General features: G+C 35.6%; 2 protein-coding genes and 1 long non-coding RNA gene across 3 annotated transcripts; all 3 read right to left on the minus strand.

Annotated features, from left to right (window-relative positions):
- Positions 1–13,253: 13,253 nt before the first annotated feature.
- On the minus strand, positions 13,254–28,123 carry LOC149788857 (uncharacterized). Its single transcript, XM_089973555.1, has 4 exons — positions 27,487–28,123; positions 20,255–26,219; positions 19,997–20,170; positions 13,254–18,355 (listed from the first exon to the last, which is right to left on the minus strand). Exons 1-2 carry the CDS (start codon positions 28,121–28,123, stop codon positions 26,143–26,145), a joined length of 714 nt encoding a protein of 237 aa, XP_089829681.1. The 3' UTR covers positions 13,254–18,355; positions 19,997–20,170; positions 20,255–26,142.
- Positions 28,124–29,721: 1,598 nt separating this feature from the next.
- On the minus strand, positions 29,722–35,193 carry LOC149788858 (uncharacterized). The gene is made up of 3 exons (XR_016424453.1): positions 35,043–35,193; positions 34,268–34,395; positions 29,722–30,145 (listed from the first exon to the last, which is right to left on the minus strand). It is a non-coding gene; the product is annotated as an uncharacterized LOC149788858 (long non-coding RNA).
- A 1,080-nt stretch (positions 35,194–36,273) lies between these two features.
- On the minus strand, positions 36,274–71,762 carry LOC149788859 (uncharacterized). The gene is made up of 8 exons (XM_089975797.1): positions 71,504–71,762; positions 67,442–67,945; positions 66,422–66,528; positions 64,040–64,294; positions 62,163–62,284; positions 51,338–51,507; positions 45,991–46,118; positions 36,274–36,415 (listed from the first exon to the last, which is right to left on the minus strand). The coding sequence occupies exons 1-8, from the start codon at positions 71,739–71,741 to the stop codon at positions 36,293–36,295; spliced, it is 1,647 nt and encodes a 548-aa protein (XP_089831923.1). The 5' UTR covers positions 71,742–71,762; the 3' UTR covers positions 36,274–36,292.
- Between the last annotated feature and the right edge of the window lie 66,983 nt (positions 71,763–138,745).

Consider the following 138,745-nt stretch of genomic DNA (forward strand, 5'->3'; position numbering starts at 1 on the left):
GGTATAAAGACTTGCGTGAACATTCTTGTCCACCATTAACCACTCAAGAGATCCATCGTATCGAAGCTCTCCTGAATCAAAGTGAGGAAACAGAACGAATAACCGTTTATTCGTCAGACATTTTCAAGCAAAAAGTCAGGATCGAATTGACAACTTATTATTACCTGTGAAGAAGAAAACACAAAACAATGGATACCTGGGAACTTTATTACCTTTTGAACCACAGTTCGTATACGTCTTCTTGGAATCCTGTCGTCTGTGCTAAAGATGAACTCCCTCATCGCAAACCTCAAGACCATCAAGCTTACGTGATCAACACGGACGACAGTCATCTCCCAGGAACCCACTGGGTAGCCGTCTACTTTCCTCAAGAAGGATGTGTGGAATATTTCGATTCGTACGGATTGCCCCCTTTGGAAGACGATATCATCGACTTTATGAGAAGAAATGCTCAAACCACCCGATTCAATAATGTGAAATTACAAGGCACAGATTCCTTGGTGTGTGGACAGTACTGTGTGTATTTTCTGCATCATCGCAGCCTGGGCTATTCCTTAGAACATTTAGTGACTCATTTCGATCCTCGTTCTTCTGCTAGAAACGATGTGAAAGTAGATCGATGGTTTTGTGACCATTATGTTTATCTTTTGTCTCAAGCTAGGAAACGTAGTGTCCATCAATGGCCTAATGATTTCCAACAGTGGAAATCACAATTTCATTCACAACGTTGTCAGCCCTGTTTAAAGTAGATTGTGAATTGAGAAAAAAATGTTTGTGATTTGAAAAAAAAAATTGTTTGATGTTATAGTGTTGGATTATTATTAAAAATGTTAGAGTTGTTGTTTAGTGTTAAGTGATTTTTGAATAAAAAATGTTGTGTTTTGAAAAAATGCTTTTGTCTTTTGTTTAGCTATAAGAATGTTGGATTGATGCTCTTTCATTTCTTACTATCCCTCTCATGAACGTTGCGGCTCGAAAACCGTGTGGGGGATGTTTTCCTTCACGTCCGCGCTTTCACTTTAAGAACCGGGTTGTTCCCAGTCTAGCCATCCATTGTCGACTCATCCTCCTAAGAAGATGTGCTCCAAACTAGCTAAGCTCAACGAAGCCTACGTGAATCTGCATAGGGTCAGACACAGTCTGATACCGAAACCAGAAGAAATAGAGAATGTGAGAATGTTAAAAATCACTGAAGACCTGATAGAAGAGCTCTTCAGAGAAGAAATGAACAGGGAGAAAGAAGAATGGACAGAGAAGTACAGACTTCAGAGACAGCAGCAACAGCAGCAACAACAGCAACAGCAGCAACCTGAAGCTGACAGAGGCTTTGTCGATTGTCGTATCGACACCAAAGAATTCTTCTTCTCTTTCCGAAGAAGCAGACCTATCGCCAGAAAGTCTATCCTCAGAGGACATCGCATTCTTAGAAACTAAAAAAGAATGCCATAGCAAAAAAAACAAAAAAAACAGCCCTTTTCAGGGCTACCCAATACTCTAGAAAAGAAATAACGATCCATTTGCCAATGTGTGTAGGTAGAGTAGTGTGAAAATAAACACTAACTCTTTCTTAAAAAATGTGAGGGTATGTGTTGGTGTGTTTGTGTTTGTAAGTGATAAAGTAGGTTGGTGTGGATAGTAGATTAAAATGATATCTTTTCTTAGTGTTTGAGGTGTATATTTGGAGTTAGATTGGATTGCTTTGCATATGTAAATAGTCTATTGAAGTGATGGGTAGCATAAAAAAGTGAGCGAGTGTTTCTTTTAGGTCCGCGCGTTGTTGATGTTTTTTGGTCATGATCTAGGTAAGATGAATTTTATGTTTTTTAGGGTATGTTTTCCTTCACGTACGCGCTTTCAGTATAAATTGAAACTCGTTCGGCAGTCCAGCTACCCTTGTTGATTGATCAACACAGCCAGAAGAATGAACACGAGACTTGAGAAACTGTTGGAGCTTCATGTGCATCTGGAATATGCCAGGCGCATATTAAATGAACTGGCCGCGGAAGCCATTGTAGAGGAGGGAAGGGTAAGAGAGGAGGAAAGAAGAAAGAAAGAAGAGGAGGAGAGAAGATATAAAGAAGAAGAAAGAAGATATAAAGAGGAAAGAAGAAACAAAGAAGAGGAGGAGGAAAAGGAAAGAAGAAATTTCAAAATCCCAGAGAGCGAAAATTGGGATTCTGAAGCGACATATCCTGCCTCTGCTCTCTGCCCCCAAAAGGTAAAAAGTAACTGGGGGATAAGATGTGTATGTGGCGCAAGGCCTGGAAGGTGCCACCATTAACCAGGTGTCCATGAAGTTCCAAACAAAAACAGCCCTTTTCAGGGCTACCCAATATTCTAGAAAAGAAATAACTATTAATTTGCCAATGTGTAGGTAGAGTAGTGTGAATATAAACACTAACTCTTATTTTAGATAGTGTGAGGGTATGAGTTTGTGTGTTTGTGTGTTTGTGTTTGTAAGAGCTCAGGTATGTTAGTGTGAATAGTAGATTATGGGTTTCTTAGCGTATGTGAAGAGTATAGTTAGGGTTTCATTATATGAAATGAGAAAGTAGGGGGATGTTTTCCTTCACGTACGCGCGATGTTGGGTCATGATCTAGGTAAGATCCATTTTATGTTTTAGAGGGATGTTTTCCTTCACGTTCGCGCTTTTCGTATAAGAACCCACAGTGCTCGTTGTTCAAACCATTCTGCAAAGAATACAAAGAAGATGGCTTCTAACCAAATGGACAAAATGGAAAAATTGCAAAACGTCCTCGACAATTTAGGAATGATAGAGCAAATGTTGGTTAACCTAAACGAGGATCACTATTCATATAGTCCCCATCGAGTGAAGATGGAGATAAACAATTTACGAAAAATGAAGGTAATCATCAGTGATCTGTTGAAAGAAATAAAGGAGGAGAAGGAGGATGAAGAGGAAAAGATAAGAATAAGAACATGGAACGAAAAAATTGAAAAAGAAGAGGAAAATGAGAAGAGGAAGAAAGAAGAAGAGGAGGAAGAGAAGAAAGAAGAGAAGGAGAAAAAAAAGAAGAGAAAGAGTGTTGGAGATAAAATAAGAAGTTGGTGGAGGAAAAGAAGAAATTAGAAGAAGAAAACCCAAAGGCCCTTTTCAGGGCCAGCCATATATCTCGAAAAGAGATAGTCTTTGAATTGCCTAAATTTAAATTTAAATTTTAAAAATTTTTTTAAAATTTTTTTAAAAAATTCCATGTTAAATTCCCCTTGTCCGTAAAGTGACCCACGATTTATTCCCATGTTAAATTCCCTTGTCCGTAAAGTGACCCACGATTTTTCTCCATGTTAAATTCCCTTGTCCGTAAAGTGCCCCACGATTTTTCTCCATGTTAATTTTCCATTGTCCGTAAAGTGCCCCAAGGGTGTTTTTAATGCTAATTCCCATTGTCCGTAAAGTGCCCCCCTTCACTACTCCCACTTCACATTTCAATACCCAGGTATTAAAATTTTCTTCCAATTCGAACCAATAGCATTTATTCAGTTTTCCCTCTGGTTTTCTTCATATTCATATGGCCGATGAATTAATCTGCATCAGAACTTCTCCTCATGGGCATCTAAGTACAATACGCTGAAAAATAGTACCTGTGTCATTTCCCTTTATATCTATCCACTACGAAACACGGAATATTTCAATTAAAGTCAGTAATGTTTTGCTGATAGATCTTTACTCACTATTTCAGTTTGGGTGGTATCCTTCCTTTCACTAAGAACATGCAGGTTATTCATTATATATATATATATATATATATATATATATATATATATATATATATATATATATATATATATATATATATATATATAGATATATATATATATATGTGTGTGTGTGTGTGTGTGTGTGTGTGTGTGTACTACTTGTAACTTCTTAAACGTGGGTTCAGTGAATCGGCCTTTAATAATCTCTTCTTGGAGAATCACTAAACTTCCTAACCCAGTTTTCATCGTTCGTAACATTGCTACCATCTTCTTTGTCCAGATTATGTAAGACAATGACTTTTAATCACCACTCGTAATAGTTTGGCACCCTCGCGTAGTGGGGCACAAAAATCACCAATATTTACCCTTCCATATTATCCATCTTTGTACTGCAATTATTTATATTTTGATCCTATACCTACACTTCGAACTTTCTTGATTGAATAGGATTTACCAGATGATGGTTTTGTCCATTTATCTCAACATCAACGGTCTTATCCTCTAGACAGACCCTTACAGTGCAACTATCACAGCTATGCAAATACACCTCATTGATTGAATAGTATTTACCAGACCAAAGTTTAGAAAACTTATATGGTATAAATAGACGTATGGTATTACATAGACGTACGGTATAGATAGACGTATGGTATACATAGACTTAAACTAAAAACTTACATATCTTGGAAACAATAGCTAATCAGTTGTTTTAATTGTCATATTTGAATGTAGCGTATGAAAACCTATAATAAAAAGTACATTTTGTCTCTGAAGCAGACGCTTTCTGAAAAAGTGTAGACCAGTGTAATAGGTTTTTTTAAACGATCATTTAATAGAGATATTATTAAATAATGAGTTTTGTACATTGTGAGTTTGTACTTTGGGATGAGGTAAGTTCGTTAAAATAACACGTTATTAAGGCGTTAATGACCTTGGAAGGTAGAATATACTTTGCTGACAAATTTTGGTTCAGATGAAGGGTCCCCCTTTCATGAAATGCAGGGGACCTAATTTCTGATTGACTGGCTGTTACAGTACCCTACCTTGTTGACAGGTAGAGTGATTTCGTTATGGGTAGTTTAACTTCGTTCTGGGTATAAAACTGCATCTTAGTTATTTTTTTATTATATAAGACATGTGTATCCGAATATTAGTTATTCTTTGCCTGACATCTAAAGAGGAATATGTTATTTTCGTTGTATTCAATTATTATTTGAGAGAATATATTTATTATAACTATTCATAAAAGGAATAAGCAAAGAAAATCATCAAACCTACGTCGGTGCATAATACATGAATGCATGTATCAATATATATACTTGTACCAGTCTAATTATAAAGAAGGTACATGTCTAAAACAGACACATTATTCATACGTACACATCCATCAATCAAGGCCAGGAACTAAGTAAAAAATATAAACAGTTTTTCTATTACTATATATTAATGAAAAGATTCAGGTCAAACCAAATTTTCTGGAAAATATCAAATTTGTAGTAAACAAAATCATACTACTTTGACATGCAAAGAAAATATAAAGATTCCAAAACCCACAAACAATCAAATCAAATCAAACACAAATTAAATTAAATATAAATTCAATCAAATATACGTAAGACACCGAAAATTTTGCTCTGTTCACTCCGAGAAAAATATATATTCATTGGAATAAAATGAGATGGCTTACCAACAAATGAAATATGTTGATTATAAAAATAATAATTGCTGGTGATTTGAATACTTATCCGTGTACTGAGCTGGATTTTATAGAATAAAGGTGTTATAGATCTGCTTCAAGAAGTTTTTTATACGGACGACTAAGACATGTACGGTCGGGATAATCACGCCGTAATACAGATAAATTACTATGGAGAAGTACTTCAACAACTATCTCAGATGACTTGATTAAGGATCGCCTATATCAATGTGTACCAGATAAAAGCATAGGGAAAATTATATATATATATATATATATATATATATCCAGTACGACTTGACCTCAGCAATAGATGATGTTTTAATTCATGTGTGTGTCTTAGAAATATATCATCCTTTGACATGGATGATATACTCAAATCTATATATATGATCATTGTATTTCCTTTGACTATATGAGAAAATTAAAAATAAACTTACATGACTATGGGGGTAATGAAGTAGATATATGCATATGGAATACACAAAAAGGTCTGTCTCTTATCAAAATTGAAAGGATCTGTTATTTTAAAATAATGACGCGATTTTTAGATATCTAAGACTTCAAAAGCACAACATAAGCAGCTGGAGATTATACTTTATATAGGAATATGTATATATTTCGTACAAGAAACAAGGAAAAGGAATATGAATTTACAAAAATAGCCTTTTATCTGCATTATACTCTAAAAATATATGAAGTTGTTGTTGTTGTTGTTCTAGGGTTTAACGCCATTTTTCAGCACAAAATAGGCTATACATGGCGGCCAGTATGACTAGTGGAGGAAGAACCCTGGAAAACCCAGGGAAGAACCACCGACCCACGAGAAGCTACTGGCAGGCTTTCCCACGTACCCACGCCAGCCGAGCCTTAGACTCAAACCCACGCAGACAGAGGTGAGATGGCAGTGATCCGGAACGGTGAGCGCTTTAGACCACTCGGCCACGCTGGCCCCAAAAATACATGTAAGGAATCCTAGTGATGATGTACAATCCAATATCACGTCTGCAGTTTGGCATGACTACTGTTTTTCAAAATTATTTAAATGGTCAAGTTCTGTGGATGTAGTACAGGAAAACGGATACATTTAAATAATAAGACCCTACATCGATTGTTAATAATAGGATAAATGAATGGTTGGTCCAAAATGAATTACTTGGTAAAAGACAACCCGGATTTAGGGCTGGTTATCTTATGATAGATATTATGTAGATATTATATACATGAATTAGTAAATATTTAAGAAACTTTAGGGCGTATTCTCTGCAGTATTTATAGACTATGAAAAAGTAAAAATAAACTTTCAAAGGGCAGACAGAAGTTTTTTGAACCAGATCCAGTTTACTGAAAAATTTAGTTGAGAATATTAACAATCATTACGGCAATGAATAATGATGTAAAATCATGTGTTAAATACAATTTTTTTATTACCGATGTATTTAACTGTCCTATTTGTTTCTATTACCGATGTATTTAACTGTCCTATTTGTTTCTATTACCGATGTATTTAACTGTCTTTTTTGATTTTGTTACCGATGTATTTATCTGTCCTACCGCTATATGGCTAGGATGTGTTTTATCATTTTTAACTCTTTTCTTTATTTTCTATAGATTTGAAACCCGTTTTAACTGAAGGCAGCTTGAGCGTTTCGGTAAAAACCGAGAACTAGTTTTATTGTTGTAGGCAGACAATTTTTCCGCGTTCAAAAATATGATCAATAGGCCGCATGCATATTGCCTAAAGTGGAACTTAAAATTGAATATTGAAAGCAAAACAAAGTGATTGTTATTCACAGAGATGGCTATCTTGGACGTTACGAAAGGTGATACTATGGCCCCTGCAGAGATAAAGATTGAATCATAGTATGGGTTTCTAAGATGCATATTTTTTTCAAACAATGACTAGTATATGTGCCAGAAAACTCGTAAGGTTATGCTATTTTGCGATCACAGCCTTTCAACATTTGGCGGATTACATTGAGCTGGATTGTTTCGTATGTTTGACTGAAAGATATTTCCCATTGCTAACAATAGGATTTAAGTTATAGGGTTTATGAAGCCAATGTCATTGAAAAAGTTCATTAGTCACTTCGTATATAAATTACTGGTACGTCTATGTCTACCCCAAATGCATTCGTATATAACGAATTAAGAAGAATTAGTGTACAGAGGAAAATAAATAAATGTATTTTGAAATGTTGGCTTCAAATTCTAAAAATGGCAGAAGACGTATATCCTAAATAATTTACATATTACAGCTGTGATGGAGCAAATCATGAAGGTTGAACTTACAATGTTAATAACGTATACCTACTTATGGATTTGGCAATATTTGGTGTACTGGGGGCTTCAATTATAAAAATGACATTGATTAAATTGTTTAGTTAGAGATTTGAAACATTTTAGCCAAAAGCTGCAGGATGAGATTAAGGCAATGGAAAGACTGCATTTCTATAGGTCATTGGTAACAGAATTCACTTCTCAAAGGTATCTAGAATTATTAGAAGATAGCGATATTTGTTATATAATCCCTACGCTTAAGGTGGGGAATTTACCAATCAGAGGTAACACATGAAGATATGAAAATATTTATTATGAACAAGGACTGTGTCAGATTTGTAATGTTCTTGTCCAAATTGAATTCCATTTTATTAATTGTTGATAAAATCATTCTTTTATATAAAATGAACATAGAAAAGCTATAAAAGTATTGACGATTAAAGAATCTATATATACACTAGATCAATATCACAAAATGTCTATTTAATCCATGCAGGAGTTAGGGTTCTCTTTAATTGGTACTATGTGATCACTGCCTAGTATGCATTTGTATTTCACCCAAATATAAGCAATATATAAAAAGTGATTATTTACATCTGTAGCATTTCCTAGTGATACTACGTTTTTCTTCTGTCATATATTTAAGCACTTATTTGTACCGTACGATGTATGTATACATATCCTAGGTCAGTGGCCTGTATTACAATAAACAGTGTTATTATTATTATTATGATTGTTGTTGTTATTATTATTATTATTATTATTATTATTCTCGTTGTTGTTCCCTAGTAATATAATATAGTCAGTCACATTCAAAAACATTTACGAGCTAACCTGATATGAAAATATGTTTCACTTTTCGGTGTGAAATTTAACCGTAAAAGGAAAGTCGATCTAAAATACGACTGAAACAAACAGTGGTACTTTTGTTAATGTGACATTAGACATTTTTAAGGATGTTCTTTTTGGAACCTCTAACCCATCATAATATCAAGACTATTAATGACAAGAGAAAAACGTATACGTTTTTAGAATTTAAACAAGTTAAACATGAATAATTTATACAATGATAAGAAGTTGAAACTTCTAAAAGTTATAGGAGGGAATCATATTCCCGTTCAACGGTTAACAGTTTGGGTCACCAATCATTATAGGACAAATTATAGATATAGCTAATAAAACTATACGATCAAATATCTTTAAGATCGTCCAAAGGACGCTCATGTAGTTCCGATTTTCAAAAAGAACACTCCTCTTGATAAAAGTAATTACAGACCTGACATTGTTTTACCAATCATATCTAAACTGTTTGAGAAATCAATTTAGACTCAGTTAGCATCATTTCTGAGAACATTTATAAGAAACAATCAGGTGTTTTTTGTAAAGGCAATGGATGCTGGACTACTATGTTACGCTTGAGAGTGGAGGACGGCTATTTAGGAATCCAAATATGTAGATGCAGTCCTGATGGACTTATCCAACGCTATTAATTGTGTCCCTTGTGATATTCTGATTTTCAAGTTATGGGCTTATGGTTTTTCAAATGACTCAGTAGTGCTTTTACTGAGGTATCTGTCAAATTGTAAGTAGCAAATTAAGTTGCAGGTTGTGCTAGGTTGTTAGTCTGAAATTCACAAGGTGGTTCCTCAGGGATCGATCCTCGGACCATACCTTTTTAGTGTTTTTATCAAAGATATCTTCTATTTTATTAGATACGGCTCTTCTTATAACTATGCTGATGATACCAGTTTATATTTGTTCTCACCTGATTTTAACACTGATTAACACACTTGAAGCAGAGTTGAATATTCTGACCGACTGGTTCGCTACTAACATAATGCAAGCCAACCCAAAAATGTTACAAGCAATAGCTGCGGGTTAAAAGACATTCAACCTAAAACCTGAATTTAACATACGCAGTGCAATATTGAATTCAATGTGATATTAATTCTACATTATTGTATTTAATGTGATATTCATTCCACATTATTGTATTTAATGTGATATTAATTCTACATTATTGTATTTAATGTCATATTCATTCTACATTATTGTATTTAATGTGATATTCATTCTACATTTTTGTATTTAATGTCATATTCATTCTACATTATTGTATTTAATGTCATATTCATTCTACATTATTGTATTTAATGTGATATTATTTCTACATTATTGTATTCAATGTGATATTCATTCTACATTTTTGTATTCAATGTGATATTATTTCTACATTATTGTATTTAATGTGATATTCATTCTACATTATTGTATTTAATCTGATATTCATTCTATATTATTGTATTTAATGTCATATTCATTATACATCATTGTATTTAATTTGATATTAATTGTACAATATTGTATTCAATGCGATGTTCAATTTACATGATTGTATTCAATGTGATATTCCTCCTACATTTTTGCATTCAATATGATATCAATTCTACATTATTTTATTCAATGAGATATTTATTTTACATTATTGTATTCAATGTATATCTTTGAACCCTTAGTGCGAATGATATTGTTTGCGTAAAATGTGAATTAACCAAAGAGAAATGTCAATTGTTCCAGTTTGGAAAGAACTAATGAGGTTATACTCCGAGTATTCAGGAAAAAAAAGAAATGTAATTATTACTCCAGTCTGATAGAATAATTGTAATTGTAATCAACAGCTACAATAATTGACAGTAATTGTAATTCTAATTCATTACCCTTGTAAAAGCAATATACACAATATTGGATATTGCTAACACTACTAGGCTTAGTTAAACATCAGGTACAGAACCAGTTCAAAGTAATTACGTTACAAATCTATCATTTAAATATTGTAAGATAATCCGTTTTAAAGAAAATATATTTATATGAGGTAATATAGGCACTTTGATAATATATTTACGCATCACGGCATAGATAGTATTGATCAGAAGCAATTGTAATTATGGTTCGATATGGATAATACCAATACTCTGCTGCCAATCACGACCTGTAGCTATTAGAATTACGATCTGATATTGATAGCGTCAATACTGTGCTGTCATTGACTACGTGTAATAATTTATAATTACATTCCGATTTTATAGTGTCAATACTTTGCTGCCAATGACGACCTGTAATAATTATAATTACATTCCAATTTTATACTGTCAATACTTTGCTGCCAACGACGATCTGTAGCGATTAGAAATTAGGTTCTGATATTGAAAGTGGCAATACTGTACTGCCAATGACAACCTGTAACAATTAGAATTACGGCCCGATATTGATAGTGTCAATATTCTATTGCAAATGACGACCTGTAATAATTATCAATTCGGTCCGATATTGATAGTGTAATTACTGTGCTGCCAATGACGACCTGTAATAATTAGAATTAAGGTCCGATATAGATAACACCAATACTCTGCTGCCAATGACTACCTGTAGCAATTAGAATTTCGGTCCGTTAAATATTTTGTCAGGGTTCTGTGCTATTGGGACAGATCCATGTGCTTAGCATTGCCAATCTCACGTCAACAAAGTGTTAAATATTATTTACATTATATGCATGTCTGCTGTGTACATGTATGTGAGTGTATGTATGTATATATGTCTGAATGCATGCATGTGTGTGTGTGCATGTATGTATGTATGTATATGTGTGTGTGTATGTATATATGTGTGTATATGTATGTATGTAAGCATGCATGTATGTGTATGTATGAATGGATGCATGCAGTATGTATGTATGTATGCATATGTGTGTGTATGTATATGTGTGTGTATGTATATGTGTGTATGTATGTATGCATGCATGTATGTGTATGTATGAATGGATGCATGCAGTATGTATGTATGTATGTATGTATGTATGTGTGTATGTATGTATGCATGAATTATTTTTATTGTATGCATGCATGTGTATGTATGAATGGATGCATGCAGTGTGTATGTATGTATGCGTAAATGTATGTTTTATATTTTTTGTAGGTGTATAGGAGATGAATGTACATTGATTACAAATTTGTTAATTAGTTTTTGGACTTGTGGTGATGTATGTATGTATGTATGTATGTATGTATGTATGTATGAATGGATGCATGCAGTATGTATGTATGTATTATTTATGTATGTATGTATATGTGTGTATGCATGTATGTATGAATTATTTTTATTGTATGCATGCATGTGTATGTATGAATGGATGCATGCAGTGTGTATGTATTTATGCATGCATGCATGTATGCATGTTTCATATTTTTTGTAGGTGTACAGAAGATGAATGTATGTTGATTACAAATGTGTTCATTAGTTTTTGGACTTGTGGCAATTACCATCCTGCTTATCATTTAATTATTACTTTACAATTATTTTTAGTGGCATCAAAAAGTGTTGTGGTTTGTCCCTCATGGCTGTCAGATTATGATTTTATGAGCTGTACTAATTTATGAGTAGGAAATTGAAGAATAATTAAAACTTTCTAACGGAATAACCTTTATTGATCATTTCTATTACACTGATAAAAATCCTTTCTTGAAAAATTCATAATTAAATATTGTGTCTTTTCAGGAACAGTTACGGGCATAAAGACATATTAAGACATTATGGGCTTAACTTTAAATCCCATACATCTTTTTATGTAAATCCCATACATCTTTTTATGTAAATCCCATACATCTTTTTATGTAGATAGGAAGTATATAAATCACACTTAAATTGAATTTGTTCCTCTTTGTTGCCTTATAAAGAAGCTCATGCAGGTGCATTTTGTCATGGCAATAAATGGATGGAAATTTATACATAAGTATATGTTTGTGGAAATAAATGAACGGATAATTTAGCAGTTATTCAAAGAGATAAAACCTTTTTATCTGCCAGTTAGTAATTCAATAACACAAAGGAAACTTATCTCTATAATGTACAGTTTAAAAGGAAACAATTATCTCGCCCATATTGGGCATGATTGCATGTTCCCTCATGACAACTCAGATGGCACTGTGACTATCTCCATTGGTTATGAATGTATGCTCAAACATGTTACCAAGATTGTAATTTTTCCATCAATATATTTCATTATGGCACCTTGGTTTTCTTAATTGCATATGATTATCAATTTAAATATGATATCTGAAATAAATTAGAATAGTTCCTTCTATCCCTATCAATATGTCATCGTGGCTTTCTCCATTCGGTATCAATATATTATAATAAAATTAGGGCAAGTGATATTCGTACTAATGACTCCCTTTATGGCTTTGTTCGAGTTTAGTCAGTTTTGTTTATTATGACAAGTCTATGTTCAAAACAAACATTCTAACTGAGTAATTAGACAGTTTCTCTGAGATGACGTCACTAGGTGCCGTATTCATTATTCACGAGGGTTTATGGTAGCTAATTTCTTAATATAAGAAGTTCTCTGAATATTTTTAGGTATGCCTGTTTGGTAATTTGAGATGGGAATACTTTTTTGCATGAGGTGTTTGGGTCCTGTTAGTGGTGCATGGGGCAATGTACCATGCTTCAGCTAGAAAATGCTTAGTGACGAGTCATAGAAATGAGAATAAAAAACGTCTATTATCTTAACTCAACTTTTTATTGTTATATCTCATGAAGTACATTATCACTGCTGACTCAAACTTGGGCCATACTCTTTCATTGACACAAAATAGGTCAACTTGGGTCATGATGTTTCATTGGGAAAATGTCAGCATTTGTTTCAATTGTAAAACAAAAGCTTATGATGAAAATACACACTGGTCCAAAAACATACAAATAAAATGCATTCTCAGATATACTAACTACTTTAAAACTAAATTAATGCTACAGAAGTAATAATGTTTTACAGAAAATTAAAATTAACTAAATCAATGATATATAAGTAATAATATTATACATAAAACGAACTCAACAAATGCAAGAAAGTTTTAAGAAAAACTCACTATCGCTGCCTTGGTAACTGCAGGCTACCTAGAAACTAAACAACACATAACAAAGATACCATGACAGGAAACAGAGGTACTGGCTACCAGAAAATAAGCAACAAACACCAAAGATACCAGGCAGCCAAGGCAACTGCTGACTACTTGGAACATGAATAATACCAATCATAGCCACTATGGCAGCCAAGAAAGATAGAGAGCCTGCTAAAGATACTATGGCAGTCATGGTAACTCCAGGCTACCTGGAAAGTAACAAATAAATCCTAAAAATGTTAAGGCAACCAAGGTAAGCCTTGGCTGCCTGGCATCTAAATAATACATGTTAAACTCACTATGGTAGCCCAGGTTATTGCAGACTACCTGGCATCTAAATAATACATGTTAAACTCACTATGGTAGCCCAGGTTATTGCAGACTATCTATAAACTAAACAAAACATTCAAATATTACTATGGTAACTTAAGGCTAACTTAAATATGTTATGTTAAATACACTATGGCAGTCATGTTAACTGCGTTCTACATGTAATGAAATGAATCCGTACATAAGACAATATGGCAGGCAATGTAACTACAGGCTACCTGCAAAGTAAACAACTGATGTCATTGATACTCTGACAGCCAAGGTAAATGCTGGCTACCTGTATTGTAAATAGTACATGCTAAAGGTACTACACAAGACACGATAATTGCAGTCTACCTGTAGAGAAAATAATACACGTCAAATATACTGTGGAAGCCAAAAGAACTGCAGTCTACCTGGAAATTAAACAATACATGTTAAAGACACTGCTGATTACCTTGAAAGTATATAAATACATTTGAAATATACTATGAAAACTAAACTAACTGCATGCTGCTTGGAAAATAAGCAATGCATGTTAAAGTTATATGACAGCTAAACTAATTACAGGCTGCCTGGAAAGTAAACAATACATATGAAATATACTATGACAACTAAACTAATTACAGGCTGCCTGGAAAGTAAACAATACATATGAAATATACTGTGACAGTTAAACTAACTGCAAGCTGCCTGGAATGAAAACAATGTCATTTCTAAGGTTCATGACAACCTATACACAATCTAGATGGCTACAATCAGAATAAAAACACATTGTCAGTACAAAGCGGTTACTAAGTCAAGATTTACCTTTGATTAATGAAACAATATCTTACATATATAAGTACGGTTATCCAGGGCAAAATTGTACTTATTTCACAATAATGACTTCCAATCTAATAAATATGTATATAGGTCACTAGGTCAAGGTTTATCTTTACTGATCAAAGGAAACATAATATAAGAGGTCACTGTGTCAACCTTTACAATAAAGGTATATTGTGAAATTGGTATATCATTACAAATATACACAGTTGTCTGAGACTAACATTTATAGTCAAATATGCAAATTAAATGTATGTTACGCATTCTGTACATCTTTACACACATACAAATTAAGTCAATGTTATGGATATATCTTTGCAGGTCAGTATGTTATGCTTAACAGTAACATGTGTACATGAAACTGGTTTAAAAAAGGAAAATATACGGCGATATAAAGTTTGATTGCTTATTTCACAGGTGAAGTAAAAAGCAAAACTACTGTATATTAGATGATGCTTAAACATTAAAAACGCAAATAAAAAATCTAGCACAATCAATTTTGGCAAAGGAAAACAGATCCTATTTGTCAAAAGTAAAGAGTGAATAATTTCTGCACAACGAAACATTTGTAGCATGTCCAACACATTATATACCTGCCCAGTTTGTCAAAGTCCTCTATGTTGGCAATATGGTTGACTCTTGATATTACTGACCAATGTCTATCAATGACCAAGATCTATGGTCAAGGTATGCAGTTCTGTACTAAAGTTATTGTGTATAAACACTTATTTTTTTATCATACTTATTAATGACCTCTGACCTCTAAGCCTCAGAATTTGCAGGTCTCTTTCTTATTATAAAGTGCAGAAGTTAATCTGCAAAACCCATTTTTCTTTAATCCACAACAACTTGACCCGTTGACCTTTTGATTCATAATGACTCAGCCCATGGACAATTTGATCCATTATGACTCTGCCCGTTGACATTTTGATCCATAATGACTCTGCCCACTGACCTTTTGATCCACAAAGACTTGGCCTATTAACATTTTGACCTCCAAATTTCATGCATTACTTCATAGTCATTCAGTCAGTAATCTAAACCTTTAAACTTCTGACCCAAATATAAATAAGTTTCTTTCAAAACACATGTGTCCACTTCACACTACACTGGGTCCAGGTCTGTGATGTTGAAATAATGTCATAGTGCAGAAACCGTTTTATTTTAGTCACTAACTTTGACTAGTTTCCTTCTGCTCCAAATTGACAAGCTTCTTCCTTACCCCAAATGAAACCTATCCATAAAACTTGGTCCAAGTATATGACATAAAACTAATGTTATTGTTCAGAAACTACCTTTCTTCTTTTAGTAAGATACCTTGAGTTTTTAATCCAAATCGATAGACTTCTCCATTATTCTGAATGCAAGTTGTGAATAGGGTTTACTAAAACTACTTGCTATAGGGCTTTAAGTATAATATGAATCATTAATTTTCACGGTAGATGATTCTCGAGGAGTGCTTACAAATGCGTGAGGGTCATCATAAAGATTTACAAAAAAAATATTTGTTGTTGTTGTGGGGTTTAATGCCATTTTTCAGCACACAATAGTCTATACATGGCAGCCAGTATTAATGGTGGAGGAAAACAAACATTGCAAAGAGAAAATTACTCGAGTGTTTACAATAATATTAGTAGCCCATCCAAGATATCTCCCTACTGATTTGACGTTCTTCCTATGGAATGTTACAAGCATTAAATTTGGCCAAGCACAGAGGATATCAAACATTTACAATATTTTATGAATGAATTAGGCACGGCAAAGAAAGGCAGAGGTACAAATTTGATGCTAAAAATTACATGCATAACAATTTGAAATGTTTTATTTGTCACTGTGCTTATTTTGTTAAAAAGATAATATCTATTCAACTCGATTAGCATAGCTGCCTTACAAGGAAGAAATGTTTTAAACCATGAATGCTGGGAAATATATACTGCTGATATAAAATTTATATTCTACAGATAGAAGTGCACTATAACTAGAGTACACATGTCAATACATGTTTACAATCATAAGTAGTGGAGTAGATACGTGGTACATTTAACTCAATTAACTATTAACAATGGCAGAAAAGGGCATTTTCAAAATGCTGATTATGCAGTATATTATTTAATTAGACTAGGATTTATGATTTGTTCCGCTATACTGCGAAATAAATGACTGTTAAAAGAAATGTACAAATAATAAAAAATGAAATGACAATTGAACAAAGAACGTTACATCAAAGTTACTCTTATACAAATTGTGGACCAAAAGGCTGAGTATACAATGTGCCAAGTATATTATATGGACCGAGTATGTTATGGCCAACTTGGGTAGGCCGAGTTTGTTATGAGTTGAGAACATTAATTGGTTGGCAGGTCTGAAGTGCTTTGTGTCCTTGAGCATCATCCAAGTCAATACTGTGTGTGTAAAAGAGTTTCCTAACTTGTATAAACTGTATAATCAGTCTCTAGTTTAAAAATGGACTCGGTCATGTGACTAAGCCTGTTATGCCATCAATGTCCTAAATTTGGATGTTTTCAAATATATACAGCACATTTTTATGACGTGGGTGCACTTCTTTCAGGACTTTTCAATCAACCCGCACACATATGTAAGAACATACAATAAATTACGGCTTAACGGAGTTCACAGCAATGGGAGATTTGCTGCAGAATAATCTTTTTAGAAGAGATTATTATACTTCACCAAGGGGCATTTTACAAGTGTGAAATAGGCATGGGAGGTTCTTACCATTGAGCAACAGACCTGTAGTTAAATTTGTCTTCATCAAAATTTCTTTTGAAAAATCACACAAGCTCACGTCATCAGAATGCATACTAAATTCTATTTAAAATTAAAACACATGACATAAAAATGTGCAAACATTTCTACAAGAACAAATGAACACATGGCATACAAATGAGCACAAAATTTATATCAAAAGTACAACAAATGACATTTTATGCATGCACACTTCTATATAAAGTAAATTATTTCATATCAACATACACACACAATCATATATCGAAACATAAATGCACACAAATTATATGTAAGAAGTAAAGCACATGACAGCTGGTTATTTAAGTGGTAAAAGCTTAGTGATTCATCTGTCTCAAAGTGAAATCATGAAAATAAATAAAACTTTGTTTTTAATTGCAATAAATGTGACTAATTTTAACATCACTTAATCCAACTTAAAAATAAGATACAACAGTCCCCATTGAATTGTGTCACTTTATAAAACTAAAAAATAAGATACAACAGTCCCCATTTAGTTATATCACTTTATAAAACTAAGAAATAAGATACAGCAACCCCAGCTCTGTTTCATCATTTTATCAACCTTAAAAGTAGGACACAACAGCCACAATTCTGTTTGCTGAGAATTCTTAATTGTCACAGTACACAGCATACATGGTGAAAATAACTCAAGGAGAGCTGCCAATGCATTCTTCCTTCCTTGACAGAACTGATAATCATTTCATGTTCAAGTTTCTTCTTTGGCTGAATTGACAACCATGCCATGGTAAAGTTCCTTCCTTTACAGATTCCGTGTATGAAACTGCATAATTGACATCTTATCTGAAATGGATATTTTTATCAAGTTTAAAGCTATATTTAAATGTAAGTCAAACAATATTTCATGTATTCAATAATGCTGAAAAACACAAGTCCCTCAAAGAAAATTATACTCTACCGACCTAAAATAAATTTCCAGGAATTCAAGAGAATTTCTCTCTTAACTACTGAGTGTTGAAACCAACTTAAATATTCTTGAGCAATATAAATGTTAAATTATCTACTGTTGCATACACATTAGATATAACATCAAACACTGTATTCATGTAGGACAACCTAGCTACCATTAGAAGAATTTTGGTGAGAACCCTTTGTTTACAAGATCAGGAAATTTTAACTATGTTTATTGTGACATCCATAGTTCAGCACTACTTCATTTAGGACCAACTAGACACGATTGTTATTATGATGGAAATGACATGTTGACATGACTTTCCTTTTGGTAGGAATAGCACGATTTTCAAGATGGTTGCCACGGCCGTCGCACTGGATGTCATATGCTACGAAATTCGACACCATTAGAAGTCTTCTGATGAAAAACCTATGCTGATATGACTTTCCATTCAGAAGGAGTAGGAATAACAAGATGTTCAAGATGGGTGATGTGGTGGCCATATTGGATGTCAGATCTCAACCATTTTCATTTCAGACCATCTAGACATCATATAAAGTACTTTTCTGAAATCCCATGCTGATAAAATAATCCACAAAGGAGAAATACAATATTTTCAAAGTGGCAATCATATTGGATATCTCAGCATAATCATTTCCATTTAGGATCAACTAGACATCATATAAAGTACTTTTCTGAAATGCCATGCTGATAAGATAATCCACAAAGGAGAAATAACAAAATTTTCAAGGTTGCAATGTAGCAGCCATATTGGATGTCTCAGCATAATCATTTCCATTTAGGACCATCTAGACATCATGAGAAGTGTTCAGGTTAAATACCCTGTTAATATATTAATGTTACAGATCTGGGATCTCTCACGCTTGGATATGATAGATAGGGTAGGTGGTTTTTCAATGTTATAAATTAAATATTTTGGTAATGTTAGTATTCATATACATCTGAAAACGTGCATTCGAAAGTTTAGCAAAGTTTGAGAATGTGACTTACCATGGTTTTATGCACTTGTTCAGGTTATGTTGTGATTATCGTTCATGTGGGTAGCAACTGCAGTGTCATCAAGTTTGGTCTTGCATATTAAATTCTGATAAAATCGTTTAGCATCTTACTTCATATGAATTTCTCACACAAAGAAATATATGTATCACATGTAATTTCCCACTCAAAGCGGCATTTAAATAACACTACTGCACAATATATCTGCAGCCATTATGGCTGATGCTATATCACATGACCTGTTCCACACATAAAATTCATCCAATTACACATTTTAAAATATAAAAATGTTGCCCGTTCATTTGTAGATGATGGCCTTCTTTTAAACAAGTATTAGTAGGTTTTGGACTTTTAATATTGTATTCTCAAGCAGTATGTCAGTTATTGCATTTCAAATGCTGCTCACTGATATAGGTTTGCTCTTCAGTGACCCTGGATATGACTTAAAATGTGTCCCCTGTGAGGCCTCATGGTCAAAAACGCTCTCTCTCATTTAGCGATCACTAACATCTCACCATTGTTTTTGTGGTTTCCAGTCTCGTGCTTGGCCCTTGTGAATGTTTGAGCAATCATGCTAGTAGCTTCCTGTGGGTTGCATATTCTTTCTGGGGTCTACCATGTTACTTCCACCACAAAACATCCTGGCCATCAAGTATTGCCTATCTTGCGCTGAGACATGGTGCTGAACCCTAAAAGAACATCGATAACAACTTACAAGTATTTGCTACTGACTTATTCGAAGTCGAGTAATGCTAAATAAAATGTATGATTACCTTCAGTTGATGTCACTGGCTGTAGAGTATCAGTCACAATCCGAAATGTTCAGCATGCTGGACAAGCAATGACTGGTCAGAATGACATCGCAAGACTATTTTCCTAAAAGTATAAATATCAGCAAAATCTGAAGATCAGCAAACAGCTGTTAACACAGTCACTACATACTTAAAGATCTCCATTAAATAAAAATATTACTGTCCTGAGGTCAGAGGTACTTGAAATTACAAATTTACTAGATCATGTTAAGAAGCCGATGGATAATTATACAATTATTATTACAATTTTATAAAATAGCACATACTTCCTAACATCTGTGACAATATTTTCCATTCTGCAGAAGTAACAACAATATTTTCAATATAGCTGATTGGTGGTCATATTGGAATTCAGATTTAAACACTTTTCATCCAGCAGTTATAACAAGAATTTTCAAGGTGGCCATCATGGTGGATATACTGGATGTGAGAGCAGCTGCTTATTCATTTAGGACCAGCTACACCATGGAATAAATGTGTATACAGTTTCATGGCAATCCTCCAAGAAAGTTTGGAAAAGTAGCAAGAAACTTGTGCTAATAGATGGACAGATGAAGGACAATACGCCGTCCCATAAGCACTCCTGAGTCATGACAAATAGAGTAGAATTAGCTATAACGTGTCAGGTATAGACCGACATCATGGTATTATACAAACAGAATAATCATGCAGACAAGATACCATTCCATAAGCTGTCCTGATGTATGAACCATAATTTGCCAGGTTTAGACAGGCATACTAGTATTAAACAAGAAAAATAATAAACTATCCTGATCTACGAGTCCTAATGTGACAATATCATAAAAGTTATACTGGTGTCATACAAACATAAAAATAAGCTGTCCTCATCTACGAGTCCTACTATGACAAGTATATAAAGGTTATACTAGTGTCATGCAAACATAAAAATAAGCTGTCCTGATCTACTTATCTTAATGTGTCAAGTATACTTGAAGTCTTAATTCTTTTCAAAATGTTGAGATAAGCCTGTTGTAAACTGACATAAAATTTGTATCAATGATTTTCGAAATGTTTAAGATCTAAAACTGAGAATAGCTCTTAAAATAAGTATTACTTTCCTTTTCTAATGGAATAGTACAAACCTTAGTTTCTAGGGGGATACTTACCATCAAAGCCTTATTCATAGTACGAGAAAAAATACATAATATATCCCAAATTGTATATTTTCTTGAATATACCTCACCCACATATGAAACATGCTCATGCCCATACAGGGCAGACATTCAATAAACGTGTAAATAATATTTAATATAAGTCGCCAACAATTATACATTGCAAAAGTCAAACATAGTCAAACAGGAACCAACCAAGTGCGCTAAGAGCTCCATCAAAATGAATGTACATATAAGTGTGCAAATGGGTTGTAACTGCTTGGAGTAAAAATTGTCGGCAACCCTTTGCAAAGAATTAATCAAGGATGGAATAATTCCGCAAAATAGACAACTATATCAGTTGCAGTCTAATTGTGGTTGTTGTGGGGCTTAACGCCATTTTTCAGCACACGATAGGCTATACATGGCGGCCAGTATTAATGGTGGAGGAAGAACCCGGGAAAACCCCAGAAAGAACCACCTACCCACGAGAAGCTACTGGCAAGCTTTCTCACATACCCACATTGGCTGAATCTTAGACTCGAACCGCCGCAGACAGAGGTGAGATGGCAGTGATCCGTAACGAAGAGCGCTTTAGACCACTCGGCCACTCGGGGCCCCTGCAGTCTAATGTTGATGGTGACGATGAAGATAACAATGAAGCAGGAGACAAGGAGATTACTGAAACAAGTCTAGCAACAGTCACATAAATTTTCAATAATGAGAGATTTGATGGAATTGACAGCAATTCTAGTCGTGACTATGAACTCTGTAAATAAACAGTAAGCTTCTTTCAAAATATTTCTGCTAAAATTCCGATAGGCTGGAAACTAGTATAACAATAATGAAAAATATTAGGCACTAGTATTTAATAAAGTACTGACGGTGTGAAAAAGAAATGATGTAGCCCATCCACCAAGATAACCCACGTGGGTGGTGAGGGGTGTGAATATTATATACCATATAACCAACAGCATATAGACATGAAAATATGGTACCTTTGAAATAAAAGTTATATACCAATTACCTATGAAATATTTACTGTATGTTAATTACTTATGAAATACATGTGATATTAAAATTAGATATGAAATACATGTTACATCTTGATTAGCTATGGAATACATGTTTTATCACAATTACCTACCAAATGTTATAGCACAATCATATATACAAATACCACATTTGCCTTTCATCATTTGTTTATTTGTGTCCCACGTGCCAAGCAAGAAGTCACGACTTTGAAACTGTTCATTACGGTTTTTGTTTCTATGTTCAAATTTGTTAAATCCACTCATCTGAATGTTTTTATTTTTTGTTTTATTTTTCTGTTTATGTTTGAACTTTTTCACTCATGTCCTTGGACAGACAATCTGACTACCAAACAACAGGTCCCATGTTTGTAACTTGCACTGGCATCAGCATTTTTCAAAACACTTTTTCTTTATTTTTATGTTCAAACTTTCTTTTCAACTCACTTATCCCAAACTTTTTATTTGTTTAAAACTTTTTTTAAAGTTTAGTCCTAGTCTGGGCAATTAAATTAATTTTTAATTAAATTCATTCATCACTGCAAAGGATATTTTACTGATTTGTTATCAAATGGGATTAATACTATCTGACATTTGCGTAAAAAAGACAGTAAGGATTTTTTACTTACCTTGTGTGTAATTGCATAATATAGCAAGGACTTACTTGTGTGAAATTGTGTAATACAGCAACGACTTAATTTCCTTGTGTGTAACTGCATGATATAACAAGGACTTAATTTCCTTGTGTGTAACTGCATGAGATAACAAGGACTTAATTTCCTTGTGTGTAACTGCATGAGATAACAAGGACTTAATTTCCTTGAGTGTAACTGCATTATATAACAAGGACTTAATTTCCGTGGGTGTAACTGCGTGATATAACAGGGACTTAATTTCCGTGGGTGTAACTGCGTGATATAACAAGGACTTAATTTCCGTGGGTTTAACTACATCGTATAACAAGGACTTAATTTCATTGGGTGTAACTGCATGATATAACAATGACTTAATCATCTATCATCGAAATCAATCTAGAAATCATTCCAGAGATAGCAATATAAAGCATTCTAACTTTATCATCTTTCACTATAAGCTAAATTTTGAGGTTTTCAATGTAACTTGAATGAAAAATCATCAGTATTAACCAAATTGTGCTACCAAAATGAGGTTTTGCATCATAATTCAGAAATAATAACTGGATTGTAGTGTCAAGGACTAAATGAACAGGAGGAAAGAGGAGTGCACCCTTTACATGACAATACACAAATATACCATGGATTGTAGTGTTAATGCTTACCTGAACAGGAAGAAAGAGCTGAAGTCTGGGGATTCCAAATCTTGTTCAGATGCTCTTTCCAATCAACCAAAAAATTCATAACATGGTGAGCAAACCCATAGAAAGTTTGGACTTACATACCTTAAAGGCTTTTTTGGTCCCAAATGTATGAAGGCGTGTTTTACTGTTATCAACTGTTCTCATCAATACCTTCTATCCTGAAATAATAAAGTCACATATCAACAAAGAATTTGTTATGTGTGATGGCATTCCCTTGTATCCCATTGGTTATACAGAAGTCAGAATCTTTAGGTGTGGTGTATCCCCTATACACACACGTCTGAGTCTTTAGGTGTGATGTATCCTCTATTCACTCTGGGCTACACACATGTGTCAGGGTCTTTAGATGTAATTGTATCCCGTTTGCGCCTATACCCATATGGCTATATTGAATCTTTAGGTGTGATGTATCCCCTATACACTCTTGGCTACACAGATGTCAGAGTCTTTAGGTGTGATGTATCCCTTATACACTCTTGACTACAAATATGTCACCGTCTTTAGGTATGATGTATCCTCTATAGACTCATGGCTACAAAGAAGTCAGAGTATTTAGGTGTGATGTATCCCCTATACACTCTTTGCTACACAGATGTCAGAGTCTTTATTTCTGATGTATCCCTTATACACTCTTGGCTACAGAGATGTCAGAGTCATTAGGTGTGATGTATCCTCTATACACTCCTGGCTACACAGATGTCAGAGTCTTTAGGTGTGATGTATCCCTTATACACTCCTGGCTACACATATGTCAGAGTGTTTAGGTGTCATGTATCCCTTATAAACTCTTGCCTATACAGATGTCAGAGTCTTTAGGTGTAATGTATCCCATATACACTCTTTGCTACACAGATGTCAGGGTCTTTAGGTGTGATGTATCCCTTATACACTCTTGGCTATACATATATCAGAGTCTTTAGGTGTAATGTATCCCCTATACACTCTTGGCTACACAGATGTCAGAGTCTTTAGGTGTGATGTATCCCTGGCACACCTGGCTACATCCATATCAGGATATTAGTATGCTTTGGAGCTCCTTATACCTCCTTGGTTACAAATATATCAAGATCTAAAGGCAAAATGTAACCTCCTCTACCTCCTTGTTTACAAATATATTAGGATCTAAAAGTAAAACGAAACCTCCTGTACCTCCTTGGATAAAGTAGATGTCCACTAAAAGTTGTATCAATGTATTTATCATACTGTTTAACCCTTTACCTCATCAGTCTGTTACAGTGTAGGCTGTCAATATACATTTACCAAAGCCACACAGTGCATTGTGTTATAATCAGAACCCTGGTTACCAAGATCAGATTAAGAATAACTATGTTTTAATTTAGAATTTTATATCCAAATTAAAATGTTAAAAAATGTTTCACCATGAAGTCAGTGAAGCCGCTTGAGCAACCAGCTGACTTTTACCAGTCTCTAAATATATTGATTCTTTGTCTACATCAGTTAAATTAAATCAGTAAAATTTGATAAATTACAAGATACCAGCACTGACTACATCAATATTAGACATTTTATCCGTCTAACAAGTCAAATTTGATAAATTACCAAACACCAGCACTGACTGTGACATCAATATTGGACCCTACATCCGACTAATCAAAGCCTTCTTAGTAATAATTGTAATCATCCAAACTTGTGAAAATGCTTATTAAAATCCATGTCATCCATTTATTTAAATATTTATGATCCAGATTTTTTAAATAAATGATTACATGTGTGTTTGAAATAATAATCACATGATGTGATGAAATGGTCATTTACCTCAATGTCTGTAGTTTCTCAACGATTTTTCCACAGTTGGCTCTACGACAATATTTCAAAATGACTGGTTTATTGTTGGCATCGAAACATGCTTTCATATAGAAGATGCACATATATCCAAAATGTGGTTGTATGAGAATCTGATGGAGGCATCCAAGCGTAGTTTAACAATGTCATAAAGGAATCCATAATTGCTTATGCAGTGTATATTTTCACCTCAAAGCAGAGGCATCCAAAAGTACTTAAAAGTGGTATCACAGATGTATTGTTTCACCCTTGGGTACAGGCAGCAAAAAGAGCTTTTAAGAAGTGTATGATTTCACAACTAACCGAATTAAAATATTTCATAAAATAATTTAACACATACACCTATTGCTTGAGGTCCACTTGTAGTTAGTTGAGTCAACGTATTTAACAAAATTACATATATTGCACACGTGTTGTTTGATGTCCACTGGTAGTTAGTTGTATCAATATATTTAACAAAATGATGTATTAGGTACACATAATGTCATGTCACTATCATGTTTCTTGACTACAAACACTTATGTCTGTTTTGATTACCTCGGAGTTTATTGACTACCAACACTTCTGTCAGTCAAGATTACCTCGGAGTTTCTTAACTTCTGACAGAGCTATCTCCAGTGTTGACTGAATATCAGAGGCTGCAGCTGGAAAAGAATAAAGCTTACATCATTTCTGAAGCAAAGCAAAAATGGTTATGGAGACATACCTGAATGGGATGGACACCTATATGGTTATGAATATATATCGGAATGGGATTGATTCGAAAATCGTTATGGATATGTACCTGAATGGGATGGATATCAAAATGGTGATGACAGAATTGATGTCAAAGATAAAAAGGCTGGATTATTGCCGGCAAACATTAATGTTACTATCTGACTGAATTCATGTATCTAACATGTTTCATTAACTGATTTGTTTTACACCACAAAGAACACCAACTAGTGCCAAGTGACTGTCAATAAAGTGCCTTTGCTACATATACACCAGGGCAGTGGTAGAGGACACCACGGAATTGGTAGAAAATGGATTTCAACCAATAGCCCATATTTTTTAATAGTGGCTGCATTCTTATATTTGAAGATTATGACATTAGAATCTTCAATTGATTAATATTGTGCAAGTGTTATCTGTCGGATATGTGGATGTAGCCTGTCAATACAAATGCATGAGTATAAAAGTCAGTTGTGAAAATTATATTCTTCCTCCACAATGTATGTGGTATATAAATATATATAACTCGTAGCCAACTACCAATTATTTTTCTCTCTGATTCAAGACTATATATACAATTCTCATAGATTGCTATCCATTTTTCTCTATGACATTCAATCTTGTCAGCCCAACTAGTATTCACTTTTCAAAAGGTTGCCAACAAACTAGGTAAATATCTGTCATCACCAGGTGTCAATATCAGCAAATGACTTGGCTCCCCAAATTATTGTCTTTTTCTTACAGACTTTGATCATCTCATAGAATTGGGCATGAGAGATGTGATATATTATTTATCTGAGCAAATTACTTATCTGTCCTCTAATTTGTTCTTACTAAAAAATATTAAGTGTAATATTACGTTTTCTCTCCAAAACTACAGCAATGACTTATGAATAATGTTATTATATCCCTTAATGACTTTAAAATTTGATCAATTATAAAAAGAGTAAGGAATGGAATTAGGTACATTAGAATCAATGCTGGTTTTTTTTGTACTATTTTCAGAGCTGGGATTTCATGCTACTGAGGCACTTATACACCAGTGTCATTTTCAAATAATTGTTATTGCTTCCTGTTCATAAATGATTAATAGCTGATAGAAGAAAACTGGTGAAACAATATGGTTATTCGTGTGCTTCAATATTATGGCTCTAGAAAGAATGAGATCAGAAAAGAATGAGATCAGGATTGATTTACCTTCTGTGTGTTTTTTGTACTCCTGAAATGTCTTTTGTAGCTCACGGGCTTCATGTGGTGTAATAGTCTGATTCTTACGTTTCTCTAAATCTTCCAAATAGCCATGGTTACCAATGACAATTTCAATCTCACCAAGGACCTCATCTATCTTGGCCCAGTAATCTTCAAACTCTTGCTGGCTGATCTTTCCATCCACAGAATGACCACTGATGCTATTCCGGTATGAGCGAACCCTCTCCACGCTTGCACCAAGATTTGTATCGCTTGGGTTATCGTCTGGGGGGTTTCCCCAGCCGTTTGATGGAGCAGGAACTGAACTGACATTTCTTATGATTGTATATAATAAGGAAATATAAAATTCTTCTACCTTTCCAGTGGAAAGACCCTGTGGATCTGGGAAGACAATTTGATATTGATCTTTGTTCAGTCTCTTTAAGTTGGCTTTGTTGGCCAGGATTGCCTGGTAGATGTCTGTGTGTGGCGTCGGGAAATTGGTGAGGAGGATTTCTCTCACAGCATTAGCACAAACAGTTGTCAGTGCATTACAGAGACGTGCATGGTTGATGTGCTCCTGGGTAATAGGTGCATCAGAATTGTCTTGACCTTGATTTCTGACCTGTAGAAAAGAGGCAGACATTAAAATATTGGAAGATGGAAAACAATCCAAACAGAAGTTGCAATTCAAGTAGAAGTCACAGCACAAACACTTATATTTTGTTACTAAATCCTAGAATCTAAATAATGATTTGTTTGTCTCTAATTTACTGGGGCTTGGAGAGAGACATACTGTAGCTACAACTATCTGACAGTACCTTTTCTATTTGCATGGTATATTACATTCAGAGTGCCAAGTTTCTATAAATATTATATAAGTATTGATTCATGCATATTGGCTATAACTTAATACAGTTCTTCTATTATGCAAATATATAAGCCTGAAATGTTGAAATTGGCAAAACTACTCAGCAATTTGTTGTAAAAGCATATTTAGTTTAAATAAAGGAATTTCCACGCCAAGGGAAGCAATACAACAGTCGTGAGTGTAACATTCTAAAAAGAAGTTTCATTAAGAGGTTCATAGGGAAATTAGAGACAATATCTGAAGAGGACTTCTGTTTGAAAATCAGCACAAATGGCCAGGCCTTTAACAAAATTGTATTGTTTTTAACAGGGCTGCGTTATAGTCCTTTTCATAGAAACTGATAATTGTCTCCCTCGATTGCGTTCAATAGGGCTGCACGATAGCCCTTATGATAGCATACTTTCAGCACCAAGCTGTTTAAATTTGTTCCTTTTGTTTCAACAACTGCAAATCAGCATCATTTGTGTAGCATATTTTCAGACACATTTGATCAAATTATGTTTAGTCAATTCTGGTAAGTCATTAAAATATTTTTCCTTTGTTTTTAAAAAATATGGTTGCAAATTAGAATCATCTGAACAATAAAACTCCATCATGGTGGGAGGTCACTTGGCTTTATTGCCAGGGGACTTCACTTGACTTTATTGCCAGGGGAGGTCATTTGGCTCTATTGCCAGGGGAGGTCATTTGGCCTTACTGCCAGGGGAGGTCACTTAGTGTTATTGAAAGGGAAGAACAGTTAGCTGTTTTGATACAGCACTTGTGAGTCATTTATGTATATAAAGTATATTATTCACTATAACAAATGTTTGGCTTAATGTTTTATGACAAAGTAACAAAAGTATCTAAAACAGTGACAAGGAAACTGAAGTAAAGTGTATGGCCCAATTAAACACCATGGTCGGCTACATGGGCTGAAGCAGATTATCATCTTATGAACTCTAATTCAGATACACAAAACTATCTGCATACTCTCCCTGTAATGCCACTCTACCAAGTTCTCATTTCAATATATACAGAACACCAAACCAAAAGAGTTAGCTTTAACATTTTAACAGAATATATTTGTTCTACTTTGTCATGTGACTTACTCATCTCTGAGTTAACTGCTTCAGAACCCAATTTATCCCATCAATGTTAAGAGTATATATATGTTAAAGGACATTGTGGGTATTCGCCGCAATCTGAGATGCTACTGTTTTAGGCAGATCTCAGAAAGACATATATATTTTACTCACCTGATCTTCAAACCAAAACTTTAAAACCTTGTTTGACTCGATTATGTTGTCATGGAAGTCACAGCGTACTTCCGCATTCTCTTTCAGCAGGGAAACTTGGATAAGACTGTTGATACTTTCATCATTGAATTCAGGGCACTGTATAAACTGCTCAAACTGCAGGCTATGAGCCAGGTATCCAATGATCTTGTTGAGTACCTTGGCAATAAAATCTCTCACCGTAATGCACAGCTTGGAAGATGGAGTCTTGTCTTTGATTCCCTGTCTTGTGACTCTCGTGGATATGATGTAGTCCCAAAAGTGCAGGGTCAGTTTGTGGTACTGGTCAAGTTGAAAAACACCGCATCTCAAGTGTCGTCTCTGTCTTCTTTGTTGCTAGTGGCCAGTGAGCAACACAGGTAGCGAGAAGTCGGTGGAAAATTGGTGCTGGAAGAAATTTTCCAGTGAAGACATAGCACATGACTGATGAGCTCTCCATCTGAGGATGGGGTTCTGGGCAGATAACTTCTCTGGGTGGTTACGCATGAAGCATACATGGGGCGAATAAGTAATTTACCTCCTGACAAATGAATGGATTAATTAATAATGGGAATATTTGGCGATGATATTAATTTAATCTATGTTGGGGTTTGCACCAAAGCCAAAAAATCCACCTCAAGGGGTTACATTGTCTCCCCACAAAGCTGGAGACAAAAAATGTAACCCCACAAGTTTGATTTCATTGTCTTGGTACAAATACCATCATATTATTTTCCTCACACAAGTTTTTCCAATTAAAACAGCCCTGCATTTCTGCAATATACATAGCAGATTCAACTCATATTAATCTGTATGATTGTTGCCTCTCACTTTATATAAAGGTTATCAGATCTTATAAAGGTTATGAGGTCTTGTAAAGGTCATAAGTTATTGTACTCGTCTATGCAAATCTGAATAATTAACTGTGTAGGATCTAGCTATATATGTCTCTCTTAGAAAATGAAAAATACAATAAAAACTTGAGACCAGTTGGGCATAACCCATTTCTAATTCTTGCTAGATTCGAGGTAGTTCTTGAGAGAGTTTGGATTTTTTTAGCCAGCTATGTTTATTGCTGTGTGTGCGGTGCTCTGTCAAGCTTGACTTGGTGTGCATGTTTATCCCTATCACATTTATCAAAGTTTTTCATGATATATGGTGGTGTTGTTGATTTAATAACAACTCCAGCAGGCACAGCAGAAAACAAGGATTTTATTCTCTCAGAGCGATTCCAAGCATGTGGATACCACAACTGAACGACCAAACTGAGACAATCAGACTGAGATAATAAACGTAAGGTCTGTCACAACAGTAAGAAAACTGCTTCACGTGCCAATATATAGGCTGGTATATGGATACACACATGTTCAATCACATGATGTACCCTCAAACAAATGATGTACCTTCAAGCAAATGATGGACCCTCAAGCAAAGGATGTACCATCAAGCAAACGATGCTCAATATAGCAGGACTTGCAATTAGATGTTTCTAGAAATCTTAAAGGCTCTGCTATACTTAATTCAAAATTCTGGAAGGAAAGAATCTAATTAAATAGCACAAAATATTGACAGAAGAGGCAAGATGGAGGTGAGGAAAAGCAGGTCTTCATATTGATTTAGATTTTTAACGTATCTTTAAGAATTTTTCAGTCATATCGCCACAATGTTTGCAGTGTGGCAGTTTATAGTGATGTCTATCACATAGGCATTATGCAGCAGACATGTAGCATGATGTCCCACCCAATTACATTATCCTGACACCTGGCCGATCAGTCCTAACACTAAATTTTGGTATGACTCGGTCTGGGATCGAACCCATGACCTCATGCATCCCAGGCAGACGCTCTAAACAGTAGGACACCGGAGCTGTGTGGATGAATTGAATCACCACTCAACATGAACATTGCCTAAATTATGAAGTCCTGTTCTAGTCACATATATGTGCTTTATATAAAATGGAACTGCTGCAATGAGGTTCCCTGGTGGCCCGCAAAGATGAATGATGGATAATAGTGTGCATGTTTCTTTCTTATCATGCCACAAAGATGTTTTCAATGTTTCATGCAGTGATATATATTTATATTATTTTATTTTAGCAGTAGCCAAAGCACCTGTTTGGATAGATTTTTGCAAAAGTGTGGTGGTATAAATGGGCACGTCTTGGACTAGGCATGGATTAAGTTTTTATGGTGAACCATTATAAGGGCTTGCAATTTCTTTCAGTATTTTTCGTAAGGAGAACCATTTCAAAAACCTCTAATTCGTTCACAGTATTAAGCAATATGTTTTTTCCTTTAAACTTCTGTCATTGCACAGATTGTATTAAAATATTTAGCTGTGACATTTACTTGGATAGGTTAATAGGTTAGTGCCATTCAAATTTGCCTCCCTTGATGATGGTGCCACAATTTCACATGAAGATCCTAATCATTTAGTTGCATTGAGAAAAAAGAAACAACTGTAATAATGTCTGATTGCAATGTGTATTGACATCACATGGTCTAATGCATGCACTCCTCCAATCCTTATAATGTGACAAGATTACTTGCCAGACCATTTTATAATGTAAAGGAAGGTGTGGATCAAACTATTTCTTATAGAAAATGACCCCCAAATAGACATGTGTTTCTTGAATGTGAATAAAATTGCATTCAACATTGGCAAATGAAATCTTGATATCACTATATTTGTAGTTGAAAACCATGACAATCAGTGACTGGAAATTTGAATCTACACCATTAATTCCACAACTTTTAACAGGAAGTTGTATAGTCTACAAAATATTAATTATACAATTTTTATTACATTAGAAATAATATATGATGAAATATAAATCAATTAAAGCACGAGTACTGTTGGTAACATTTAAGGATACCAAATAAACTGTGTCAGAGTTTTATTTTTGAAGTTTGGTTTCCATGTAATTATTATAAACATGATATGCTGTATTAAAATAAACTGTTAGTCAACTCTCACAACAAATGTCCACGTGGATTTCCACAAGAAAATAAATAAGTTCAAATCGTCAACTTGCGAAATTGTCGGTCAAATTGTCGTAATAAATGTATGGGGATGGGAAAGATGTTTCTCAACTTTCTTCTCCCTTTAGACGCTGCCTTATGAAAAAGTAAAGCCCTAACTGAATGAAAGTTTATCTTGATCATTGCCAGCAGCGAGGAAACTGAGATTAAGGATTTCAATCAGGAATGATGCAATAAATAGCTGCACAGCAGATTGAGAAGACTGTTCAACCAATACTATTGGTGTCACATAAGGTGTATCAACATGACCTAAGAAGGTCCTTACTTTTCACGTACTTGTCACATCATCCTGAAATGTGGGGAGGTGTATTTGAACAGATTACCCCACCCCACTTCTGTTTCTTTTCTAGTCATTCTTATTTAAATATGAAGCATGGTCTGCCATGTTATTGTATTTCTTTTTCATCTACATGGAAATCTGCCATGTTATTGTGTTTCTTTTTCATCTGCATGGAAATCTGCCATGTTATTGTGTTTCTTTTTCATCTACATTGAAATCTGCCATGTTATTGTATTTCTTTTTCATCTATATGGAAATATGCCATGTCATTGTGTTTCTTTTTCATCTGCATTGAAATCTGCCATGTTATTGCGTTTCTTTTTCATCTGAATGGAAATCTGCCATGTACAAAAAGACAATATTCTTATCAACTCGGCTGAATCTGTCTCATTTTACATTGTTTAATCTACCAAGTAAATTTCTCTTAGATGGGTTTACTATATGACAAATTACAGACCCCAAATCCTATAATGGAGTGATGTGCATTTGCTAGTTATTTATGATGGTATGGTCAGGAGATGCCCTTTTGACTGGTACTCATGTTACAGTCAAACAACATATAAGGCTTATTTAAATAAATCTAAGAGTCTTAAACTATGAGTGCATAATACTTGTTTACATTTTCGGCATGCAACATTTTTCGTCTTGTTTTTATTTCTGTTTTGTCGACTGTACTGACAGAAATATGCTGCTTATCTGTAACCCTGTACTATTTCCTGTCATATCATTTACATTCTGTGTGTCACTAACGGTTTCCCCTTTTAATGCTTATATGAGTGAGTCAATAAGAAAATCCATGCATGATTTATATTAGATTTTGTACATTTCATTGTGGACTCATTAAGGGGCCATCCATTTAGTATGTATACAAAAATCTGGCAAAGCTTGACCCCTTCCCCTCCCTGTACACGTGCATACTTTTTTTTACACTTCCCCCTGTGTACATACACTTGATGCCACCACCCTCGCGAATTATATAGAACGGCCCATATTTAATCCAGGCAGAAACAATAAAGGAATAATAATAACATATTTAATAAAAAGGTCAACCGATATTGATTGTCTGGCTGCATTAAAGAAATAAGCTGCGTAACTTTAAAAGGTTTGTCTAGTGTCCTCCAAAATTCAAATGCTGACTGAACCAGTCGAACAGGTTACGTATTAAACAAATTATTATCAAGGTCTCACCCATCCACCCCGTTTCCTATGTGTACATACATTATCAGTATTAAAAACATAGCAAGCATTTGGATTTGGTTTACCCCCCACCCCATGCGTTCCTACTAAATGGATGGCCCCTAACTGGTAGAATATTGAATTTCATCATTTATAATTAACTGACCTTGATTTCTGATGCATCATCGATGTACAGTTTTGGCTTGGCAATGATGTTTAGCTCTTCCATGAGCAGCAAAATGTGCTCCTTGTTGTCATGGAGATCTGCAGTCTTTTCTTTTGTCCAGAGGGCGTCTTGTAATTAAAAGATAATAACCGTTACACATGGAATATAACTAATTGTATCATAACATTCAGAGTATATGATATAACTGTGAAGTATAATAAAGTCTTTCTACAAAACTGGAAATGTAATCTTTCTGATCAGATATGTAATTAAAAGGCAGTATGATCTAGTAATTTCACTTGTCAGTCATATTTCTCTCTATACAAAAATAGTATGATCTTATAATTTCATGTGTCAGTCAAATTCTCTCCGTACAAAGTCAGTATGGTCTTGTAATTTCATGTGTTATATTCCTCTCTATGCAAAAGCAGTATGATCTATTTCTTGTGTCAATCATATTCCTCTCCAAGGAAAGCAGTACGAGATTGTTATTTCATGTGTCTGTCATGTCCTGCTCCACATAAAAGTGATAAGATCTTGTAATTTCATTTGTTTATTCCTCTCAATAAAAAACAGCATATATGCTCAAGGAAAACCAGAATGGCAGGATTATAATTTCAAGTCTGTTCTCTGACATGATGTGGACATGTAAGGAAACATCAGATTTATGAAAGCATGTTTGATACTGCACTAAGTTGCATTAACATGAATATTTAATTTTGAGGAAGTCACATTCTGAAAATGTGCTACAGGGTCAAAATTATTATATTCATACCAATGAGTTCTGGATACAATTTTCCATCCTTGAATTCATACCACTTGGCTGAGACAGATGGAGTATTTCTCAGGACAAACATCTCTGCCGTGATGAGGGACTTGAGGGCGTTAATCATCCATTGTGGTTCCAACACAATCTTCTCTTATAATAATTCTGTGCTGTAAAATATGAGCATTAACAACACTGATTATGAAATTCTACTGTGTATGCTGTACAATTGAATAAAATGCAGTCTCATAACAACACTGATTTCCAAACTGTACCATGATTGCTGTACACTTGTAGAAACTAGTCTCGTAACAACATTATGAAATTGTACTGTGTTTGCTGTACATTTTAATACACTGCAGTCTCAGAACAACACTGATTACCAACCTGTAGTGCTTGCTGTACACTTGTATAACATAGTCCCATAACAACACTGATTACCAAACTGTACTGTGTTTTCTGTACACTTGTAAACAGTACTGATTATCAAATTTAGTCTTCCTATAAACTGTACTCATAACTTGATTTCAGACCTAATCTGCCAAAATGGATATCGTACTAAAACATGATACATAAAGGATCATTGACAGGTCACGGTCTCCACTTTGACTGGGTGTCCAACCTAAAGCATGGTATTTAAAGGACGGTGCCCAACCAAAAGTAAGGTATTTAAATGAGGGTGTCCAACGTAAAGCATGGCATGTAAGTAAGGGTGTCCAACCTAAAGCATGGAATGTAAGTAAGTGTGTCCAACCTAAAGCATGGTATGTAAGTAAGGGTGTAGAATCTAAAGCATGGTATGTAAGTAAGGGTGTCCAACTTAAAGCATAGTATTTAAAGGAGGGTGTCCAACCTAAAGCATGGTTATTTAGCAAATTAGGCTTGGAAAATACTAGTAATTCAAAACATCTGCTCTGAGAGAGTAACGTTTTAACAATAAATATAATATATTATGTATATTTAATGTAATGCTAATACATAACGTTCACCACTGGTAGCAATTACTGACATGAACAGATATGATATATAATGTATATTTAATATATTAAGAGGAAATCGGATACATAGAAACAATATCAATCTCAACTGAAGTAGAGGATTCTACCAATTTCATGTTGGAATCTAAGAAGCAATATTAATCTCACCTGAAGTAAAGGATTGTACCATTTTCGTGTTGGAATCTAAGAAATAATATCAATCTCACCTGAGGAAGAGGATTGTACCAATTTCCTGGTGCAATCTAAGAAACAATATCAATCTCACCTGAAGTAGAGGATTGTACCAATTTCATGTTGGAATCTAAGGAACAAATCCAGTTCATCTGTGGATATCGCAACGCCTCCTGCTTGGTTCATGTTTCCCAACAGACTCCGAGGAATCACCTGTAGACATAAAAATATATTTAGTGCAATGGGATTTTTTTGGTTATTTCAATACTTCCATTTTCGTTGTACAAAGTTCATTTTACTGTTGTGATCAAGATCTGAAATAAAATATACCATAACTCTATCCCATTAAAATTTATTACAGTAAGTACATTATTGCAGTAATTACAGTATTACAAGTGTATCATTTATTTAAAATAAATTGTCCTTGATATGACCAGATTACGCATCTTACAGTATTACAAGTAAATCATTTATTTTAGTGATGGGAATAGGTCAGAAATTCATAGTCGATAATCGGTTCCACTTAAGCAACTGATAATCGATTCATTTTAGTTTGTTATTCAGTTATATGTTTGATCAATAGTTCAAGATGTTAATAAATGTACAGGAGTAATCTCTTTTAATGACATGTATACTTTAACCTGATAATAATATTACATTTCTGTCTATTGAGTTGTGTGTTATTTTTGTTCTACATCTTTGTTAAATGAACGCAACTGTTTTACGGCTGAGAAACCATATGCAACTGAAATACTGCTTCAATCCCCCAAAATTCTTTCATTCATATGTGATGTGTCTATAATTTTAAGTGTAGAAGGAAACGGTTTTCTAGTTTGTCATTGTTTACTAATACTACAAATAATGTTGCATTTAAAACTGAACTAAATCAACAAAATGTGTTTAAATTTATTAACTCAACTATTAACAACTGCATCCTGTAATAATGGCTATATGTTCCTAATTATGAAATTTTGCACCTATGAAATATATGGTTGAATATTGGTAGTTGTTAAGGGAATTAATAAATTTCAGGTCAACTTTAGTGGCTGGGAGTTTTACTAACCTTTGTGCTTTGCATACAACTGTAAAGTAGTCTCCCTTTGCACATAGTCGATTATGGAGTATCACAATCGATTATCTTATTGGTTCGCTCAACCAACTGATGATCGATTACAATCGATAATAGGAACAACACTAATTCATTTAAAACAAATTGTCATTGATATGACAAAATTATGCATCTTACAGTATTACAAGTGTATCATTTATTTAAAGCAAAGTGTCCTTGATATGACCAGATTATGGATCTTACAGTATTAGAAGTGTATCAGTTATTTAAAACAAAATGTCATTGATAGGACCAGATTATGAATCTTACAGTATTAGAAGTGTATCATTTGTTTAAAACAAATTGTCCTTGATGTGACCAGATTATGCATCTTACAGTATTACAAGTGTATCATTTATTAAAAACAAATTGTCTTTGATATGACCAGATTATGCATCTTACAGTATTACAAGTGTATCATTTATTTAAAACAAATTGTCTTTGATATGACCAGATTATGCATCTTACAGTGTTACAAGTATATCATTTATTTAAAACAAATTGTCTTTGATATGACCAGATTTTGCATATTACAGTATTACAAATGTATCATTTATTTAAAACAAATTGTCCTTTATATGACCAGATTATGCATCTTACAGTATTAGAAGTGTATCATTTATTTAAAACAAATTGTCCTTGATATGACCAGATTATGCATATTACAGTATTACAAATGTATCATTCATTTAAAGCAAATTGTCCTTGATATGACCAGATTATGCATATTACAGTATTACAAGTATATCATTTATTTAAAACAAATTGTCATTGATATGACCAGATTATGCATCTTACAGTATTACAAATGTATCATTTATTTAAAACAAATTGTCCTTGATATGACAAGATTATGCATATTACAGTTATACAAGTGTATCATTTATTTAAAACAAATTGTCCTTGATATGACCAGATTATGCATATTACAGTATTACAAGTATATCATTTATTTAAAACAAATTGTCTTTGATATGACCAGATTATGCATATTACAGTTATACAAGTGTATCATTTATTTAAAATAAATTGTCATTGATATGACAAGATTATGCATATTACAGTATTACAAATGTATCATTCATTTAAAGCAAATTGTCTTTGATACGAACAGATTATGCATCTTACAGTATTACAAGTGTATCATTTATTTAAAGCAAATTGTCCTTGATATGACCAGATTATGCATATTACAGTATTACAAGTGTATCATTTATCTAAAACAAATTGTCCTTGATATGACCAGATTATGCATATTACAGTATTACAAGTGTATCATTTATTTAAAGCAAATTGTCTTTGATATGACCAGATTATGCATATTACAGTTATACAAGTGTATCATTTATTTAAAACAAATTGTCCTTGATATGACCAGATTATGCATCTTACAGTATTACAAGTGTATCATTTATTTAAGACAAATTGTCATTGATATGACCAGATTATGCATCTTACAGTATTACAAGTGTATCATTTATTTAAAACAAATTGTCTTTGATATGACCAGGTTATGCATATTACAGTATTACAAGTGTATCAGCTATTACAAACAAAGTTTCTGGTTTCAGTTTTTTTCAAGGGTCTCAGTTTTTAGATCGTTATATTTGAAAAAAAGGCATGCTTACTGTCACCTGAATTCAGGGATTTTCAAAGTTTGTAGGTATTTAATTTTGTTGATTAACTGCTAAAAAGACCCAAAATGAGAAAATGCAAAGGAACACAACTATTCTGACAACACACAATCCTGTTTCTGTTTAAAATACTACCACCTGCATGCATAAAAATCAAATGCTTATAAAGATTTATCTTTTGTGCTCATGATAAAAGGGACAATTAGATACTAAAGTAAATAAGTGCTAACTTCAAACAATGTCTCTAAAGATGCATGATTAGTTGGTACTTCCTGACCTATGGCATTAATTCAGTCACTAAAGTAAATAAGTGCTAACTAATTGGTACTTCCTGATATCAATGGCAATAATTCAGTCACTAAAGTGTTGTAGAATTCAATTTTCATCCTACTACAAGACATAATTAAAATCACACTTCAACAATAGGCATAGAAAACAGCTCAAAGAAAACACCTTGGAAAAGGATGACATCGCTTGTTAAGATCAATGGTATAGCATTGGACTTTGAAACACGTGGATTAATGATGAATGCACCGTTAAGAGTGATATTCAGTACCTTGCTGCAGGAAGTGTGTATACATAGCGTTTCATTGGGAATGGAGCAAGAATCAAGTTCTTAGTATTTTCGGTCCACTTGCTCATTGGATAAAACATACATGGAATAAATGAGGTTTGCTTTCATAAGGAATAAACTATAAATCTTCCAAAACCTTTCTCAAAGAGAAAGATTGTACATATGGCACAGACGAGGGTTTTTCCAATCAGAAAAGGCAAACCATACAATATTGTCAATTTCAGAATTATACCATAAGCAGAAAGCAAAGATTCAAATAAAATGTGTTTATCCTAGAATAATTACCCAAGCACATTACATCAGGAATATTTGCCCACTACACTGCAAATCCAGCCCTTCTGAAAGATGAAAATGATTTTATTTCGTCTATCTCAAATAGACAAAAGGCAATAACTCTTGCACATTACCTCCACTGGCCCCTGGCAGGTGTTGCTAATCTCTTTTGTGAGTGATTTACTAACGAGGATGCTTGCATGGTGAGGGTGGCTGTTTAGCCAAAGTTATCAGGATTGGCTATCAGGAAGTATGTTTTGTATAATATTAACTTTAGTAAAATGTGGGCTAATGTCTTTTATTTATTTGAAATAGCCTTGTTAAAACACAGGACATTTTCCATTTTGGACAAAGTGTGAAGGATTTGGGTTAATTGAGACCATGACCCAAAGATAAAGGGCAACTAAAGTTACTGTTCAAAAATCAAATTGGCAAGAAAACGATGATGGGCAACTAAAATTACTGTTCCAATATCCATCTTGTAATAAATAGATGATGGGCAACTAAAGTTACTGTTCAAAATTCCAATTGGCAATAAATAAATGACGGGCAACTAAAATTACTGTTCAAAAATCCAACTGGCAATAAACAGATGATGGGCAACTAAAGTAACTGTTCAAAAATCCAACTTGTAATAAATAGATGATGGGCAACTAAAGTTACTGTTCAAATATCCAATTGGTAATAAGTAGATGATGGGCAACTAAAATTACTGTTCAAAAATCCAATTGGCAATACATAGATGATGGGCAACTAAAGTTGCTGTTGAAAACTCCAACTGGCAATAAATAAATGATGGGCAACTAAAGTTACTGTTCAAAAATCCAACTGGTAATAAATAGATGGTCGGATACATGATGAGATAGGTAACATACTATGGAGCACCTTATGGTAGGCATATACAACTCATTTTAGGCAAGTGCAATGTCCTATCAGTAGGGTAGAACAATGATTAAATAAATGTATGTTATGATCATTTTGCCTGAATACTGGAATTGCCACTCCCTGTCATTTTGAATTCGTCCAAGATCTTGATGATACAAGTGCATACACCTAGTCTGCTCAAAATCAGATCAGAAATAGCTCTCTAGAATTGTAACATACTCATCATATCACATACATGATCATCTCATCAACATGCATGCATCTCGCTCCTTAATGAATTGTAGGAGATTGATGATTTAAACCTATATTACAAGTTTTATCCAAATATGATCAGAAATATAGTCTCCCATGTGGTAACACAAATCAGATGCAAGATCACCTTACTAATATGCTTTGCTCTTGTTCTTTCAAAGGGCAGCAGTTGCCCTAGCATGAATAGCCCAGGTAACTAAACATTATTGTTAGGCAATTAATATTTCATATCCGTAGCCCAATTTCAACAGAATAAAATAATATTTTCATTGTATGACCATGCTCCCAATATCATTTTGCTGGATTATTACATGAATATTGGAAATGTCAGCCTATCATTTTGAAACTAATTCGAACTATTCAGGATAAAAGTCTACGTTCCAAGTTTGATCAAAACGATATCAGAAATCTGGTGGCAAGAAACTTAGCAAATAAGATGCATCAACTCATTAATACATAGATTTCACTAATTACTGAAATTTTATATTATATTAATTCAAAGGCATTATCACAACAAGATACTCTTTGTCTCTGTTAATAAAGTCAATCTTTTATTTCGCTTTAAAGTAATCAAAAATTATCAACAAGTTAAATCAAACAAAATTTTAACAGTGACCTTAATATAAGGTGTGGAAGGATGTAGCAATGGACATGTACACGAGTATCAAAGTGTCTCAGCAATTAAATTGCAAGAAAACTTTGGTTAAATTTTAAGTTGCTGAGACCAAAGATAGGGAGGCAGAGAATTATGGATATCCTCTAAATAGCGAAAATAGAAAGCTGAAAATAAAATATGTCCATGCAGTATTACCCACATAAATGCTAAAAGTGTAATGGTAAACAGGAGCTTGGTGATCTTAACGCCAGATTCCATTGCACCATGAATATGCATAAAAGTAAGTTTTCAGAAATGTCCAAAGTACACTGATCATAAGCACTGTGTGCTGATATCGGCATTCCTATGACAGATGTTATAACCTTTGCTCCACTAACAACCAGTACTTTCCAAGTATGTATTAACCGGAAAGAACTGTATGGCTAGTTGCAAATAATTTTAGAAAATTGAATGACCTCTATATAAACCTGCAGTTAGTCAAATTATGAGTTTTAAGTAGTTACTTACATATTTCTTTGCAATTTTCTATTTTCATAACAGCAGCCATATCTAAAGGCAATCATCATCATTTGTATGAAACTGTAAGACCTCTAATTCTGTTAAACATATTCTGCTAGTAGCCATATAATTGTTTATAAAGTTTTAATAACAATGGCCATATTTAAATTCAGACTGGCATCATTTGTTAAACTCTAAATGTCCTTCACGCCAGGATACATTCACCTCCGTTTGGTCAAAATTACTTCTGTGGTTTGGTGGAATACGTTAATTAGTGATGAACCATGCAAGACACTCAACACATGACCCACAACAAACATGAGGTTATACTATACGTTCACCAGGCAAACTAAAGGTTACACAGTAAAACATTTCAGGTAGTTCAAGATTTTAATTTCAATAACAAACCTCAGGGTCAGCACCTCATTTTCCAACAAACGTTAAAAGATCAATGACCATGTCTCTTAAATAAATAAATAAAATGATATTAACATTAATTTCTTTATTTTGTTACACGTGTTTAAGAAATAACATTGTTGTTAATAAATTGACATATCACTCTGCTATTTTTTTTTTATCTCCACGATTATTTCAAGAATTCACATACAGACTTCTGTGATGTGACTCCAAAACCTCGCAATAAAGCCATAAGATGTTTGTATATTAGATAAATGAATCAATACAATGCTTCAACAAGAAGGATAAGAATCCTGCATGATGACTATCAGTAATGGACGTCAGTAGATCTATACAAGTTCCAGGACATCACTGGCCTGAGGACTATCAGTAATGGATGTCAGTTGATCTAAACAAGTTCCAGGACATCACCGGCCTGAGGACTAAGAAGTGATATACAAGGATTAGGACAGCACTGGTCTAATGACTATCAGTGATGATGTGGGTATATAGCTACAAGGATTGGGGCAGCACTGGTCTATTGACTATCACTGAGTGATAATGTGGGTATATAGCAACACGGATTAAGACAGCACTGGTCTAATGACTATCAGTGTAAATGTGGGTATATAGCTACAAGGATCAGGACAGTACTGGCTAATGACTATCTGTAATGATGTGGGTTTATAGCTACAAGTATTTTGACAGCACTGGTCTAATGACTATCAGTGATGATGTGGGTATGTAGCGACAATGATTGGGATAGCACCGGCCCAATGGAGCACCACTGCCCACCTTGGATGTGGAAGGTCGTGGGTTTCAACCCCGGCAGAGTCATACGAAAAATTTATAAAATGGTACTAGCAGCTGCATCGCTTGATGTTCAGCATTAAGAGGTTAGTGGTAGAACTGATCAGCCTGGTGTCAGGATAATGTTAATGGGTGGGACAAGATACTACATGTCTGCGGCATGATAAAATCCTGCCAACCCTGACGAGTTCCGTCTTAGTAAGGCAGCTGATATTTTCCATAAGTTTGACCAGTTTTCAGTAAGGTGTAACAAAATATCATAAACTGCTATTGTAAAGCTGGAAAACTTAATTGAAAGTTCGGTATTCGGAACGTGCAGTGACAATAAACATCATGTTCAACTGAAAAGTTTGTAAAGTACGCATAGACTTTATTTACAGCTAGTACAGTTGCACAAATTTTAGTTGCAAACCCTATGCAGCTCAAAGGCTTGTTGCTGTCTCTCAAGTTGACGTAATTCTTGGAAATTCTTTTCTCCATTTCACATGACGACATCAATCATATCTCCCGCCACGAGTCATGCTCAATTTGGCACGTGATGTTCACTAAACATAGCTGTGTCCCTTCTAGCTTTCATTCACAAGAACCTGAATATTCTTTTTTATTTTTCTGTGTTATTAGCACTTTTCAACAGGCTTATTTTCCCTTTCGTCTTAAATATTGATCGCTTGCTGGAAGCCATTTAAAAAAGAAAATCTATGATCAACAGTTTCATAAGGCAGATGCTTCGCATGAACAACTAGGTGCAGTTTAAAGCATCGGATGTGCTGCTGTAAAGTTAGTCTGGTTCCCTGACCAATTTCACTACTTCTAATATGAAACCCGGATCCAAATCAAACATGGATGAACAAATTTTCTGGATTTTTTGGCAATGATCATGTCCCCGTAGTTTTTGCTTTTGTGCTTAAGTCCGTATTTCCGCATTTTATGGGTAATTTTCGAAAGACATATGGCAAAATCGTAAGAGTTGGCAGGTCTGCGTGATACCCCAGTGCTAGACATCACTATAAACTGTCACACTGCAGACATCCTAGCAATATATTGGAAAATTGTTAAAGCTACATTAAAAATCCAAATCACACACACACACACACACACATACATACACACCCACCCTGATGACTATCAGTAATGGATAACAGTAGATATATACAATTTCCAGGACATCACTGGGCTGATGACTATGAATAAAACCAAAAAGGAGGTTAGTAGTTATGGACAAGGATCATGACAGCACTGGCTTAATGACTATCAGACAAGGATCATTTCAGCACTGGCCTAATGACTATCAGTGATGATGTGGGTATATAGGTACAAGGATCATGACAGCACTGGCCTGAAGACAATCATACTACACTGGCTCAGTGACTATCAGAGATGGATGTCATTAGTTATTTACAAGGATCAGGACAGCACTGTCTAAGGATTGTCAGTGATGGGTGGCACTAGCCCAGTGACCACTAGTGATGGCCGTCAGTAGATATGTACAAGGATCCGGAGTACTGGCAGATGACAGTAATATTAGTCGGTAGATATGTATACGGATCAGGACAGCAATGGCCTGATGATAATAAATAAAAGATGTCTGTACACATGTACACGGATCAGGACAGCAATGGCCTGATGACAATAAATAAAAGATGTCTGTACATATGTACACGGATCAGGACAGCAACGGCCTGATGACAATAAATAAAAGATGTATGTACACATGTACACGGATCAGGACAGCAATGGCCTGATGACAATAAATAGATGTCGGTAGATATGTACACAGATCAGGACAGCAATGGAATGAAGATTATAAATAATAGATGACAATAGATATGTACAAGGATTATGAGAGCACGGACTCAATGACTATCAGTAATGGATGTCAACAGATACAGCCTCCAGCAAAGAAGTTGCCATGAAGTCTAGACTAGATGAATCCAGTCTGCTGAATATGGTCAAATGGTGCTGATTATTATATAGGCCAAATCAGACAAACACACACACACACAAACCTTGATGCCAAGAAGTCTGGATGAGATGAATACAGTCTGTTGAATGTGGTCAAATGGTGTTGAATAATTTATAGGCCATATCACACACACACACACACCCTGATACCATGAAGTCTGGACTTGATCAATACAGTCTGTTGAATATGTCAAATGGTGTTGAGTATATAGGCCATATCACATACACACGTCCTGATGTCATTAAGTCTGGACTAGATGAATACTTTCTGTTGAATATTGTTCAATGGTGCTGATTAGTTTATAGGCCATATCAAACCCACACACACCGTGATGCCATGAAAACTGGACTAGATGGATACTTTCTGTTGAATATGGTCAAATGGTGTTGACTGGTTATATGCCTGTATATAACTTGGACAAATCTGAAAGGCTTTCATGCAAATATCAGATCATGTTGAACATTCTGAATGAATTGTGATCATGATCATTTGCATAAATTTAAAGGCCTGTGTGCTTTCTGTTAAATTCAATCTAATCTCTCTATATTCATCTCAATTATCTTTTCTTGCTAACTTCTCTGCATGCTTCCAAGGTTGATAGTTTAATATTTTAAACCTAGATGAAGCAGTCGCTTTTCAAACAACTAAAAACTATTTCACAGAGACATTCCTACATAAAATATTGCAATGTCCTGTAACATTTTAAATTCTAAGATGTTTATAATTGAAATATGAGACAGCTGTAGCTGAGACAAGAAGCAGCAATTTCAGAAACTAACCTTGACTTCATCTCCATCGTTACTGAATGACAGTGGCCTGGCAATGATATTCAAATTTTCCATGAGACGTAAGATGAGATCCTTGTTGTCATGGCAATCAGGGCTATTTTCCTTTGTCCAGATGGCATCTGGAGATAGAAATGTCACTTGTATTACTTAAAATTGCTGAACATTTCAAACTCATTTTAAAACACAGACACATGATTTGTACACCTGATACAATATATTTATGTTTATGTTTAGCTTTAATTCCACCCATTTAGCTGTCTGCCACAGTCCCACTCACTTCAATATTATTAGTGCATGCAAGAGTTCTATAAATATTCTACTCCTACAGCCGTCTGTCACAGTCCCACTCACTACAATATTATCAGTGTATGCAAGTGTTCTATAAATATTCCACTCCTGCGGCATGATGCCCCAGTGCTAGACATCACTATAAACTGCCACACTACAGACATGGTAGGGATATGACTGAATAATTGTTAAATCCAAATCACTTACACACACACACTTACTTGGCATTTCAAAGCGAGTTAACATGTATAGTCACTATTTGTTCAAGGGTTTTTTGTGCTGATCCCTCCTGTAGGGAGGGCATGACGCACTACCTCTGAAGAGTGTATCTCTTCCTAAATTGAAGGTAGAGACACTACAAGAATGGTGCATCTCCTCCATCGGAGGCAGCAACACATCATCATAGGAGTGGTGCATTTTCTAAATATGAGGCAGCAACACGTCATGATAAGAGTGGTGCATTTTGTAAATGAGGCAGCAACACCTCATGATAGGAGTGGTGCAATTTTTAAATATGAGGCAGCAACACGTCATGATAGGAGTGGTGCATTTTGTAAATGAGGCAGCAACACATCATGATAGGAGTGGTGCATTTTCTAAATATAAGGCAGCAACACCTCATGATAGGATTGGTGCATTTTCTAAATATGAGACAGCAACACGTCATGATAGGAGTGTGCATTTTCTGAATATGAGGCAGCAACACCTCATGATAGGAGTGGTGAATTTTCTAAATATGAGGCAGCAACACACTACAAGCTGAGCGGTGTATCTCCTCCACAATAGGTGGCAGCATCGTGCTATGGAATGAATATATATATATATATATATATATATATATATATATATATATATATATATATGTATGTATGTGTGTGTGTGTGTGTGTGTGTGAGTGTGTGTGTATATATATATATGCACCATTGTTTCTGTAACATCATTTGTTGATGATGTGTGTATGGTCGAGATGTTAAATGGATCAGAGCTTACAGGCAAGGCAATAGGTGCCATTTACATGCGGACCCAAGTTACCTCTATGATTATGCTATTTATTCATATGTATATAAAATCATTTTCAATTATCAAGGATTCTCCTGTAGAATCCAGGGATAACATTTTCCATTTTGTTTGGTGTATATTTGTAACGTGTAACTCTCCTTGTTTGTATTTAGCGTATATAAAGTTGATCCTGTGTTCTCTATGCATGCTGTAAAGTGTTAAATGTTTACCTGTTTTTTTACGTGTAAGAAGAGGATTTCTCGCAGTTCTTGAAAACTTTTTTATTAAAGGAAGCAGACATACATACAACAGAAATGTACTGGTCAGACATTAGGAATGCTTTGAATAAAATAACTCAAGAAGAAAATTAGTAGAGATATCGTATTCTATGTCAATATCGACAGAAGAGACACATAGCCTTTATTTTAGCATGCTGTCATTATTCCTGCACACAATTTATAACATATGACTTAAACAATGAACAGATAGTGCAAAACCACTAGAGCAAAATAACGGAGAGGTCAGGTCTCAAATGCGGTTCAAAAATGCTGTTAGATGTAAATTTTATCAGGTGAATCATGGAAAATGTCTGAACAATAGAACGTCCTTGAAAAGATGAACTAGCTGCACTCTGCGTATAACATTATCAAGGACCAAGCAAGTTGCACAAGTGGATATCATCATACTAGCAATTTTTCACGCCAGAGAAGGATGTATTCACCTAAAACAGATGATGGGTTTTTTGGCTCGAAAAGGAAAGCTAAACAATAGCTATGGGCAATCTATTGCTGCTATTAAAAGCAGTATTTTCAAGAGGGATACTGTGTGGCCATATGAGGCATACAGTCATCATGTGATACAGTATCTTTTAGTGAAAATCTCATGTATATATAAATATCCATTCAGGAGGAGTAGCAATACACCACTCCCTCGATAGCTCGTGCAATGATAACTCGCGAACCTGCTTATAACGCGGGGTCAGTCATGGATCCCATTTTTTAAACCAGAAAATACCAAAATAATTATTCTTATTTGCTGAACTTGACGAACATCACAATCACAATTGGTAATAGAAACTGGTATATCACTCGTTTTATCGTCGAAAACGATAGATATGACCTGAAAATTTTAATCACCATTATGAAATATCAACTTTAAGAAGAAGTCATAAAATTTGTTACATTTTCTTTCCAAACGACATTCTTAGTACACCATAATTAACGATATTCGAGGAAAGTTTGATAAACGAAAATGTCATGCCTAGTGGAGGCTGTACTTCAATAAATAAATACCAGTTAAATATTTTTTTGCATAAATTGAAATTTGTGTTCTACTTCTAGCCTTTAGTTCCTTTTGAGTGTAATCGTCATAAATGCAATGTGTCCTCTTGTAATTAAACGTAAAATGTCTCAGTCTATTGTAACAGCTATGTCTGCGAGCGTTTCTCCGAGAACCTAATTAAGTGCCGACCATGTTTTGATATTGGACTAGCGAAAACATTTGTTGTATTGTTGCAAAAAAGCGGGCCTCCTTTTCTATTAGCACGTTAATTACGTCTTTTGAATCAAATAAAGTAGGTGGAATAAACAAAAAAGTTAAAAGGCATACAATTCCTACATGCTTAAGAACCAGTTGCTCTGGTCGTATGTCGGGTAACTCATTTCAGTTGATCCATCGATCACTGTAGAAAACGTTATTGTGTACACAATATAATTAAATTACCTTAAATTAACCTACTCAATCATAACTATGATTATAGATAGCAAGGCAACCAAGCAAAATGAGTACGTCGTAAAATAAAGAGTCTTGTTTCACAGATACGAACCATTGTAGGATAAACGAGTTTCAGAAAATTCCTGAATTCGCACGTAGAGATATTTTCAAGGATGATAAGAAGTTTTAGTGTTACTTGCAATGAAATCACGGCATCAATAGTTTACTAAGTGAACAATTCAAAAATTCAATATCGACGTAGACGACTGTCTTACGAAATGTTGTTTTTGTTTTTATAAAAAGGAATCTTGTTTGGTTGTATATCAACAGTTAGTCTGATTCCATGCTTCATACACTCCTTGTTATCAAAAACTATTACACACCAATCCGAGAACCAGACTAATCAACAAAAACTAAAAGACGTGATGTAATACACAAATGTTTTCGGGTACCATGTTGGTTGTTGAAACCAGTTGGAATCATGTTATCAATCATCCAGATGTTGGAAATTAATAAAATAAACATGATTTATACAGAATAACGAACAGAATAACGAACAACTTCATCAGATAAAGCGGTTTATTGGCAAATATTCTCGACGTGATTATAAAACGAAGATTCAGTCATTAAACAGACCCACCTCTCCCCATCCCCGTGGTTTAGACCTACATGTAAGACCTCGACGCTGATATTTTTGTTTTGGGCATCAGGATGCTTTGATGTCGACTAACATCATAACGAAAATCGAATTTTCAGAAATATCTCACACAACTGGCAACTAAAATAACGACGCTTTTCTACAAAGTAAATTCATAATGTTTTAGTCGGACTTTACTTACTCTGATGTCTATTCTCTAATAAATTCAAATTCTCAAAAAAGAAATGGACCTTATTTCAAGTTTCGTTGGCCGACATTTCAGTTGGCTGGAAAGCGATGAAAACCGGGATTGCTGAAATCGGGTTAAGTTGAAATATTATTCTTTAGGGAAATGGATCAAAACATGTTATGCCTATTGGAACTGTAAGCAATGTTTCGTTTAAGTAACATATCCCCCACATGAACCTACTTGAATATACTTCTGCATACCTCGACTACTATCGCATTTCAACACATTCAAATGTATTTCAATGGAAACATGAAAATGCGTCCATTTGCTAGTGTCAGATTTTGATTCCACCAGGATAAAAACGGCACCCCAAGTATATCAATTGCATATCAATTTGTGGAAGAGTGCTGTTATGGGCTGCCAAGTGTGTAACATATCCCTGAAACTTTGATTACTCGTTCCGATGTCAACAAACATCGGAAATGCTATATAAGCCCATTATTTGGGAAGTAAGACATAGCCCTAAAACAAAAATAACATGTGCCATGTCTTACATTGTAGGACTACCCCGCGGTTCTCCGGATGTCTTTTGTCTAGCGGATATTTGGGAGGTCCCTCGGTAACTCGTGCACTCGCTTATAGTACGGTCTATGTTATTATACCCCGATGTGTGCGAGTTATCGAGGAAGAGGTGTAACAAGATTGTTAAAATGACCACAACAAGATTGTTAAGATGGTCACTATGGAGACCATATTTAAGACCAACTAGACCATGATATGAATTGAAGTGTCAATTTTCATCCAAGCAGGAGTGGTAATGATGACAAACGTGTGAGGACAGTGATGGACGAAAGACTACTCCATAAACCCTTATGGACTACGACTATATAGAACTATAAAAGGATAAATATTAAAAGTACGATTAAGACGATGTTGTTGTTGTTGTTGTTGTAGGGTTTAACGCCATCTTTCAGCACACGATAGGCTATACATGGTGGCCAGTATTAATGATGGAGGAAGAACCCGGGAAAACTCCGGAAAGAACCACCAACCCACGAGAAGGTACTGGCAAGGTTTCTCACTTACCCACATTGGCTGCGATTAAGACGATATTTCTACGTTGTTTACAATAAACATTATATAACATAGTAATGGGAGAAAAACAGATCGGCTTGTAACGCTAGGGGCAAGGTCAGGGGTGGAGAGAGATAAATTAAAAAGCACGAGGGTTTGCCACAATGAGTAGAAGAGGTATGTCAGGTCTAGTCCTTTTTTCTGTACAAAGTAATTTGTTTGGCATCACCATTTTGATTCTATAAATCTGTTGACAATATGCAGTATCTCTCTGCTTATATTTTTTAATGAAAACAATTTTTTTATACTGAAATGCAATGCTTTGTTAAAGTCCATTTACCTCAAACATACCAAAAAAATTAATTTGTTGTCTTAATTATTATTGGAAATGTATTTTATAATGAAATTGTTCTGAAAGATTTTGGTGATTCACAAACCTATTAATTCCTGAGTGAGCTTTCCAGTTTTCTTGAACTCACGCCACTTCTGAATGACAGCTGGTGTTTTAATTTTCTTCAGGATAAAATTATCAGCTGTAATGATGGTCCTCAAGGCATAAATCAACCACTGAGGGTCCAGCATGATCTGTTCCTTCAGTCCTTCAGTTCTGTAATTTACATTAACAAGTGTGTGCACTGCTGTATATACTTTCTACTAAACATTATACTCATTATTTTTACAATAAAAATATTTTCCCCCAAAACAGAATCTTCTAAAACTTAATGACATGATATTATACTAATAAAAATGATCAACTTAGACATAAGATAGCATTGGCCCCTAAAACTTGATACTGATACAAATTTACCTTTCCTGAATTACAATAAAGGGATATACCTAAAGACAATTAGTTACAGAACGTCTTGCAAATGTTAATGGATTTGTCAACAGTGAACTTCCTGAACAGTTATAATTACCTGTACTACAGAGTCTTTAACTCATCTTACCCACCTTACCGTTACCTTCACTTTTGAAGTAGTGCTGTTTGCACCCCTTTAATTGTGAAAAGCATTTTGGTTGCATTTTGCTTTTAAGAATAATATAAGCCAGACAGTGAAGGATATAAGATGCTAGTCTCTCTTGAAATTGGATGTGTGTTCATTATGACACCTGAACCATTTACAACATACACCTGTATCTCCAGTACACCTTAGCAAACAGAACAGGATTATCAAGAATGGGAATAATGATTCATTCTAGTCACCACAGAAGACATGACTGTGATTGAAAAATATAATTAAAACATTTCAGATTCTCATTTATTCTTCCACCATTAAGTGACAGAAAGTTGTGATGATAATTTCACTTCAAAGAAATTTCCAATAAATTGCATCCTTAAAATAGTCATCACTGTGATTCCCACTCGATCCTTAAATTGAGGTGTTTGTTCTCGACATTCAACTGCTTAAAACTCTCACAAGTGTGACCCATAATGCCTATTTCAAAACATCCTTCAGTTAAGTATCATGTTCTTAGTGTTTGTTATAGTCATTAGATTGGTTCATAGCTGTCACAATAGTGAATGTTTGCCTAATTGAAGAAAGCTTCATGTAAGTGCAAGGCTCTTTGCCATAATTCTAGATATTAGATTGGTTATAACTGTCACAAGGATGACCCTGTTACCTATTTTGAAAACTCTTAAATTTTAAACAACATCTTATAATAAAACTTTGTACAGTTATGTGAAACTACCTTCCATTACAATATTTACATGTGACACTACCTTCCATTTCAACAATTACATGTAACACTACATTCCACTTGGTGGGTATGTGAGAAAGCTCGCCAGTAGCTTCTCATTGGTCAGTGAGGTTTTCCGGGGTTTTCCCAGGTCATTCATCCACCATTAATACTGGCCACTATATATACCCTATATTGTGCTGAAAATGGCGTTAAACCGTGCAACAACATTCCATTTGAACAATTACATGTGACACTACATTCCATTTCAACAAGAGTCCTATGAACAGCATATAATATGCCAGCTCCCTGTTTAATAAATGTGTACATGAGCACTAGGAGGTCAGTATAAAATATGCCTGCCCCAAGTTTAATAAATGTGCACATGGGCACTAGGAGGTGAGTACACAATAAGTCTGCCCCCTGTTTAATACATCTGTACATGGGCATTAGAAGGGCACTTGTAGGGCAGTTTATAATATGCCTGCCCCAAGTTGTATAAATCTGTACATGGGCACTAGGAGGTCAGAACACAATAAGGCTTCCCCAAGTTTAATAAATCTGTACATAGGCACTAGGACGTCAGTACACAATAAGGCTGCCCCAAGTTTAATAAATCTGTACATGGGCACTTGGAGGTCAGTACAAAATATGTCTGCCCCAAGTTTAATAAATCTGTACATGGTCACTAGGAGGTCAGTACACAATAAGGCTGCCCCAAGTTTGATAAATCTGTACATGGGCATTAGAAGGGCACTTGTGGGGCAGTTTATAATATGCCTGCCCCAAGTTTTATAAATCTGTGCATGGGCGCTAACAGGGCATAGCTAATTATGGACACTAATGCCCAAAACAATCGCTGCCTTTATTTACTTTATTGACATCATCAGAATAAAATGTTAAAGCCACTGTCTGTAGCTTTTTTCATTTACATGTCTGCAATCCATCCGTAATGTATACAGCTGTTATAAGATATATGATTAATTTAAAGATATTTTCTCCATTTTTGTATCAAAGGAACCATAACCGTTCAGGTTTGCCGTCTACCCTCCCAATAAAATATTGTTTCTTTCATTTCCCCATATGCAATCTAAGACACATCGTCAAGGCATGTTGTAAAGTTCTAAGTTTGCTTTGTGTAAGTTATTTTGCTTATTCCTTATTTAGCGCAATGTAACCTTGTTTATCGGGCCTAAAAATACCTATTGTTCCCAGAAAATTGTTTCTTCCAGAATACTTACCCAACCATAATACCTCACAATACCTTAGGGGAACTAGTACTACCTCGCAAATCTAGTCCTCCCAGACACTACATTTAGCTAAAGGGAGCCAAATAGTTGTCTTCCTACATATGTGGTAGTCAGGCAGAGTTATCTCCTCTTAGATATAAGACTTGGTGGCCAAGTCTAAGAACGTGTCAGTTACTAATGGAGCAGAAGGCATGCTCATTAATGATGTAACTGGGGAGGCTGGGAGGGTGGATGTGTATCATATAGGTTATATCACATGGAATTGGGCCCTCAGGATGACAGATCTTGGAGATAAATGCTCGAGAATGTGGAACCAGATCGTTATCCCTGAGCCTGAACAATGTTGGCTAGCGAACAGTTCCAGTCAGATGCTAGGATGGTGGCAACTGATCTAACCTTGTGAGCTGAAATGCGTAATAGGTTCATTTGAGCTGGTGTTATTTTCCTATATGCTGAGTGAATAAGAGACTTTCTCCAAGACAAGATAGTTTGTGTTGATATATCCTCCTGTCCTGTCTTGAGAAGTAGAAAGAGGTGTTATATCCCTCGACTCAATGGCTTTGCTACATTAAGGTACCATGTAATACCCTGAACTGGGTCTTGTAGGTCGTTTTCAGCTGATGTCTAGATGAGAAAGTCTGAGTACACGTGGACGGTAGACGGTGGTTGGTGATAAAAGAAGATACTGTTTCAAGTAAGACTGACTCATCTTGTCGGAACTGCATGTAATTGCGTCTGCTGATAGGGCACGTATTTCGCTAATTCAGCCTTTATTCGCTACCGCCATGAAGAAGTAAGTCTTGTAGAAAGGGTTGCCAGAGATGCCCTTGAAAGTGATTCAGATGTCTTGTGCAGCCAGTTGATACCCAAGATAGGTTCCGCAAAGTTGGAGAGTAGGTAGGATAAGTCCTTGATTTTTCCAATATAATCTCTATCATGATAACGAATGTTGTCAACCATCTAGGAGCAGTAACGTTTTATCATATTCGGTGTGAACTTTCTCTCTAAGAAGAACCAGAGAAAGTTAGCTATTTCCAGTATAGATGACTGGAGTGGTGCGATGTGTTCATTTGTGCACAACTGCATGAAAATGTGCCATTTGCCTTCATATGCTTTCAGAGTGGAGGGCCTTCCTGCTAAAGCAATTCTCTCTACTACTGGTTGTCAGAATTACTTATTTCTTTGGCCGTATTTCATATGACCAAAACCTGCAGGTTCCGTAACTCTGAGTACGGCTTTGTCGTCCCCATAGAGGTGATATCACTGTCAACTGCTGAGGTTTCAAAATGAATTACTTGTGTGTGGCAAAGGTAGAACTGCCAACGAACTGATGATGAAGGTGGATCAGAATATCTGTAGCTCTTCAAGTTTGCAGACGTAACTGAAGGCAGACTCTTCCGACATATCTTCAGATCAACAGATGCTGGAGCTGTGGTCCAGTATGTTGATAGAATGGGTGGACAAAGTCAAACCTCTGGGGGTTAAAGGTGAGATACGTGCTCAATGGATGCTCGCAAGACTGAATCTTCCCATGCCATCAGATAGTGTAGAATAGGTGACAACACTGGAGAACAAACAACATTACCTTGGTTGCATTAGGTGAGACTAAGGTTACCTCTAATGTTTGCGACATAGCTGGCAAAGAGTGATGGGGTCTGTCACTAATTAAACCCATAGAATGTCATGAATTAGAAGCTGTGACATTGAGACAGTAGCTGTGTAAAGAGTCTCCTCTCATGGCCTAGCGTAGAGAAATTGTGAAGCGACATCTGTTTAAGCCTGAGGAACTATTCGTGCCGAATTAGTGTCTTGAGAGACTCTTCCCTGCACATGTCTGCAAAAGTTGATATACTGTAAGCCAGGCTGTTAGTGACTGAGCCTTTAATATTTAAGTTTTGGTCCCTAGTATATTGCCTAGGCCAGTCGGAACATAAATATGCCATCTGTGTCACGAGGATATCATTAAGATCATCAGCTTGGGATGTGTAATGGATGTTTGATCCATGCAACCTACCCGAGTGTCTGCGAGTGAGAAAAGACTTGGTTGTTTGTTAGCTGTGTCCCTCACTCTTCCGTAATAGGAAACAAGTTGAACCCTGTGGAGGCAAGGCAGAGATAGTTACCAAAAATATTCTGTGGTGGTGACTTGGGTGCCGGAGCTGTTTCAGAACGTGCAATGTCCGGCGCTTCGTGGCTGGAAGATAAATTGATTTCTCTCCCTTCTCCGCCAGAACTTCTCACACTGTGAAAATGTCAGCATGGAGACTGGTGACATATTTGTCCTGAGCTGTAATTTTTTTTTTCTTTGAGCTTTCCCTGCGGTTCTACTCTGTAAGACAAGTAGAGCAAAATGGATAAAACTGTATCCATATTTCATAACGCAATGTCGGTGCAATGCTTAATCTGAAGATGTTGCCCAGAAACTGATAACAGATATTTAATAAACAATGAAACATACAGGTGCAATATAAAATGAGAATGCCACCTGTAAGGTGGAGAGGCAAAAACCTGTGGGCCTGCACATGTGATGTGAGAATACAGTGTGGGTGCAGAGCTATACCAGATGATGGTTAACTGGGAAACAATTGCCAGCAGAGGATCTCAATTACAATGCTACCTGTAAGAAAGGTCAAGGATGCAAGTACAGGTAGAACCATTGAAGCATGGCGTTCCAAAACAAAATATGCCTTGGTAAAATAATCTCACCTGTATGTACCAGAAATGACAGAATTAGATATACAAATTATGAGTTTCTTAAGGACATGAAAACACACACGTAAACTGTGTAGCCCAAACCTATCTTGTGAAGTCGCATAGGCTACCCATATAAGTGACTTAGTGCACATTAAATATGATGGATTACTTATGCTGATAAAAATTATTCAACCACGAGTAGACCATGCATAGAAATGCAACCTGGACTTCTCTGATCAGAGCGGAAGCAATATAGAAATGTACACAAGTGTCTACATTGCCACATATTATGTGCAACAATATCCATTAAGAGGCACTTACCTGTATGAAAAAAGGCCCATAGACCAGACTGCCTGGACCATGAAAACATACTGAAGTTGGCACCTGGGATCTATGAATAGCTTGCAATAGAAACTCATCAGTATGTACACGATCGTAATGGAATAAGACATATATTAGTTTTTATAAGCGTTAGAGACTTACATGTACAAAATAATTAAAGCCCAAGGTAAGTTGCTTAGGCTCCCCATGCAAGTACTTAAATGTGTGACGACAAAGTGTTGGCAAATTGTAAAGGTAGACCTTTTGGGGGATAGGAAGAAAATAAGTTGGACATATAGATGGAGTATGCTTTCCTAAGAAGCGAAACAATCTTCCAACTTGTAATGCTATATCTTCCCGTAGATTCTGGCTTTTGTGACGTTTCTCATGAAGAGAGTTTGCTTCTTGGCACGAGCGGAAGTAGTAACTGATAAATTCCTAGACTTTGCCGCTAAGTCTTATACCTAAGGGGAGGTCACTCTGCCCAACCTCACATAGGTTGGCAGAGAACTTTTAGCTCCCTTTAGCTAAAAGTAGTACCTAAAAGGTCTGGATTTGCGTGGTAGTAGTACTTCTCCTAAGGTATTAAGAGGTATAGACCTTTTCAGTAAGTTAATTACTTTCCTTGGCTAAGAGGCGCTGTCATCACTTAATCAACTTCCAAGGGCTACCTTTATCGACTTTTGTTATATAGTGTTACAATAAAATATTTAAACAATATTGCTTTAGAAAGATGTAAAATCCCAAAAATTAAATCTTACCTCGAATCGGTTCACAATTAGTACTTCCAGTTCAGTACCCACGAATTTAGTTCTAGTCTATTTTTAGAAACAAAATTTCCTCTCTCATTTTGGTGGTGTCATAAGAGTTTTATTTATGCATTTCTGGTAGGGATTTAATCGTAATTATTTATTCTTGATTATATGTGCTCAGGGTGTTGTTGTCTGCGTGTATTTCGGTGGCAGTGCAAAGTGAGTAATAAGGCCTTGGTGATGATCCGGAAGTGAAATCTGTGCTCTGCTTACATGCTGCTCTGTTGACAGTTCATCATCTCAAAAAAGAGCAGGTCAACCTTTGACAAGAACGTCCCTGTGAAGTCATCTTTGAAGGCATTTTAGATTAACATATGATTTGGATTGAATTTCACACAGTGAAAGGTCAGTACTGAGAAACAAATGTAGAGAACATATAGTAAAATTAATAGTGTTCTATCTTCACCTGAGACAACATGGGCAGAATGTAAGCGGGAAAAAGGAAGAAGTATTCAAACTAGTGAAGGGGATTACAGTGTTGGGCTTACAAGATATGAAATTTGTTTCTTCAGATTATTAGAAAATGCTATTATGAGCCATTGTCATCGAATACATGGACCGGATATGTTGGTAAAATTCCAAATTTTACAGAAAATGATGTTTGCAGTTATTTAGATTTGACAATCAAGGCGAAGAGACAATTGAAGAAAAATACATTAATATTCCTATCTCCTCAAATTGAGTTAAAATACAAATCGGCATATCCTGTACTTTTTTGTTGGGGTATTTAAATATCGAATTTCCAATGAATAAATAAAAAAAGAATTTGTTAAATAATAATTCAAAAAGTTTTATTCTACGTCATTAATTTAACTTGCAAAACAAATTAAAAAGAGAAGAAATGCATGGCTTTACCTTCACAATTCACCCCACCCCACCTCCTAACAAATTCCATATCTTATTACATTATATAATTAATTATGCACATATATTAGTGGTGGCTTATACATGGGTTGGGTGAAGCCTGCAATTATATTTAGTTTGTTCATTAGACCTCCATGGTAATGTAATCTTGAAAATGAAGCATCACAATTTTTTTTCAAGTGCATGGACCATCAGATATTGCGAGCAAGAATTGGTGTGATTTCGTGATTTGGACCTTGAAGCAAGCACCATCTATTCAACACGCTAGATTCAATTCAGAATTGTGGAATTGTATCGCAGAAAAACTAAATTCTTTCTATTTGAAAAGAATTGGTCTTGAGATGTGAACAACTCGTGTGGTTAGAGGTGTTCCTTTGTACGGTCAGTCAGCGATGATAAGAAAGGGTTATAAAGTGAGTGTCAAATTAATGACATAAGGTGATATTTCAGGTCATTTATGGACTCAGTGATATTTGAATAAAGGGTTACATAACATTATACAATGGAAAATTTATTTTTATTATTAAGATTGCAATTATTGTTGTTATTGTTGTTGTGGGGTTAAATGCCATTTTCCAGCACACAATAGGCTATACATGGCAGCCAGTATTCATGGTGGAGGAAGAACCTGGGAAAACCACGGAAAAGAACCACCGACGCACGAGAAGCTACTGGCAAGCTTTCTCACATACCCACATTGGCCGAATCCGAGACTCGAACCCACGCCGACAGAGGTGAGATGGCAGTGATCCGTAACGGAGAGCACTTTAGACCACTCGGGACCCCAGATTGCAGTTAACATGAACATATATTGTTTACTAAATTAGCTGTAAATCTGTGTTATTACATAGGCAGGTGTTTTTAAAAGTCCAAATTATTGTAAATCTGTGTTGTTATATAGGAAGGTGTTTTTAAAATTCAAAATTATTGGTTTATTGCCAGAGAAATTTCGAAAGTAATGCCATAATGCATATGTTCATAGCAGACTATTGAAACACATAGCCTGATGATGTAGAAGTGGCTGTTATTACATGTGCAAAAGATGCAGAGGAATTCCTGGCAGTGGAAGACAACAACACTTATTGCGATGGCCTCGGAAAATGTATCTTAAGACAAATAATGCAATGTGATACATAAATGCAACATATATTTACAAAGGTTAATATAGTAATACAATTTCAAAAGGTTTGAAAATGTTGTTGGGTAAAGTAATGAGGTCATTGGAGAGCACCATAAATGAACACAAGTTAATTATCATCTCATTAGTATGCAGTCATCTTACTCATTATCATTCCATCTAAGATCTTGATGATACAAGTGATAGGCTGACATATGGGCAAAGATGATCATAATTGTTCAGATGCTTTTTAAAAAGATACTATTGAGGAAATGTCCATTACCATTACACATGACTTGTGAAGCAATCATAATTGTGCAATATTAAAAACAAAGACCTCGCAGTTTGATTTATCAATCATAGACTGTCCATAGACACTATACACCTGAAGTAAGGATGATTATGCAATAACAAATCCAAAGACCTTGCAGTTTGGTCTATCATTCAAAAACTGTCCATATACACTATACACCTGAAGTAAGCATGATTATGCAATGACAAATCCAAAGACCTTGTAGTTTGGTATATCATTCAAAGACTGTCCATAGACACTGTACGCCTGAAGTAAGCATGATTATACAATGACAAAGCCAAATACCTTGCAGTTTGGTCTATCAATCAAAGATGGAATAGAAATAAGCTCTTTCTCACATGTAATGGAATTATAATGGTTACAAAAATTACCATGAGTAACTGAATTAAAGAAGACTTATCATATTGAATGTAAAATCAACTTTTTTGCTCCTGTGACTTTGACAGTTGATCTCTAGTGTTGCGAATCAATGGGGCTGGGCCTCTTCAATAAGGTAAACTACATTGACAATATATCCTGGAAACGTGACTTATTGCATGGAAACCAACAAATGTAATGTTGGTTCCAGTAATTTTGCCTTTCAGAATGTTACCTGTTTGATATTAACTGTCAAGTTACTGTCAGCTACATGACAGACTTGACACTACTGTGAATGGAAAATTTGTAGCATGGGATGAATTGCATTGATAATTTGCATTTCTGTCAACGGGAGATTTACAACATAGGTTAGATTACATACATTTGGTCACTGGCAGAAGCAGACATGCCTGCTAGTAACTTCCATTGAAAGTACTGGAACATTGAATATAATACACATTGCAAGAGATTATTGTACATGCTAGATCGAAGAAAGAGTTACTAATCTGCAGCCATCCACCCTTTTCACACTGCCAAAAACAGATTTGGTTTAAAAGAATGCCCAATTTTCACTATGCAGCCTAACCAATTATGTCATGTGTGTCCCAGGTGTCAGGGTTTAGGATACTAAACAAATTTCCAGGAGAAATAATCAAAACTAAAAAAATAGAGAAATAATTTCTTTCAAATTTGAGTACGCATTTTGTCTTTTCTTCCCAGAACATCTTAGCAAACAAAGTGGATTTTGTGACCGTGAAAGAAACGTTTGGCTACACTAGTTTAAAAATGGCATATCTGACTATGAAAAGATTGGCTAATTTAGTTTAAATATGGCAATGAACATGAAAGAAAAGACTGGCTATATTTGTTTAAAAATGGCATCTCTGATCATGCGAGAAAATATTGGCTGTATTATCTTGTCAAAAGAAGATTCAAACCTGCTGCATATGGCCCTTAATAATATCCTATGAAAACTGTCATTACAGAAAATGACCATGAACAGAACTTTATAAAATCCTCATTCAAATGCAACGTACCATCTGCCATTCAAAAAGTATCAACTGAATGAAAGAAATCCCATGTTAACATGGCAACCATATATTTTACCCAGACATATGACTTGTTGACATGTTCAAAGGTTCATTCAGTAATGAGAGAAATCCATGTTAATTTGGAACCTTAGCTTTAACCCAGAGGGATAACTTTCAGACTTGTTCCAACTTCTGTTACATTTTTACACATACAGAACTCAATATCTATCTACTAATCATTTTTTGGGAAGTGATCAGTCTCTGAATACTTTGTTTCTATTTTGATAAATGTAACAATTCCAAAATGCTATAAGTCTGCACACACACACACACACACACACACACACACACACACACATATATATATATATATATATAGAGAGAGAGAGAGAGAGAGAGAAAGAGAGAAAGAGAGGGAGAGAGAGAGAGAGAAAGAGAGAGAGAGTGTGTGTACTCGCACAAGAAAGAAATGCTTTTTAACAATCTTTTCCTAATAGAAATGGAGAACAATTAAGTTTGTTACCTAAAGTAGAGTTCTAAAGATTTCTTCCTAAAGGAAAGGAATAACAAAACAGTTTCGTCCCCAAAGTAGAGTTCTAAAAATCTATTCCTAACGGAAATGGAGAATAAATAAGTTTATTACCTAAAGTAGAGTTCTAAAGATGTCTTCCTAATGGAAAGGAAGAGCAAAGAAGTTTCTTCCCCAAAGTAGTGTTCTAAAAATCTATTCCTGATGGAAATGGAGAATAAACAAGTTTCTTACCCAAAGTAAAGTTCTAACAATTTCTTCCTAATGAAAATAATGAATAATGAAGTTTCTTACCCAAAGTAGAGGCTGTTGCCAATATCATGCTGAAACTTGAGAAACAGATCTAGTTCCTCTCTGGACTCAATCTTAACAGCTTCTTTTTGGTTCATGTCCTCTAGCAGACTGTATGGGATGACCTGTAGATTAGATGGCAAATAACACTTTGAATTACTACTGTATGGGATGACCTGTAAATTATAAGACAAATAACACATTTAATTACTGCTGTATGGGATGACCCGTAGATTAGAAGTCAAATAACACATTTAATTACTACTGTATGGGATGACCTGTAGATTAGAAGTCAAATAACACATTTAATTAATACTGTATGGGATGACCTGTAGATTAGACGTCAAATAACACATTTACTTACTACTGTATGGGATGACCTGTACATTAGAAGGCACATATTACCTTTAATTACTACTGTATAGGATGACCTGTAGGAAGGCAATTAGGAAGGCAAATAAGGAATTAGGAAGGCAGGAAGGCAAATAAGGAATTAGGAAGGCAGATAACACATTTAAGTACTGCTGTATGGGATGACCTGTAGATTAGAAGTCAAATAACACCTTTAATTACTATTGAATGAGATGACCTCTAGATTAGAAGTCAAATAACACATTTAATTACTACTGTATGGGATCACCTGTACGTGAGAAGATAAATAACATATTTAATTACTACTTACAGATTTATTCGAGGCTGAACACTGATTATACACTGTAATTTGTTAACGATTACTATTGACTGATAAACAAAAGACATAAGAGTATCTGCTTTATAATAAATGATCTTGATTTCTGTAAAAAGAATCGAACTGATTTTTTGGTCTCCCACCTATCATGGTGAGGTCACAGTAAAGTATACACAAATGAAATGTAACTAAAATCCTTTTCAGATCTGGAAAGTATAATACATCTCCCATTATAAGCCCCTCTCAAACTTCCACAACATTTTAGCAAATTTTAAGAGAGTTTTATAATAAACCCTCTACCTGTTTATCAGTACAGTAACCTAGCATGACCCATGTGTTTAGCACAAGATAAATACAGTACTACTTACTTCATAAATATTCTTATGTATATCTATATTTTCTTGTATAATATGTTATTTAATTTTCATAACTTTTATTCATGGTTGTAAACTGTATAGAGTATTTAAGTTGTTATAAACTGTCTGCGAAATTTGGCTCTGTTAAAAACGTAAATTACTTAGGATCTGTAAATAGGGGTTTACAAATATGCTGACAATTAGTAATAATAATGTAATAATATATTTAAAATGTTGCCTATGATGAAGTCTCTCAGTGGCTGATGGGATATAGATGTTTCAAAATGAATTGTGTGGATTCCCATTGGTTGCATGAGGTCAAGTGAATATACTTAGTTTTTGTCGTAATACAACGGTGTATGTGGACCACCAATCTGATAAGTGTATGCATTGACTGCTAGTCTGATATGTGTACATCCGGACCACTAGTCTGATTTGTGTACATCTGGACCACTAGCCTGATATGTGCACATACGGGCCACTAGTCTGAGTTGTGTACATCCGGGCCACTAGTCTGATTTGTGTATATCTGGACCACTAGTCTGATTTGTGTGCATCTGGACCACTAATCTGTGTACATCTGGACCACTAGTCTGAATTGTGTACATCTGGGCCACTAGTCTGATTTGTGTACATCCGGGCTATTGGTCTGATCTGTGTACATCTGGACCACTAGTCTGATATATGTACATCTGGACCATGGACCTGATATGTTACGTATCAAGTTTTATGGCGATATAATCAACAGTTTTGGAGTAATTTATTACTTTCTTTCTGTTAGTCTTGAATTTGGATGATTACCTGAAAATCAAAAACAATAAGACAGTCACATGTACCTTGACACCTGCAGCCTTAAGCCTCATCAGGTGCTCTTCCAAAGTGAGCCACCTCACTGGAATGGCCTCACCCCAATATGGCTGCTCAGATGCAAGCTGTATAATTTTTTGTTTTAACTCATCCAACTTCGGGTCAATCACTGTGTTGTCAATGTCAAAGTCCTCATCAGCCAGGTGAACTATAGTTGGCTTGGTACCAAGATATTCATATCGAATCTGCCGAAAATAACGTTGACACACCTCTTCTCTGGAATCCTAAAATCAAAATTAAATTACTGAAGGACAGGAACTTCAATTATTTATTACTGGATAAGTTTGGTATGACGCAGACTTTACATACAAACCTGCTGACAATTAATTTATATTGTGTTACCAACTGGTTTTAGGTATATATATGTAAGATTACAGTTACCGAGTAACATTTTGTGATGCCCCACACACAAGACAGTGACCTCTTTACTTTACAAATTCTTCATGCGATTTCTAGACACATTTTACATCTTATTGCACACAAGATGAGAATGATCACCATGTTATGTATGTTATATCACCATCTTTTTCCTGGCATGGAATACTTCCAAGCCACAATCAGTTCATATGGGAAGTATACATTTTGGCATTAGCTGGGTTTGCAGAATGTAGGTAAAACAGAGATGTGTACCTCATTATGTTGTATACTGTACTTCCTTAAGGGGATTTATCGATATTTCGCTTGAAAAGTACATCTGTACAAGTTAAAAATATCTATGAAGGTAAATCATCAGATGACACTAAAATTAATAAAATTCCTTGTAAATACTTGATTAGCTTTATGATTCATTATAAAACTAAAATTATTGTTGTTGTTGTTATAGGGTTTAATGCCATTTTTCTGCACAAGATAAGCTATACATGGCAGACAGTATCAATGGTGGAGGAAGAACCCGGGAAAACCCCGAAAAGAACCACCGACCCATGAGAAGCTACCGGCAAGCTTTCTCACATACCCACATTGGCTGAGCCCGAGACTCGAACCCACGCAGACAGAGGTGAGATGGCAGTGATCCGTAACAGTGAGTGCTGTACACCACTTGGGCACTCTGGGCCCCTTAACTAAAATTATAAATATTTCATTAGCTTTATTATTAATTATCAAGATGGTACTTGATATAGAGACAATGCATCCGTATGTAAATTTCTTGACCTTATTTGGTAATCAACTTACTTTTCCCTTTTAGATCTAGGAACAATGACAGGAAGCATACACAACATCAAAGCATAAGCAGCCATATCGCATTCTGAGTCAATGAGTGAAAGAAAAGAAAAGCTTATCATTGCTATTTAACAATGATAATAGATCCGTACCATTTCCATTATTACTGGTATTTAACAGTGTATTAGATCGGTACCATTTCCATTATCATTAGTATTTAACAGTGATAAGAGATTGGTACCATTTCCATTATCACTGATATTTAACAGTGTAATAGATCGGTACCATTTCCATTATCACTGATATTTAACAGTGTAATATATTTGTACCATTTCTATTATCATTGGTATTTAACAGTGATAATAGATTGGTATCATTTCCATCATCATTGTTATTTAACAGTGATAATAGATCGGTACCATTTCCATTATCATTGGTTTTTAACAATGATAATACATCAGTACCTTTTCCATTTTCATTGGTTTTTAACAGTGATAATAGATAGGTACCATTTCCATTTAAGACCCACCAGATGGCATTAGACATCTTTTGGTGAATGTATATTACCAACTTTACCAGCCATCAATGGGAAGTAGCCACAGCAAGAATTACAAGATGGTCATGTATATCATCAACTTGATATCAAATATTTTCATTTAAGACCAACCCTATTTTCTAAGAAGGATGAAAATATTCCATCAATATAACATCCTGTTCAGGAGGAGAAGTGATGACAAGATTTGTAAGTTGGCTGCTGTGGTAGACAAACTGGGTATCAGATTGGCACTATTGTCATTTAAGACTAACTGGACATCATTAGATGTCTTTTAGTGAAGAGCCCATGTTTAAATGAACATCCATTCAGGAGGTGCAGCAATATCAAGGGTGTCAAGATTGTCACCATGGTAGCATTAAAGGCTGTCCGAGCAGCATCATCTTCATTTAAGACCAACAGAACCAAGTTTCATCCTCCAAGTAGTTAAGGGTGACGTAATCATAATGAACGTGTACTATGGAATGGATGGACCGCACCATAAGCTCTTCTGATCTATGGGCGGTACAGCTAGAAATCTACACCTATTATTATCATTACAATTAACTGAAATAATAATACACGTATTACCAATCTTGTACTACCTAACTCATTCACACCTTGACGACTATTTGGTCTAACTTACAACTACACCTACCTGCTGGATCTGATCCACATGTGTTCCCACCAAAATCACAGGAGGGGTCTTTGCTTCTGGGAATGGTGCACAAGAATGTATGGAGTTTAACCAAACTTCCACAAGCTCTAAACAAAGAAAGTAAAATAAAAACTTCATAACTAAAGGAATGAAGAACTGTCATCACATATGGCATTGATATCAAATGTTCACAAAGTACTGATAAAAAGCTGTTACACAAATTATGGCAAACTAATGGAAATGTAATTTGTACCATGTAATTGTTAGCAATTCATTTAACCAAATAGTACATTTCTCATATTATTGGTGTTAATGGAACCAAAGCTCTGCTGGCGAGAATGAATTTCTAGGAAACCAAGAAATGTATGCTTACTGTTGGGGTCTATGACCAGTAGATGTAATAAAAATACACTTTCATGCATGCTTACTTGTGTGGTCCATGACCAGTGTCAATAATAAAGAGACCCTTTCATGTATGCTTACTGTTGTGGTTCATAACCAGTAAAGGTAATAAATATACCCTTTCATGTATGCTTACTTGTGTGGCCCATGACCAGTATCAATAATAAATAGAGCACTGTACCTCTAGCCTGAAAATGTCAGACTTTGTTTCTACAGTCATATGCATGCTGTCAATCAGTAGTAAAATTAAGTGCTTTGTCAAGGTACATAAAACAATGAACTAATATTAAGTCACTGATGATTTAATTTACAGAGTCAAGTGAGAAAGATACATAAATCTCGTCTAGCAAATACTTCGGGAGAACAACATCCGGGATGTTTCTGCTATAATAAAACCATCTGGCAGCCTAAATTTCCATTGACAGCTACATAATGTTTATGTGGAAATATCCTAATTTAAAGTATGATTGCCTGAACTTTTCCCTCATTCTATTCATATCCTTAACATGAATTAATAGATTGGAAATGTGACTTGACCATTATCCCAATCTTAATGATACAAAATCTTGGCAAAACTTTCAAGTCACTTTAAACTTATGTTTTTATACATAAACTTACCATAGACTTTGCATAATTTAATTCCCTCCATATCGAAATAGCAATCATCTTCCACTGGATCTGTAACTTGTTTACTGATATCTGAAACAAGGAGATATATTGCCCGATCCGTTAGAAAAGTCTGATGTGTCGTGTAAAAGGCATACTGACCAGCAAAGTCTACCATCGTTAGAGGTATATCTGTTTCTTGCTTTAGTTTATCAGCTTTATCATGCAACAATTTCAAGATTTCCATTGCTGGGTCATCACTGATGTTGCCAGCAGTTGACTCCATTTCTTTCACACCTTGTTCATTATTTTGACTTGATGGGAATATACCTGGTTCTGAGCTAGACTGAATGTCCTGACTAACAAAATGGAAGGCATGGTCACCTGCACGATCCTTTTTCTCCCTTTGATATATAATCTCAGCATGCTCCACTCTCTTGTCAGTCACATTCCTCTTCTGTACTTGATCATTCAGGACTTTGGCTAGACGCTGTAGTCGCAAATTCTGTTCTGAATCTGAAACAGATCAAGCACTGAACTGAATCGGCAGGTATTTGCTTCAACATCCATAAGCAAAATGATGTTTTTGGTTTACATACATTTAAATATATAGCAAATTATCCTATGTTTACAAGATTGGTGCCCGATATCAATTCAAATCTGTCTGAATATTTTATTCTTAAGTTTTCTTTACAAATGTTTTATATTACAAACCTACAGCATAATTCAATTCAAAATAGCGGTGTAATTTAACCTGAATATTGATATAGTGGTATGGATCTTTGCTAGAACATGTACCACAGTACATTGTTAATGAGCTGTTATTTGTGGCATTTCTGTAAATGCTACACATCTAAAATAGCTGGGCCAATTATGTAAGAGAAAACATTCCCAAGGATAAGCTCTATCAACAATTATGTACAACATGGGCTTATGAGACAGTGCAACGCAATTTTGTTTTCATTCTTTTACACGAAACCCACCACAATAAATACAATATGCTTGGGCCATTTGGTATGAAAATTAGATCATGTGAATATTTCCTATGTTTTAATTGATGGCATCGTATATCATGATATTAAAGCAAATTTTCAATCTTTTCTGACTTTGTGAATTCATTAGATTTAGAAATGTTGGTCTGGTGGTGGCATAAGTGTTTGACAAACACAAATCTACTTCACATCTTAACCACATGTACTGATATTTTAACATGTGAAAGAAAGTAATCTTATATTGCCTTTTATCATGAATCTGCCATCATCTGTCAATGTTAAAAATAGAAAAACCTTTAAACATCTTCCCCAGAACTGCCCAACATAACTTGATTGAATTGGAAATATTATTCAAATTAGCCCAGTAATTAACAATAGGCTTAAATGGGCCAGATATGTCACCTTTATAGGTCAAAGGAATTAAATATCTTTCCCCAGGTATATGTACCATTGGATATAATACAACAATAAAATGAAATTAGCTGAACACAAAGCATGTTCCATTTTATTGTTCAGTGTTCAGTTTTACTTCATACAGTGTTATTTAATATTAACTGCTAACTGACATTCTAAAGATTATGCCAGAAGCATTCAAACAGATTATTTGAATTTAACTTTGTACAACTGATCTGGCATATCCCACAAGCAAATATCCATGTATTTTTGAATGTTTGGGATCAGAAGTTTACATTCCATATATCATATAGGAACTCACTGTACCTATATTTGATCTGTAAGGTACATATCTGGCTGTATGCACTTACAATATCCCAAAATGTTATTTTCATTATGAATATGCGTATGTATGGTAACATTATAATTTAATACTTTGACAGAGTGTGGTATTGTAGCATCAGCATATATCACATTCCAATGAATCATTCATTTTAATAATTGTTAATCAACACTAAAATACACAAAAAATGTTCAAACGGATCAATTAAATTATATTTGCACACATGTTATCTTAACAAGCACATGGTACATGTTCCACATATGCAAATTTCCATCCTTGTTTACAAGTTTTGGGAATCAGGATTTCACATTTAGTTGATGATACAAGATACATGTATACTGGTACCTAAAGTTGATATGTGAGACACACATTTGGCAGTATTCACTTGCAATATCCGAAATTGTTATTTCCATCCCAAATACAATTACTTATAATAATATCTTTTAACATAGTACATTGTCACTGAACTTACATGTATACTTGTATGTGCTAATTTCTGTACCAATGATCAAACCTCACCATCCCCACATTGCCTTCAACTTTACGATACCTAGTGTACCTAATTAGTTATTTAGCTGCACATGGATAAATATCATTCTGGAAACCTCATGTTTGTGGATGAATTTATCACTTCAATACATGTTCAATGCTTCAGATTTCTTAGTGTCACTATGACAAGTTTAATATTTCTCCCATGCTTGCACCCTTAATGTCAGTTTGACATCTCCATGGCTAGCACATTTTAACTTCATTAACCCACATCTTAATGTTTTCTAAGATTATGTGCACCACTCCGGTGGCCTAATGGTTAGAGTGTCCTTCTAGGATGCGGGAGGTCATGGGTTTGATCCCCGCCTGAGTCAAACCAAAGACTTAAACAAATGGTGCTAACAGCTGCCTCGCTTGGCGCTCAGCATTAAGAGGTTAGTGTTAGGTCTGGTCGGCCTGATGTCAGGATAATGTGACTGGGTGGGACATCATGCTACATGTCTGAGACATAATGCCCCAGTGCTAGGCATCACTATAAACTGCCACACTGCAGACATCATATCGATATGACTGAAAAATTGTTAAATATTCGTTAAAAATCCAAATCACACACACACAATAAGATTATTTGAAACAAGTTACATCTTTTCAGGTCTAGCCTGACATTTGTAATAAGTTGGAAGAGTTGGATATGTTTCGAAGCTCTCAAAAAGTCAAATGGTATAGCAAGTTTTCATAAGTACAGATGCAAAGTATCTGCCATTAAGTGCCCAAGATTAGTTCATTTTACCATACTGATATAAAGCACCTCAAAGACATGGTTCAGGTCTTCAAAAGAAATGTCAGCACCATTGTTCAGTATGGTATAGCCTTACTGGAACTGTATTTTCATATTACGTTGTCACCTTTTGTGGTTATGAACATTGAATTGCAATGCATTTTTGCTGTAAAACATGCTACTGGTCCCATCAATTTTTTTATCTTGAGTGCGTTATCAATGTGTTATATTTGAAATACATTTTCAGACAGCTCTCATCCTGCATTATACTGAAGTTTTTACTGCATTGCAAAATTCCTATAATTAGGGGAGATATGGTAAATTTAATTTTGGTTTCTCAAGAGCACTCGAGTCAAATCTGCACCCTGTGGAACACCAGTGCTAAACACTTTCTGATAGCTATCACACACCTTGTTTACCATGAAATTCAAAACACTTCATGTATAAAGCTGAAGTAGATATGGTATGCAAATATAAATATTTGACTAAAATAGGCCATAAATAATTTGGCATAATAATCTATGACCCAATGTATGGTGCCTTGTTTACAGTCCAGCCTCCAAAGATGCATTGATAACCTATGACAAGAACTTCAGTTTGTCCATCTTGCAGGGTTCTTTAGAATAAGATATGGTGTATTATGATTTGGACACAATGGAATGTTCAGTTCTGAGAAATAAATGTAAAGGATATATATTACAACTGTGATCTGATTCCATATGACGGGATTCTTTCATTGTTGCATGTTATTAATTACTTGTACCTACATGTCATGAATTACTTTTTCCTACATGTTGTGTTAGAAGATACTAGCATGCAAACTTAAAAGGATGACTAGATAAATTTGTGTTTTAACTGACTACCCTTGTTAAATAAATAATTGTCATTATTATTATTAATATTAATATCATTATTACAGCCAGGAATGATAGTCCTATTAGCAGATGGGCAAGATACATATCAAGTTTTATAACACTGATTAGAAGCAGATATGAATTAATAGACCCAGTGACAGGCAGGAATTATTACAAATCTCCATACTTGAGGCTAAAGTGTTGGAATAAATAATATTGTCCTACCTCCTTCATTTAAAGTCCATTTTAATGAATCATGTGATACTTTGCAACAATGAACATGGACAATAATGCCTTCTGTACTTTGTCGTTCGTTGATGTTGACCTCCTTCTCCAGTAAACGTTTGATGAGTGTCGTCTTACCTACACCCAAATGACCCACAACCATTACACGAATGTTATAGACTTTTGCTTCCCCATCTTTCATTGCCTCTTTGAACAGTTGAATGGATCGATTATTCATTCTCAAGATTTCTACTGGGATGGCTGCAGTGTCTAAAATAAAAGAATTGTTTTAATTATTAAGGTCATCAGCACATACATGACTGTAGCAAACAGTTAATAGTTTATCATACAGCCTTGACTCTGTTGGATTCAAATGATGGAAACTATATTGCAGAGATTAAGAACAATATACCATCAAAGGGATTTATGTTCAACTGGGTGAAGAGAATTTCCATGAATTCAAGATAGAATCATTTCCCTATTTGAACCACAAACTTCATCGAAAGTCAACCTTTAATCATCTAGAAAGCAAACATCATGTCTTTTCTTTTAGTTGATGATAAACTAGTTTCAGTGATATCAATTGGTCACAGAAAAATATCAGTTATTACAGTGGAACCTGTCTTGAAAGACCACCCCTTCTGCCAAAACATAATGGTCTCTCATGACAGGTGGTCTCTCATAACAGGTTATAACAATATATAATCTCTAAATCTGTACATGGAGAACCTGGTCTCTCAAGACAGGCGGTCTCTCATAGCAGTGGTCTCTCAAGACAGGTTTTACTGTACTTCTTTTTATGGCAGGTGCTGTTTTAGATAGAGTATTATATGGTAAAAGATTAATAACACGGAAATAATAAATAGGGCACACAAAAAATGGTAATGAAAATACTGTAAAACCCCTGTGACCTAGATTTGAAGAAGTCTTCATCATGAAGGGGCTTGCCTTATCATGTTTTACAAATTGTCACTTCCAGATGTAACCACAGGCTCTCGACGCAAACTTGATGTTGAAAAGGAGCAATAATCTGAACGGGGGGATGGGGAATCATATCGAGTGACTATTATCTCAGTTTACCCCCATGACCCATTGACATAGGACTCTATCACACTATTCAAAAGACTAGATATGGCCCCCAGACCGAGACATACGGCAACCTAAACCTTGCGTACTTTTTTCTCAATAAATATTCACTCCAAAGAATAACGTCATTTGAACTTCATTATGTGTTGTATGGACACATAAGTCTATATCTATCCTACATTAACATGCACAAACAAATGATGCAATACGGGGTTCCCATATAAGGGTTCCTGCCACAAAGTTAGAAAAAGATTTAAGACATTTCTCAGACCTAACCATGTGATAAGTTCCTTGACCTAATGATAGCAACAGGGGATGAAATTTTCAGAATTTTAGAATAAATTAAATTGGAATGTTTCCTGCATTTTTCAAGTGTGTTGAATCTAGAAGTGGACTCATCTTCATATCTTTTCAAGCAATTTCTCAGGAAGCTTTGAAACACATGCACCGTAAACCATTTTTAATATTCTACTTGGTCACTTGCAAAATCTTTACCACATGTTATTTCAAGCTGACATTTGCATATTTTTTACATACAGGTATATAGAAATGTTGGGCGAACATTCAGCTATAAGAATAAACAGACTTTTCCTGTGCTCCAGGTACTTTGGAAGCCTTTCTTTGCATTTTTATCAAGTGGCTCCCCATCATGTTTGTATGAAATACAATATTCTTTAGTCATACACATGTTGAAGTTATATGTTGCTCATAAAATTTATGTTTAATGCATAATTTGTGTGTACATAAATCTTAATTCACTTTTATGATATTGTTTCAAATAAATTCACCCATGCATCCAAACACAAGCACCATCCACCATTTTATAATTGGTCTTTGGTCACTTTTTGCAAAATCTTAACCTCTTGGTTATTACAAGGTGAAATTTGCACATTTATAATAATAATAATGACCTTATTTAAAGAGGGTAACACAATTATCTATGAACTAATCTACCTTGAGGCCCTCATACAAAGGAATTTATTTATTTTAGCTGCATCTCTGAAGCCACTGGATATATTGGGTTTGGAAGAAGGAAACAGAGGGGCATTTCTAATCTCAACTGGAGTACTATTCCAGAGCAGAGTTCCAGAGTATTGGAAACTTTTTTAAAATAACTCCTTTTGTGGTTTGGGAATTTTATACTGTTTTGTAGACATGGATCGCAGGTGGGGAGTATAACCAGGTAGCCTATACTGGAATAGTAATTGTAAATATGCAGCAGCACTATTATGAGATATCCTGTACATTAATTTGGCTTTTCTCAAACAGATTCAGTCTTTAATAGGTAATATTTTTAATTTACCAGCTAAATTGTCCTTGCTTTCTTTCTGGATTGATATTAGCCCTAACGCTCTTTTTTTAAGATGTGCCAGCTTTGCTATGTTTTTATCATTTGAATTACCCCATACTGTATTACAGTAGTCTAAATAGGATTATATGTAACTCTTATACAATAATTTTCTGTGTCTTTCAGGGAGAAAATGTCTTATCCTACTGAGAAGCCATAAACTTGAATTGACTTTGTTATTGATGCGTTTAATATGCTCAGTCCATGATAGGTTATTATCTACCAGAACACCAAGTTGTCTATCATGACAGACCATTTGCAAATTTGTATCCTTCCATGTCATAGTTCATCACTATCAAGATTTGTCCTTTTCTGCCATGTTGAGATAAGTAATATTTTAGTTTTACCAGTATCTACCACCATGCCATTGCATGTGCACCAGTTATCCAGTTTGTTGAGGGCATTCTCTAAAGAAATTTCAAGTTCATGCTTTGTGTTTTGGATGTCTGACAATGTTGTGTCATCTGCATAGAGATCTGTAGATGATATTGAGTTTCTTAGTAAATGTGGTAGGTCATTAATAAATAAAATGAATAGTAATGGACCTAGAATTGAGCCTTGTGGTACTCCATATCTAATTGTTCCAGGTTCTGACAGAATATTATTTATATAAACATGTGTTCTCTCACTTAAGTAAGAAGTAAACCATCTAATTGTTCTTTGATCACATTGGTAGATTTTCAGTTTCTTCAAAAGGATTTCATGATCCACCATGTCAAAAGCTTTCCTGAAATCTACAAATACAGATCCTATTATTCTACCTTGGTCAAGTGCTTGAAGCTATTTAACAGTTAGGGAAATCAAGGCAGTCTCACAGGAATGTTTCTGTCTAAAGCCTGATTGATTAGGGTGTAACAGCAAGTGTTTGGCTAAATATGACATGAATGAGACATGGACATAGTTTTCAATCAATTTTGACAACTTTGGTAGTATTGAGATTGGTCAGTAGTTATCAGCGTCATCCTTAGAACCAGATTTGTGAATAGGAGTTACTTTTGCAGTTTTCTATATTTTGGAGACAGACGAGGTTGCAATACTTAATTTGATTATGAATGTTATGCTATCTACAATAGCAGAGGCAGAAGATTTAATGAGTTGTGGACCAATCTGATCAAGTCCTGTAGCTTTCTTGGTATCAAGTTCATTGCGACATTTTTTAACAAAGTTGTTTGATACTGGTAGGATAGAGAAACATACCTCCTAAAAGATTTTGCTGCTGCAGAACTTTTTCAGTTCATTAAAGTTGTTTTCTATCACTGGTTCTTTTAACTTTGTGGTAATGTTGGTGAAACAATCATTGAAAAGATTTTGCAATGTCACTGTCATCAGTGACTATGGTGTCATTTACCAGAAGTGAGTGAATTTTGTTTGTCTGATCTTTGTGTTTTCCTCCAGTGAGTTCATTGAAGACTTTCCAAATGGAGTTTATGTTGCTCTTTTTGTTTTCAAGCAATGCTTGATAATAAGTTCTTTTTAGCTTTTTAAATCATACTTGTCATTTTATTTCTCCTTACTTTATATTGTGCATGGTTTCCCATAGCTTTGGTAATATGTTAATACAAAAATAGTTTGTGGACATTCAGTTTGAATAATAAATTTAATTTTTCATTGTTTCTGGTACTTCTTAAAGCCTTTCTGTGCCTTGTTTAAGTGACCTCCCACAATAATTTATTCTCCATAAAATACCCTGATGATGAGTCATACCCAAGTTGAAATTATATCTTACTCTTACAACAGTGCATAATCATTGCAATATTCTTATAAACATATATGTTGATCTGAAATCACAATTTAATAAACAGAAACTGCCAATTAAATTATTACAAGATAGTTTTGGTCAATTTTTATATCTTTAAAATAATGACAAAGAATAAATAAACTGAAAAATAACTTACAGTGAATACTTTCTATAAAAAATGTCAGTCACATGGAAAAAAATTCTTCAAAAATATCTCATTTACTCTTTCACACTGTAGAGATTGTCCACGTCTAAAGCGCTCTTCGTTACGGATCACTGCCATCTCACCTCTGTTCGCGGCGGTTCGAGTCTAAGATTCAGCCAATGTGGCTATGTGAGAAGCCTGCCAGTAGCTTCTCGAGGGTCGGTGGTTCTTTCCGGGATTTTCCTGGGCTCTTCATCCACCATTTAGTATAATAAATAAAAACACGTATATATCACCTGATTCCTTGGTATAAATGTCCGCTTTGTCATAAAATAAGTTTCTGCGTGTTTATGAGCTCAATTTATGCCACATTATTACCGTTCATTACTTTTTTACAGACCCACGTGCTCGAAAGAGTTAATGTTCTTGCTAGTAAAAGCTCGATCCAAGAATGTCAAATCATATAAAATACAACAAAATTAAAATGAATACTCACTATCACAACACACAACTTAAATTACTGAAATAATCCATGGAATGGATAAAGTAGATTAATCCTCAAGACGTCAGCAAACACCAGTCAAAATTGTGTGACCTTCTCCCGCGAATTTATCAGCTGTAGTCTCCTTGAGATGTTGCGTTCTACATTAACGACCGAAGAACTCAAATAAAAGCTGTCACGTTTCCGGAACAATGAAAATTTAAGACTTTTTCCAGACTTTTAAGTCATTTAAAAAATCAAGGCCTGGAAAAGTAATTTTCAAATTTAAGACTTTTTCCAGAATTCCAGACCTGCGCGGGAACCCTGCCATATGAGCATAATTCGGGTCATGAGATATTCCGCTTACAGGGGGCATGTCAAAATTTTAATACAAAAGGGATGCAAGAGATACCGAATAAATAAAGCCCATTATTTAAAAGTTCAAAGTTGTATTGTCTGAGTGTATTGTGGCATGAACTGTCAGTTGCCGAATCACCACGATAAACTTTATATATATATATATATATATATATATATATATATATATATATATATATATATATATATATATATATATATATATATATATATATATATATAAAATCTTGATTGAAGATCTTGATTTTTTATATATTCTTTATATTTTTTTAATGATATTTCCTATCAGTTTTAGAACCTTATTTGTGTGTATATGCAGCACTTGTCACAGGTTTTCACCTGAGCGTAACGTTGTCCCCGCAGGCAAAATTTGCACGTTTCTGAGCCCATAACTTCAGTTTGGTGCAAGGCAGAAATGTCAATATGGCTTGATGAATAGAAAAATCTATCAGGAGTAAAACAAGCCATAAAGTATGGTGGTGTACCTTTAAAGACGGAAATAGCAGAAGGAAATCGAGTGTCATTGGTGGAACAAAGTATTTGTAAGTTACGTACCTTCTCTCTTATATAGTAGGATAGACAGGGTCCAATGTCAGAACGGGTCATGGGGGTAATCTGAGGTAATTTTGTCCCTCTGTATGATTTTGTTCCCTTCAGATTATTGTTTATTTCTCTCAACATTAAGCTGGCGTCAAGAACCTGTGTTTTGACTTGGCCAAATAGTTCTTTTACAGACAAGTGAGTAACCAATTTTCGTTGCTTTAAATCTGTTCATTAACAGTTTAGGTTACCTACAATGACTACTTATAAGTGAAATTAAGACTATCGGTACATAATTATAGTGATTATAGTGATTGGGGTCCAACAGTCAAGTAAAGCAAAACATCGATCCTGATGGTTACACTGTGGGAGTACCGGGTCTATCACCCACCTAGTCCTAGTACAATGTAAGAAATATTATGTTACTGTATTGTGTTTTGGTGCTCACAAAAGAAAATGTGATACGTCTTCCGTTGTCAGACTATCACCCACCCAACCCACATTGTAACTATCAGGATCGGTGTCTCACAATGTAGAACTATCACCCGCCCAACCCATATTGTAAAAAACAGGGTCAGTGTCTTACATTATAGGACTATCACTCACCCAACCCAAATTGTAACAATCAAGGTCAGTTTCGTACATTACAGGACCAACCAACCCACATTGTAACTCTCAGGGTCGGTGTCTTACATTGTAGGACTATCACCCACCCAACCCACATTGTAACTATCAGGGTCGGTGTCTAACATTGTATGATTGTCAGTCAAATTCTTACATTGTATGATTGTGAGTCCAAGTATTATGATATTATTATTTGAACTGTTATGTATATTTAATTTGCTTTGTTTGAAAGTTATATTTTAATTTTTTTTCATTACATGTTACTGTAATGTAACATTATATGTTGAACTTGACCTTGTCCAAAATTGAGTTCATGACCCAAATTGACTTTTTAATATTGTAATTTGTGCAAACAACTAATACATAACTACATTATTCTCTAAGTGCATGGTTTGAAATCAGTATTGTTATTAATAGAAGAAGTAAATGTGTTCATTTGGGTCTAGGTTTTGGAATTTTGTGAATTATACATAATCGAGGTTATGGTTTTTATTGTAAACATCAGGATCATTTGAGAAGGTTATTTTCCATTTTTATATAGAAAATGCTAATTGTGATTTGAGGTCAATTAGAGAACTATATAATCTTGTAGCTGAGAAGATTTGGGGATTAGTGTTTTAAGATCTTGCACCTGTAGGTTATATTATATGATGTGACCAGTAGTTTTGGGCTGAAGCTATTTTATTCAAATTATTGAATTCAAGTGATTATTTTCTCTGGAAATACAAAGGCAATCTAATAAAAATCTTGGATAGAGACATCCACTGGAATTAAAAGTCTATGCAAACCTGCAATTATATTACATGTACTGTGATTCAACCAAAGACTGTTGACACATCATCACTTTATAAGTGACCACAGACACATCATCAACTTGTTTTTTGGATTTATTCTGGACTTCTACTGAATTTTATTTAGGACTTTAAATGTCTGATGCATGCTACTTCTGGCTGGAGGTAGTATATCCATGTAAATTATTATCAGCCATGCTTTCTATCCCATATGACCATGTCCAGAAGACTACTTCAAGTACAGTTTGTGGTATGGCAGTTTGGTCCTGCCTTCCTTGTCTTCACTTCCTTATACAGCTTGCAGGTCACACATTAAACAATTTAGTACTATTTTCCAGGAGACCCCCATATTGTCACCTTTGTAATTTGCATTTCAGGGTCATTGCTATGGAAGATGCATTGTGATAATACATTAAAGATGTATTTATTCATTATTTAATATTCTCATTCCTCATTCTCTTGTCTTTTTTAGGTATGACTTGGTACCAGGAACAGGTCACAGCATTTGATATTACTACTAGGAAGAATTTAGCTTCACTCATTCACTGCAACCATCCTGGACGGTGGGGTAAAACAGGCAGTGGGTGAGTCACAATTGCAAACAGTAATGCCATTATTCCAAGGAGAATTACCTCCTTGGAATTGTTTTGATTTCTTCTCATATGGTCACCCTCCATCATTCAGTACTACCATAATGGCTGTAAATCTTATGACTCATTTTTGTTTTCATATCCCAAGAATTACATGAATGTACACAATATAGCTTTTTCAGTGAACCAACACTTGTGACCACAAAAGATGTCAAGAAAATATTGGCAATGTTAACATGTCACTCCTTAACAACCAGCTCTTTCAATAACCATGTCCGTAAACTGTTATAAACAGTTATTATTGGTTTGGATATAATTTTATAGGTGCACACTTTCCAATTTCTCCAATGTGAAATAATAGTAAATAAAGACGTCATAGTTCAAGGGCCAGTGAGAGTTTATCCAGGAGACTAGGTCGTACTATAATGTACAGTGCTTATACAGTGGAAAGCTTGGTTGGCATCACTTGTATTCTTGTTTAATCCCCAAAATATTAGGTGCAGATTATCCTTTATTCACTGTGTTTACCAAATCACATCATTTCATGTCCACTTTTTCATTAAGTTTCTCTCTTAATACATTTATTTTGTTTACTTCTGTAAACCAAGGAACACATATTTAAAATTTTACTTATCAGTTACATTTTATAATATTTGTAGGAATCTGATAGTCATACGTATTCAGTCCCAACCCAAGTTCTGGCAGTCTCTGAGTTTGCTGACTGTATACCTGGAGGCTTCTCAAAGATTGTTGTGATGAATGTTGTCAATTTAACTATCGTTTGTGCTAATTGTTATTAATATAGGTCATGCTATTTCTTTGACCGGTGTGTTTGGAAATAAAATGCACTAGTCAACTGGTACCAATCAACCACCAGGAGTTGTTTTGTTTAAAGAGTGATCAATATCAATCTTGACAATACACCGGAAATCCTTTACCCACACAATTGTATTTTATGATCTCTGGTTTACTTGATAATTAATTACAGGGGACCATTAAATATTTGCTGCTCTGCAAACAGCTAATTATATGCAAAATAAGTGTTCTCAATTTCACAAGTCGGATTGTCTGCCACGTAATGCATGTCACATATATCAAGGTGATTTGATAAAAGTTAAGTAAATGAATAAAGTAAGTGTTCTCAATTTCACAAGTCGGATTGTCTGCCACGTAATGCATGTCACAGATATCAAGGTGATTTGATAAAAGTTAAGTAAATGAATAAAGTATGTGTTCACAAATCTTTTAGTTGTGGGTATACATAAATTATTCAAACATTCTAGTTTACAAAATTGTTGGTGTAGTTGATAAGCTGATAATTCATCTCCAATTTATCTAGCAAAAACAAAGAAAGTCTGCTTAAGTTTGAACAGTAGCTCTACAGCAGGGAATTGCATTGTATTAGCATATGATTTTAAGATGCCAACAAAGATTAAGAAAAAATAAATTTTAATAAATACAACTCAGTTTCCTTACAAATACTCCATATTTTATTGTTATTTGTTTAATTTTTTTTATCACATTGGTATATCATGTTTGGGGCAAGTTAATTTCTCAAAGGTATGTTCAGTTTTCCAGTCAGTGTTTCCAAGACAAGCTGACCAGCCTGACTTATACAGTGTTTAAATCCCTCACTGGAACTGGCAAAGAAGAATTTTCTATGGAGAAAAAAGGAACATCATGTTGCAATTCATGATTAAAAGACGAACAAGAGGAACAAAAGTGGAACATTGGATCTGTTTAACACAGATCATTCTGACTTCAGCTGCAACCAGTGCATATTGAATTCTGTTTTGGTCACTCTAGTGGTAATGTTTCAAATAACTTGGAACAAACTTATTTTGAACTTGTTTAACAGACTTGATATCATTTTATTTGATCTAATGATGGAATAAAATATGTGTTATATCCTATAATTTCTCTGGACAGGTATTTTAACAAACACTTGGAACTTTGTTTTGTGGTTACAGCTAGAATAAGACTGGTACTTTAAAAACTACCAAGAGAGGATGCACAAAGGATGGCATGTAACAAAGATGTAAGTGAGATTAATATGCATGATATGTGTGAATAGGAAGGAGTTTAGTTGACTGCATGGCTTGTTTGAAGGGTGTTTTTGAAAACATTATGTTGTACATCAAGTGATGGTGCTGTTTGGTACAGGTCATAAAAGTCATTTACTTTGTTACACATATGGTATCGATATCATTTTCTAGTTGTATAAAGTAGACTGTGTCAGAGCAAAAGTGAAAGAAAGATGCAGTCACAGAAGGGACAGGTAACTATTATATGCGTTGCCTTGGAAGTGTAGGGATAGGTAACAGTTACCCATGTTGCCTTGGAAGTATGGGGATAGGTAACTATTACCCATGTTGCCTTGGAAGTGTAGGGATAGGTAACTATTACCCATGTTGCATTGGAAGTATGGGGATCGGTAACTATTATCCATGTTGCTTTGTAAGTGTGGGGATATGTAATTATTACTCATGTTGCCTTGGAAGTATAGGGATAGGTAACTATGCTGTGATGGAAGTGTGGGGATAGGTAACTATTACCCATGTTGCCTTGGAAGTGTGGGAATAGGTAACTACTACCAATGTTGCATTGGAAATGTGTCGATAGGTAACTATTACCCATGTTGCATTGGAAGTGTGGGGATAGGTAACTATTATCAATGTTGCATTGGAAGTGTGGGGATAGGTAACTATTATCAATGTTGCATTGGAAGTGTGGGGATAGGTAATTGTTATCTACGTTGCTTTGGAAGTGTTGGGATAGGTAATTATTACTCGTGTTGCCTTGGAAGTTTATGGATAGGTAACTATGCTGTGTTGGAAGTGCGGTTATATGTAACTATTATCCATGTTGCCTTGGAAGTGTAGGAATAGGTAACTATGCTGTGATGGAGGTGTGGGGATAGGTAACTATTACCCATGTTTGTTTTTGAATTGTAGGGATAGGTAACTATTACCCATGTTGCCTTGGAATTGTAGGGTATTTCGGGATAATAAGAACTGATTGGGTATTTAGGGATAATAAGAAAAGACTCTTCTGCTGAGAAATTGTGCTAAACCCCAAACAATACCAACATACAATTTTCTATAATCTTCAGCAGTTGTGAATAATTATTAATCATTTAGGTTTTCACCTTTTAAATCGCATTTACTCATCAATGACAGCTCACTTGTCTTCATGGGTTGGAGTCTTGGGCTTGGCCATTGGTAACTATGAGTGTTGTAAGTGTAGGGATAGGTAACTATGACCAATGATGTGTTGGAAGTGTGGAGATAGGTAACTATGTTTGCCTTGGAAGCATGTGTATAGGTAATTAATACCATAAGGAACATATTGATGAAATAAATCTGAATGGAAGAACTTAACATGCACATAAACATACTGTTACATTCGGGTTCAAAGGACACACAAACACCAAGTAAGGGTCCTACAACTTTATGTAAAATAAAGCTAAAATCTTAAAAATAAACTGGAAAAACCAGTGTTCATTACAGTACCAAGCCCAGCTAAAAACTGCCTGCTGTATCACTCTGCTCTTGTTTTAGTAAGGATTAGACACATGGGATTCTAATTAAATTAACATTTGTGCCTTATCCAGGCTCAGATAGCCATGGGAAGATAAACAACAGCACTGAACCTGTTGACAGTCTCTGGTATCAAATATCCAGAATGCTGGGAATAATGTTCTGCTGTCACTACTAACAATTAGATTCTGCTAGAATCTGATACAGGCACTTATAACACCTCCCTTCATAAGAGGAAACTTTATGTTTTCGATATAATATTTTTAAAATACTTGCTGGCTTGGTACATCAGTAAAAATGAAAAAACTTGTATAAAGCTTACATTATTATCAGAATGCATAAAGCTTACAGTCACTACTAAAATCCAACAAATTGGTCTATATTCGCATAAATTTTGTATGATTTTAAACAGAACACAATGAAGTTCCAGAAGTCCAGGAATCCTGAGCCATTCCAGGTTTTTCAGCGCCCTTGGAGTGTACTAATTACCAGTATCTCTCTTGTAATTTTATTCCTACATACTTTAGTTACATGCGCGATAGTTCATCTGCGTTCCCATGTTGTTTTCCGCTCCTGTGCTTGATAATGAAGTTGTAAGGCTGGAGTGCCAAACACCATCTAAGTAGACGCTGATTTTTGCTTTGCATATGATTTAACCATGTCAATGGGTTGTGGTCAGTTACGATTTCAAATGTTGTCCCTGACAGGTAATACTTTAAAGAATCAACCGCCCACACGATTGCAAGACATTCCTTCTCGATAGCTGCATATTTCTGCTCTCGCGGAAGAAGCTTCCGGCTTAGATAGGCCACCGCATGTTCTTCACCATCCATTGTCTGGCTTAGCAAAGCACCAATTGCTGTGTCACTAGCATCTGTCTGCATGATGAATTCCCTGCTGAAATCCGGTACAATAAGGACAGGGGTCTTAGTAAGAGCATCCTTCAGCATTTTAAATGATCGGACGGCTTCTTCTTTCCATACAACTATATTTGGTCTTCCTTTCTGTGTCATGGAGGTTAATGGTACTGCTACTTCAGCAAAGTTCTTAAGGAATTTTCTGTAGTATCCAACCATTCCAAGAAATGAGCGTATTCCCTTTTTCGTTGTGGGTAATGGAAACTCACACATTGCTTTAATTTTATTGTCGTCTGTCTTAATTTTTCCTCCTCCAATGATATGCCTGAGGCATTCAATCTCAGCTGCTCCAAACTCGCACTTTGACGGTTTTATTGTAAGGCCATCTTCCCGTATACATTTCAGCAAGGCACGAAGATTATCTATATGTTCTGACCAAGTTTTGCTTGACACAATGATATTGTTAAAATATGCTGCGACATTATGTAGTCCGGACACCAGTAAGTCGATGAGTCGGGCGAAACTGGCGGGTGCAGTTTTCATACCAAAGGGCATAACGTTAAATTCATAGAGCCCAAACGGAGTCACAAATGCAGACTTTTGCCTCGATTCTTCAGGTAGAGGAACTTGCCAGTAACCCTTAGTTAGATCTATCTGACTCAAGTAACTTCCATAACCAATCTTCTCAAATAGATCGTCCATTCGTGGTACTGGATACACGTCGAATACGGTGATATTATTAAGCTTGCGGTAATCTACACATAGCCGAAGAGTTCCATCCTTTTTGTCAACTAATACACAAGGCGAACTCCATGGACTGATTGATGGCCGAATGAGGCCTTGCTCTAGCATTTCATCCAATATTGCTTTTACCTCTTTCCGTTGCGCGAAAGGTATTCTATATGGCCGTTGTTTAATTGGTGTCTCCGAAGTTGTCTTTATACTGTGAGTTAAGATGTTTGTTCGACCAGGCCTAGTTGTTAGAACATCCTGAAATTCATTGCAAAGATTTCTAATATCCTCTCGTTGGTCTTTTGTCAAGTTTACCCCCAGCTTAACGCCAGCATCACCTTCACCTGCTCTTGGAGGAAAATCAATGTCTACACCATCGTTCTCGTCTGCCTTCGTCGCCAGCAGCACAGCACGCTTGTATCCACGCAGCAAGTTTATATGATAGGTAACTGTACCGCGCCTACCGGGTACAGATACCTGGTAGTTAACATCATTTAACTTTCGGACCACACGATAAGGTCCCTGCCATTGTGCCTTCATCTTGGACGAACTTGATGGCAAGAGAATGAGGACTTCATCTCCAGGACTGAATTCTCGTATTTTCGTGTGGCGATGATACAGTGCCTTGATTTTCTTTTGGCGATCCAACAAATTATCTTTGACAAGAGCCCCGATGTCAGCCAACTTCTCACGCATTTTCAGAACATGCTCCACAGTTGACCTCCTTACATCTTCCTCTCCTGTAAACAAGCCTTGTAAAATCTGCATTGGCCCCCTAACTGGCCAACCATGCAACATCTCAAAGGGTGCAAATCCAGTTTCCTCATGTGGGACTTCGCGGTATGCAAACAACAAAAATGGCAACATCTCATTCTATTCATTCTTGTTGTCTGTACAGAACTTCCGCAACATTGACTTCAATGTCCCGTTAAAACGTTCTACTTTTCCATTCACTTGCGGCTGATACGGCGTTGTTGTAACTCCACGAATACCCACTACTACATACAGCTGTTTCAATAAGGTGCTAGTGAAGTTGGTCCCTTTGTCTGTTAATATGACCCTTGGAAAACCAACACGGCTAAACGGCTCAATCAGTGCTCTAGCTACACTAGTTGCCTCCATATCCTTCAAAGGAAAAGCTTCGGGATACCTCGTTGCATCATCAACAACCGTCAGAATGTATTTGTGTCCAGACTTCGTTCTAGATAACGGTCCAACAATATCCATTACAATTTTTGAGAACGGTTCTGTTATCACCAGTGGGCATACCAGTGGTGCTTTCTCACCTGCAGTCCGTTTTGCTGTCATCTGGCATTCATGACACGATGCACAATATCTTTTTACATCGGAAAACATTCCAGGCAAAAAGAACGATTGGAGAATCCTCTCTTTTGTTTTCTCCAAACCCATGTGACCTGCAAGGGGTCGATCATGTGCCAGCTCCATTACCATTTTCCGTAATCCTGCTGGTACAACTATTTGCTCCCCTCCATGTGAATCATCACTAGATTGCCATTTCCGTCGCAAAATATCATTCTCCCAGAAGAATGTCATTGCTCCTCCTCAGCCTCTTCACGAGTAGCAAAGGACTTCTCTCTAATACTTTGCAGTGAAATATCCGCAATCTGTAGTTTCGACAACATGTCCGCATTCATTGCTGAAAGTTCGTCAACTTCAATGTCATCACGCTGATCAGGATCTTCTGTCTCGATGCTGTTGTTGACAAAGTCATTCTTAACTTCATGCTCACATTGATCAGTATTTTCCACAGTTCTCTCATCGTCGAGTCCTTTTAACATCGACCTCGTAACAACAAATGACCCTTTCTTGCTAAGTATATCCATCCCCAATAGGGCTTCTGCGGCTAAATTTGAAATAAGACCCACTTGCGCTGGTCCCTTATAATACGTAGTGTCAATATTTACCACAGCCAACTGTGCGGTAAATGGCTGACCCACTGCTGTGTATAACGTAACCTTGTGCCCCTCCAGCTTGCAACTCTCATCAACAAGATCTTCTCTTATCAAGGTCATATCTGATCCAGTGTCCTTCACAAACATGATCTCGCGCCCATTCACACATCCTGTTTCTGAAATAAGCCTTTCACCAATTGTTGGCTTAACAAAACAAGTTGCCGGATTGCCACGATGTTTCATGTCATCTGTTGGACAATACCTTGCAATATGTCCCCATTGTTTGCATCGATAACACTGCCTATTCGTCTGCTTGGACTGGTCTTTTATCGATGTTTTGCTTGCTGCTGTAAGTTCTGACTATTCATCTTGTTACCATTTACATTTATATTTTGATGAAACTTAATCCGCTGCCCTTGCTGTTGTAAATTGGTGGGAATATAATCTTTCGCGGCCTCTACGACTGGACTAGAGCCCTTGTTCCTCCTAATCCACTGTGCTTGATCTTGTCGCAAGGCTTTCAAGAAAAATTCCTCACTAAGACAAATAACTGGGTCATGATCTTCCAAGAAACGATTTATGTGCTGATCAATCCTGGCCATCAGACCACGATACGTCTCAGTGCTTTCCTTCTTCATGCTCAACAGTGCCGTGAAATGTTCATGCGGTCTCTTTCCAAAACGATCAATCAGTCCTTTCCTGAGTTCCAGGTAATCACCACAAGCATGACTTGCAACATATCTAGCCTCCCCTGTCAACAGAGTTCTTAGCTGTAATACTTTCAACTCGTCAGACCACTTGGCATGTTTTGTAATTGATTCAAACTCTGCTAGGAAAGTCACAATATCCTCTCCTCGTTCATGGTCATATGCATGTAGCTTTACTTTGAATGGCATTGAAGATATTTTTTCAGTCGCGTTTTCTTGACGTTTTACTTTTTCTAACTCAATTTCCAAACGCTTCATTTTTAATCTTAATTTCTCTCTTTCCATTTGCCATTCAAACTCCTTCTGTCTTAACTCAAATTCTCTTTCATTTTTCTTTGCGTTAGTTTTTCGCTTTGTTTCCTTGGGTGGTTGCATGTGCTCAAGGTTAAGTTCCTCTTCATACTCCATAACTTCATTATCTGTAAATTCCATCAAATTCTGTGCTGCCGCTTTTCTTCGTGGTCGTCCTGAAGCAACCGTGGCTCCCTCAACTTCGACATCATCAGCAACCGACATAATGACCAACTATATGTACGTACTCTAAGTCCTATCACAGTATTCACAGCCACTGGACTAGCTTTAATTATCTACAAGTTTCTGGGCTTACACGTGTACACTCGTTACAGTGATACACACTTTGCACTTAGCGATTAACAACTGTACGTTATACACACAGTACAACCAGTCACTGCTAATATCATAGATTCACTGAATTCACAGCTTTCAGAATAGTCAAACACAATTCCAACGTATTGAAAACTTCCAAATGATTCACACAGGCTTTTTGGAATCTGTACCGCTGCCACCAAAATGTTACATTCGGGTTCAAAGGACACACAAACACCAAGTAAAGGTCCTACAACTTTATGTAAAATTAAGCTAAAATCTTAAAAATAAACTAGAAAAACCAGTGTTCATTACAGTACCAAGCCCAGCTAAAAACTGCCTGCTGTATCACTCTGCTCTTGTTTTAGTAAGGGTTAGACACATGGGATTCTAATTAAATTAACATTTGTGCCTTATCCAGGCGCAGATAGCCATGGGAAGATAAACAGCACTGAACCTGTTGACAGTCTCTGGTATCAAATATCCAGAATGCTGGGAATAATGTTCTGCTGTCACTACTAACAATTAGAATCTGCTAGAATATGATACAGGCACTAATAAAACATACCTAATGATAACATGCATGATTATGCATGTACAAGTGTTTGGTTAGATTACAGTAACTTTATATTCCTTCTTCTAACCTGAACTCCCAGATCCTTTCTGTACTAAGGTTTTCTGGCTAATGGCTTGCATGGTTAAGTACAGATACCACTCACCATGTAGCTATGTTACAAAGCAGGTTAGCATGCTGCAAAGGATGATTAAAAGCCAAGCAGTGCATAAAGAAGGGGAAAAACAAAAGCTGGAAATTGCATATTGTTAGTATGGTGGAAATGATTCATCACTATACAGATGTATCAATATTTGTCTATACAAGAGGTAAAGAATCAATACAAAGCAATACTTACCTCGTACATTTTTGTGACTTCAGGTGGCGTAATGGTCTAATGCATTCGCCATTACCCGTCACTGTCATTTCAACTCTGTCAGTGTGGGTTTGAATCTCACGCTTGGCCAGTGTGGGTATGTGAGACAGCTGCCACTAGCTTCCATTGGGGCAGTGGCTCTTACAGGGGTTTCCCCATGTTCTTCCTCTACCAATTATACTGGCTACTAAATACAGCCTAACTTCTGCTCCATGTGCATCAGAATGGGCGCCTGCTTATTTGCTGCTGGTAATCCTAGTGGAACACGTGCCTTGTAATCTTGGCTCAAGAAAAAAACACAAGTGTTCTCCCATAGCAAAAGCCAGATCTTTCAAGTAGCAGACTGTAGCTGCTGCAAAATGAGCATCCACGTGATTGTGCCTTTCACCGAATTACATGGAGCAGACGTAGATATTTTCCACGCTTGTCTGATGATGAAACCATATTGGACGAGGGCTTCATGCAAGTCATCCAACGTTTAAAAACTACTAAGCTTCTCAAATTGTCGCTGCGGATCAGCAGCTGCTCCACATGATATACTGTCCACGATTGTCTTTAGCAACTGTGGTTGGTCATCTTCTAAGCGGGGCGTTCCTACTTTCTGCTGAGTCACTGATCAATGACTGGATGTTCTTTCTCAACTTCAATCAGCTTTCTCTTGAAGTCAAGCCTGGAGTTCTGTTTGCGTGCTCGTTCAGCTGCCAGATGTTTTAACTTTTATATCAGACTTTGTTTTCATATCAGCTGTCCACAGTCCAGTGTATTTTACCTGTAGAAGACTAGCCATTTGTGCACTGACAGATTCTAACTCATTGTTTGCTGCATCTGGTGCTGGTGTAGAGCATTTAATTTTTTCTTTCCTAGACATGCTACTGCTGTTGTTTGCATCTCGGCATCCATTTATCTTGCTGTTATGTCAGCAGAAGATGCCTCTTTCACCTCTGACTGAACGTCACTATTTATTATCACCACAGTTGACGGAAGTTGCTGAAATGACATGGTTAGCGTCGAAGTAGTTGAATCTGATACTTGGCTTAGACTTGTTTTAGACGTGGCAGCGCAGGCCCACATGTTCATCAAACAACTTTTTCTTTCTGCTGCAGTCACATGCCAAACTCGAATCAAGATTTTGACTTCATTTTGTTTACAACTGTTTCACTGCTCCTGTGCACATTCATGTGCCAGGTCTGCCTTCAGATCAGGGTGTGCAGCAATGAAAGCATCCTTAAAGTCGTTCTACAGTTTATAACGCGCATCCATTATTAGCATCGGTAGTATTCAGAATATTCTTAAGGTACGTGTTTAGGCTATATAAAACAGTAACACAGAAAGAGTGAAAACAACAAGCTTTGTAAAATTTAACAAATAATTTATTTCCATGGAAAAATGCTGTAAAAATGAAAAAAAAAAAAAGAATTTATGGTTTCAAGAATCAAATCCAAAAATAATCCAAGAATAATCTACAAATAAATTGCAAAAGTCCTAGTAATAAAATGTTCTAATAATTTCAAGTTCGAATCCCGACGAAGAATCCAAGATGGATGACGATGACATATGCTGTAGTCTGTACTGATTTCTTTTATCTACAGTTCCTTGTAGAAATACAAATAATGGCACTCTGGTGTTGGAAATCCGAATAAAACTTCACTAATTGCCTTTGTTCAAGAATCCTGTTTGAACACACAAATATTTCCAGGAAAAAGAATTAATCCTTTTGAAATTCAAACGATCTGAAGGTCAGTGGTGTTTGCAAGTTCTTCCACCACCAGTTATGCTGGATGCCTTATAGAATAGCCTATCTTGTGCTGAGAAATGGCATCAAACCCCAAGGCAAGAACAAACTTACTGACATGTAAAACAGGTAGTCTGTTTTGGAAGTATTGGGGGTGGGGGTATCATGGATGACATATGAACAGATGATACATCTATGTCTGTAATCTGTAAAATGTATTAGAAATACAACCAGCATGTTGAAACATATTAAAATGGCACAACCCTACCAATCACACCTTACAAGCATGGAAAGACCATCCTCTTCACAGGGTATCTATAATGATCAGGCCTTCCGACCCTAACAAGACCATCATGTTGACAGTGTATCTAAAATTATCAGGCCTTCCAACCCTAGCAAGACCATCATGTTGACAGTGCATAGTGTATCAATAATGAGTGTGTGATTAGGATTTTTAACGTAGCTTTTTAACAATTTTTCAGTCATATCGCTACAATGTCTGCAGTGTGGCAGTTTAGAGTGATGTCCAGCACTGGGGCATCATGCCGCATGATGTCCCACCCAGTCACCAGGCAGACCATTCCTAACCTCTTAATGCTCTGCGCCAAGTGAGGCAGCTGTCAGTACCATTTTTAAAGTCTTTTGTATGACTCGGCCATGGTTCAAACCCACGATATCCCACTTCCGAGGCGGACGCTCTAACCACTAGGCCACCGGAGCGGTCATATCTATAATGATCAGGCCTTCCAACCCGAACAAGAAATTCATGTTGACAGTGTATCTATATTGATTAAACCCTAGCAAGATTGTCAACACCATTAGGTTGATATGCTTTACTTAACACAGTACAGTACAATGCTAAATGTAAGCCACTGTTCCTTTGTTGTAATTTAAGTTATTCAATCATAAAAATATAGCTCAGTGACTTGTTTGGCTGATGTGGATTAAGGATACACTACCCTCTTTATCAAGTCTTACGACTTTAGGTAAAATAATGTGCATACAGGGTGTAGTTTCACACAAACAATCAGCCAAGACTGTAAATCATGCAGGAATGTACAGCTATCTACATGTATGTACTGTATAAAGACAGCCTGTCATAATGTATTTGGTGATAGGAATGTACAGCTATCTACATGTATGTACTGTATAAAGACAGCCTGTCATAATGTATTTGGTGATAGGAATGTACAGCTATCTACATGCATGTACTGTACAAAGACAGCCTATCATAACGTATTTGGTGACAGGAAATCTACTCCAAACTGTTCAGTAAGAATATTTTTTGGTGAATTTAGTCAGAAATTGATATGCAAATATTCAGTGTATTATTTATGTCTAAATGTTGGCCATATTTTAAAATAAATTAAACTGTAAATATTTAACTGACTAAATTTGTTACCAGTGGTTATTTGGAAATTATAACAAATATATGGTGAATAGCCTAATTTTCAACAATTTCTCAAAAAATGTATCAAAATTTGCAGCTCATAAATTTTGATTTGAGACGCATTTTAGTGGAGTAGAAAGGTATGGACCAAAATAATGTTTTGCGAAAGCCAGGCCAGGATTAGAAAGGATGTTTTAACTAGTATCACTAATTATGCAGGTACAAGAATGGTAACTTCCATGGACATGAATGGGAATGTACCGCAGCACAGAAAATATGTTAAATGGTCTTAACTAATGGAGTTCTTTTATTTTAGTCATCCAGTCTGTGATTGATGTCTTCAACATCAGCAATCTGAAGATGAGATGATTCTATATGAATATATGCATGTATATCAAATGGGTCACAGTTGCTTTCTGTTACGTTTTACATGCTGACCATATCTCTTACCGATATATTCCATGTCGGTCTTGATGATGGTATTATGGATTTAACGATGCTAGCACAAAGTACTAGACCATGTGACCTCTTAATGTAACCTTTCTTTTGAAATATGCATATTGATTGACAAAGAAACCATCCAAAATCTAGCATGATTTAAATTTTCTTTCCTTAAAGTTTATTTTTAGTTTATTTTAAGAGTTAGATGGCTAAAATAATCAAAGACAATTTGATATAATGTTATTTGAGAATTTATGCAGCAAAATCTGGTTGTTCTAAGTATTGCTGGTCGAGAAACTCAGTCGAGCAGACATGTCCACAAATACTGGGATTTCAAGAACACTAGTAGATAGACATTAAAAGTATATAACAATTAAGAGAAACATTAAAGTGTATACAAAATTAAGACTAACACTGAAGTGTATAAGAATTTAGACAGATATTAAAAAGTATAAGAATTAAGACATTAAAATGCATAAGAATTAAAACGGACATTGAAGTGTATAAGACAGACATTACAGTGTATAAGACTTCAGACATAATCATTGGTGTTAAGAATTAAGACACAGACATTACAGTGTATAAGAATTAAGACACAGACATTACAGTGTATAAGAATTAAGACACAGATATTAAAATGTATTAGAATGAAACTAAATAAGAATTAAAATGTGCAAGGAATACTCGCCTGACAACTGTAATACAATCTGATTCACTATGCTAGCTTAGTAACAATTACGATTACACACTATGCCAGTGTAACATCAATAAGATATACATGTGCCAATTGACATGAATGGTGTCTTAGGAAATGTGATTACACACTATGCCAGCTTAGTAACAAATATGATTACACACTATGCCAACTTAGTAACTATTATGATTACACACTATGCCAGTGTAACATCAATAAGATATACATATGCCAATTGACATGATTGGTGTGTTAGGAAATGTGATTACACACTATGCCAGCTTAGTAACAAATATGATTACACACTATGCCAACTTAGTAACAATTATGATTAGACACTATGTCAGTGTAACATCAATAAGATATACATGTGCCAATTGACATGCATGGTGTGTTAGGAAATATGATTACACACTATGCCAGCATCATAGGAAGTCTAACTACCCACAAATAACACTAAGATGTACATGAAACAGTTGACATGATTAGTATATTAATAGGAGTAGACGCTATGGCAACTGAATAGCAACTATGATTACACACTATGACTAAGTGTACAACCGTTTGTCTTTGTAATATAAAATAATCCCGAAAATGTTTTGGCCATCTAGTTTAGCCCAGTACTTGGTACGCTTAATACATTATATATACTAATACTTATAACATATGTAATGTTCTTTTTTTTGAAAAAATAAATATCTCCCGACCTACGTAGCCTAATGATTTGTTTTTGTTGCTTTAATCCTAAGTTAATTTTAAAATATCCGTACCTACCTACCCTAATTGTAAAACAATTACAAAGGGATAAAACACATTTTGTTTTTATTTGTTAACTGTTCAACTGTTTGTCTTTGTAATATAAAAAAATCCCGACATTGTTTTGTGCATCTGGTTTAGCCCAGTACTTGATGCGCTTAGTGCATTATATATATATATATATATATATATATATATATATATATATATATATATATATATATATATATATATATATATATATATATACTAATAGTAAATACTTATCATATGTAATGTTCATTTCTTTTCAACAAATAAATCTCTCTCTAACCTAATGATAACTTTTGTTTTATTCCTAAGTTAATTTTACAATATCCATACCTACCTACCCTAATTTTAAAACATATTTTGTTTTCCTTTGGTCTAATGGCACCCGTCCCTGGCTGTCAGACAATCTGCATTTGTTATTGTTGAAAACCTTTTGATACGACCCCCAGCTGCATGTAAAGTACATGTGACTATATCATACCTTTCTTGTACCTAATAATAGATGCATGATTTTGTAAATTAAATTCCACATACCTTTAAATGGCGATTATACCTTTCATTTTCTAGTCACTGAATATTCCTTGCAAGATCATTATCGAAGTTCATCAAAAAATACAACAAACAACAACACCAGTGTGAAAGGTTGCCGCCATTTTCAGGCAAGGCTAAGCCAACTGTGTAAGGTGTCTCTCACCAGATAATATATACTTTTGAGAGAGTGACATATGTAAGGTGAAGTAGTTCGCATTTGAAACATGCACAGTGGAGAGAATGTTTGCATACCTCTATGCTACATTAATGTAATGTGGATGATATTTCTTTTGGATATTGTACTTTGTGAAATTTTACACGATTTAAGCACGCTGCTAACTAAAATGACTGCTCCCTTGTGTTAAAAAATCAGTCTGAATTAGTCTAAAGTACACTATACATAGCAGCTATTAAAAGAGGGAAAATGAATTTTGCCAGACAAGACAATACCAGCTTCTGAAAGTGCAATGAATGAATTACCAAATATATAAAATGTAAAAAAAGTTATCGGCTCTTTTTTATACCATTTACCTCTGAAGTTCAGGAAGTGAAAATGACCAAGTAGAGCTAGCACGTTTTTGAAAGGTGCACATTTGAAGTAAGGCCAAGCTGTATACTCTATAACCCATAGTACACCCATCAATCATACACCAAAATAAAGGGAATTAAAGGTTCTTTGCATTATACCTAAGATATTCAATGTCTTTTTTAAATAGCCAGTATAACCAGCGAGGAAAGCCGGGGACATTCTTTTTCTTTAAAATCCTAACCCTTATGCAAAATGCGAAACTGTATAGCGCCTCCTAAACCAGTCAAAACCGGATTTTAAGTCGCGTGCTAAAACTTTAAATGAAAGCGACACCTGGCAGCAAATATTTTTTACGACATCAAACAAACGTGACTTCGTAGTCAGACAGTAACTTTATTGTTTACCATTTTGGATCATAACCAAGATATACAATTATTATAAATAAATAATGAACATTCCTATTACTCTGATCATAAAAATGAACAATTTTATTTCAGATTTAATTTAAATATAATTTTATTTAAATAATGTAAAATGATTGCCTTGATAATAAAGTTATTAATGTGTTGTTGATGTGAATGAAGTAAAAATAAAATATGTTACTTGCCTTGATGAGGTGTTTGGTACTTGGAGATGACATTGTCATCAGCTGCCACATACAGAATCCCACTGTCCCAGAAAATAGCCCTTGGACCCCATGGTATCCCCTCCGTATAAATGGCCACTAACTTACATGTCTCTGTCAGATGATGAATGGAGGCTGAATTAAAGTCACACAAAAATAAATGTCCATTATCATCTACAGTTATTGCACATGACCCTGACAGTCCCTCATGTTTGTATCTGTATGGCGGTTGACTTGGATTCTGTAAATTAAATCCATACACACCAATGTCGTCAGGGGAGTAAGCCTGACACGAAATATACACCATGTTTCCTTTTGTCGTGAACCAACTCCACCCTCTACAGACTTTGTATAATTTGTCATGTCGTCCATCTTGTAAAGACACAACGCTCCAATATATCGTCTTGTCTTTCTCACCACAGACAACAACTTTGTCGCTGAATACAGCTACACCATGACAGACATCAAACGATGGTCGTAAATGAAATGTTTTACCCCTAGAAATGAGACCGGAGTCCTGTACCGACATGAGTGTTATACCGTCCTCCATAGCCACACATAAGTCCGTGTCATTCACACAACACACGCCAAAGGGAATTGACTCCAGTTCGTCTGATGAAGACAGATACATGCCGTCATGGCGTCTGTACACACGGACTTTATCAGACTTATAGTCTGTGATGACCAGCTTCTCTCCGACCACAACGACACCCCTAGCGTCAAGGTCGTCTGTAAATAAAAATGATAAAAACATCAATAATGACATGAATAATTATATTAAAATAAAATATAACTTATAGACATAAACATAGATTGAATTTATGCCTTTAAGTAATAGTCTACTGTCATAATCACCACCTCCACAACCATCGCCCTGTTCTTGTTGTTGTTGTTATTATTATTATCAGAGACATCTAGATTAGACATAAAAATGTCACATATAAGTAAATGAATTCACCAGAAAATACACAAAATACAGTATGATACTAGTAGTTTTGTGAGTGCATTAATATTATTATTATTATTATTATTATTAATTCAAGAGGGATTAAACAGCAGACATCATATGGAACCAGTAAGCACACTATTATAGTTCTGTACAGTAATTTAGTACCTTACGTTTATTTTGATATTAGTACTAATTAAAACAATACGGTACAGAGTCATGAATCATTATAGTGTGATAACTAGTTCCGTATGGAAACTGTTGTTTTTCTTCTGTCATTTTCAAAGGATAATCAAAACTAAAACTCGGGTCATCAGTAGCAGCAGAGAGGGTGAACAGACCACTTAAGGGAATGGTCGCCATTGTGTTTAGACAAAAAAAAAATAGTGACCACGTCTACGATTATTGTTTGTCCCAAACAGAATTGTAGACAGGACCCTCTCTGCTGCTATTAATTAAAAAATTGTTATATTAAAAATAATGGTACATCCAGAATCTCATACTGCAAGAATAGCACGAGAACGATTAGAAGCAATTAAAAAATTTCTTCCTGTCAGAGACTCATTTAGAAAAAATCTACAAGCGCAGCAAGAAGCACAAGTTGAGTACGAAGAAGAAACTAAAAAACTATTTAAACCCGTCATGGCAGCTACTGAACAAGTTACAACAGTCATCAAAGAAGATCTTCTTCCGGTATCATAGCAAACAGCAGAACAAACTGAAAAAATAGCAAGAAGAACTAGACAAACAAAGAAGATTTTACGAGATCTTCCACCTGGCATAGCCAGGGAAATAGCTGCGGCTCAACCTCCACCTGTTGGTGAGGAAATACTTGAAAGTATTGGAAAACTTCGTACTGAAGTCGCCGACGTGCAAAAAGAACATGCACCTGAGCCCTGGCCAGTAAAAGAAAATATAAAATTGATTGCAAAATTCAAAGAAGGTGTTGTTGAAGAAATTAGAAATACTGAAAGAAAAAAGTTACCCGAAAAAATATACAATGTAATAACTAACAAATCTGGGATTTTAATACCCCGTCATGAAAAAGTAAAAAATGAAGATCTTATTAAATGGATATATCGCATACATGCAAACAAAAGACGGGTTGAAAGTAATGATTCGGAATACAGAGCTCTTTATAAAGAAGTGGGAAGACTTCATAGAGAGGAACTGGAACAATTCTCCCAGTATCAACTTCCTTCACCTCTGCAACAAACAGAACAACAACAATCTTCTTCGCCGCAGCAAAGGTTGAAGCCGGAACTTAAAAGGTCTAAAGAGCTACCTGGAAAATCAGCAGAGGAAAGATCACCCTTAAGACTATTTAAGAAAACAGCAGAAGAAGGAGCAACGGGAAGTGGTCTGGGAAATAATTTTGTTTGTCCTGATAATATCATTAATGATGTGTCACCGTTAGAAGTTCTCATAGGAGGAAAACGTACCGGAAATAATTCACCAGAAATAATTAATGAAGCGGCTGATATTTGTCGGCGATTATTTCAAAGTGGTATCATAGATATCAGAGTTTACTGAGAACTTATCGATGAACTTGTTGATGACTAGTTGTTAAATAAATGGTAAATTAAAAAAGATGATCATACATAATAATCATCGTAAACCTGTACCGGTCAGAGCGGTGAACTCACGATTACCAATCTACAGAGCTACTTACGGAGATGGACTTGATCATGTTGTGCGGGGATTATTCACAAGGATAGCTCCAAAAGCAGCACCTATTGCAAAACAAATATCGATGAAAGCTATCGATATTGTTCGTGAAAAAGCTCCTGGAGCAATTGTCAATGTTGCTGGTAAGGCGTTTTCGGCATTTAAAGAAAGACTAGCACGATTATTGCGACGAAAACAACAACCACCAGTGAAACTGGCAAGTACTGAAAGTATGCCCGCAGACGTAAGTAAAATAATAAATCAGGCTGCAAATCAAAAACTAGGGGAATTATCTGAAGAGGCAGAAAGAAATATAACATCAAATTTGATAGCAGATCAAAAGACTCAGTGAGTCAGAAAATACTATTTCAAGCATGATATCAGGAAGTGGAGTTTCCAAACCCGGTTTTCGTGTTAGACGAAAATAATTATAATAAAATGTTTAGACGTGAATCCGATGAAGCATCTGATATGGAGGCACCTGTCCTTAAAGATGAATCGGTACGTGATTATCAGTTTTATTCTTATGAGGCATGAATACCAGATCAATGTGGAAGAATTGAACTACAAGTTCATGATACTAGTAGATACTTTTTACCCGCTGAGGCTTTTCTTGAGGTAGAAGGTACAGTTGTAAAAACGGATGATACTAATTACGGAGGTGCAGTAAAAGTTGGTTTTGTCAACAATGGGATTATGGCGTTGTTTGATAGCGCCACTTATATGATCGATGGAACAAATATTGAATCGATTCAGAAAGATGTAGAAGTTGCTACAACAATGATATGATTAGCAAGATCATCTGATGATTATACAAGATCAGCAGGTCCTACAATGATGTTTGTGAAAGATAACTCAAATCAACCTTAAAGCGATCCGTATAATATAAGACGACCAAGAAATTTTGCCAATAACGCTGATGCTGATGTGTGGCCAGTGGTTCATGGTTCTAGCGAAAATTTCAACTTGGGATTTGCAGCACGTAAAAATATGTTACTAGGAGACAATAGAAGATTTTCATGTACAATTCCACTATCGCATATTTTTGGATTTTGTAGAAATTTTAGAAAAGTTATTTTTGGAGCTAGACACACGGTTGTTCTTGTGCGAAAAGGTGATGATAACGATGCTCAGTGGAGACCTGTTGGTGATGCTGGTAAAGTAATATTGTCTAAACTTTCACTATGGATGCCGGTAATGACTCCAACGATCGCAGTAGAACAAAAATTAATTTCTTTCATGGACACTGGTGGTAAATCCTTGTTGTCATGGTTAACAACAAACACAGATAGTGTGCAAACTAACGTTAACGGTCAGTTTACATGGCATATAGCATCACAACAGGGTGTTTCTGCACCGCGACATATTTTTGTTGCGTTTCAGGAAACTAATCGATTAGGCTCACAAGTTCACTCTCATATGATATTTGATAAACTAGGTATCACAGATATTTCTTTACTGATAAAAGGACAACAAGAACCAACAGAAAATATACAACTAAATTATGAACAGAATCGTATAGGACGTGCATATCATCGTTTAATGTCATTCATGGGACGTGATCAAAATGTTGATACTGGATTGCAAATATCACAATATGATTTCAGAACTTTGTATCCGATTTATTATTTTTCACTGGAACATCTTGATCTATCAAAACAATCTGTCGTTGATATACATCTTAAAGCAACATTGAATACAGGTGGTGCTAATTATAGAGCAATCGCGGTCCTACTGAGCGATATTTGTCGGCGATTATTTCAAAGTGGTATCATAGATATCAGAGTTTACTGAGAACTTATCGATGAACTTGTTGATGACTAGTTGTTAAATAAATGGTAAATTAAAAAAGATGATCATACATAATAATCATCGTAAACCTGTACCGGTCAGAGCGGTGAACTCACGATTACCAATCTACAGAGCTACTTACGGAGATGGACTTGATCATGTTGTGCGGGGATTATTCACAAGGATAGCTCCAAAAGCAGCACCTATTGCAAAACAAATATCGATGAAAGCTATCGATATTGTTCGTGAAAAAGCTCCTGGAGCAATTGTCAATGTTGCTGGTAAGGCGTTTTCGGCATTTAAAGAAAGACTAGCACGATTATTGCGACGAAAACAACAACCACCAGTGAAACTGGCAAGTACTGAAAGTATGCCCGCAGACGTAAGTAAAATAATAAATCAGGCTGCAAATCAAAAACTAGGGGAATTATCTGAAGAGGCAGAAAGAAATATAACATCAAATTTGATAGCAGATCAAAAGACTCAGTGAGTCAGAAAATACTATTTCAAGCATGATATCAGGAAGTGACTCCAACGATCGCAGTAGAACAAAAATTAATTTCTTTCATGGACACTGGTGGTAAATCCTTGTTGTCATGGTTAACAACAAACACAGATAGTGTGCAAACTAACGTTAACGGTCAGTTTACATGGCATATAGCATCACAACAGGGTGTTTCTGCACCGCGACATATTTTTGTTGCGTTTCAGGAAACTAATCGATTAGGCTCACAAGTTCACTCTCATATGATATTTGATAAACTAGGTATCACAGATATTTCTTTACTGATAAAAGGACAACAAGAACCAACAGAAAATATACAACTAAATTATGAACAGAATCGTATAGGACGTGCATATCATCGTTTAATGTCATTCATGGGACGTGATCAAAATGTTGATACTGGATTGCAAATATCACAATATGATTTCAGAACTTTGTATCCGATTTATTATTTTTCACTGGAACATCTTGATCTATCAAAACAATCTGTCGTTGATATACATCTTAAAGCAACATTGAATACAGGTGGTGCTAATTATAGAGCAATCGCGGTCCTACTGAGCGATAAAGCCATGTTACTTGAAGGTGGTAGTGGTCGAATGAGAGTCGTTGATGCACCAGTGGAAAATCTTTAATTATTCAGAAAAATATTATTTATATAAAAATGTCGTATAGTCATTTTAATATTACTCTGACTCCCGGTCAGGTCAAAAAGCTTCAATCAAAAACCACCAGCAAATGCGGAACTAAAATATGACTAAAACGAGATGACATGGGTGGTGGTCCAAACAAATTATCGTTGACAAATAATCAGATTAAACATTTCAATAAAGCCCTAGAATCAAAAACTGGAGTTCAATTACGTCTTTCTCCGAGCGCCATCAAAGACATGGTTAAAACGGGTGGAATATTTCCACTTCTCGCGGCTATTCCAGCGTTAATAGCTGCTGACGCTCCAGCCGTAGCAAAAGCAGCCGCATTAGGTGCTGTTGGAACAGCTGATGGAATGGCTCTAAAGAAAGCAGTAGGAAAGGGATACAAAAAAAGGGACGCGGTCTAAGATTACCGGGATCTAGCTGGGGAAGCGGTCTGAGGCTCCCACGTTAGATGTTGCAGCATCAAATTTTGATTTACTTGATGCTGCTAAATGATTAAAAATAAAAGCCTTTAGAGGTGTTTTTATGCGAGATCAATTATCAAAACAACCAGACAAACTCGAAACAGGTATTATTAATCTCGACGAACGTTCCGGACCCGGTACTCATTGGGTATCATACGCGGTTGATCCACGTGGAATCGTTTATTTTGATTCATACGGGTTAGCTCCACCTGTTGAATTTACCAAGTATGTTGCACCACTTCACGCAAGAACCTCTGGTTGTAAAGTTTGGTATTCAACGCTACCCACACAAACAATGACAGATCCGCCAATATGCGGCCGTGAGGTAATTAATGTACTCGATGCTATATCAAAATCATTCAAACCGCCACATAAAGTCATGCATGATTATACAAGCAACCGATTCGTTGCGCGTAAAGCGTTTTAAATAGATCTTGGATCTTAAAATATAATGGTTGATATTTACGGAAGAAGATCTTCCCGCGTTAAGAGAAAATCCGGCTATGTTGATCTGTCGAAGTATGCGACTAAAGATGAACTTGCTGATATCATGAGCCTGCCTGGAGTTGACCCAGATGAGGTCGTTATTTTTCAAGATCGATATGGTAAACTAAAAACGTGCAATATCAGATGGAATGATATAGTTCGACGAGTACGTGGTGCAGATACAGATAATATTCCTGTGTTTACTGACGGTGGTAGAATCAAAGATTCAAGTATATCGTTTACAACAATTAGAGATGAAATTGCAAGAAGCGTTGCTAATCGCGTGAAAAATACCGGTGGCACAATGACGGGTGAACTCAGCATAAACGGAAAAAAATAGTAGTTTTAAGAGATTCAACATCCGACGAAGATGCAGCAACAAAAAAAAATACGTCGACACTGTAGATGGTAAATTATCCACGGTGCGGGCCGAATATGACGTTCACGTGGGCGCTTTTGCAAGATTTCGCAGAAACCATCAAAGACCCACAGAAGAATTCTTCGGCACTCCGTTTGTCGTTGACATACAACTTTCTGATGTCAAGACGAACATCGACACGATCAAACAAACACAGCAAAACGTCGTAGCGGGGATTCCTGATATCGTTAATAAAACCAATTTGATTAAAATTTCAGCCGGAATAACTCCTGGGCATATCACAAACATCGTATGCACTGTATCATCGGGATTCGCAACATGGTCGCAGCAAAATAAAACCATCAAATATACCACAACAGTCACTGGCGTGTACAGGTTGTCTGTGTTCAGTGGTGCGCGATTTGAGATATTTACAACGTATCCATGGCGTCATTCAACGGATAGTTGTATCTGTTATATTAAATAGCGGAACCGAAGAAATTTTTATCCTGGAAACAGATGATAAGAAATTAACCGCAACATCTTACTGGTGGTATTTGGAATTTGTAGCTGAAACACCTCAATTGGTTACTGCATAAAAAATATATGGACGGTGCACAATACAGATACAATCAAGCGCGTGAATGGCAGGCGGCGCAAAAAGATCAAGTCGAACAATATACAGTAAAAGTAAATAAATATCGACGACGATTAGTTATCGTTGATGTGATTGTTTATTCAGTATCCGCTGTTTTTGCTGGAACCGGTGTTATATTATCAGCGGTGACAATGATGGCACCAGTAGCTGTAACTATTTGTATTTCAGCAGCAACAACGATTGCAGGTGTGTTTAATATCATCACCAAAAGAAATATGCACCTGCATGAATGAAAAATTATCCGATTACATGATAAGATTGCATACATCGACGGTCGCATACTCGAAGTTATCCTCGTTGTTATCAGCGAGTCTCAGTGATGGAATTATATCTGATGTCGAGTTTTCAATGATGACTAAAATATACGACGAAGGTATCGGTATTAAAGACATAAATACTAATAATCACAGAATTACTCCAGCAGATCGTGCCTAACACAACTCCGCCAAAGATAACGATAATCTCGGTAAGTTCAACTAATCCTGAATTTAGTATTAACTTTCCTACTGCTATTCCAGGAAAAGAAATAGCATTAGCTCAATTACGGGTGTATTACAGCTGGCCAAATATCAGATCAAAATCATTTAATGGTTCACCAGCAAATAATTTGCTTGTATTTGCTAACAAGAACAAACCAGATGGTACTCCTGACTGGATAGATGTTGGAATACCCACTGGTAGTTATGAGATCGAACAAATCAATGAGGAATTTCAACGTAGAATAAAATCAATAACCGGAAAAGAAGCAAAAATATAAATTAACGTTCATGAACCGACGCTGTCCTCGACGGTTGAGATACATTCTCCTGATCATGCCGTTGATATTTATCAATCCACGATAAGATCCGTACTAGGTTGGCCGGATGTTCCCCCGGTGTATGAAGGACCACCAGAACCGAAAAAATCTGATTTTACGTCAACAAATAGATCTCGTCACGAAGTTACAATGAGAGATTTTCGGTGGTGGTGGCGTGGACCTCGAACTTGGGATGATAGTTTGGATGATCTAATTGGTTATGGTGGTGACATATTTTCAGCTTTACCAGAAGATAAAACCCCTGGCCATATTCATGAACACCAGATTGAAAGAACTATTGACGTTTCCAATCTTGGTCATAAAGATCAACTAAATAAACTACGTGAACGTCTCACTGAGTATCTTTTCGATATAACATCTCACGAGACACAAGGGGAAATTATCAAACAAATAGAAATTCTGAATTATATCGCAGAAGCTATGGAACGCACTCACAACAAAATTATAGACATAATTTAAAATCATCTCCTGCTCCAAAAAAGTTTTTAATTGACAAATATAAAATCAACGAATCTGATATACCGACGTTCAAATTTCACGATTATGACCCGGACGCTCGGAGAAAATCTGTCAATGATGTCATTGATGAATATTTTCCTAAAATATTCGATGCGTGGAAAAAACTAACACCACCTCCAACTGTTCTCAGACATAATAATGATCGACATGGCGGCGGCAGGCACGTTTCTCCGGGAATCGTTAATATAACCAGCACGATAGTGGTCAATCTGGTTTGTGACGTAGTCGATGGCAGCTATCAAATAGATCTCGGAAAATCAAATCAGGCTCAACAGGGATATATTTTATATACATTTACACCACAAGTCCCCCCTGGAAGTTTAATCGTGCAAGAACCAACTAATCCTGTGTATCTGCGGTGTCACAATAATATGTTAACACCAATAAATTTTAAGCTCACAGACCACCTTAATCGCTTAATTGACATGCGTGGAGAAGAGCTTGTGATAAATCTGTATGTGAAATCTTAATTAATCCAGTAAATGTTATATAATGTACCAGCACGTGATTGTTTTTATACATGACAAAGAAGCACTTGAAAAACGCCATCAGAACAGTGTTTTCAAAACACAGAGCAATTTAGCGTTAATTTAGTTATTGATGAATACAGAAGCGAGGATTTCTTATTAACACAAGAACAGTTAGATGAACTCCGCCAAGAACATATTATCGAGATCATCTGTAACAGAGATCAGATTCTAAATTATACACACTCCTGTATTAAACTCGATCAACTTAAAAAAATAATATTTCAGAATAAATAAATATAATCACTGATGGGATAAATTACACAAATTGATCAATTTTGTACAATCTGAAATAATTCTGAAATGAATCAATCTGATGGGGTGGTTGGTACTGAAAATTACACAAATCAATCAGTTTGCTAATTCTGACGGGGTGATTGCCACTTAAAAGTATACAAATTAATCAGTTTGCTAATTATGATGGGGTAATTGGTACTGAAAATTATACAAATCAATCAGTTTGCTAATTCTAATGGGGTAATTGGTACTGAAAATTATACAAATTAATCAGTTTGCTAATTCTGATGGGGTAATTGGTACTGAAAATTATACAAATTAATCAGTTTTCCAAAAAATGCTACAAAAAAATAGTGTATTATTATTCTGAAATATTTTTATTATTATTCTGAACTATTTTCTTTTTTATGAATCAATCTGATGGGGTGATTGCTACTCAAAAGTATACAAATTAATCAGTTTTCCAAAAAATATGTTATTATTATTCTGAAATATTTTATTTTTTATGTAAATTAATTCTGATGTGATATACAGTGAGGGAAATTATATTACTACTCAGTCGTTACCCGCTGACATAATTTTTCTTAAGTATCTCATGCGGGTCCTGATTGTTTTTTTTTTTTGTTTCGTATTCGCTGGATAATCCCGACCTGATCTTTTCTATTGCAACAGAAAGAGGAATAAATTCATTTACTTGATCATCGTTCACCATAGCCAGTGACTGAAACATAGCTGCCTGAATCCGCTTTATGAACTTATACTGAGATGATAGAACATACTTATTTTCATTTTTAAGTTCTTCTAACGTTTCAAAATCAGATATTATTTTTTCAGGATTTAGTTCATCAGATATATCAATTCCGTTTTCTTCTAGATTTTTAATAGCAGAAATAATGTCTTTGATATTTTTATGGTTCATTATATGATATATAAATCTTTAAAATAAAAAAAAAATATCCCTAGAACCCCTATCGAGTCTTTAGCGAGTTCGTCGGGATGTTTCAAGGACGGCACAGGTACACGAAACACTACCTCCTATGAGAGCCCCTAACCCGTCAAACAACGGTCTAGAGGCCCAAGAGAGTGTGTTTGGTTAAGACATACAATGAAATGGGTCTATACAATGAAATGGATATATACAATGAAATGGATATATACAATGAAATGGATATATACAATGAATGAGCTCAGATTATGGATATATACAATGAATGAATGACGGCACAAACATATATTATGAAATGAACTTCTAGTCGAGTTTTTTAGCAAGTTCGTTAAGTATGAAATGGATATATACAATGAAATGGGTATGTACAATGAATGAAGGACATTACAAACATATAATGAATGAAGGACAGTACAAACATATAATAATCAAGCCCGTGGGTGATACGAAAATATGTATCACCGGTTGATACGTGGTTGAGTTTTGCTGAGCGGGGGGATTTGGCTGAGCCCCCAATTATTATAAAAATCGTAATTATGCGCAAACCACCGACATGTTGTCAGCCATGGGGATTCTATCCTGGACCGCGAGCGTCACAGTCCAATACGATACCGATTGAGCTATCAAATCTTGTTACAAACATATGTTTCGAAAGTTAATATATAGCTAATAATCATTGAAAAGGAACTAATTTCGAATATATTTACTCAAAATACAATTCTGAATTCAAGAAATACGTTTATATGATATATTTTCACCAAACAAAGCTGAATTAAGGAATTTCCTATTACTATACCACGCCATCTATGAGAAAACATCCGGTCTAGATCATCTAATTGCTAGATTTTTTCATCCTCTCTATGACTGGTCAAAGGGAGTTCACTCGATAAATAAATAATCAGACATACATACACAATCTCGCATTATATTTCTGCACTGAACAAGGAAAATGCAACTGATTTTTAATTCCAAACACTATCGTGGACCTATTTCTGTAATCAAGTCAGTACATGCTGTACATTGGATCTAAAATTAACCCGCCACACGATACAGACTAGACACTGGATTCTGCACTCAGTAGGCTGGAATATACATGTCGGTTTTCTGTAGGTTAGATGTAATGTATATGCTGTCTATGTGTTGCGCTGTTCTAATAGGGCAGAAAAATACACGAACTGTATATTTTTGTAAGTTAGAAATCATAAATCCTTTCTGTAATGCATACTGTTCAACTTGCTCCACCAGGCATCACAGACCTTGGATGTTGTATATGATTATGACCATAAATTACCTCCCTTTCGTGAGTCAAAAAATAAGTAGTATAATAATGACAATTTCTGACCCCCCAAAAAACAAATATAATTCGAGGTGGTGATGATAGTTAACAATACTGATAGGTGATTTTCTGCTTATATTTTTTTGAGAAAGCGGATTTATATATATTTTCTGCTACTTATTGCACTGAACGTGGACTAATATTAAAGTATTTCGCAGCAGAACATATCGAACGAAATATAATTACTTCGCCAGTTTCTGTGTCTGTGGAATTTACCGCCCTCTTTCCGATTGTTTTACATCTTCCAATATTACCACATGCAGAGTTCACGCTTTGTGTGACAACACGAAGGTTGGATAAGGAGTTGTTCAATAACAAGATCATCTTTGATCACTCCGAAGAAACACTCATACGTGAATCGATGACACAGATATCTTTTCTTCCCAACTGTAAATCTAAGATAGCCAGTATTAGAAACAACGCCTACCGGTCTCTTCAACCTGCAGTGTCCGATGACACCATTATGATCTGATTCATAGTTTGTTATTGTGGCATGTGGGACAAATATATTTTGCTCCATATATGCAATAATTTTATTTGTTCAAATCATTGTTTGTCTGAAATCTTGATATATAATCCTCCACGGATTTTATAGCGTTTTCACTATTATTATTTTTTTTTGTCATAATATATTTTAAGTTCTCTGAACCGTTGTCCACCGAACTTTCCACATAATTCTGTTTTTCCTCGCACTCCAATACCACATCGCAGACACGGTATTGGTCTTTGACTTCCTCGTCGTATACTTTGTAAGTGCATCCAACAAAATTCCTTTCTGCAGGATTTGTTGCATCGATTTACTGAGCCGATCATGAGCCATCTGCATTGAGACATTGTATATATAATTTTCTTTATTTAAATATTTGTTTTAATTATTTGAATGAGTTTGAGAGATTATCCCAAACAAGGCCTGTTAAATATAAATTCAACCTCGACAGACTATCTTCTGATTTACCAGTACGAGATTTGGTTGATCCGAAAAATAAAAGTTTGATCAATAAAATTCACGACGCCAAGAAAATTTTTTACACGGATGGTGCATCCCATACATGGTCAACGTTCAAGATTATACGCAATACTGTCAAGGACGCCACAGTGAATGACAAGCGAGAGGCAACTATCATTAACTACATCGCTGAGTATGAGGGCAATCAAAAATATTTGTTTAGAGTAAAATTTATTTTGTTAACAGAAACAGGTAGATGGATTATCCGTGACAAATATGATCCTGTCCTTGGCAATAATAAAATTGCCATATTAAGTAAAAATTCCAGACCAGGTCTATTGACGGGTATTGACAAACCGTATTATGAGCGAGCGTATCCTGTAACAGCGGTTATTTATGGAATCTATGAGATAAATAAAATGCCCAACGTTGATAAACTGACACCCATGAAATTTTCAAGGTTAAATTGTGTAGCCGAACGAGTAATGAACACTTTACAAACGCGATGCGTGGAAACGGATTAACTGATTTAAGACGCGAAAAAATAAACTCGTGGGCTGATTCAGTTAAGGATACCGGTGCTACAATAAAAGATGTTGCTGAGTTAGGAAAAATATTAAAATTTCCAATAACCGTAGCGACAATAACGGGAGAAGTACTGTACGAATCGAAATATAAATCGAAAGGAGCTTCAATAAATATTATTGATCAAAACGCGCACGCATGGACCAGCGCAGTAACAATATTTCCACGTGATCGAACTATTAGATTTTACCCCCCAGATATGGGGGCAGATATGTTTGATTTTATCAACGAAATAAGTAATAACGATCCTGTATCGGTATGGTTATTTAAAAGTAATGAGGAAGGTGGATTTGATCAGTTTGTTAGACCAAACGGTGAAATATATCGAATAGAATCTCTCCATGACGAGGTGAAAAATCTCGCGGAGAAGTTTTCCAAGTACAAACACGCGGAAAAGACTGACAAATTACTAACTAACTGCTTTACCGTTCCATCTGTTGCGGCTCATTTCGCTAGAGAAAGAAATTCATGGAAACCAACACGATTTGATTTACTCGAGGACGTACGCGCAAGTTGCGTCGAATACGGACACGGCGGATTGTGGAATACCAAGTATAATTACCACGATGTTATTTCGGTTGATATGGTTGCATGTTATCCAGGAAGTTTTCTAGGATACGGAGATTGTTCTGTATACTTTAAAAGATTCGGTCACCCTACCAACGAGATGACGCGAGTTATAATTAATGGACCATTACCTGATTTTGATCTGACTGGATTCGCTTGTGTTGAATCATTCGAGCTTAAGGAAAATCTTCACAAGATTTGTTATGCTGGTTTGGCAGACATTTTTGTGAAAAACTTTGAGCCCCTATAGTTTTATTACGATATTTGCTAGATTGTGCTGTACTGACATCGTTGGTGGTCAGTGAGGCGATTATATCATATCACGCGCAGACCGAAGTTTGGATGCCCATGTCAGATTCTATCAGTGTTGATGAAGTTATTACCGAGTTTAAGGAAAAATGTCCTGATGTTTCCGAAGATGATATTATCAAAGAAGCTCCTAAAATTCTCGAGATTAAACTCAAAACCGCAAAAGATCTCGGTAGAAAAAGTATAGGTACATTTACTCAGGGTGGTGCATATGATCATAAAAGACATCACGCACGATTAATTCTAGATGATGCCGAGTACGATTTTATAATCGCTGATACAACAGCGAGAAATATATTTGTAAATCGAGAAAGTGTTTATTTATCCGACGGAACAAAATTGGGTACGATCGTTACTTACATAAATGATATCACCCCACAGTATACTCATCTAAGATCTTCCATGTTGGCTTATGTTTCCATAAATTTATTATCGATGATTAATAGATTTCCTGAGACCGCAGTCAGAGTCGCAACAGATTCGTTTTATATTTCGAGTAAATATTTAGAGTCTGTTATGAAATTTACAAGTAATGATGAACGATGGAGTTCGTGGAGAATAAAAAAGGAAATATACACAATTATACAGAATCAGCAGATGTTCCGATGAGACATTTTTATCGTAAGTGTAATAACATATCAGAAATGTCGAAAGCGCCATCGTCGAGTGATTCAATGACTAGATATAAGACAGTATATCTCAATGGACCTGGTGGATGCGGCAAAACGACTCGAGCGATTAATGTTTTTAGAAATTCAGATATGATCGTGCTGACACCCACACATAGACTTGCACGGGAGATGAAACAACGGCAAGTACAATCGTGCACGTATCATAGTTTCTTTCGGTGACGCGGGGATACATGGACTCCTGAACGAATGGGAGAAAAATATATACCTAAAATAATTATTTGGGACGAGATATGGACGGTGTCATTAGATACATTAAAAATGTTTCTTGATTGGTTTTTGACGAAAAATACCGTTATAATAATGTGTGGCGATTATGGTCAACCGCCGCCTTTTGTTGGACCATCTCCACATGATTGGTTAAAAAATTTCGTCGATTATTACGAAGAAATAGATGATGATCATAGAGCCCTCGATGCAAATTTAAAGGAATTTAAAAAATTAATCAGATTACAGTCAAACAAAATTCAGTGTGAAATAATACGTGGAGTGATCTCAGAGACCTCAATGAGTGATTTTTGAAATTTATGGAGACCCAACGATTTGATCGTAGCAAGCAGAAAAATAATCAGAGACGATTTACAACAGCAGTTATTTCAGCTGCATAAAGAAAAATATTCAGAATTACCCGTACCGCTATGTTATAGACCATCAGATACACGAAAACAGAATATTAATGTTGATATTCCAGGACAGACTGAGAATCAAAATCTCGTATTAAATGATATTGTCGCTGTTGATATCAGTGTGGTCGAAGATGCATTACGCGCTAACAAATCTCCATGGGTGTTGGGATACGCTATGACGATCCACTCGTCTCAGGGATTAACTATTTCTGACACACGAGTCTGGATTGTAGACGATCACATCGTGTGGTCAAATTTAGTTTATTTAGCGGTATCGAGGGTGAGAAATCTATCTTAATTACGTAGAATTATGATTCCTGAAATCGTTAATAAATTTAACGTCATTGATGATGATATAATAAGAAAAAAATTAATCGGATACAAACAATCTGACGAAAAAAAAAATAAACGCGATTTTGATCTTGATGTTGAATTCATTATTGAGTTAAAACAGCAGCAGAATAATCATTGCGCAAGTTGCAATTGTATAATGTTATGGCGGTATTCGAGTAATGATTCAAGACAATTTAGCGTAGACAGAAAAGATAATAGTCGCGGTCATACACGAGAAAATACCATGTTGACCTGTCTTGAGTGTAATCAACGTAGAGGCGCTAGTGCTAGTTAAGTGATCGCGGTGGTAGTTGTGTATCCCTGGGGATTATTTGTAGTTGCTCACGTACAAATCCACGTTGAGGAGCAGCCGAATCTAGTCTGTAGATTGCAGGTCTACCTGCCGATCTTGTCAAGGTGGATATTTTGTGTGTGGTAACACTCCAAATAGGATCAGTCGCTCTCGCGCTACCACCTTCAAGTTCACCCGGTTCATATAAATATCTAACTGTAACATCACCCAATATTTTTGTTTTTCAATATCCTTTCGTTGTATTGGTATATTTTTTTTTTGTGACTGTGCTAGTGGGTTTCATGTTAGTTGTTCGTGTGATCTCGCTATTTAATGCAGCTATCACGCTTGGTAATCTTGCAACCTATTCACGAGAACTTTTATCTTGAATAAATTCCTTCGCGTATTGATATCCAAATAACCGCTCAGAAAGTGTTTGATTAAATCGCTCAACAATTGCCTGATCGCGGTGAATTGCAGTATGACCTCGTCGTATTTTGGTATTATGTCGTTTCATCAACGATGATACTGGACCAAGAAATTCCTTACCAGGATCAACCTGTAGCAGCTGTGGCCATCGTAGACCACTTTGTGGTCCACCACCTCGTTGATAAATTCGTTCAAACGCATCGGCTGCTTCAGATGATGTTTTCGTTGATAGCGGCTCTGCCTCTTTATATCTACTTGCAACATCAACTACAGTTAACGCGTACTTGTACGTTTTTCCACGCACAGTATCATGTGGTAAAAACAGAATATCAGCTTGATGAACTTCATTAGGAACACTGACATCGAAGTACGCGTACTGAATTTGTTTCGGTTCAAATTTCACGATTATGACCCGGACGCTCGGAGAAAATCTGTCAGTGATGTCATTGATGAATATTTTCCTAAAATATTCGATGCGTGGAAAAAACTAACACCACCTCCAACTGTTCTCAGACATAATAATGATCGACATGGCGGCGGCAGGCACGTTTCTCCGGGAATCGTTAATATAACCAGCACGATAGTGGTCAATCTGGTTTGTGACGTAGTCGATGGCAGCTATCAAATAGATCTCGGAAAATCAAATCAGGCTCAACAGGGATATATTTTATATACATTTACACCACAAGTCCCCCCTGGAAGTTTAATCGTGCAAGAACCAACTAATCCTGTGTATCTGCGGTGTCACAATAATATGTTAACACCAATAAATTTTAAGCTCACAGACCACCTTAATCGCTTAATTGACATGCGTGGAGAAGAGCTTGTGATAAATCTGTATGTGAAATCTTAATTAATCCAGTAAATGTTATATAATGTACCAGCACGTGATTGTTTTTATACATGACAAAGAAGCACTTGAAAAACGCCATCAGAACAGTGTTTTCAAAACACAGAGCAATTTAGCGTTAATTTAGTTATTGATGAATACAGAAGCGAGGATTTCTTATTAACACAAGAACAGTTAGATGAACTCCGCCAAGAACATATTATCGAGATCATCTGTAACAGAGATCAGATTCTAAATTATACACACTCCTGTATTAAACTCGATCAACTTAAAAAAATAATATTTCAGAATAAATAAATATAATCACTGATGGGATAAATTACACAAATTGATCAATTTTGTACAATCTGAAATAATTCTGAAATGAATCAATCTGATGGGGTGGTTGGTACTGAAAATCACACAAATCAATCAGTTTGCTAATTCTGACGGGGTGATTGCCACTTAAAAGTATACAAATTAATCAGTTTGCTAATTATGATGGGGTAATTGGTAATGAAAATTATACAAATCAATCAGTTTGCTAATTCTAATGGGGTAATTGGTACTGAAAATTATACAAATTAATCAGTTTGCTAATTCTGATGGGGTAATTGGTACTGAAAATTATACAAATTAATCAGTTTTCCAAAAAATGCTACAAAAAAATAGTGTATTATTATTCTGAAATATTTTTATTATTATTCTGAACTATTTTCTTTTTTATGAATCAATCTGATGGGGTGATTGCTACTCAAAAGTATACAAATTAATCAGTTTTCCAAAAAATATGTTATTATTATTCTGAAATATTTTATTTTTTATGTAAATTAATTCTTATGTGATATACAGTGAGGGAAATTATATTACTACTCAGTCGTTACCCGCTGACATAATTTTTCTTAAGTATCTCATGCGGGTCCTGATTGTTTTTTTTGTTTCGTATTCGCTGGATAATCCCGACCTGATCTTTTCTATTGCAACAGAAAGAGGAATAAATTCATTTACTTGATCATCGTTCACCATAGCCAGTGACTGAAACATAGCTGCCTGAATCCGCTTTATGAACTTATACTGAGATGATAGAACATACTTATTTTCATTTTTAAGTTCTTCTAACGTTTCAAAATCAGATATTATTTTTTCAGGATTTAGTTCATCAGATATATCAATTCCGTTTTCTTCTAGATTTTTAATAGCAGAAATAATGTCTTTGATATTTTTATGGTTCATTATATGATATATAAATCTTTAAAATAAAAAAAAATTATCCCTAGAACCCCTATCGAGTCTTTAGCGAGTTCGTCGGGATGTTTCAAGGACGGCACAGGTACACGAAACACTACCTCCTATGAGAGCCCCTAACCCGTCAAACAACGGTCTAGAGGCCCAAGAGAGTGTGTTTGGTTAAGACATACAATGAAATGGGTCTATACAATGAAATGGATATATACAATGAAATGGATATATACAATGAAATGGATATATACAATGAATGAGCTCAGATTATGGATATATACAATGAATGAATGACGGCACAAACATATATTATGAAATGAACTTCTAGTCGAGTTTTTTAGCAAGTTCGTTAAGTATGAAATGGATATATACAATGAAATGGGTATGTACAATGAATGAAGGACATTACAAACATATAATGAATGAAGGACAGTACAAACATATAATAATCAAGCCCGTGGGTGATACGAAAATATGTATCACCGGTTGATACGTGGTTGAGTTTTGCTGAGCGGGGGGATTTGGCTGAGCCCCCAATTATTATAAAAATCGTAATTATGCGCAAACCACCGACATGTTGTCAGCCATGGGGATTCTATCCTGGACCGCGAGCGTCACAGTCCAATACGATACCGATTGAGCTATCAAATCTTGTTACAAACATATGTTTCGAAAGTTAATATATAGCTAATAATCATTGAAAAGGAACTAATTTCGAATATATTTACTCAAAATACAATTCTGAATTCAAGAAATACGTTTATATGATATATTTTCACCAAACAAAGCTGAATTAAGGAATTTCCTATTACTATACCACGCCATCTATGAGAAAACATCCGGTCTAGATCATCTAATTGCTAGATTTTTTCATCCTCTCTATGACTGGTCAAAGGGAGTTCACTCGATAAATAAATAATCAGACATACATACACAATCTCGCATTATATTTCTGCACTGAACAAGGAAAATGCAACTGATTTTTAATTCCAAACACTATCGTGGACCTATTTCTGTAATCAAGTCAGTACATGCTGTACATTGGATCTAAAATTAACCCGCCACACGATACAGACTAGACACTGGATTCTGCACTCAGTAGGCTGGAATATACATGTCGGTTTTCTGTAGGTTAGATGTAATGTATATGCTGTCTATGTGTTGCGCTGTTCTAATAGGGCAGAAAAATACACGAACTGTATATTTTTGTAAGTTAGAAATCATAAATCCTTTCTGTAATGCATACTGTTCAACTTGCTCCACCAGGCATCACAGACCTTGGATGTTGTATATGATTATGACCATAAATTACCTCCCTTTCGTGAGTCAAAAAATAAGTAGTATAATAATGACAATTTCTGACCCCCCAAAAAACAAATATAATTCGAGGTGGTGATGATAGTTAACAATACTGATAGGTGATTTTCTGCTTATATTTTTTTGAGAAAGCGGATTTATATATATTTTCTGCTACTTATTGCACTGAACGTGGACTAATATTAAAGTATTTCGCAGCAGAACATATCGAACGAAATATAATTACTTCGCCAGTTTCTGTGTCTGTGGAATTTACCGCCCTCTTTCCGATTGTTTTACATCTTCCAATATTACCACATGCAGAGTTCACGCTTTGTGTGACAACACGAAGGTTGGATAAGGAGTTGTTCAATAACAAGATCATCTTTGATCACTCCGAAGAAACACTCATACGTGAATCGATGACACAGATATCTTTTCTTCCCAACTGTAAATCTAAGATAGCCAGTATTAGAAACAACGCCTACCGGTCTCTTCAACCTGCAGTGTCCGATGACACCATTATGATCTGATTCATAGTTTGTTATTGTGGCATGTGGGACAAATATATTTTGCTCCATATATGCAATAATTTTATTTGTTCAAATCATTGTTTGTCTGAAATCTTGATATATAATCCTCCACGGATTTTATAGCGTTTTCACTATTATTATTTTTTTTTGTCATAATATATTTTAAGTTCTCTGAACCGTTGTCCACCGAACTTTCCACATAATTCTGTTTTTCCTCGCACTCCAATACCACATCGCAGACACGGTATTGGTCTTTGACTTCCTCGTCGTATACTTTGTAAGTGCATCCAACAAAATTCCTTTCTGCAGGATTTGTTGCATCGATTTACTGAGCCGATCATGAGCCATCTGCATTGAGACATTGTATATATAATTTTCTTTATTTAAATATTTGTTTTAATTATTTGAATGAGTTTGAGAGATTATCCCAAACAAGGCCTGTTAAATATAAATTCAACCTCGACAGACTATCTTCTGATTTACCAGTACGAGATTTGGTTGATCCGAAAAATAAAAGTTTGATCAATAAAATTCACGACGCCAAGAAAAATTTTTACACGGATGGTGCATCCCATACATGGTCAACGTTCAAGATTATACGCAATACTGTCAAGGACGCCACAGTGAATGACAAGCGAGAGGCAACTATCATTAACTACATCGCTGAGTATGAGGGCAATCAAAAATATTTGTTTAGAGTAAAATTTATTTTGTTAACAGAAACAGGTAGATGGATTATCCGTGACAAATATGATCCTGTCCTTGGCAATAATAAAATTGCCATATTAAGTAAAAATTCCAGACCAGGTCTATTGACGGGTATTGACAAACCGTATTATGAGCGAGCGTATCCTGTAACAGCGGTTATTTATGGAATCTATGAGATAAATAAAATGCCCAACGTCGATAAACTGACACCCATGAAATTTTCAAGGTTAAATTGTGTAGCCGAACGAGTAATGAACACTTTACAAACGCGATGCGTGGAAACGGATTAACTGATTTAAGACGCGAAAAAATAAACTCGTGGGCTGATTCAGTTAAGGATACCGGTGCTACAATAAAAGATGTTGCTGAGTTAGGAAAAATATTAAAATTTCCAATAACCGTAGCGACAATAACGGGAGAAGTACTGTACGAATCGAAATATAAATCGAAAGGAGCTTCAATAAATATTATTGATCAAAACGCGCACGCATGGACCAGCGCAGTAACAATATTTCCACGTGATCGAACTATTAGATTTTACCCCCCAGATATGGGGGCAGATATGTTTGATTTTATCAACGAAATAAGTAATAACGATCCTGTATCGGTATGGTTATTTAAAAGTAATGAGGAAGGTGGATTTGATCAGTTTGTTAGACCAAACGGTGAAATATATCGAATAGAATCTCTCCATGACGAGGTGAAAAATCTCGCGGAGAAGTTTTCCAAGTACAAACACGCGGAAAAGACTGACAAATTACTAACTAACTGCTTTACCGTTCCATCTGTTGCGGCTCATTTCGCTAGAGAAAGAAATTCATGGAAACCAACACGATTTGATTTACTCGAGGACGTACGCGCAAGTTGCGTCGAATACGGACACGGCGGATTGTGGAATACCAAGTATAATTACCACGATGTTATTTCGGTTGATATGGTTGCATGTTATCCAGGAAGTTTTCTAGGATACGGAGATTGTTCTGTATACTTTAAAAGATTCGGTCACCCTACCAACGAGATGACGCGAGTTATAATTAATGGACCATTACCTGATTTTGATCTGACTGGATTCGCTTGTGTTGAATCATTCGAGCTTAAGGAAAATCTTCACAAGATTTGTTATGCTGGTTTGGCAGACATTTTTGTGAAAAACTTTGAGCCCCTATAGTTTTATTACGATATTTGCTAGATTGTGCTGTACTGACATCGTTGGTGGTCAGTGAGGCGATTATATCATATCACGCGCAGACCGAAGTTTGGATGCCCATGTCAGATTCTATCAGTGTTGATGAAGTTATTACCGAGTTTAAGGAAAAATGTCCTGATGTTTCCGAAGATGATATTATCAAAGAAGCTCCTAAAATTCTCGAGATTAAACTCAAAACCGCAAAAGATCTCGGTAGAAAAAGTATAGGTACATTTACTCAGGGTGGTGCATGTGATCATAAAAGACATCACGCACGATTAATTCTAGATGATGCCGAGTACGATTTTATAATCGCTGATACAACAGCGAGAAATATATTTGTAAATCGAGAAAGTGTTTATTTATCCGACGGAACAAAATTGGGTACGATCGTTACTTACATAAATGATATCACCCCACAGTATACTCATCTAAGATCTTCCATGTTGGCTTATGTTTCCATAAATTTATTATCGATGATTAATAGATTTCCTGAGACCGCAGTCAGAGTCGCAACAGATTCGTTTTATATTTCGAGTAAATATTTAGAGTCTGTTATGAAATTTACAAGTAATGATGAACGATGGAGTTCGTGGAGAATAAAAAAGGAAATATACACAATTATACAGAATCAGCAGATGTTCCGATGAGACATTTTTATCGTAAGTGTAATAACATATCAGAAATGTCGAAAGCGCCATCGTCGAGTGATTCAATGACTAGATATAAGACAGTATATCTCAATGGACCTGGTGGATGCGGCAAAACGACTCGAGCGATTAATGTTTTTAGAAATTCAGATATGATCGTGCTGACACCCACACATAGACTTGCACGGGAGATGAAACAACGGCAAGTACAATCGTGCACGTATCATAGTTTCTTTCGGTGACGCGGGGATACATGGACTCCTGAACGAATGGGAGAAAAATATATACCTAAAATAATTATTTGGGATGAGATATGGACGGTGTCATTAGATACATTAAAAATGTTTCTTGATTGGTTTTTGACGAAAAATACCGTTATAATAATGTGTGGCGATTATGGTCAACCGCCGCCTTTTGTTGGACCATCTCCACATGATTGGTTAAAAAATTTCGTCGATTATTACGAAGAAATAGATGATGATCATAGAGCCCTCGATGCAAATTTAAAGGAATTTAAAAAATTAATCAGATTACAGTCAAACAAAATTCAGTGTGAAATAATACGTGGAGTGATCTCAGAGACCTCAATGAGTGATTTTTGAAATTTATGGAGACCCAACGATTTGATCGTAGCAAGCAGAAAAATAATCAGAGACGATTTACAACAGCAGTTATTTCAGCTGCATAAAGAAAAATATTCAGAATTACCCGTACCGCTATGTTATAGACCATCAGATACACGAAAACAGAATAATAATGTTGATATTCCAGGACAGACTGAGAATCAAAATCTCGTATTAAATGATATTGTCGCTGTTGATATCAGTGTGGTCGAAGATGCATTACGCGCTAACAAATCTCCATGGGTGTTGGGATACGCTATGACGATCCACTCGTCTCAGGGATTAACTATTTCTGACACACGAGTCTGGATTGTAGACGATCACATCGTGTGGTCAAATTTAGTTTATTTAGCGGTATCGAGGGTGAGAAATCTATCTTAATTACGTAGAATTATGATTCCTGAAATCGTTAATAAATTTAACGTCATTGATGATGATATAATAAGAAAAAAATTAATCGGATACAAACAATCTGATGAAAAAAAAAATAAACGCGATTTTGATCTTGATGTTGAATTCATTATTGAGTTAAAACAGCAGCAGAATAATCATTGCGCAAGTTGCAATTGTATAATGTTATGGCGGTATTCGAGTAATGATTCAAGACAATTTAGCGTAGACAGAAAAGATAATAGTCGCGGTCATACACGAGAAAATACCATGTTGACCTGTCTTGAGTGTAATCAACGTAGAGGCGCTAGTGCTAGTTAAGTGATCGCGGTGGTAGTTGTGTATCCGTGGGGATTATTTGTAGTTGCTCACATACAAATCCACGTTGAGGAGCAGCCGAATCTAGTCTGTAGATTGCAGGTCTACCTGCCGATCTTGTCAAGGTGGATATTTTGTGTGTGGTAACACTCCAAATAGGATCAGTCGCTCTCGCGCTACCACCTTCAAGTTCACCCGGTTCATATAAATATCTAACTGTAACATCACCCAATATTTTTGTTTTTCAATATCCTTTCGTTGTATTGGTATATTTTTTTTTTGTGACTGTGCTAGTGGGTTTCATGTTAGTTGTTCGTGTGATCTCGCTATTTAATGCAGCTATCACGCTTGGTAATCTTGCAACCTATTCACGAGAACTTTTATCTTGAATAAATTCCTTCGCGTATTGATATCCAAATAACCGCTCAGAAAGTGTTTGATTAAATCGCTCAACAATTGCCTGATCGCGGTGAATTGCAGTATGACCTCGTCGTATTTTGGTATTATGTCGTTTCATCAACGATGATACTGGACCAAGAAATTCCTTACCAGGATCAACCTGTAGCAGCTGTGGCCATCGTAGACCACTTTGTGGTCCACCACCTCGTTGATAAATTCGTTCAAACGCATCGGCTGCTTCAGATGATGTTTTCGTTGATAGCGGCTCTGCCTCTTTATATCTACTTGCAACATCAACTACAGTTAACGCGTACTTGTACGTTTTTCCACGCACAGTATCATGTGGTAAAAACAGAATATCAGCTTGATGAACTTCATTAGGAACACTGACATCGAAGTACGCGTACTGAATTTGTTTCGGTTCAAATTTCACGATTATGACCCGGACGCTCGGAGAAAATCTGTCAATGATGTCATTGATGAATATTTTCCTAAAATATTCGATGCGTGGAAAAAACTAACACCACCTCCAACTGTTCTCAGACATAATAATGATCGACATGGCGGCGGCAGGCACGTTTCTCCGGGAATCGTTAATATAACCAGCACGATAGTGGTCAATCTGGTTTGTGACGTAGTCGATGGCAGCTATCAAATAGATCTCGGAAAATCAAATCAGGCTCAACAGGGATATATTTTATATACATTTACACCACAAGTCCCCCCTGGAAGTTTAATCGTGCAAGAACCAACTAATCCTGTGTATCTGCGGTGTCACAATAATATGTTAACACCAATAAATTTTAAGCTCACAGACCACCTTAATCGCTTAATTGACATGCGTGGAGAAGAGCTTGTGATAAATCTGTATGTGAAATCTTAATTAATCCAGTAAATGTTATATAATGTACCAGCACGTGATTGTTTTTATACATGACAAAGAAGCACTTGAAAAACGCCATCAGAACAGTGTTTTCAAAACACAGAGCAATTTAGCGTTAATTTAGTTATTGATGAATACAGAAGCGATGATTTCTTATTAACACAAGAACAGTTAGATGAACTCCGCCAAGAACATATTATCGAGATCATCTGTAACAGAGATCAGATTCTAAATTAAACACACTCCTGTATTAAACTCGATCAACTTAAAAAAATAATATTTCAGAATAAATAAATATAATCACTGATGGGATAAATTACACAAATTGATCAATTTTGTACAATCTGAAATAATTCTGAAATGAATCAATCTGATGGGGTGGTTGGTACTGAAAATTACACAAATCAATCAGTTTGCTAATTCTGACGGGGTGATTGCCACTTAAAGGTATACAAATTAATCAGTTTGCTAATTATGATGGGGTAATTGGTACTGAAAATTATACAAATCAATCAGTTTGCTAATTCTAATGGGGTAATTGGTACTGAAAATTATACAAATTAATCAGTTTGCTAATTCTGATGGGGTAATTGGTACTGAAAATTATACAAATTAATCAGTTTTCCAAAAAATGCTACAAAAAAATAGTGTATTATTATTCTGAAATATTTTTATTATTATTCTGAACTATTTTCTTTTTTATGAATCAATCTGATGGGGTGATTGCTACTCAAAAGTATACAAATTAATCAGTTTTCCAAAAAATATGTTATTATTATTCTGAAATATTTTATTTTTTATGTAAATTAATTCTTATGTGATATACAGTGAGGGAAATTATATTACTACTCAGTCGTTACCCGCTGACATAATTTTTCTTAAGTATCTCATGCGGGTCCTGATTGTTTTTTTTTGTTTCGTATTCGCTGGATAATCCCGACCTGATCTTTTCTATTGCAACAGAAAGAGGAATAAATTCATTTACTTGATCATCGTTCACCATAGCCAGTGACTGAAACATAGCTGCCTGAATCCGCTTTATGAACTTATACTGAGATGATAGAACATACTTATTTTCATTTTTAAGTTCTTCTAACGTTTCAAAATCAGATATTATTTTTTCAGGATTTAGTTCATCAGATATATTAATTCCGTTTTCTTCTAGATTTTTAATAGCAGAAATAATGTCTTTGATATTTTTATGGTTCATTATATGATATATAAATCTTTAAAATAAAAAAGAATTATCCCTAGAACCCCTATCGAGTCTTTAGCGAGTTCGTCGGGATGTTTCAAGGACGGCACAGGTACACGAAACACTACCTCCTTAGAGAGCCCCTAACCCGTCAAACAACGGTCTAGAGGCCCAAGAGAGTGTGTTTGGTTAAGACATACAATGAAATGGGTCTATACAATGAAATGGATATATACAATGAAATGGATATATACAATGAAATGGATATATACAATGAATGAGCTCAGATTATGGATATATACAATGAATGAATGACGGCACAAACATATATTATGAAATGAACTTCTATTCGAGTTTTTTAGCAAGTTCGTTAAGTATGAAATGGATATATACAATGAAATGGGTATGTACAATGAATGAAGGACATTACAAACATATAATGAATGAAGGACAGTACAAACATATAATAATCAAGCCCGTGGGTGATACGAAAATATGTATCACCGGTTGATACGTGGTTGAGTTTTGCTGAGCGGGGGGATTTGGCTGAGCCCCCAATTATTATAAAAATCGTAATTATGCGCAAACCACCGACATGTTGTCAGCCATGGGGATTCTATCCTGGACCGCGAGCGTCACAGTCCAATACGATACCGATTGAGCTATCAAATCTTGTTACAAACATATGTTTCGAAAGTTAATATATAGCTAATAATCATTGAAAAGGAACTAATTTCGAATATATTTACTCAAAATACAATTCTGAATTCAAGAAATACGTTTATATGATATATTTTCACCAAACAAAGCTGAATTAAGGAATTTCCTATTACTATACCACGCCATCTATGAGAAAACATCCGGTCTAGATCATCTAATTGCTAGATTTTTTCATCCTCTCTATGACTGGTCAAAGGGAGTTCACTCGATAAATAAATAATCAGACATACATACACAATCTCGCATTATATTTCTGCACTGAACAAGGAAAATGCAACTGATTTTTAATTCCAAACACTATCGTGGACCTATTTCTGTAATCAAGTCAGTACATGCTGTACATTGGATCTAAAATTAACCCGCCACACGATACAGACTAGACACTGGATTCTGCACTCAGTAGGCTGGAATATACATGTCGGTTTTCTGTAGGTTAGATGTAATGTATATGCTGTCTATGTGTTGCGCTGTTCTAATAGGGCAGAAAAATACACGAACTGTATATTTTTGTAAGTTAGAAATCATAAATCCTTTCTGTAATGCATACTGTTCAACTTGCTCCACCAGGCATCACAGACCTTGGATGTTGTATATGATTATGACCATAAATTACCTCCCTTTCGTGAGTCAAAAAATAAGTAGTATAATAATGACAATTTCTGACCCCCCAAAAAACAAATATAATTCGAGGTGGTGATGATAGTTAACAATACTGATAGGTGATTTTCTGCTTATATTTTTTTGAGAAAGCGGATTTATATATATTTTCTGCTACTTATTGCACTGAACGTGGACTAATATTAAAGTATTTCGCAGCAGAACATATCGAACGAAATATAATTACTTCGCCAGTTTCTGTGTCTGTGGAATTTACCGCCCTCTTTCCGATTGTTTTACATCTTCCAATATTACCACATGCAGAGTTCACGCTTTGTGTGACAACACGAAGGTTGGATAAGGAGTTGTTCAATAACAAGATCATCTTTGATCACTCCGAAGAAACACTCATACGTGAATCGATGACACAGATATCTTTTCTTCCCAACTGTAAATCTAAGATAGCCAGTATTAGAAACAACGCCTACCGGTCTCTTCAACCTGCAGTGTCCGATGACACCATTATGATCTGATTCATAGTTTGTTATTGTGGCATGTGGGACAAATATATTTTGCTCCATATATGCAATAATTTTATTTGTTCAAATCATTGTTTGTCTGAAATCTTGATATATAATCCTCCACGGATTTTATAGCGTTTTCACTATTATTATTTTTTTTTGTCATAATATATTTTAAGTTCTCTGAACCGTTGTCCACCGAACTTTCCACATAATTCTGTTTTTCCTCGCACTCCAATACCACATCGCAGACACGGTATTGGTCTTTGACTTCCTCGTCGTATACTTTGTAAGTGCATCCAACAAAATTCCTTTCTGCAGGATTTGTTGCATCGATTTACTGAGCCGATCATGAGCCATCTGCATTGAGACATTGTATATATAATTTTCTTTATTTAAATATTTGTTTTAATTATTTGAATGAGTTTGAGAGATTATCCCAAACAAGGCCTGTTAAATATAAATTCAACCTCGACAGACTATCTTCTGATTTACCAGTACGAGATTTGGTTGATCCGAAAAATAAAAGTTTGATCAATAAAATTCACGACGCCAAGAAAAATTTTTACACGGATGGTGCATCCCATACATGGTCAACGTTCAAGATTATACGCAATACTGTCAAGGACGCCACAGTGAATGACAAGCGAGAGGCAACTATCATTAACTACATCGCTGAGTATGAGGGCAATCAAAAATATTTGTTTAGAGTAAAATTTATTTTGTTAACAGAAACAGGTAGATGGATTATCCGTGACAAATATGATCCTGTCCTTGGCAATAATAAAATTGCCATATTAAGTAAAAATTCCAGACCAGGTCTATTGACGGGTATTGACAAACCGTATTATGAGCGAGCGTATCCTGTAACAGCGGTTATTTATGGAATCTATGAGATAAATAAAATGCCCAACGTTGATAAACTGACACCCATGAAATTTTCAAGGTTAAATTGTGTAGCCGAACGAGTAATGAACACTTTACAAACGCGATGCGTGGAAACGGATTAACTGATTTAAGACGCGAAAAAATAAACTCGTGGGCTGATTCAGTTAAGGATACCGGTGCTACAATAAAAGATGTTGCTGAGTTAGGAAAAATATTAAAATTTCCAATAACCGTAGCGACAATAACGGGAGAAGTACTGTACGAATCGAAATATAAATCGAAAGGAGCTTCAATAAATATTATTGATCAAAACGCGCACGCATGGACCAGCGCAGTAACAATATTTCCACGTGATCGAACTATTAGATTTTACCCCCCAGATATGGGGGCAGATATGTTTGATTTTATCAACGAAATAAGTAATAACGATCCTGTATCGGTATGGTTATTTAAAAGTAATGAGGAAGGTGGATTTGATCAGTTTGTTAGACCAAACGGTGAAATATATCGAATAGAATCTCTCCATGACGAGGTGAAAAATCTCGCGGAGAAGTTTTCCAAGTACAAACACGCGGAAAAGACTGACAAATTACTAACTAACTGCTTTACCGTTCCATCTGTTGCGGCTCATTTCGCTAGAGAAAGAAATTCATGGAAACCAACACGATTTGATTTACTCGAGGACGTACGCGCAAGTTGCGTCGAATACGGACACGGCGGATTGTGGAATACCAAGTATAATTACCACGATGTTATTTCGGTTGATATGGTTGCATGTTATCCAGGAAGTTTTCTAGGATACGGAGATTGTTCTGTATACTTTAAAAGATTCGGTCACCCTACCAACGAGATGACGCGAGTTATAATTAATGGACCATTACCTGATTTTGATCTGACTGGATTCGCTTGTGTTGAATCATTCGAGCTTAAGGAAAATCTTCACAAGATTTGTTATGCTGGTTTGGCAGACATTTTTGTGAAAAACTTTGAGCCCCTATAGTTTTATTACGATATTTGCTAGATTGTGCTGTACTGACATCGTTGGTGGTCAGTGAGGCGATTATATCATATCACGCGCAGACCGAAGTTTGGATGCCCATGTCAGATTCTATCAGTGTTGATGAAGTTATTACCGAGTTTAAGGAAAAATGTCCTGATGTTTCCGAAGATGATATTATCAAAGAAGCTCCTAAAATTCTCGAGATTAAACTCAAAACCGCAAAAGATCTCGGTAGAAAAAGTATAGGTACATTTACTCAGGGTGGTGCATGTGATCATAAAAGACATCACGCACGATTAATTCTAGATGATGCCGAGTACGATTTTATAATCGCTGATACAACAGCGAGAAATATATTTGTAAATCGAGAAAGTGTTTATTTATCCGACGGAACAAAATTGGGTACGATCGTTACTTACATAAATGATATCACCCCACAGTATACTCATCTAAGATCTTCCATGTTGGCTTATGTTTCCATAAATTTATTATCGATGATTAATAGATTTCCTGAGACCGCAGTCAGAGTCGCAACAGATTCGTTTTATATTTCGAGTAAATATTTAGAGTCTGTTATGAAATTTACAAGTAATGATGAACGATGGAGTTCGTGGAGAATAAAAAAGGAAATATACACAATTATACAGAATCAGCAGATGTTCCGATGAGACATTTTTATCGTAAGTGTAATAACATATCAGAAATGTCGAAAGCGCCATCGTCGAGTGATTCAATGACTAGATATAAGACAGTATATCTCAATGGACCTGGTGGATGCGGCAAAACGACTCGAGCGATTAATGTTTTTAGAAATTCAGATATGATCGTGCTGACACCCACACATAGACTTGCACGGGAGATGAAACAACGGCAAGTACAATCGTGCACGTATCATAGTTTCTTTCGGTGACGCGGGGATACATGGACTCCTGAACGAATGGGAGAAAAATATATACCTAAAATAATTATTTGGGACGAGATATGGACGGTGTCATTAGATACATTAAAAATGTTTCTTGATTGGTTTTTGACGAAAAATACCGTTATAATAATGTGTGGCGATTATGGTCAACCGCCGCCTTTTGTTGGACCATCTCCACATGATTGGTTAAAAAATTTCGTCGATTATTACGAAGAAATAGATGATGATCATAGAGCCCTCGATGCAAATTTAAAGGAATTTAAAAAATTAATCAGATTACAGTCAAACAAAATTCAGTGTGAAATAATACGTGGAGTGATCTCAGAGACCTCAATGAGTGATTTTTGAAATTTATGGAGACCCAACGATTTGATCGTAGCAAGCAGAAAAATAATCAGAGACGATTTACAACAGCAGTTATTTCAGCTGCATAAAGAAAAATATTCAGAATTACCCGTACCGCTATGTTATAGACCATCAGATACACGAAAACAGAATAATAATGTTGATATTCCAGGACAGACTGAGAATCAAAATCTCGTATTAAATGATATTGTCGCTGTTGATATCAGTGTGGTCGAAGATGCATTACGCGCTAACAAATCTCCATGGGTGTTGGGATACGCTATGACGATCCACTCGTCTCAGGGATTAACTATTTCTGACACACGAGTCTGGATTGTAGACGATCACATCGTGTGGTCAAATTTAGTTTATTTAGCGGTATCGAGGGTGAGAAATCTATCTTAATTACGTAGAATTATGATTCCTGAAATCGTTAATAAATTTAACGTCATTGATGATGATATAATAAGAAAAAAATTAATCGGATACAAACAATCTGATGAAAAAAAAAATAAACGCGATTTTGATCTTGATGTTGAATTCATTATTGAGTTAAAACAGCAGCAGAATAATCATTGCGCAAGTTGCAATTGTATAATGTTATGGCGGTATTCGAGTAATGATTCAAGACAATTTAGCGTAGACAGAAAAGATAATAGTCGCGGTCATACACGAGAAAATACCATGTTGACCTGTCTTGAGTGTAATCAACGTAGAGGCGCTAGTGCTAGTTAAGTGATCGCGGTGGTAGTTGTGTATCCGTGGGGATTATTTGTAGTTGCTCACGTACAAATCCACGTTGAGGAGCAGCCGAATCTAGTCTGTAGATTGCAGGTCTACCTGCCGATCTTGTCAAGGTGGATATTTTGTGTGTGGTAACACTCCAAATAGGATCAGTCGCTCTCGCGCTACCACCTTCAAGTTCACCCGGTTCATATAAATATCTAACTGTAACATCACCCAATATTTTTGTTTTTCAATATCCTTTCGTTGTATTGGTATATTTTTTTTTTGTGACTGTGCTAGTGGGTTTCATGTTAGTTGTTCGTGTGATCTCGCTATTTAATGCAGCTATCACGCTTGGTAATCTTGCAACCTATTCACGAGAACTTTTATCTTGAATAAATTCCTTCGCGTATTGATATCCAAATAACCGCTCAGAAAGTGTTTGATTAAATCGCTCAACAATTGCCTGATCGCGGTGAATTGCAGTATGACCTCGTCGTATTTTGGTATTATGTCGTTTCATCAACGATGATACTGGACCAAGAAATTCCTTACCAGGATCAACCTGTAGCAGCTGTGGCCATCGTAGACCACTTTGTGGTCCACCACCTCGTTGATAAATTCGTTCAAACGCATCGGCTGCTTCAGATGATGTTTTCGTTGATAGCGGCTCTGCCTCTTTATATCTACTTGCAACATCAACTACAGTTAACGCGTACTTGTACGTTTTTCCACGCACAGTATCATGTGGTAAAAACAGAATATCAGCTTGATGAACTTCATTAGGAACACTGACATCGAAGTACGCGTACTGAATTTGTTTCGGTTCAAATTTCACGATTATGACCCGGACGCTCGGAGAAAATCTGTCAATGATGTCATTGATGAATATTTTCCTAAAATATTCGATGCGTGGAAAAAACTAACACCACCTCCAACTGTTCTCAGACATAATAATGATCGACATGGCGGCGGCAGGCACGTTTCTCCGGGAATCGTTAATATAACCAGCACGATAGTGGTCAATCTGGTTTGTGACGTAGTCGATGGCAGCTATCAAATAGATCTCGGAAAATCAAATCAGGCTCAACAGGGATATATTTTATATACATTTACACCACAAGTCCCCCCTGGAAGTTTAATCGTGCAAGAACCAACTAATCCTGTGTATCTGCGGTGTCACAATAATATGTTAACACCAATAAATTTTAAGCTCACAGACCACCTTAATCGCTTAATTGACATGCGTGGAGAAGAGCTTGTGATAAATCTGTATGTGAAATCTTAATTAATCCAGTAAATGTTATATAATGTACCAGCACGTGATTGTTTTTATACATGACAAAGAAGCACTTGAAAAACGCCATCAGAACAGTGTTTTCAAAACACAGAGCAATTTAGCGTTAATTTAGTTATTGATGAATACAGAAGCGAGGATTTCTTATTAACACAAGAACAGTTAGATGAACTCCGCCAAGAACATATTATCGAGATCATCTGTAACAGAGATCAGATTCTAAATTATACACACTCCTGTATTAAACTCGATCAACTTAAAAAAATAATATTTCAGAATAAATAAATATAATCACTGATGGGATAAATTACACAAATTGATCAATTTTGTACAATCTGAAATAATTCTGAAATGAATCAATCTGATGGGGTGGTTGGTACTGAAAATTACACAAATCAATCAGTTTGCTAATTCTGACGGGGTGATTGCCACTTAAAAGTATACAAATTAATCAGTTTGCTAATTATGATGGGGTAATTGGTACTGAAAATTATACAAATCAATCAGTTTGCTAATTCTAATGGGGTAATTGGTACTGAAAATTATACAAATTAATCAGTTTGCTAATTCTGATGGGGTAATTGGTACTGAAAATTATACAAATTAATCAGTTTTCCAAAAAATGCTACAAAAAAATAGTGTATTATTATTCTGAAATATTTTTATTATTATTCTGAACTATTTTCTTTTTTATGAATCAATCTGATGGGGTGATTGCTACTCAAAAGTATACAAATTAATCAGTTTTCCAAAAAATATGTTATTATTATTCTGAAATATTTTATTTTTTATGTAAATTAATTCTGATGTGATATACAGTGAGGGAAATTATATTACTACTCAGTCGTTACCCGCTGACATAATTTTTCTTAAGTATCTCATGCGGGTCCTGATTGTTTTTTTTTTGTTTCGTATTCGCTGGATAATCCCGACCTGATCTTTTCTATTGCAACAGAAAGAGGAATAAATTCATTTACTTGATCATCGTTCACCATAGCCAGTGACTGAAACATAGCTGCCTGAATCCGCTTTATGAACTTATACTGAGATGATAGAACATACTTATTTTCATTTTTAAGTTCTTCTAACGTTTCAAAATCAGATATTATTTTTTCAGGATTTAGTTCATCAGATATATTAATTCCGTTTTCTTCTAGATTTTTAATAGCAGAAATAATGTCTTTGATATTTTTATGGTTCATTATATGATATATAAATCTTTAAAATAAAAAAGAATTATCCCTAGAACCCCTATCGAGTCTTTAGCGAGTTCGTCGGGATGTTTCAAGGACGGCACAGGTGCACGAAACACTACCTCCTTAGAGAGCCCCTAACCCGTCAAACAACGGTCTAGAGGCCCAAGAGAGTGTGTTTGGTTAAGACATACAATGAAATGGGTCTATACAATGAAATGGATATATACAATGAAATGGATATATACAATGAAATGGATATATACAATGAATGAGCTCAGATTATGGATATATACAATGAATGAATGACGGCACAAACATATATTATGAAATGAACTTCTATTCGAGTTTTTTAGCAAGTTCGTTAAGTATGAAATGGATATATACAATGAAATGGGTATGTACAATGAATGAAGGACATTACAAACATATAATGAATGAAGGACAGTACAAACATATAATAATCAAGCCCGTGGGTGATACGAAAATATGTATCACCGGTTGATACGTGGTTGAGTTTTGCTGAGCGGGGGGATTTGGCTGAGCCCCCAATTATTATAAAAATCGTAATTATGCGCAAACCACCGACATGTTGTCAGCCATGGGGATTCTATCCTGGACCGCGAGCGTCACAGTCCAATACGATACCGATTGAGCTATCAAATCTTGTTACAAACATATGTTTCGAAAGTTAATATATAGCTAATAATCATTGAAAAGGAACTAATTTCGAATATATTTACTCAAAATACAATTCTGAATTCAAGAAATACGTTTATATGATATATTTTCACCAAACAAAGCTGAATTAAGGAATTTCCTATTACTATACCACGCCATCTATGAGAAAACATCCGGTCTAGATCATCTAATTGCTAGATTTTTTCATCCTCTCTATGACTGGTCAAAGGGAGTTCACTCGATAAATAAATAATCAGACATACATACACAATCTCGCATTATATTTCTGCACTGAACAAGGAAAATGCAACTGATTTTTAATTCCAAACACTATCGTGGACCTATTTCTGTAATCAAGTCAGTACATGCTGTACATTGGATCTAAAATTAACCCGCCACACGATACAGACTAGACACTGGATTCTGCACTCAGTAGGCTGGAATATACATGTCGGTTTTCTGTAGGTTAGATGTAATGTATATGCTGTCTATGTGTTGCGCTGTTCTAATAGGGCAGAAAAATACACGAACTGTATATTTTTGTAAGTTAGAAATCATAAATCCTTTCTGTAATGCATACTGTTCAACTTGCTCCACCAGGCATCACAGACCTTGGATGTTGTATATGATTATGACCATAAATTACCTCCCTTTCGTGAGTCAAAAAATAAGTAGTATAATAATGACAATTTCTGACCCCCCAAAAAACAAATATAATTCGAGGTGGTGATGATAGTTAACAATACTGATAGGTGATTTTCTGCTTATATTTTTTTGAGAAAGCGGATTTATATATATTTTCTGCTACTTATTGCACTGAACGTGGACTAATATTAAAGTATTTCGCAGCAGAACATATCGAACGAAATATAATTACTTCGCCAGTTTCTGTGTCTGTGGAATTTACCGCCCTCTTTCCGATTGTTTTACATCTTCCAATATTACCACATGCAGAGTTCACGCTTTGTGTGACAACACGAAGGTTGGATAAGGAGTTGTTCAATAACAAGATCATCTTTGATCACTCCGAAGAAACACTCATACGTGAATCGATGACACAGATATCTTTTCTTCCCAACTGTAAATCTAAGATAGCCAGTATTAGAAACAACGCCTACCGGTCTCTTCAACCTGCAGTGTCCGATGACACCATTATGATCTGATTCATAGTTTGTTATTGTGGCATGTGGGACAAATATATTTTGCTCCATATATGCAATAATTTTATTTGTTCAAATCATTGTTTGTCTGAAATCTTGATATATAATCCTCCACGGATTTTATAGCGTTTTCACTATTATTATTTTTTTTTGTCATAATATATTTTAAGTTCTCTGAACCGTTGTCCACCGAACTTTCCACATAATTCTGTTTTTCCTCGCACTCCAATACCACATCGCAGACACGGTATTGGTCTTTGACTTCCTCGTCGTATACTTTGTAAGTGCATCCAACAAAATTCCTTTCTGCAGGATTTGTTGCATCGATTTACTGAGCCGATCATGAGCCATCTGCATTGAGACATTGTATATATAATTTTCTTTATTTAAATATTTGTTTTAATTATTTGAATGAGTTTGAGAGATTATCCCAAACAAGGCCTGTTAAATATAAATTCAACCTCGACAGACTATCTTCTGATTTACCAGTACGAGATTTGGTTGATCCGAAAAATAAAAGTTTGATCAATAAAATTCACGACGCCAAGAAAAATTTTTACACGGATGGTGCATCCCATACATGGTCAACGTTCAAGATTATACGCAATACTGTCAAGGACGCCACAGTGAATGTCAAGCGAGAGGCAACTATCATTAACTACATCGCTGAGTATGAGGGCAATCAAAAATATTTGTTTAGAGTAAAATTTATTTTGTTAACAGAAACAGGTAGATGGATTATCCGTGACAAATATGATCCTGTCCTTGGCAATAATAAAATTGCCATATTAAGTAAAAATTCCAGACCAGGTCTATTGACGGGTATTGACAAACCGTATTATGAGCGAGCGTATCCTGTAACAGCGGTTATTTATGGAATCTATGAGATAAATAAAATGCCCAACGTTGATAAACTGACACCCATGAAATTTTCAAGGTTAAATTGTGTAGCCGAACGAGTAATGAACACTTTACAAACGCGATGCGTGGAAACGGATTAACTGATTTAAGACGCGAAAAAATAAACTCGTGGGCTGATTCAGTTAAGGATACCGGTGCTACAATAAAAGATGTTGCTGAGTTAGGAAAAATATTAAAATTTCCAATAACCGTAGCGACAATAACGGGAGAAGTACTGTACGAATCGAAATATAAATCGAAAGGAGCTTCAATAAATATTATTGATCAAAACGCGCACGCATGGACCAGCGCAGTAACAATATTTCCACGTGATCGAACTATTAGATTTTACCCCCCAGATATGGGGGCAGATATGTTTGATTTTATCAACGAAATAAGTAATAACGATCCTGTATCGGTATGGTTATTTAAAAGTAATGAGGAAGGTGGATTTGATCAGTTTGTTAGACCAAACGGTGAAATATATCGAATAGAATCTCTCCATGACGAGGTGAAAAATCTCGCGGAGAAGTTTTCCAAGTACAAACACGCGGAAAAGACTGACAAATTACTAACTAACTGCTTTACCGTTCCATCTGTTGCGGCTCATTTCGCTAGAGAAAGAAATTCATGGAAACCAACACGATTTGATTTACTCGAGGACGTACGCGCAAGTTGCGTCGAATACGGACACGGCGGATTGTGGAATACCAAGTATAATTACCACGATGTTATTTCGGTTGATATGGTTGCATGTTATCCAGGAAGTTTTCTAGGATACGGAGATTGTTCTGTATACTTTAAAAGATTCGGTCACCCTACCAACGAGATGACGCGAGTTATAATTAATGGACCATTACCTGATTTTGATCTGACTGGATTCGCTTGTGTTGAATCATTCGAGCTTAAGGAAAATCTTCACAAGATTTGTTATGCTGGTTTGGCAGACATTTTTGTGAAAAACTTTGAGCCCCTATAGTTTTATTACGATATTTGCTAGATTGTGCTGTACTGACATCGTTGGTGGTCAGTGAGGCGATTATATCATATCACGCGCAGACCGAAGTTTGGATGCCCATGTCAGATTCTATCAGTGTTGATGAAGTTATTACCGAGTTTAAGGAAAAATGTCCTGATGTTTCCGAAGATGATATTATCAAAGAAGCTCCTAAAATTCTCGAGATTAAACTCAAAACCGCAAAAGATCTCGGTAGAAAAAGTATAGGTACATTTACTCAGGGTGGTGCATGTGATCATAAAAGACATCACGCACGATTAATTCTAGATGATGCCGAGTACGATTTTATAATCGCTGATACAACAGCGAGAAATATATTTGTAAATCGAGAAAGTGTTTATTTATCCGACGGAACAAAATTGGGTACGATCGTTACTTACATAAATGATATCACCCCACAGTATACTCATCTAAGATCTTCCATGTTGGCTTATGTTTCCATAAATTTATTATCGATGATTAATAGATTTCCTGAGACCGCAGTCAGAGTCGCAACAGATTCGTTTTATATTTCGAGTAAATATTTAGAGTCTGTTATGAAATTTACAAGTAATGATGAACGATGGAGTTCGTGGAGAATAAAAAAGGAAATATACACAATTATACAGAATCAGCAGATGTTCCGATGAGACATTTTTATCGTAAGTGTAATAACATATCAGAAATGTCGAAAGCGCCATCGTCGAGTGATTCAATGACTAGATATAAGACAGTATATCTCAATGGACCTGGTGGATGCGGCAAAACGACTCGAGCGATTAATGTTTTTAGAAATTCAGATATGAACGTGCTGACACCCACACATAGACTTGCACGGGAGATGAAACAACGGCAAGTACAATCGTGCACGTATCATAGTTTCTTTCGGTGACGCGGGGATACATGGACTCCTGAACGAATGGGAGAAAAATATATACCTAAAATAATTATTTGGGACGAGATATGGACGGTGTCATTAGATACATTAAAAATGTTTCTTGATTGGTTTTTGACGAAAAATACCGTTATAATAATGTGTGGCGATTATGGTCAACCGCCGCCTTTTGTTGGACCATCTCCACATGATTGGTTAAAAAATTTCGTCGATTATTACGAAGAAATAGATGATGATCATAGAGCCCTCGATGCAAATTTAAAGGAATTTAAAAAATTAATCAGATTACAGTCAAACAAAATTCAGTGTGAAATAATACGTGGAGTGATCTCAGAGACCTCAATGAGTGATTTTTGAAATTTATGGAGACCCAACGATTTGATCGTAGCAAGCAGAAAAATAATCAGAGACGATTTACAACAGCAGTTATTTCAGCTGCATAAAGAAAAATATTCAGAATTACCCGTACCGCTATGTTATAGACCATCAGATACACGAAAACAGAATAATAATGTTGATATTCCAGGACAGACTGAGAATCAAAATCTCGTATTAAATGATATTGTCGCTGTTGATATCAGTGTGGTCGAAGATGCATTACGCGCTAACAAATCTCCATGGGTGTTGGGATACGCTATGACGATCCACTCGTCTCAGGGATTAACTATTTCTGACACACGAGTCTGGATTGTAGACGATCACATCGTGTGGTCAAATTTAGTTTATTTAGCGGTATCGAGGGTGAGAAATCTATCTTAATTACGTAGAATTATGATTCCTGAAATCGTTAATAAATTTAACGTCATTGATGATGATATAATAAGAAAAAAATTAATCGGATACAAACAATCTGATGAAAAAAAAAATAAACGCGATTTTGATCTTGATGTTGAATTCATTATTGAGTTAAAACAGCAGCAGAATAATCATTGCGCAAGTTGCAATTGTATAATGTTATGGCGGTATTCGAGTAATGATTCAAGACAATTTAGCGTAGACAGAAAAGATAATAGTCGCGGTCATACACGAGAAAATACCATGTTGACCTGTCTTGAGTGTAATCAACGTAGAGGCGCTAGTGCTAGTTAAGTGATCGCGGTGGTAGTTGTGTATCCGTGGGGATTATTTGTAGTTGCTCACGTACAAATCCACGTTGAGGAGCAGCCGAATCTAGTCTGTAGATTGCAGGTCTACCTGCCGATCTTGTCAAGGTGGATATTTTGTGTGTGGTAACACTCCAAATAGGATCAGTCGCTCTCGCGCTACCACCTTCAAGTTCACCCGGTTCATATAAATATCTAACTGTAACATCACCCAATATTTTTGTTTTTCAATATCCTTTCGTTGTATTGGTATATTTTTTTTTTGTGACTGTGCTAGTGGGTTTCATGTTAGTTGTTCGTGTGATCTCGCTATTTAATGCAGCTATCACGCTTGGTAATCTTGCAACCTATTCACGAGAACTTTTATCTTGAATAAATTCCTTCGCGTATTGATATCCAAATAACCGCTCAGAAAGTGTTTGATTAAATCGCTCAACAATTGCCTGATCGCGGTGAATTGCAGTATGACCTCGTCGTATTTTGGTATTATGTCGTTTCATCAACGATGATACTGGACCAAGAAATTCCTTACCAGGATCAACCTGTAGCAGCTGTGGCCATCGTAGACCACTTTGTGGTCCACCACCTCGTTGATAAATTCGTTCAAACGCATCGGCTGCTTCAGATGATGTTTTCGTTGATAGCGGCTCTGCCTCTTTATATCTACTTGCAACATCAACTACAGTTAACGCGTACTTGTACGTTTTTCCACGCACAGTATCATGTGGTAAAAACAGAATATCAGCTTGATGAACTTCATTAGGAACACTGACATCGAAGTACGCGTACTGAATTTGTTTCGGTTCAAATTTCACGATTATGACCCGGACGCTCGGAGAAAATCTGTCAATGATGTCATTGATGAATATTTTCCTAAAATATTCGATGCGTGGAAAAAACTAACACCACCTCCAACTGTTCTCAGACATAATAATGATCGACATGGCGGCGGCAGGCACGTTTCTCCGGGAATCGTTAATATAACCAGCACGATAGTGGTCAATCTGGTTTGTGACGTAGTCGATGGCAGCTATCAAATAGATCTCGGAAAATCAAATCAGGCTCAACAGGGATATATTTTATATACATTTACACCACAAGTCCCCCCTGGAAGTTTAATCGTGCAAGAACCAACTAATCCTGTGTATCTGCGGTGTCACAATAATATGTTAACACCAATAAATTTTAAGCTCACAGACCACCTTAATCGCTTAATTGACATGCGTGGAGAAGAGCTTGTGATAAATCTGTATGTGAAATCTTAATTAATCCAGTAAATGTTATATAATGTACCAGCACGTGATTGTTTTTATACATGACAAAGAAGCACTTGAAAAACGCCATCAGAACAGTGTTTTCAAAACACAGAGCAATTTAGCGTTAATTTAGTTATTGATGAATACAGAAGCGAGGATTTCTTATTAACACAAGAACAGTTAGATGAACTCCGCCAAGAACATATTATCGAGATCATCTGTAACAGAGATCAGATTCTAAATTATACACACTCCTGTATTAAACTCGATCAACTTAAAAAAATAATATTTCAGAATAAATAAATATAATCACTGATGGGATAAATTACACAAATTGATCAATTTTGTACAATCTGAAATAATTCTGAAATGAATCAATCTGATGGGGTGGTTGGTACTGAAAATTACACAAATCAATCAGTTTGCTAATTCTGACGGGGTGATTGCCACTTAAAAGTATACAAATTAATCAGTTTGCTAATTATGATGGGGTAATTGGTACTGAAAATTATACAAATCAATCAGTTTGCTAATTCTAATGGGGTAATTGGTACTGAAAATTATACAAATTAATCAGTTTGCTAATTCTGATGGGGTAATTGGTACTGAAAATTATACAAATTAATCAGTTTTCCAAAAAATGCTACAAAAAAATAGTGTATTATTATTCTGAAATATTTTTATTATTATTCTGAACTATTTTCTTTTTTATGAATCAATCTGATGGGGTGATTGCTACTCAAAAGTATACAAATTAATCAGTTTTCCAAAAAATATGTTATTATTATTCTGAAATATTTTATTTTTTATGTAAATTAATTCTGATGTGATATACAGTGAGGGAAATTATATTACTACTCAGTCGTTACCCGCTGACATAATTTTTCTTAAGTATCTCATGCGGGTCCTGATTGTTTTTTTTTGTTTCGTATTCGCTGGATAATCCCGACCTGATCTTTTCTATTGCAACAGAAAGAGGAATAAATTCATTTACTTGATCATCGTTCACCATAGCCAGTGACTGAAACATAGCTGCCTGAATCCGCTTTATGAACTTATACTGAGATGATAGAACATACTTATTTTCATTTTTAAGTTCTTCTAACGTTTCAAAATCAGATATTATTTTTTCAGGATTTAGTTCATCAGATATATTAATTCCGTTTTCTTCTAGATTTTTAATAGCAGAAATAATGTCTTTGATATTTTTATGGTTCATTATATGATATATAAATCTTTAAAATAAAAAAAAATTATCCCTAGAACCCCTATCGAGTCTTTAGCGAGTTCGTCGGGATGTTTCAAGGACGGCACAGGTACACGAAACACTACCTCCTATGAGAGCCCCTAACCCGTCAAACAACGGTCTA

This window comes from Sinohyriopsis cumingii, chromosome 11 (assembly GCF_028554795.1).
Source record: "Sinohyriopsis cumingii isolate HCF-2022 chromosome 11, ASM2855479v2, whole genome shotgun sequence".
Lineage (NCBI taxonomy): Eukaryota > Metazoa > Mollusca > Bivalvia > Unionida > Unionidae > Sinohyriopsis > Sinohyriopsis cumingii.

Excerpts from the sequence above, each read along its gene's own strand:
- LOC149788859 (XM_089975797.1), bottom strand. The coding sequence starts at position 71,741 with ATGAATAATCGATCCATTCAACTGTTCAAAGAGGCAATGAAAGATGGG. Across the intron at positions 46,119-51,337 it reads GCTCACTCAGGAATTAATAG|ATGCCATCTGGACAAAGGAA; the intron begins GTTTGTGAATCA and ends TTCTATCTCCAG. Across the intron at positions 36,416-45,990 it reads ACGATGGAGATGAAGTCAAG|GTGATTCCTCGGAGTCTGTT; the intron begins GTTAGTTTCTGA and ends TTATGTCTACAG.
- LOC149788857 (XM_089973555.1), bottom strand. The coding sequence starts at position 28,123 with ATGTCTGCCTCTTTTCTACAGGTCAGAAATCAAGGTCAAGACAATTCT. Across the intron at positions 26,220-27,486 it reads GTACAAAAAACACACAGAAG|CTGCAGCCTCTGATATTCAG; the intron begins GTAAATCAATCC and ends ATTCTTTTCCAG.